Below are 143,382 nucleotides of genomic sequence, written 5' to 3' on the forward strand. Positions count from 1 at the left end.
CTCAAAGGAAATTTGATTTTGAGTATTTTCTGCATTTCTTGATGTACTTGTATCCAAAACATCTTGACGTTTTTGCACGACCACCACATATGAAAATAAGTTCCATCTTTATCTTTACATGTCCAGCAACGGCCATCATAAGATTCATCCGTCTTTTTAATGTCCGTTGGAGTAATATACCATCTAAAGAATTGCTTATACCAATTCTCGCGTAGATTGTTGCTGGCTGTAAATTTGATTGACTTGGTCCACAGTCTTTCCCATTGTTGCATAGTAATCTCCTTTTTAAAGTTTTCCATCCATTTTATCATGCATGACTATGACTTAACTTGCTCTTGCTCTGTTTCATATTTAAGTAGTAGTTTATATATCTATCCCAAAATGTGGTCAGATTCTTTGCTAATTAAATTTTCAAACTCAGTATTCTTCTTTATAGTCCCCTGTTGGTAGCAGTCATATTTTGAGTACCTGAAGGTTGGCAACCCTAGAAACAGAGTGAAGTGGATGTCCAGAAATGGGAGCTGTTAACTAGGGATGCCAGCCTCCAGGTGGGACCTGGGGATCCCCCGGAATTCCACCTCATCTCCAGACTACAGAGATCAGTTCTCCTTTAGAAAATGGATGCTTTGGAGGGTGGACTCTATGGCATTGTACCCCACTGAGGTCCCTGTCCTCCCCAGGATCCAATCCCAAATCACTAGGAGTTTCCCAACCTGGATCTGGCTCCCCTACCCCCATCCCCCACAGGTGGCCAGGGGTAGGGTTGCCAATCTCCAGGGGGTGGCTGAAAATCTCCCACTATTACAACTGCTCTCCAGGCAACAGAGATCAGTTCCCCTGGAGAAAACGGCCACTTTGGCAAATTGGACTCTACGGCATTGAAATCCCTCCCCTCTCCAAACCCCACCCTCCTCAGGCTCCACCCCCAAAATCTCCAGGTATTTCCCAACCCAGAAATGGCAACCCTAGCCAGGGGGGACCTGGCAACCTTAATGGCATTATAGACTGCTGGGGTCCCTCCCCAAATCCTGCCCTCCCCAGGTTCCATCCCCAAATGTCCAGGAATTCGCCAACTCAGAGCTGGCACCCCTACAAAGCAGGTACCTGTTCCTGCTCAGAAATTCGAGAGCCTCTATGCCAAAGTACATGGGCAAATCAAAAACCAACCCCCAAATTATTTTAAAAAAATTTAAAGTTCAGCCTCCAGGTTCAGATGATACATGTGTGTGTGAAGTGCTGTCAAGTTGACTCATGGCGATTGGCGACCCTATGAATCAAAGTCCTCCAAAATGTCCTATCTTTGACAGCCTTGCTCAGATCTTGCAAATTGAGGGCTGTGGCTTCCTTTATTGAGTCACTCCATCTCTTGTTGGGTCTTCCTCTTTTCCTGCTGCCCTCAGCTTTTCCTAGCATGACTGTCTTTTCCAGTGACTCTTGTATTCTCATAATGTGACCGAAGGACAACAGCCTCAGTTTAGTCATTTTAGCTTCTAGGGTCAGTTCAGGCTTGATTTGATCTAGAACCCACTGATTTGTTGTTGTTGTTTGCCATCCACGGCATCCGAAACCCTCTCCTCCAACACCATATTTCAAAGGAATCTACTTTCTTCCTGTCAGCTTTCTTCGTTGTCCAGCTTTCACACCCATCCATAGTAATAGGGAATACGATGGCATGAATTAACTTGATCTTGGTGGCCAGTGACACATCCTTACCCTTCAGAATCTTTTCTAGCTCCTTTAAGAGCAGAAAGAAAAAAATTAACTACAGGGAGTGTAACTCCCTTAGTGCTACCAGCCAAGAGAAATAAAAGGTGAAAATCATGTGAGCAGACAGGAAACTTAACAACAAGAGGTGTTATAAAGTAAGCCCTTTGAGTGAAATATAAACCACAACGAAAGGGAAAAGGAGTTAATGATTCAACGCCAGCTCTTTCGCATGGACAGGATCTCTGGGCTAGAGGGGGACTCCACCGCCCGCTGTTTCTGTCACAAGTATTACGTTTACCCGAGCTAAAAAGAGAAGCTGACAATATAACGGGACTGTAAGAAAGTTAAAATATCATTGCGGGACAGGAAAGCGGGTAAAGTATCCATCCCTAATCTAAAAGACAATGGATACTATTGCTTCTAAATGTCTCTGAAGGAGCGCAACACAGTTACAGAGATCTGCCCTATCCTGTTTGATTTCTCAGACCCACGACCAAAGCCATTAGCTGAGCGATGGAGTTTAATTATCTGGACTTCTCCTAGGAGGGAATGAAGCTGTCTGGCCCATGGATTTATCAGCGGCTGGTAGATTTTATCGGTTGCTCTCCCTTTTTTTTGCGAGGATGCTTTTTTGCTTTCCTTGGTCTCTGTGTCAGTGCCTCCCGCACGCATCCCACTTATAGGAGCGGTGAACAAGCTGTCCTCAATTTGCTCTCCCTGCCATTCTCTCTCTCTCCTCTCTCTCTGTAGGTGGAAGGACAGAGAAAGGGCAGCTCTGGAAGCTGCAACCGGAATGCCTCGAGGGGGATTCTGCTGCGAAAATGGGGCTGACCTGGAAACTGACAACGCACATGTTCCATACAACCCCAGTGCTCATACTCTAACTCACACACATGAAGCTGCCTTATACTGAATCAGACCCTCGGTCCATCAAAGTCAGTATTGTCTACTCAGACCGGCAGCGGCTCTCCAGGGTCTCAGGCAGGGGTCTTTCCCATCACCTACCTGCCTAGTTCCTTTAACGGGAGATGCCGGGGATCGAACCTGGCTGGGACCTTGTGCATGCCAAGCAGATGCTCTACCACTGAGCCACGGCCCCTCCCCGTTTTGTTATGAGGGCCGGGTATGACATAAATGTCACTTGGTTGGGCCAGGCCATGAGTGCCATAAAATTTAATGCCAGGTACGGGAGAGACAAACTGTATAGAACACACAGGCAAAGCCAATTAATGATGTATTTTTTTAACTTTATTTTTTACTTAAAATACAAACATGCTTAAAACAATAACACTCTTACAGTATTTTATTTTCTTTAACAGTCTTTGATCATTGATACCTTGGGAGCAGGGGGGCACTGCGCCCTGGCTTGCTTGCGGGCTGGATAAGAGTTTTCAAGGGGCCGGATCCAGTCCCCGGGCCTTATGTTTGACACCCCTGCTCTAGAAGGTGCCAGTGAAAAGACTGAAAATGATGTAGGATTGCCAACTCTGGATTGGGAAATTCCTGGAGATTTGGGGACGTAGTCAGGAGATCCCTGTAGTCGGGAGATCAGTTGTAAATCTGGGAGATCTCCAGGTCCCAGCTGCAGCTTGGCAATTCTAAAAGATATAGGCCTTTTATGCAGGGACGTTTCCCCACCGTCACCCTGCCGACTGCTTCGGGGCTTCCTTTTGATTGTGCGTGCTTTTTCCGACTCTCAGCGGTCGCCTCCCTCTCCTTGCGTGTTTTGCCTGCATTTTCCAATGTGGGCAAAACGCGTGGGGAGAGCGAGGTGACCTCAGACGGGTGGAAAAGGCGTGCATAATCAAAAGGAAGCCCCAAAGCAGTCGGCGGGGGTGACCGTGGGGAAACGTCCCGGCATAAAAGGCCATGTTGAAAAGATTGTTGGATTGTTATATCAGCCAGGTTGGTCCAGGACAATCAAACAACTGGAATATTGACATGACCGACCAAGATGTAACGAAATAGCACTGTTTTGTAGCTGGATGGGATGTTATGCAAAAGTCGCAGGGGGGCAGATAAGCCCCAGTTTGTTATTTCATGGCATAATTTCAGAAATATGGGAAAATGTCATTTCAGAATTAAAATTAAAAAAAAAATTCTTTCCCAACACATGAGCTTGTTGTGTGTATGTTTGGGATGAGGTTGTGGTATGTGGTGGATCGGGGCTCGTGTTACAATTTTGCACCCCCTGAAAATGATGCTTGAGACCTGGAACCAGGGCTGCCCATCTCTAGGTGGGAACTGGAGATCTCCCAGAATTGCATTTTTTCTCCAGATGTCAGAGATTAGTTCCCCTGGAATCCTGGATGTTTTGTGACAGCCAGCGTGGTGTAGGGGATTAAGAGCAGCGGACTCTAATCTGGAGAACTGGGTTTGATTCCCCTCTCCTCCACATGAGCGGTGGACTCTAATCTGCAGAACCGGGTTTGATTCCCCTCTCCTCCACATGAGTGGCGGACTCTAATCTGCAGAACCGGGTTTGATTCCCCTCTCCTCCACACAAGTGGTGGACTCTAATCTGGAGAACCGGGTTCGATTCCCCTCTCCTCCACACAAGTGGCGGACTCTAATCTGGAGAACTGGGTTCGATTCCCCTCTCCTCCACATGAAGCCTGCTGGGGTGACCTTGGTTCTCTCCAAACTCTCTCAGGCCCGCCTACCTCACAAGGTGTCTGTTGTGGGGAGGGGAAGGGAAGGCGATTGTAAACTACTTTGAGACTCCATAAAAGCAGAGAAAAGTGGGGTAAAAAACCCAACTCTTCTTCTTCTTGTAGGTAGCATCGTGTTAGGAAGGGGAACATCCAATCTGAAAGAGGGTGGGGCCCCTATGTGGTTCGCTCCCCCTCCCCCAATCGAGGATCAAGCTATTAATAAGCCAAGTCCTAAAATATTTTCAGATGGCTCCAGACAACAGTGATCTGATCACTGCGGTAGCCAAGAAGAACAGGCCTTTGGTACGAGGCTACGGAATATGCTCAAGCTGTTCCGAAGCTGGCGAGGAGGAAAACGTGGACCTGAATTATTCATAAGGCAGCACGGTCTAGTGGATACAACCTGGGGTAGATGAAGGGTGGGAAGGGGGAGTGTGTGTACGTGTAAGAAAGATAAAAGGAAAAAATGGAGGGGGGGAAATGTCACCCCAGAATAAACCAGGCAACCAAAGAGGTTGAAAAAAGAAGAAAAGCCTTGTATGTTGAAATATCAAGATCGATTCCAAAAAAGCTAAAAGAAGAAGACACTTGCAGTAGCACCTTAGGGACCCATCAGATTTTGGGGGTATCAGCTTTTGAGAGTCAAAGTTCCCTTTGTCAAATCAGAAAGGAGATCCCTGAGTCCTTACGGTACATCCCAGTCAGAAGGTGGGAGGGTAGGGCTGCCAGCCTCCAGGTACTAGCTGGAGATCTCCTGCTATTATAACTGATCTCCAGCCGGTAGAGATCAGTTCCCCTGGGGGAAATGGCCACTTTGGTCATTGGACTCTATGGCATCGACGTCCTTTCCCTCTTCAAACCTCACCCTCCTCAGGCTCCGCCCCAAAAACCTCCCGCTTGGGTCGAAGAGGGACCTGGCAACCCTATGGGAGGGGTGTAGCAAAGAAGGGATCTAGGTTGCAGAGGTACAATGTAAAGATGTAATCAGCTTGATTAAAGGAGAAATGCTTAGGAGCAGAAAATTAGCATCTGTAACACCGTACCGTCTGACTGGGATAGAAGGGCTCAGGGATCGTCATTCCTACTTGTATCTGACAAAGAGTGCTTCGAATCTCGAAAGCTCATACTCTGAAAATCTTATTGACTTCTAAGGTGCTACTGGACTTGAATCTACCTCTTTACTTGAGACTAAGCCACGTGAACACCATTGAGATCTATTGGCCAGCACTAAGGTTGCCAGCTTCAGGTGGAGACAGACCTGGAGATTTTGGGGGTGTATCCTGAGGAGGGCAGGGTTTGGGGAGGGGACTTCAATGCCATAGAGTCCAATTGCCAAAGCGGCCATTTCTCCAGGGGAACTGATTTCTATTGGCTAGAGATCAGTTGTAATAGCGGGTGATCTCCAGCCACCACCTGTAGGTTGGCAACCCTACCCAGCGCACATGCAGGGGATCAGGCGGTTCATAGCTACCCAAATTGGCTTACGTATCTGGTCCGCGGTACGAACTGTTTGTGGCATAAGCCTACATTTCTGAACCTCAGGGGATGAATGGAAAAACACTCAGCCTTGAATGCCCCTTGGCCCCAGACACCAGACGCTGACTCCTAACAGCATCCATTGGTGGTCTGCCCAGTTTGTCCTACCGAGGGAAGAAAGCTCCCCATTTTGGACTCACCCTTCCTTCCTCAGGAAAACCTGTTATCTGAGAAAAAACCACCAAATGGTTGGGTAAGAGCCAAGAAGAAAAAGAAGAAGAGTTGGTTTTTATATGCCGACTTTCTCTGCCTCTTAAGGGAGACTCAAACTGGTTTACAATCCCCTTCCCTTCCCCTCCCCACAACAGACACCCTGTGAGGTAGGTGGGGCTGAGAGAGCTCTAAGAGAGCTGTGACTAGCCCAAGGTCACCCAGCTGGTTTCCTGTGTAGGAGTGAGGAAACAAATCCAGTTCACCAGCTGAGCCTCCGCCGCTCATGTGGACGAGTGGGGAATCAAACCTGGTTCTCAAGGTTAGAGTCCACCGCTCCAAACCCCCGCTCTTAACCACTACACCAACCGTGTGCCTTTTGCATAAAACACATGTCTTGCCCCAAATAAGAATAAGGAGGGCATCTGGATTCCACATCAGTCCTTCTTTTGCCAACAAAACCTTGAGAAACCTCTCAAGTTGGCTTTTGGTGTCCCAGGAAGCAGATGCATGAGCAGGGCCTGCCCCAGTGCTTAATAGTTATTGTGCTGGATCCAGGGTTGCCAACCTCCAGGTGGTGGCTGGCTGGAGATCTCTCGCTATTACAACTCTCCAGGTGACAGAGATCAGTTACCCTGGAGAAAATGGCAGCTTTGGCAAGTGGACTTTATGGCATTGAAGTCCCTCCCCAAACCCCACCCTCCTCAGGCTCCACCCCAAAAATTTCCAGGTATGTCCCAACCCGCACCTGGCAACGCTAACTGGATCTGATGCCCAATCTGCCATGAAAGCTCACTAGATGATGTTGATAGACCACCCTGTTACCTGCCTGGGACAAGGAATTTCCTGCCCTGAGCCCATATTTCACTCCTCCAAAGAACTGAGGAGTGAGAGAGAAAAATGGCCTCCGCATAGTGATACTCTAGGAATTTCCCTAGTCTCTATGGTAAAAACCATGAAACTAGGGGAGGTGGCCTAGATTGCCACCCAGTCATATACAACCTGTGAATGCAGAGTCTTGCAAACGTCATAAGATATAGCTGTCAGATCAACTTACATACACCAACTGTGGAGGAAGGGTTGGATAAAATGAGTAGCTGGACAGACATGGAAACACTTAGGTGAACAGAATCATAGGGACCAAAAGTAGCTTACACCATTCTCCTCTCTCTCATTTCATCCTCACACCAACCCTGTGAGGTAGGTTAGGCGGAGAGTGTGTGACTGGCCCAAGGTCACCCAACAAGCTTCCATGGCAGAGTGGGGATTCAAATCTGGGTTTCCCAGATCCTAGGCTGACACCCTAACCACTACACCGCACTAGCACCAGGCATTTCCTAGGCTGTCCAGGGGTACGTGGTTGGAGCCCTGCATCTCTCCCTTTAGTACTACAAAAAAGACCATAGAATGATAGAGTTGGAAGGGGCCATGCAGGTCATCTAGTCCAACCCCCTGCTCAACGCAGGATCAGCCTAGAGCATCCCTGACAAATGTTTGTCCAGCCTCTGCTTAAAGACTGCCAGCGAGAGGGAGCTCACCACCTCCCTAGGCAGTCATTCCACTGCTGAACTACTCTTACTGGGGGAAAAGTTCTCCTGATATCCAGCCGGTACCTTTCTGCCCCCAATTTCAACCCATTATTGCGAGTCCTATCCTCGGCTGCCAACAGGAACAGCTCCCTGCCCTCCTCTAAGCAACAGCCCTCCAAATACCTAAAGAGAGCAATCCTGTCCCCCCTCAACCTCCTCTTCTCCAGACTGAACATTCCCAACTCCCTCAGCCATTCCTCATAGGGCTTGTTCTCCAGGCCCCTGATCATTAGGGTTGCCAGATCCCTCTTCACCACTGGCAGGAGGTTTTTGGGGCGGAGCCTGAGGAGGGCAAGGTTTGGGGAGGGGAGGGACTCCAATGCAATAGAGTCCAATTGCCAAAGCTTGGCATAGAGACCAATTGCCAAAGCGGCCATTTTCTCCAGGGGAACTGATCTCTATAGGCTGGAGTTGTAATAGCAGTAGGGTTGCCAGGTCCCTTTGCCACTGGCAGGAGGTTTTTAGGGTAGAGCCTGAGGAGGGGGGGTTGGGGGAGGGAGGGACTTCAATGCCATAGGGTCCAATTGCCAAAGCGGCCACATTTGTGAATGTTACCCTTCGTGGGAACTAACCTGTATCCAGCACTTTGAAATTCATTATTATTACTATTAAGATGTGCAATATAAGAGGAACATGCTCGAAGGACTGATGAAGAATTCAGTTGCAAAGAATTTGAAACGGCCGTATCCTCCATGAAGTTATTCCTCCCTGAATATTAAGTATCTGTTATATCTGCTCACTTACCTGCATGAGATGTATACAAAATACAGAAGATTGATGCGTATACTTTGAGAGACATTGCACTTTTGAATTGAACTGTTCCTTGTTACCACCATCCCTGAGATGGTTTTGTATGTTTGTGCTTGATATGATTGTATGTGTTGTTCACCTTGTGTATTTATGAGTGCGTATTATATTAGACACAGTAGCATATAAACAGTCTTTGCACCTATATGTGTTTTTCGCTCCTGTACTGACTTCCTAATCTCCTGATACCAGTACAGTGGTGTCTATTTTCTCCCCCAGTACCTGGAGGATGGCAACCCTAAACAGCAGATCTCCAGCTAGTACCTGGAGCTTGGCAACCCTACTGATCATCCTCATTGCTCTGCTCTGCACCCGCTCGATTCTGTCCACGTCCTTTTTGAAGTGAGGCCCGTGGGTGTGATCCGCTTGGGACCGACCCAAACTTTCTCAACTCCACAGTGTCACAGTTTGTCCAGCAGCTGGGAGCAGCGACGGCTCCATTCGAACCCAGCCCAGTATCTGACCTCCTTGCTCTGTTCTCTTGGGGGAACGAAGAGACCTTTTGTACAGGAAAGGCTGACTTTCCCCATTGGCAACAGTGTGCTAGGGTGGAGCAGGGGAAAATAGGGGAAAGAGGAAGAGGCAGGGAGGTGTTTCGAGGGGGAGCTGTCAGCCGACGTCCGTAGGGGAACCGCGGGCGGATGCAGGCAGGCCTCTGTTCGGGAGCGGGCCTTGGGGTCAGCCATCTCCCTCGCGCTTGTCCAAAGTGCAGAGCTGGAAGCCGTCACAGGATCTGAGCGATGAAATTTCAGCCGGCCTCAGATGGCACCTGAGCTGTTCGAACGGAGGGCTCAGCCTGAGCGGCAGGTTTGCCCTACAAAACATCCATCAGACAGGCAGCCGGAAAATCCAGGCCTGACCCCATTATTCCTCTCAAAGACACACTTCCTCCCCCTACCCCCCCCCCAGACAAGAAACCCTTGCAGGTGTATACGACCTGATGGGAGGAACAATATGGACAGGAAAAAGGAAGGGGAGGTGGTTGCGGCGAGGGACCGGGTGCCAGGAAGGGTGGGCTCTTTCACCTCGCTGCCTGGCAGAACAAACCTGTTCCAGGACCGATTTTTGCCTGTGCCTCCAACCAACCCTACAGGGTCGCAATAATAATAATAATAATAATAATAATAATAATAATAATAATAATAATAATAATAAGAAGAAGAAGAAGAAGAAGAAGAAGAAGAAGAAGAAGAGGAGGAGGAGGAGGAGGAGGAGGAGGAGGAGGAGGAGTTGGTTTTTATATGCCAACTTTCTCTCCCACTTAAGGAAGAATCAAACCAGCTTACAATCCCCTTCCTTCCCCACAACAGACACCCTGTGAGGTAGGTGGGGCTGAGAGAGCTCTAAGAGCTGTGACTAGTCCAAGGTCTCCATGAAGCCCACATGGCTTCATGTGGAGGAATGGGAAAACCAACCTGGTTCACCACATTAGCGTCCACCGCTCATGTGGAGGAGGGGGGAATCAAACCCGGTTCTCCAGATCAGAGTCCACTGCTTGAAACCACCGCTCTTAACCACTACACCACGCTGGCTCTCTTGATAGCACTTTCCCCCCCACAACTTCAGAATTTGACATCCTGAGAATCAAAGCTTTTTCTAAAGTCAAAGGATGTTTCTAGTCTTTAAGACTGTCCCTGTAACTGCTTATTTGTGGTATACTGCCAAGGGACACAGAGGCTCCATTCTTGGTTAATAGTAAAAACTTAATATTTGATTTAGGCCACAGCAACACTTGTCAGGGTGCCACTCTGGCTTTAAGCTGATCCAGAGGATTGACAAGATGGGCTCCTTTCTAGGGCTATCTCCGTGAGGAGGGGCTGTGGCTCAGTGGTAGAGCCTCTGCTTGGCATGCAGAAGGTCCCAGGTTCAATCCCCAGCATCTCCAGTTAAAGGGACCAGGCAAGTAGGTGATGTGAAAGACCTCTGCCTGAAACCCTGGAGAGCCGCTGCCGGTCTGAGTAGACAATACTGACTTTGATGGACCAGGTGTCTTACTCAGTAGAAGGCAGCTTTATGTGTGTTCATGTGTTCAACCCCAGCCTTTTCAAAAGAAACCAGAGTTTCCCTTTCTGACTGGATGGAAGAGGGAGGCTCATTAGATTTTTCCAGGAGACTTTTAAGACAACATAGCGTCACAGCAGGTATGCGTGGTATAGTGGTTAAGAGCGGTGGTTTGGAGCGGTGGACTCTGACCTGGAGAACCGGGTTTCATTCCCCACTCCTCCACAAGAGCGGCTGGGGGCTAATCTGGTGAACTGGATTTGTTTCCCCCCTCCTACACACGAAGCCAGCTGGGTGACCTTGGGCTAATCATACTCTCTCAGCCCCACCTACCTCACAGGGTGTCTGTTGTGGGGAGGGGAGGGGAAGGGAAGGTGACTGAAAGCTGGTTTGAGTCTCCCTTAAGTGGTAGAGAAAGTTGGCATATAAATACCAACTCTTCTTCTTCTAATTCAATTTTCAGTGCATTCCTAAACAGCCTGACACCCTTCTAAATCCATTGCTTAGGATTGTACCATAAATGTCCAAGGTAGGGATGCCAGCCTCCAGGTGGGACCTGGGGATCCCCTGGAATTACAGCTAATCTCTGGACTTCAGAGATCCATTCCCCTGGAGAAAACGGCTGATTTGGAGGATGGACTCTATGGTATTGTACCCCACTGAGGTGCCTGTCTTCCCCAGGCTCCATCCCCAAATCTCCAGGAGTTTCCCAACCTGGATCTGGCAACCCTGCCCCCCCCCATCCCCTCCTATGGTCCGGGGGGACCTGGCAACCCTATTCCAAGGTCAGGTATCACAGGGGCATCAGCAAGCTTAGGAATGACTCCACCCCACCCCCCGCCGCCCCAAAAGAGAACTGTGACTAAATATGAGGCCAAGGAGGATGTGGCTGAAACAGCATTTCCAGGCAAAGCAAATTTTCTGTGGGCAGGAGGGGCGACAAGGATTGCCGACCTGCAATCCCACTGCAGCGTCTGGGGCTGAGGGAAGAGCGTGGGCCCACAGTGGCTTCCTCTTTTTGCAGCTGATCCGGGGTCCTGCTTCTGCAAAGAGCCAAAACTGAACTAGTTAAAGGAGAAGCAAAATCCCGGTGTGTGTGTGTGTGTGTGTAAAGTGCCGTCAAGTCGCAGCCGACTTATGGCGACCCCTTTTGGGGTTTTCATGGCAAGAGACTAACAGAGTTGGTTTGCCAGTGCCTTCCTCTGCACAGCAACCCTGGTATTCCTTGGTGGTTTCCCATCCAAAGTCTAACCAGGGCTGACCCTGCTTAGCTTCTAAGATCTGACGAGATCAGGCTAGCCTGGGCCATCGCAGGAACTAAATCCAGCTAGGGTAGCTGTGGCAGTCTGTGGCAGGGGAAACTAGTGGGCAGGGGAAACTCTCACCTTAGAGGTGAGAGTCAGCATGGTGTAGTGGTTAACAGCATGTATACAAAAAGAGCACCCCTTTGTACAATACTGACAAGATGGAAATTAACATAGAAAGAACACCCACAAATTTGAAAAAAATCTCAATGTCTAATTTCATAATGTGATGGTAACCGGTCTGTCTTGGTTATTACTTGGAGTTATGCATGAGTTTTCCCTCCATTAGAGATGACCTCGTGCTCAGCAATGTCCAGGTCTTCCCATTCCTCTGTTAACCCGACTCTTCCACCTCCCCCGAGCAAAGCCCTGGTGAAATCCCCGTGTACAAGGCAAAGTGTGGGACACGTGAGCTTGGTTTCACTCACAGCCAATTACAAAGCAGCATGTCCAGAGGCGGGGATTCAAATACTTCCTGCTTCCTCAGTAACTCTTTCTGAGCAAAAGAAAAGCTTTTTAAAACCAAGGCTTAGATTTCTCACACACCCTTTCAGATTGCTCCGTTTTTGTTGTTTTTGTTCTTTAAATGTTTTTTTTATGTGGCAATTGGGTTTGGGGGGTGGGGTTTCTCTCACAGTAAATGCTACAAGTAAGCCAATTACAAAGCAGCATTTCAAGGGGTGGGGACTTGGTTTGAGCTTGGAGACTGCTGGTGCATAGATTCCCAACAGGAAAGTGTGGGTCCAGCCAGCAACAAACCTCAGGTAAAACTCCCATGCATAAATGATCATAGATGAAGCAGAACAGAAGAGCCACCCCGGTTAGAGTGATCCCCTTTCGGAAGCAGAGAAACGGGATACCCTGATTTGCATATCTGGGCATGTTTAACTCATGCAAAATTAAAGCGGCTCAAGTCTTCCATGCTCTGCGCCTGCAACAGCTTATTAGATCCAGTGCACTTGTAGTAGCTGTATTAATTTAAGCGCTGCTCACAAATGTGACTATGTGACTTTTTACACTTGACAGCAAACAACCTTCTCCTGCTGATATATCTCCACTGGACAGCACTAAGTAGGGACAATTATAGGGGAGAAGAAAGACTTCTTTGCTTCCACAAGTTGTTACTATAAAGCAGGGGTGGGGAACATCAGGCCCAGGGGCCGTTTAAGGCCCGTGAAATCATTTGGTCTGGCCCTTCGTGGGTCCTGGCAGATCTCTAGCTCAGAAGGATCTAAGACTGGTGATCTGCACCCTCCTGCGGACTGGAATAGCCTCTATTCAAGGCAGATGTGAGTTTGTTTTGCTGAGAAAAGGAAACTTTTCCCCCCCTCGCAGAAGAGTCATTCGCTATGGAGTTGCTAGGAACACCCAAGAAACTGTTAACCCTTTCCCACCTGGGCCATGGAGAAACGTATTGGTCGGCTAATTTTTAAGTTGATAATTTTGTATGGCCTGCGAATGATGGTATAAATATCCAAATGGCCCTTGGCGGAAAAAAGGTTCCCCACCCCTGATATAAAGCGATAGTTTAATGCTTCAGATAAGAGCTGGATAGTCACCACCTTTTGCACTGTTTAGGAATATGCTCTTGATCATATTCAGTTGTTCACATTTGGGGCACCTTCTTTGTATAAATTGTATAAATGTATAGTTTTAATGTGATAGGTTTTATACTTGTGTTAATACTTGTGTACTTGTGGATTTGTTGTTGGAAGCCGCCCTGAGCCCGGCAGTGACTGGGGAGGGCGGGGTGCAAATTGAAATGATGATAATGATGATGATGATGATGATGATGATGTAACACCAGGGGAGTTGCACTCAGCAAACGGCAGCCTCATGTGTAGGGTGCCCTTAAGAGTTGTGAGTGTGTGTAAAGTGCCATCAAGTCGCAGCTGACTTATGGCGAACCCTCGGTAGTCTCCCCTCCAAATACTAACCAGGGCTGACCCTGCTTAGCTTCAGACGAGATCGGGCTGTACCATGCTGCCTTCCCTCCCCCTTAAGAGTTACCTCCCCAGAATTGCTTTGGCCGTCATTTCTGAGATGCCCCAAAAGGAATTTGCATGTGGGCAGTGCCTGCCACGCAGAGGAACCAGAAGCTTGTTCATGTGCCCTTTGGACATTATGCTGAAATTGCAATTAGTGGAAATGTGTATTTGTTGGTTGGTTGGTTGGTTGATGTCCTGCCCAAGAATTAAGGTCACAAGGGAAGCCCTCTTGGCTGTCCCGTTGACCAAAGAAGTTCATTTGATGGGTACACGAGAAAGGGCCTTTTCAGTGGCAGCCCCATGATTATGGAACAGCCTCTCCTGGGAGGTGCGCCTGGCCCCCTCACTCTCAATCTTCAGGAGGCAGCTGGAGATGTTTTTATGTAGAACTGCATTTGATTGTCATGAATTGTGATTTTAAATCTTGTTTTTAAAAAGTTTTTAATGTATTTTATTTTATGTGTTTTTGTCTTTGCTGTAAGCCTCCTTGAGCTCCAGCGGGAAGAAAGGCGGCTAATAAATGTTTTAAATAAACATTTAATGATTTAAATAAACATTTAATGTTTTAAATAAACGTTCCACCTTATGGAAAGGCCTGCCCGAGGAAATCAGGAATGCTCATATCCTGGCTTTCCACAGAATATATAAACTGAATGATTCAGGAGGGTCTTTTTTTTTTTTTTTTTTTTTTTTACAAAAGGAATAGGGCTGTACTATAACAAAATGGTTCAGAAGGATACTGGAGTAAAGGATTAGGGTTTTCAATCAGTTTTAATCTCTAATCCGTTATCCACTTTGGTGACCCTGAGGAGGGCAGAAAGGTGGGGTAAATTTTTGGTAAATCAATCAATCCACAAATCACCCCTGTGAAGTAGGATAGTCTGAGAAAGAGTGACTGCTCCAAGGCCAAAGGTTCCCAATAATGTCTTGACAAACTCTGGGAGATTGGGGGGGGGGCAATGTCTGGAGGGGTGTAGTTTGGAAGGATGTGATGTCACAGGAGCTTTGACTCTCAAAAATCCCCTGAAAATCTTGTTGGTCTCTAAGGCGCTACCGGACTCAAATCTAGCTCTTCTGCATTCAAAGTGGCAATAAGAACACAACGGGGAATCATCCCATGTGGAAGCGATCTTAGACTGCTGCCAAAGATGCATGTGATTGAGTGATCCTCTCTAGGGGAAATACAAATTTCCCAGACAGTAAAAAAAAAAAAAAAAGATCTAGCCTTCTCACTGAAATGCCAGCACTGTGCGTACAGGATTTTATTTTTTTGTGGGTGGAGAGCATCCCACTGAGGAATTCCCCGCTTGCAGTGATACAGTGCAGATGTAGGTTTAACACCTTGTCGAACGAGTCTGCCTCCGAAAGCAATTCATTCTGTAGAATTACATGGAATTCCACCCAGGAGGCTGAGAAAACAAGACAAAGCTAGAACAGGGCATCATTCAGAGATCAGCTGGGGAATCTTTCTTGGTGGAAAGATCTTTGTAGGTACTTTATTTCTACCAGCATGTTCACAGGCATTTGCAAAACGCATAGTTAAATTGTGGAACTTCCTGCCCCAGGATGTGGTGATGGCTGCCAACTTGGAAGGCTTTAAGAGGGGAGTGGACATGTTCATGGAGGAGAGGGCTATTCATGGCTACTAGTTAAAATGGATACTAGTCATGATGCATAACTATTCTCTCCAGGAGAGAATACTAGTCATGATGCATACTTATTCTCTCAGAGGAGCATGCCTATTATATTAGGTGTTTTGGAACACAGGCAGGATAATGCTGCTGCAGTCCTTTTGCTTGTGAGCTTCCTCAGTCACAGGACTTTCACATCACCTACTGTCTGATCCCTTTCACTATCCCAGGGGGTTGAACATGGGATCTTATGCGTGCAAGGCTGGTGCTCTACCATGGAGCCACGGCCCCTTCCCAAGATGTGTTGTGCGCAGAATAAATAAAATCAAATAATATATAAGGTAATTTCTCTATGGGCAAAAGGATATTGGACTGTGGAACACAGCTTTCTTGCCTCTCTGCCCTAGGGCTGTCGATTCGGTTCGGGCCGAACCGAAAAACAGCCGAATTTCCCCTGATTCGGCGGTTTTTAGTTCGGGACCAACCGAACTCAAAAATGCCGGGAAACCGGGGAAGCTGAATTCAGCGAGTTCGGGAGTTCACGAATAAATCCGGCAAATTCGGGGCCGTCAGTAAGCAGCATTCTCCTCCCCCGGCCAATCGGTGGCCAAGCTGGGTCTTCTTCTGGCCAATCAGTCAGGATTGAGTACTGGAGGAATCAGCTGCTGCGCGGCCGGGCCGGGGAGAGAGAGAGAGAGAGAGAGAAATCCTCGTGTGTGTGTGTGTGTGTGGGGGGGTGCTTGTGGACATTTGCTCCTTTCTGTGGCTGCAGGGGGCGCATTTCTGGGGGTACAGACCCCAAACTTTCAGTGGAGCTTCAGACAAGCCTTCTTAAGAGACCCCTGAAGTTTTGTAAACATTGGGTCAGGGGGTCCCGAGATATGGGCTCCCCCCTTTTCTCTTTCCGTGGCTGCAGGGGACGCATTTTGGGGGGTACAGACCCCAAACTTTCAGCGGAGCTTTAGACGAGCCTTGTTAAGAGACCCCCCAAGCTTTGTAAACATTGGGTCGGGGGACCCCGAGATATGGGCTTTCCCCTTTTCCCTATTGGGATGAATGGATCACCCGATCCTGTATGCATCTCCAGAGCAAAACGTCCCGTGCTTAAATGGAATCGTCTTGGATTACCCAGTCCTCCTCCCAGCCCCTCTTGATGGAACAGAAGACAGCCACAGTAAGACCCCTTTGGGGGCTTTAATCTATACTTTTTCTCCTGTGTGTGTGTGTGGGGGGAAAAGCAGAGTCTGTGTGTGGGTGGGGAGGGAGCAGTTTCTGTGGGTGGGGGGGGGAAGCCAAAGGGGGCTTTCGCCCGTTCTGCCTGGGGGATGCCCCCTCGAGTCTCTCTCTCCCTGGTTTGAGGGGGGGCTTCAGTTGTATGTCCTCAGGTTTTCCCTCATTCATACGACGGTTAGGTGTATTTTGATGCTTGCTCAAAATTGGTTTTCAAATGGTGACTTAAAGAATGCATTTGCCTGGTCCCGAGTCCCATCCAAAAGGGGAAATTCCACCCCTCCTGCTCATTATGCATAGCTAGCTGCGTCTGTCCCTTTCCATGGTTTGCAAACTCCCAGGTGTCAGGTGTTGCTTTGCATGTTTGCAAAGGTGTTGCTTTGCAATTGTGTTGCTTTGCAGTGTTGCTTTGCAGTTGTGTTGCTTTGCAAACTTCTTAGCACCTGCCCCACCCTTTGCATGTTTGCAAAGGTGTTGCTTTGCAGTTGTGTTGCTTTGCTAACTTCTTAGCACCTGCCCCGCCCTTTGCATGTTTGCAAAGGTGTTGCTTTGCAGTTGTGTTGCTTTGCAGTGTTGCTTTGCAGTTGTGTTGCTTTGCAAACTTCTTTGCACCTGCCCCGCCCCAGCTCTCATCAGCTGTTTGTTGGGGCTGAGAGCTTTGTGCGTGGGCGGCAAGCTCTGCTCAGAGATGCACATTAAGGGTGGGGGGACCCCTTTCAGGGCCCATATCTCAGCACCCCCTTACCCAATCTTTACAAAACTTGGGGGGTCTGGCAAGAAGGGTCCTTTGAAGCTCCGCTGAAAGTTTGGGACCTCTACCCCCAAAAATGGCCCCCCAGAGCCGCGGAAAGGCGCAGTTGTGTTTTTAATGGCTTTATTCGACCGAATATTTTTCCCGAACTTTGAATTCCCGCCGAATTGCACGGACCCAAAGTGGGGGAGTTCGGACTTCGGCATATCCCGAATCTAAACGGGCCGAATTCAGCCGAATCCGAACTATACCGAATTTTTTAAATTCAACAGCCTGCCCTGCTGTAGCCCCCCCACCCCAAATGCTGCTGATGACCACTTAAAAACTCCATTGGATTGAAGCCACATTTACTCACAAATAAGTCTTAGTGAGTTCATTGCCACTACCTGTATAAGCATCCTTAATACTGCAGCCAATGTGGTGTGTGTGTGTGTTAAGTGCCGTCAAGTTGCTTCCGACTCATGGTGACCCTATGATTCAGTGTCCTCCAAAATGTTCAATCTTTGACAGCCTTGCTCAGGTCTTGCAAATTGAGGGCTGTGGCTTCCTTTATAGAGCCAATCCATCTCTTGTTGGATCTTCCTCTTTTTCCTGCTGCCCTCAACTTTTCCTAGCATGACTGTCTTTTCTAATGACTCTTGTCATCTCATAATGTGACCAAAGTACAAAAGCCTCAGTTTAGTCATTTTAGCTTCTAGGGTCAGTTCAGGCTTTATTCAATCTAGAACCCATTGATTTGATTTTTTGGCAGTCCACGGAATCTGTAACACTCCTCCAACACCACATTTCAAAGGAATCTACTTTCTTCCTATCAGCTTTCTTCATTGTCCAGCTTTTCACCCATACATACTAATAGGGAATACGATGGTAAGAACTATCTTGACTTTGGTCACCAGTGACACGTCCTTACACTTCAGAATCTTTTCTAGCTCCTTCATGGCTGCCCTTCACAGTCTCAGCCTCCTTCTGATTTCTTGGCTGCAGTCTCCTCTTTGGTTGATGATGGAGCCAAGGAATAGAAAGTCTTCAACAATTTCAGTTTCCTTATTGTCAACCTTAAAGTTGTGTAATTCTCCTGTAGTCCACACTATCAAATACCCTGGCAGATTTTTAAAAGTCTGCACATGCAGAGAAGAGGCATGTGAGATCAGAAATAATTCCGTGTCAACATTTTGCTGTACAACTGAGAGGAGGAAAACACCCAAAGCTCTCAATATGGCCAAATGTACTCGGAACACACATGAAATTTAAAAAATCATGGGAGGAAAAGGTGTGGCAGGGGCATGGTTTGCCCAATAACTCAATCCACAGAGGCACCATAACAATGCTCCCGTTTGACATCTGGTCAAAGAGAAACCATGTTTAGAGTTGCAGAAAGATGTTTTATGGGGAAATAGAGGGAGAAAACCTGCTACGTTATGACCATGCTTCTGTATTATGGTTTTTCGATTTCTCTTACATTTTTATCCTGCCCTCCAGGAGCTCAGGAGAAGGTCCTTTTATTTCTTTGCCTCGACAACCCCGAAAGGTAGGCCACAGAGAGAAAAGACTGGTGTGACGTCACTAGGGTTACCAACCTCCAGGTACTAGCTGGAGATTTCCCGCTATTACAACTGATCTCCAGCCAATAGAGATCAGTCCCCCTGGAGAAAATGGCTGCTATGCCTTTGGCCATTGGACTCTATGGCATTGAAGTCCCTCCCCTCCCCAAACCCCACCCTCCACCCCAAAAACCTCCCACCGCTGGCAGAGAGGGACCTGACAATGCTAGAGATCACCCAGCAAGCTTCAAGGCCAAGCATGGTGAATGGTTTTATTTGCATTTAGCCATAGGCCATTACAAACATGTCAAGGATACCATAGATACATAATAAAAGGAAATTCAAGGCCAAGTAGGAATGTGGATCCCAGGTTTCCCCAATCCATAGTCCCTACACTGTAACCCTTTCCTTGCCTCTCAGGTCAAGAGTGGACAAGCACCAGTTGGGCCCCAGGCTCACAAGGCCATCTTTCCACTGAAAAAGGGACCTCGGGTTGAACGGATGGGGAAAGGCCTTGCCTGAGACCTCTGAGAGCTGCTGCCAGTCAGAGGAGATGGTGTTGAGTTCAGCAGTCGGACTCTGCAGAAGGCAACCTCACATGATCAGTGTCCTCTTCATTTCCTTCCTCTTCCTTTTGTTTTGGAGAAGCCGGGGATTGAACCTGGGATCTTCTGCATGCCAAGCAGAACCTGGGACCTTCTGTATGCCAAGCAGATGCTCTACCTCTGAGCCACAGCCCCACCCAAAATAAACAATCTACATAGGTATGTCTTGAGTGAGAAGGCATGAACACATGAAGCTGCCTTCTACTGAATCAGACTTTTGGTCCGTCAAAGTCAAGATTGTCTACTCTGACCAGCAGCGGCTCTCCAGGGTCTCAGGCTGAGGTCTTTCGCATTACCTCCTTCCCTAGTCCCTTTAACTGGAGATACTGGGGATTGAACCTGGGACCTTCTGCATTTCAAGCAGATGCTCTACCACTGAGCCACAGCCCATCCCTGAACCTCCTTCTCTGTCCTTCTCATGCCAAGCAGAACCTGGGACCTTCTGTATGCCAAGCAGATGCTCTACCTCTGAGCCACAGCCCCTCCCAAAATAAACAATCTACATAGGTAGGTCTTGAGTGAGAAGGCATGAACACATGAAGCTGCCTTCTACTGAATCAGACTTTTGGTCCATCAAAGTCAGGATTATCTACTCCGACCGGGAGTGGCTCTCCAGGGTCTCAGGCAGAGGACTTTCACATCACCTCCTTGCCTGGTCCCTTTAACTGGAGATGCTGGGGATTGAACCTGGGACTTTCTGCATTTCAAGCAGATGCTCTACCACTGAGCCACAGTCCCTCCCTGAACCCCCTTCTCTGTCCTGGCCTCAGTGAGCTCTCCTTGCTAACCTGGTACAAAATCCTTTTCAACAAATCATGCAATCAAGAGCAATGTAGAGAGTCCCTAGTCATAAAACCTGGGTGCAAAACTTGATACACACAAAGCTGTCATATTGAATCAGACCTTTGATCCATCGAGGTTAGTATTGTCTACTCTGACTGGCAATGGCTCTCCAGGGTCTCAGGCGGAGGTCTTTCACACCTCTTACTTCCTGATCCTTTTTAATGGAGATGCGAGAGATTGAACCTGGGACCTTCTGCACGCAAAGCAAACGTTCTACCACTGAGCCACAGCCCCTCCTCGTAAACTACAATTTTAAACTATAATTTCCCATGTCTTACACACGCGATCACCTTGATGAAAAAAAGGAAGGAGACGAGAGATCACACAAGCATGTCAACAAACTACATTTGTGCCTGAGCACACTTTAACTGCAGCTTTAAAATCATTCTTTTAAAATGTAAGAAAAGACCACACATCCCACTCACCCACCAAGAGATGATTCACCAGATTTCATTTCCAGGTTTGGAGCTGGATGGTTTCAGAGTATAATGCCAAGCGTGGTGTGTAGTCCTTGTGGGGTGGGATACAGGTGGCATTTGCTGCATCTCAATAAAGACCTAGGCAGTATCCCCCACTTCCTCCCAAGGAAACGGATCCCATAACTTCCTACTTGAAGAACACGAAACAATATTCTAAATGACTGTGTCTGTCACCCACCTCTCTTGGCCTTCGCCAACCCGAGAATTTTCCTTGCAGTTAAAAATATGAAAGACGTTGTTTTCATTTTAATCAATGGGACAGCCTGTAGTGTGTGATTTGGTGACTGGAGAAAGAAGAGAAGCCGAAGTGTTTGGGTTCAGCAATTCGATGCAGAGGGACCGGGGAAACTGACCAAGGCCGCTGTCCTAAGCAGGTTAAGGCTCCTTGGATGTTGCAGCACCTACTTCCAAGGAAATGTGGGGAGGATCAGGCTAATTAAAGCAGTTATCTGTGAAAGGATCGGGAAGCAATTTGTTTTCTTTCCGTGGCGATCTCTCTTTGTTCCTCCCAGGGCCCAACCTGGCCTTCTGACTTGTCATTTCTCATTCAGAGAGAATTCCCCCAGTGGTTCCTCCCACAGGCTAAGAAATGCCTTCTTTCACATCATGGAAAAAATTACAATCTACTTGTCAACTCCCACCTTTGAAACTATTCTAATTCACCAAATGTGGGCTGGGAGGGAGTATTGCTGCGATAGGGAAAGAGATACAAGAAGGGGTGTGTTTTTTTTTATTTTGTTTTTAACAATAGCGTGTTTTAAAAATACTTTGCTTCAAATGTGACTTTGCTTAGTGGCCTCTATATCCCCCCACCCAATTATTTAACTCCAAGGACTCCTGATAAAGACATTACTTGACCTTTGGTTCAGGGTGACATGGATGAGGAATGCGGCAGGCGGGTTTTTTAACTCACTGTTGACCCCAGTTGCTCGCATGGAGCGACACTGAAATTTCAAACTGCTGTGTTACAAAGCGGGACAGCGTCGCATAGTAGTTGGAGTGTCAGGGTAGCACTGTGGACACCTGGGTCCCTACTCAGTTGTAAAGCTCCCTGGGATACATCAGGCTAGTCACGCTCCTCCAGCCTAGCCTACCTCATGTCATGAAGGTAGACTGCAGAAAAGAGAACTATGCCCAGGGGTCCAGAAATAGCCCCAAACAGAAAATCCCAGGTCGTTCGGAAAAAGAAGAAGGAGGAGGAGGAGGAGGAGTTGGTTTTTATATGCTGACTTTCTCTACCACTTAAGGGAGAATCAAACCAGTTTACAATCGCCTTCCCTTCCCCTCCCCACAACAGACACCCTGTGAGGTAGGTGGGCTGAGAGAGTTCAGAGAGAATTGTGACTAGCCCAAGGTCACCCCAGCAGGCTTCATGTGGAGGAGTGGGGAAACCAACCCGGTTCACCAGATTAGCCTCCGCCGCTCACGTGGAGGAGTGGGGAATCAAACCCGGTTCTCCTGATTAGAGTCCATCCCTCCAAACCACCGTTCTTAACCACTACACCACGAAAAACTCCTCTCTGAAGAAAACCCACAAGTCACAAGTAATATTGCTAAGTTCTGTGCTTTTGTATATAAAGTGCGCCGCAGGTATAATGACAAAAATGCTTAATGAATTTAAATTTTAAATGTCATATACATATTTTTACTGTATTTTATTTTTATTTTAGCTTTTACAGATTTATTTATTGACTCTATTGTTACTGGAATTATACAAGTGGCTTAATGGTTTTACTATTATCATGAATTAGACCTTTGGTGTTGTCCTATCGAAAATGGCTTTCGTCTTCACTTGAATGTTTTATATACATAAATATGCATTTTCTGGTCAATGACCATAATAACAATAAAAGTAAAGAGGGGCCCCAAGCAAAGATTTCATCACTGGGTTCCTTTTGTATATCTAAGGAAACACCCACAAAACCCACATAAATCCTTATAGAACAGAATGCGGGAAAGCCTCTCTAGGAATCCATGGTTTCAGAGAGTAGCCATCTTGGTCTGCAGTACTCATGAACACATGAAGCTGCCTTAGACTGAATCAGACCCTTGATCCATCAAAGTCAGTATTGGCTACTCAGACCGGCAGCAGCTCTTCAGGGTCTTTCACATCACCTACTTGCCTAGTCCCTTTAACTGGAGATGCCGGGGATTGAACCTGGGACCTTCTGCGTGCCAAGCAGATGCTCTACAAACTGAGCCACAGCCCCTCCCAGAACAGCTAGATTCAAATCTTTTTTGCCATAAGTGCTTGTGATTTCCAGTAGCTTCTGCTTGGGGCACTAGATCCAGCTTTGATTGCCCACCTGGAAGCTGGCAATCCTATTTTGGGGGGGACATAAGCATTCAAGATTCAAAGTATCTGACAAAGGGAGCTTAGACTCCTGAAAGCATCGAGCAGTTCTAGGAATCCAAATTATCTTGTTTTTTCAGCCTTTGCTTATCTCTTGTTCCTGGAGAGCACCTGCTATGATTTCAAATAAAGCAAAGGTTCAAAATGAGTGATGGTGCAGGGTTGCCAGGTCCCTCCCCAGCCACCAGTGGGGGATGGCGGGGTAGGGTTGCCAGATCCAGGTTGGGGAACTCCTGGAGATTTGGGGATGGAGCCTGGGGAGGACAGGGACCTCAGTGAGGCACAATGCCATAGAGTTCACCCTCCCAAGCACCCATTTTCTCCAATGGAACTGATTTCTGTAGTCTGGAGATTTGCTGTAATTTTGGGGGATCCTCCCCAGGTCCCATCTGGAGGCTGGCATACCTGCCTCTGTAGTCTGGAGATCTCCAGGCCCCTTCTGGAGGTTGGCAATCCGCCTCAAGTCAGCAAGACATATGTTTTGGGCACCACAATTTCAGAAAGATTTCAGAAAGTAGACAAGCTGGAACGTGTCCAGAGGAGAGCAAAAAAGATGGTGAGGGGTCTGTCTGGAGACCAAGTCCTATGAGGAAAGGTTGAAGGAGCTGGGTATGGTTAGCCTGAAGAAGAGAAGACTGAGAGGGGATATGATAACCATGTTCAAGTACTTGAAGGGCTGTCATATAGAGGAGGGTGCCGAGTTGTTTTCTGTTGCCCCAGAAGGTCGGACCAGAACCAGTGGGTTGAAATTAAATCAAAAGAGTTTCCATCTAGACATTAGGAAGAATTTTCAAACAGTTAGAGCGGTTCCTCAGTGGAACAGGCTTCCTCGGGAGGTGGTGAGCTCTCCTTCCCTGGAGGTTTTTAAGCAGAGGCTAGATGGCCATCTATCAGCAATGCTGATCCTATGACCTCAGGCAGATGATGAGAGGCAGGGCATCTTGGGCAACTTCTGGGCATGGAGTTGGGGTCACTGGGGGTGTGGGGGGAAGGTAGTTGTGAAATTCCTGCATTGTGCAGGGGGTTGGACTAGATGACCCTGGTGGTCCCTTTCAACTCTATGATTCCGTGATACTAAGTTAAAAAGTGTCTCAATGGAACTAAATTATGAACTCCCTCGGTAAAATGTAATACAATTCTGTACTGCCAGACAGGAGACTTGACCCTCCAGGTTTCCCCAGGCCCTTTGAAGAGGAATCTGTCTGTATCTTCCCTCCCCGTTCCCCTCAGCAGAAGGCAGGGAGGGTGCAGTCTGTCCAATTCACGAGGGAGGTGAGTCTAGCTTGACATACAGCTAAATAAATAAATACCTTCCTCCAGCGCAGAGAGGAGGAAGACATTCTGGGGGCTGTACGGGGGAAGTAGGGCATGCATGCCTGAAATCAAAGACACGCGAGGGCAATAGAGGAATTCATTCCCAGGAGTGGAGGAGTCAACAGAGAATATACAGGGTCATTAGCAGCTGGAACCATGTGCATATATTATATACTCCTACCTACATATGGAAAAAACACTGTCTCGCTAGCCCATAAAGGAAGAAGAAAAAGAGCTGATTTTTATATGCCAACTTTCACCACCACTTAAGGAAGAATCAGACCGGCTTTCAATGGCCTTCCCTTCCCCTCCCCACAACAGAGGGCAGGTAGGTGGGGCTGAGAGAGCTCTTAAGAGAGCTGTGACTAGCCCAAAGTCACCCAGCTGGCTTCATGTGGAGGAGTGGGGAAACCAACTTGGTTCACCAGATTAGCATCCACCGCTCATGTGGAGGAGAGGGGAATCAAACCCGGGTCTCTAGATTAGAGTCCACCGCTCCAAACCACCGCTCTTAACCCCTATACCATATGCAGAGGGGGAGGTCAATCTCCAAACACAACATCTGGGATCAGAGCGTACCTGGCCCTGTCTCCTAATGCATTTACTCTATATCGACAGCTTGCCATCCAGCATGTCCTAGTGAGAAGTCCTGACTAGGTCTGCGATAAAACAAACCGGTAATACAAACCATATCAAAGCACCGGATACTGAGAAACTTCAGCAAGCCGCCAGCTGGGATGGTGCAAAGTGGTGAAGTAGCTTTTTTCTTTATCCGAGATTGTGTTTGTAGATTAGCACGACTACATGGCTATTGCAGGCTATTATTTATCTGAATGGGAACACAACGCTTTCTAGCGAACGTTGCCTTCAGCAAAAGGACAGAAAAGGCAGTCGAGAAACAACAGTGTTAGCCTTGGAAGAAAGAGCTTGGTTGCATTAATCAATTTGTATTGATCTTCTTTTTCCTAAAATAAAGATGTTCTGAGTGGAAGAAGTTGAACCGGATGAGCTTATTTGTTTTTAGTACATGCAGTGGAAAAACTGAAATCTGGTTGATTGGGATATCTGACGGCTCAAAAGATCTTGTTTTTTTTTACTTGGAACAGTTGACAAAACAGTTAAAGAACAGTTGACAAAACTGACTCAAGCTGTTGAGCTTCTACTTCTGTGAAAGACTGTCTCCTTACTCTTGAGCTGATATCGATCCAATATCTGTTTACACTGGGACCATGTGTGCCTCTCAACTTACATTCCTTGGATAACTCCCTCCAGCAAGATCCCAGGGCCAGCAATAGGCATATAGACATATATTTATTTTATAGGTCATTGTATCAAAATGCTCAAAGGAGTCTGCAGGGCTTTAAAGTTGTAAAATGTTGTCCATAATATCTATAAAACATCTCAAAACCATTGTAACATGAGAAAATGAGGCTGAGATCCATATCATATGAGGAGGTTTTTGCATTGTTCCACAACAAAATTGGCACTGGGGCTGAGTCCAAGGGTTGCCAACCTCCAGGTGGTGGCTGGGGCTCTCCTGGAATTACAATTGATCTCTGGATGACAGAGATCAGTTTCCCTGGAGAAAATGGCAGCTTTAGATTGTGGACTGTATGGCATTATACCCTAATTAGGTCCCTCTCCTCCCCAAGCCCCACACTCCCCAGGCTCCATCCCCACATCTCCAGGAATTTCCAGATCTGGAATTGCCCCAATCCTACCAGTGAGTTTGGCCTCACTGGGCAGTGGAGTCCACCATATACAGTCAGATAATCCTGCGGTTTTTCTCCCAACACCTCTTGGAGGGATCATAGAGGGGACTTTCAGTAGCAGAACCTCTTCTCTTGACCTGGGAAGATGTGAATGCTACAACAAGAGCTCCCTTCTGGTCAAATGGGCTCAGACCATATTAGCTTTATAGGTCAAATGGGCTGAATCAGACCCATAGGCATCCACTGGTCACTTTTCAGTCAATAGTCTTCAGTGAGCAATAATGTGTTCTTGGAACATCTCAAACTTAGGGTTGCCAACAGTCCTGGAGAAAACAAAGGCATAACACCTGGAAACAGGCAGCTGAAGCTTTTAATTCTTAGACATTAGGAAGAATTTTCTAACAGTGGTTTCTCAGTGGAACAGGCTTCCTCGGGAGGTGGTCAGCTCTCCTTCCCTGGAGGTTTTTAAGCAGAGGCTAGATGGCCATCTATCAGCAATGCTGATCCTATGACCTCAGGCAGATGATGAGAGGGAGGGCATCTTGGCCATCTTCTGGGCATGGAATATGGGTCACTGGGTGTGTGTGTGGGGGAGGCAGTTGTGAATTTCTTGCATTGTGCAGGGGATTGGACTAGATGACCCTGGTGGTCCCTTCCAACTCTATGATTCAATGAAATAACACCCCTATATAAATAATATCTCATTAAGCTGCTGTCAATTCAAGGGACAGGCTATTTTTTTTCACCCGGCAGTTGGCAACCCCACTTCCCACTGTCAGTAGCTAGGCAAAGTGAGATTAACATCAGATCTAATCTAGGAAAGTCCAGGGTAGGACACATTAAGCAGATCCAATTAGAAACCCTACAGAGACCATAGCGATTTAGTGGAACTAATTAGCAAAGGGTAGGTTATGCTAAAGTATTTTGGCACATTTAGTCATAAAAGGTATTTTTAAAGTTCCACACCTGTGCAGCGTTGCTGTTCACCTACCCCCCTCTGTAAGAACATAAGAAAGGCCATGCTGGATCAGACCCAGGCCCATCAAGTCCAGCAGTCTGTTCACACAGTGGCCAACCAGGTGCCTCTAGGAAGCCCATAAGCAAGACGATTGCAGCAGCATTGTCCTGCCTGTGGTCCACCGCACCCAAAATAATAGACATGCTCCTCTGATCCTGGAGAGAATAGGGATGCATCATGGCTAGTATCCATTTTGACTAGTAGCCATGGATGGCCCTCTCTTCCGTGAACATGTCCACTCCCCTCTTCAAGCCTTCCAAGTTGGCAACCGTCACCACATCCTGGGGCAGGGAGTTCCACAGTTTAACTGGGTGTTGTGTGAAGAAATACTTCCTTTTGTCTGCTTTGAATCCCTCACCCTCCAGCTTCAGTAGATGCCCCCGCGTTCTAGTATTATGGGAGAGGGAGAAAAGCTTCTCCCTGTCCGCTCTCTCCAAACCCTGCACAGTTTTATACCATGCATAATCCAAACAAAGACCTGAAGTCATCGGAGGGGTGACGGCGAGTGAAACAGCCATGTATGAAAGGCCTAACTTATCCCAAGGTTCGTGGAGATTGGGAACCTGGTGTTGTGTATTCAAAACAGAGGGCAGGGAGTTCCACAGTTTAAAATGCTGCAACAATGTCGGTTTGCTCCGCAGACTACAGTAGAGCTCTGTGCAGCCCAGAAAGGGGCTCCTAATATTTATTGATTGGCATCGTGAATTGATAAGGAGACACCAGATACTGGAAGGGAGGGAGGAAGTCGGTGGGGAAGTCAATTATAATTAATTATATTTAATACTGAAGACATGCACCTAATAATTTTTTCAATTTTTTTTATCGAGTCAACGATTGGTATATAGGATGTATTGTCAAATGAGATGTATAGTATTATTATTGAGATGTATAGTAATTATTGAAAAATAATTAGTAATTATAGAAAAATAATTAGTAATTATTGAAAAATAATTAGTAATTATTGAAAAATTATATATATATATATATATATATATATATATATATATAAAAAGACATCGTGAATTGATAATGATCAGCTGTGTGCTTGCTGTGTGCTTGACTTCTGTAGCAGCCTCAGTCCATTGCCAGGGGACAACAACTCCTGTGGTTAGCACTTTGGGCGTGTGATTGTGCACGTGCGCGTATTTAATACTGAAGAAGATGGGGGGGCACGCGTGTGAACTCGCCCTCTCCGCGTGTAAACTCAAGCCTCGCCCCCCTCTCGCGTTCAGCCTCCCGGGGCCCCATCAGGGGCGGGCAGGCGCAAGGCCCTGACCGTTGCCAAGGCGACAGGCGCCCCAGCTTGCCCTTGGCAACGGCCTCGCCAGGGCCGTTTTCTCCCGTGATGCCCCGCGCCCGAGTCTTCCTCTCCACACACACACACACACCGCGTCCTTGCGTCCAGCCAGCTTGACAGCGGCGCTTCCACCCCGCGCGCCTCTCGAGCCTAGGGGGCGGGGCCAACGCCGCCGCCAACAGCCAACGAGGGGCGTGTCTTAGGGAGGCCCGTGCGCGGCCGCGCCCAATCAGAGCCCGAGCGGCGGTCCTTTCCCTCCGCCCCTCGAAACCACGCCCCCTCCCTCCCCTTGTTTTGCCGGTTGGTGCCCGCGCGTGGTTCCTCCCCCCCCCGCCCCCCTTTCGGCCAAGGGGGGCGAGGGGAGCGACGCGGGCGCGCGCGCCCGGCTGACCCCCCCGCCCCTTCTTCCTGAGGGAGGGGAGGCGGGAGCGCGCCCCGCCCCCTCCTCCCCGCTTGCCCCCTTTTTCCCCTCCCCACCCCCAACCCTTGAAGAGAGTGACCGAGTGGAGCCAAAGCTCCGGCCGCTCCCAGACCCCGCGCTGCTCCCCCCATGAAGGGCAGGTAAGACGGGCAGAGAGAGCAATTATTTTCTCTCCCCCCCCCTTTTTAAGGTCCTGGGGGGCACTTTCCTCCTCCCCCCCCTCCCCAAACTCGGCTCTCACCCAGTCTGCCCACCTCACAACCTTGGGTCGCTTCCTCACCCTTCCCCCTCAGTTTTATGCCCTCTTTTAAAAGCCCCCCCCCACAAATGCATGCATTTATCCCCCCCCCATAAATGCATAAAAACCCTTGATATGCACATGCAGTTATGGGAGGGGGCGGCTTTTATACCCTCTTTATTCAAAACAGGGAATCCGCCAAGGTGGGGAGGGGTCTGGAATAAACTGGGGAGGAGGGTGACCCCCATTTACCCCCCCCCCAGACAAATGCACTTGTAATTATTGGGGCTTTTAAGGGGGCTTCTCACACCCCCTTTCTCTAAAGAAGGATCTAACTTCTTTTAAGGTCAGAGAGACCACCACCCCAATTGGGAGGGGGAGACCCCTATTCACTCCCCCTCCAGACCAATGCATTCGTAATTATTGGGGCTCTTAAGGGGGCTTCTCGCTCCCCTTTCTCTAAAGAAGGATCTAACTTCTTTTAAGGTATGATGGTCAGAGAGACACCCTCCCCCCAAATTGGGAGGGGGTGACCCCTATTCACTCCCCCTCCAGACAAATGCACTTAAGTGTTGGGGCTTTTAAGGGGGCTTCTCGCTCCCCCTTTCTCTAAAGAAGGATCTAACTTCTTTTAAGGTACTGTGGTCAGAGAGACACCCTCCCCCCACAAAGGACGTAAGGAGAGTAACCCCCCCCCCGCCGTGGCTAACTAAGTTGGGGGTGGGAAGGATTGCTCCTGGTTGGAAGAAATGTGCTTTAAAAAAAATAATCCCCCCCCACCCCAACTAAGAATAATTGAGAATCCCTCCTCCGCCAGCCCAACGAATAGACCTTGGATCCGCTTCTGTTCAGCTGGTTTCCGTGCCCAGCGAAATGCTGGCGTGGGTGAGGACCACTTGCTCACGCCCGGGCAGTGTCTTGTTCTGGCAGACGCTTGAGGGCAGCTGGGCATTGGCTGGAGGGGGTGAGATTACCCCCCCTTCCTTCCCTCCATGGCGGGGGGGCATGGAGATTCTCTGATCTTCTTTCACCCCAGGACACGATGCCTTATTTGGGACTGGGTGGGTGGCTAGATGGGGGGACAGCGCTGTGACTGGCAGGGTTTAACCCCCCCTGCCTGCCTCCCTCTCTCCTCCCCCCCTACCCCTCCCTCTTAACCTCCAAAAGGGGAATTTTCCAGCTGGTAATTTCTGCTGCGTCAACACGCAGCTCAAGGGAGTGGAGAAGAGACAAGAGGGGGGCATTTTAGCAGCAGTTCCACTTCGCAAAATAACAAGCCCTTTTCTGTGTTCTGTTTTGAGAACTTTTTTTAAAAAAAATAATAACCACTTTAAAAATAAGCATCTGTACAAAGTTGGACCAAGACTTTTGTCAAGAGAGAGTGGCTCAAAACTGCTTGGAAGAAAGGGATGAGGTAATAATTCTAGTGAAATGTGTTGTGTATTTCTTCTTCTTCTCGCTTTCTCTTTCTGCCTCTTTAAAGGCCAGGCCTGTTTTGGGTTATTGTCTCCCCCTAAAGACAGGCGCAGATCGCTTGGCCTTTCCTCCATTTTAATTGCAAGCTGAAATATGGGCAGAGATCCCCCCCCCTTCAAAATCAAGCTTCTTTCTCAAACTGTCGGTGATACAGCTGGTAACAAGTAAAAGAATTGACTTGGAAATATTGTAGGGAAGATTAATGAGTGGGTCCTCTCCCCCCCCCCAAGAATAATTTATAGGAGAAGTTGTAATGCCTTAAAAGGTATTCCTTAAAATTAAATTTAAATTAAAACAAAGTGGGAAGACATTTGTAAATTGTGGGTTTGTTTTTGTTTTGTTTGGTCTGCAGTTAGATATGTCAGTTTGACAAATGCCAGTTAACTCTGACAACACAATCCCAGATGATAAATACGGAGGGAAGCAGATCTCTAGGACTGTAACAGTGGAAGGATTTCTTCAGTTTAAGGATTTGGTGTTCTGCTAAAGAATCACAAATAAAAAATGTGGTTGAACGATCACCCCTAAATTTCTTTTTAATAAGTAATAAGAATAAGCAAAAGGGCGGCTTTAATGGGGGGGGGGGGTTAAAATTAGTTTCCTCGGTGTGCTCAGTTCCACAATCCAAGGGATTTATCTGGCATGGTTTACAGAGATAAGGTTATTACCAGCATTGTTTAAAGATATGCTAATAAGGCACTGTATTTTGCAAGCAGTGCTTTTGCCGGCACCTGTAACTGAAATTCTTGTATGCATTTTAATTGCAATGCTTGAAGTAGTTTGAATGTTTAGTTGCCTCTTCTCATTATTTGCTAGTGTTTCAAGTACGTAACTTGTAACCTGGGTCTCTACTGTTTCTGTGCTTCTGTTTTAAGAGACTTTCTCCTAGAAGATAAAGAATGTGTTCCGGTAAAGTGGAGAGAGAGGCACTGTTTTCTTACGTGGAGCAGACAAAACTTCAGTTTTATGCCAGAAACTTTCAAAAGCTCAGAGTAGGATGTCCCTCCATGTAGACTGCATTTCGACTGTTTATGAACTACTGTTTGGCTGTGTATGCTTTCATTTTAAGTGCTGTAGAATTGCATGAATGAAGGGAAACACTTGTAACATTTGACAGCCAATTCTGTTTTATTGATCAGCTATACTGAACTGAATTAGTAGCAGTTGAATACAGTTGTGTATGTGCTTGTCAAGTTCTTAGTAGCTGGAGCTTGTTGCTAGCCCCAGAACTTCCACATGTAGTGAAAATTATCAGATGTGTACCAGGAGTTAACAAAGGATATGTCTCATAGGGGCAGGTTGGATAGTACAGAACAATAGGCAGGTCTTCACTTACTGGAACTTGTGGTGTGTTCCTGAAAATAATAAATCTGAGAGACCATGTTTAGCTTCCACTTAAATAGAAGAGGAGACAATTTTGGAGGGATGGGGGGCAGAACCTTTATTATAACTATGCCATTGTGACCGAATGGCTTCATTTCATGCTGTGGTGTCTTACTTACTCCACATAACCATGTTCTAAACAGAGAGCTTGAGCCAATTAATTTGCAATGCAAAATTACCTATATTCGTTCCCTTTAAAGGGTCAGTGTTATGCCTTATCTAATATATCTAATAAGCAAGTAATCATTTTACTACATGATGTCTTTCAATCTAACCTTTAGATTGTATTTCATAGTAGAGAGGAAATGGGCCATCTTTCCCCTGTGGCTTGTGTTTTCTAGGGCATCCTTACAATCTGGCTAGTCTTCCACAGTGGGTATATTAAAGGGGAAAGCCCTTTGAGTGCTTTTCTGGAACAACCTTGGTATGCCTTTTGGTGGGAATGGGAGGAAAGGTTAGGAGGAGTGAATTACCAATTGGAGATTCCTTTTTGCTTTGGTGCTAGGTTGATATTCGGTGGTGTCAGCATCTTCAAAAGGCAAGAAGAAATGCCTTCTACTTTCTCGTGAAAGCTTTTCAGGGCAATATTTCACTTGCCATCAGTCTTTAGACTAATACAAAATTTTGTGTTTGATTGTCCCGCTAGAACAGCCTGCGTTTCCCAAGCAAGGTTTCCTTTTTGCACTCCGTTCTCCTTGCCTTTCAGCAACTGCCTCCAAGACATAACATTACTTTTCTTCATTATTTGTAGTGTGAATTAAACCTTGTTGCTAAATTATTAATTTAATTGGTAAATAAAAGGATAAAAGGGGCTTAGTTTAATCTTTGAAGGGCTTCCTGAAATTCTAAGGGATTATCCTTTTACACTAATAATTTCTTGAACTCTGAAAACTGCTGGAAAATTTTGACACTTTGCACAATACGATTGGGGACAGCATATGTTGTGCGTTCAGGAGGTCATTATCTTACCTAAAGTCAGAAAGTTTAAGGTAAGACAACACTGCAAATTTGGCAGTCAGTTGAATTAAACCTTCTCAAATGTGAATACTGAGCGATGAAAACTTTAAGAGTTAATTTCAACGGAACATGCAAATATGCACAGGATTGCAGCCATGTTCTCAGCTGTTTGTTATACCTTGCAAAAGTAAATACATCGTTAGATAAGTTATTTTTTTTCCCTGCTTTTATTCTGCCTCTGCTTTGCATTAGGAAAATGAGAGAAGCAGGCTCATATCTCATATGCCTTTTTTTTTTTTTTTTTTAGTAAAACAAAGTTAAGTTTAGCTGGCCCACAGTTTGTGAACCTTCCTTCACAAGACAGAGTAATGTGTTTTGGGGTACTGCCAGCAAGTGACAGGCAGTGGGACTTGAGAAAGGTCCCATTTTTCTCTAGCAGTAGGCAGGACTTCCATAAAGAGGCACATCTCTTAGTTTGAGAACTCATATTTTAAATGTGCAAGTTGTGTTAAAATATTAATGTGAATGTCCCACCTTGGATTCAGTATGCTTGAAATTAGCTTCTGGGGTGCTCTAGGGCTACTGTCATATAATAGAAACTAAGGTTCTGAGGAGGGACTGTGGCTCAGTGGTAGAGCATTTGCTTGGCATACAGAAGGGCCCAGGTTCAATCCCCGGCATCTCCAGTTAAAGGGACTAGGCAAGTAGGTGATGTGAAAGACCTCTGCCTGAGACCCTGGAGAGCTGCTGCATGTCTGAGTAGACAATACTGACTTTGATGAACCAAGAGTCTGATTCAGTATAAGGCAGCTGCATGTGTTCATGTGTTGAAGGCTTTGTTATGATGCCTACATTACTTATGATAGGTGAGATTCAAGCTACAGGTAGGCACATATTTAATAATTGATTAGTATACTTTGTCTTGCACACACATTCACTGTGTTTGGAAAGAACTCTCAAGCAAAAATGTTTTTCCTGGTGAATGATAAATGCAGGATGCTTCCACATGGAACCACATTGTTGTTTTTTCATCTGCAGTGAACTTTCTGTCTGCTTCGCAGGGAGAATCATTGGTGTTCGGCACAAAGTTTATAAAATTGGCATCAGATTGATCAATTTAGGCACAGGGTACAGAGAGGGTACAGAGAAGGTTTTCTCTCTTTTCCAAAATACTAGAACTCAAAGGCACTCTGTATAAAGTGGATGGCCATTAGATTCTGGACAGACAAAAGGTAATACTACTTTACTCAACTAGTGATTAAAATGTGGAATTTGCAGCCAGTGGATGTAGTGACACAGTCACAGCGACTAAAGGGAACCTCGACATTCAGAGGCAGTAAACCTCTGAATACCAGTGCCAGTAGACAACATCAGGGGCCGGCCTCAGCCTCTATGGCCTGTTGTTGGACCTCCACTGTGTGAGACAGGATGCTAGCTAGATGGACCACTGGTCTAATCCAGCAGGGCTCTTCTGGTGTTCTTATGAAGGTCTTGGCCTCTATGACCTGTTCTTGGTTCTCCAGAAGAACTGGTTGGCCACTGTATGAGACAGGATACTGGACTAGATGGACCAGGGTTGACTAGTCTGATCCAGCAGGGCTCTTCTTACATTCTTATGAAGGCCTCGGCCTCCATGCCTTGTGGTTGGACCTCCAGAGGAACTGGTTGGCCACTGTGTGCGAAAGGATGCTGGACTAGATGGACCACTGGTCTGATTCAGCAGGGCTCTTCTCATGTTTTTATGACTCAGTGACTGTCATAAGATGATGAACTCGACAAGGGCCAGGGCTTTTTCGGCTCTGGCCCCGATCTGGTGGAACAGACTCCCAAGTATCATCAGGGCCCTGCGAAGGCCTAAATGAGTTCTGCAGGGCCTGCAAAACAAAGCTGTTCCACCAGGCATACAACTCTGAGGGCAGCCGCAAGTTCTTCTCCATTATTACCATTGCTGGCCTCCCCATCCTCCCCCAACCTGGTTTGGGGGGTCTACTGCCTGGCCAGGTTTCTCCAGTGCCTGTAATTGTATCCTGTATCAGTATCATCTTGCTTCATTGTATTTGTGTCGTATTGGTTTGGAGTTTATAATTTTAAAGTATGTTTTAGCGTATGTTTTAACTGATGTTTATTTAATTTTAATTTTACTCGCTCTGAGTCCGGCTTGCTGGGAATAAGGGCAGGCTATAAATGCAATAAATAAATAAATAAAGACGTTAAGCTGTATCTTGTTTCTATGCATTATTTTCCATTGATATTGCACACAGTTGCAGAAAGGTGCTTGTGTACAATGCAGTGGATCACCACCAGCAAAATGCTAGTCATGACTCTTGACTCCTTGTGAGGATAGAATTGGAAGGCTTGAGTTTATTCTGCCATTCGGGCTAGGCTTCATAGATTTTATTATCTGGTTTTAAAAATCAATTTAGTCAGATATTTTTTATTATTATTGTCCATGTCATGAACCTTTAGGTGGCTTATAAGTGCAGTTAAAAAACTTTCCAAGTTTGCTATTACCTTAAAGACCAACAAAAGATTTCCATAGTATAAGCTTTTGAGAGTCAAAGCTCCCTTGGCAGATACAAGGATACCTGAGGGGAGCTTTGACTCTTGATAGCTTATACCCTGGAAAGCTTGTTGTGTTTTAAATTGCTACTAGCCTCAAATCTTGCTCTTCTACTGCCGACCAATATGGCTACCCACCTGAAACAGGTTTGGATGTGATGATGGTTGTCCTTGTATGCCTGGTAACCAAATGCAAAAATTGTATCCTAGTGGTCTCGGTATATATTTTTTTCATTGGACTTTGAAACAAAGTGTTTTGTAAAAAATTTCTCCTTAATACTGTGGTCCAAGAGGTCTACAATGAAAACACTGGTTGCATACTGTAATATTGGTAAATCTTGTTGTTTGGGTGTGTGTTTCCTGCAGGCTATATCCTTGGAATACTCCTTATGAGGTCTTGGAAGAACCCATCTTATTTCTACTTCTGTCCTACTTCAGCAGGCATATGAGAGTGTAGTAAGCGGGTGTAGTGCCCTCTGGGAGCGGGGGAACATCTTACCTGGCGTCCATGGGGTCCCGAGCCTAGTCACTGTTTCCTTGTGCAGTGCCTGTGACGGGGGGACGACGACTCGAGTGTAACTCTCCCAGAAAGAGGCGTTAGGGTTTTGGTAAATAGCAATGAAAGTTCAACTTTGTGTCCAGAGGTCCTGAACAAAATAGATTCTCAGCTGGTGGTTATCGGGAAAGGAATTGATGGCCCGTCTCGTAATGCCTTTTTGTAAATCTTTAGTGTGGCCTCATTTGGAGTACTGTCCTGTTCTCTTCATCTCAAAAAAAACAGTGTAGCATTGGGAAAGGTATTGAAAATAACAAAATGACTAGGGGATTAGAGAATTTCTGCATTGTTTAATATCCCATGTTAAAAAATATGCTTTCTTCCAGCTTCTAGATTTTTGCTTGGTTTTAATTTCCGCAACTCTAATCTAAGTGAGCACCCAGCTTGTTAGGGGTAAAGTATAGACGACTGGGGAAGGCAATGGCAAACCACCCCATAAACATAGTCTACCTAGTAAACGTTGGGATGTGACGTCATCAGTAATGACGTCAGTAATGACCCGGTGCTTGCACAGGGGACTACCTTTACCTTTAATCTTATTACCTTGCTTATTGGATGTCCCATCCTGTAAAATAAGAATTATAAAAATAAATAAAATACGAGTAAAGGCTAATGTGTTCAGACCTATTTATCTTTTATTTTTAAAGAACGACTACCAGATGATACACTCAAAGTTTATACATTTTATGAATAGTTTGGGGTGAGGCTAGGGAGATTTTTTTCTTCATACTACAGTCAAGCTTGTGGTCATGCAGTTATGTTGAATAGTAAGAGGTTCTGGGCAGGCAAAAGAAGTAGTATTTCGTTGATTTCTTTTTACCTGCTTAGAAAATTTATATGCCACCCCTTCAGAGAACTTGCATATAAAACTGGTAAAAAATATAATCTGTTTACAAATCTTTAAAAACTAATTGTTATTTGCAGAAGAGCATTAAGAAAAACATAAAACATCTGGCAGCCTAAAATGGTCCTCAGGCTGAAAAGTAGACTGTATGCCTCGCTTATTTTGGTGGAAGGTTGGCTCCGATTCTAATCATGTGTCCTTTACTTGTTTTAGGGGTGCATATTGCTACCAAACCACTTAATCTAGCATCCCCTACTGAATTTAATTGCAATTTGCAGTAAAGATTTAGCAAACCTAGTTCATTGCAATTGGTATTGTTTAAGTGGCTTTCTGGGGTGGGGGAGTGAGTGACTCCAGTAATTGAATGTTATTTTTTCACGTTATTGCTGTGTCCAGCAGGAATTGCAAAATGTGGGTTGTATTCCCACTTGGGGTTGTACTCCCTCTTGCTCCCTTTGGCGAGCCCATCTGTCTCTCTGCGAGAGGCTATTATGGGATGTTTTCTGCACACAGTTGCTGACAAAGTCATTATGCTAGTTCTGGGGCTCTTGTTTATAGCCTTAGTATACTCCACATCTCCATTGTCAACAGTGCTTGCTATATATCCAGAAGCACTGGGAGGCATTTTCCAGTAGAAGGCAGAAAGTCAAACCATAACCATATAGAAATCTTTGAATAACTGACACCACTTTCTGTATGGTGTTGTCAATATTCTGTTGCTGTGTCTTTAAGCTGAAACATATGACAACATGAAAGAAAGCACGTTTTCTTGAGGTACCCGATTTGTGAATAAAAGCAATGTGTACGTTATACAATTGAACTCGAAGGGAAAACATTTGCTGTTCTAATATTTGCTTGTTGAGGCAGTTTGGACAGCAGATCTTACTTACCAGAACTGGGTCACTGTGGATGTTCTATGAATTATTGAAGGGAAGTTATTTAAAGTGAACCATGGCTGGCTGGGGAGTGGACATGTTCATGGAGGAGAGGGCAATCCATGGCTACTAGTAAAAAAGAATACTAGTCAGGATGCATACCTATTCTCTCCAGGATCAGAGGAGCATGCCAAATATATTAGGTGCTTTGGAACACAGGCAAGATAATGCTGCTGCTGTTGTCTTGTTTTTGGGCTTCCTAGAGGCACCTGGTTGGCCACTTCACATATCCCCATATCCCTTCACATGCTGGCTGTTCTAGTAGCCCACCCGTTCCTCCAATATTTCTTAACTTAAAGATTTAGTTTTCTTTTTTAATAGAGCCATACTTGGGTGTGTGTGTGTGTGTGTGAAGTGCCATCAAGTCGCAGCCGACTTATGGCGACCCCTTTTGGGGGTTTTCATGGCAAGAGACCAACAGAGATGGTTTGCCAGTGCCTTCCTCTGCATAGCAACCCTGGTATTCTTTGGTGGTCCCCCATCCAAATACTGACCAGGGCTGACCCTGCTTAGCTTCTGAGATCTGATGAGTTCAGGCTAGCCTGGGCCATCCTGGTCAGGGCACTTGGTTATGTACTGAGACGCATTTGATCCTAGAACCATAGGCTGTAGACCCCCTGTTCTATAACATTCCTTCTTATGTTACATCACAGTCATGATGGTGCTGTATTCATGTTTCCTGCTTTGTATTCATGTTGGTTGCTTCAGTAAGGCACTAAAAAGAAAAGAAAAAAGGAGGGAGAAACCTCTAATAGAAGAAGAAAAAGGTGCACAGCACCAGAGATTGTGAGACCTTTATATAACAAATTGTAGCTAATATGAAAACATACAAAATAGCTGTGACAACAGTTCAAAGAAATTGTGAGACACGAATTGCTGTACACATATAATGAGCAAAAACAGAAGTGTAGATAACATTACACAAAACCACAACAGTGATGGTATGCTGGTTAATGTTCCGTTTTGATATCTCTTCTTTGGACCGTAACCTTGGGATTCTACAACAAACAAAAATATAACTAGTACAGCCTTCACATAACACACACAAACATAACTAATTTACAGCCAGGTTGCATAGGACTTACTGTAGCTATTATCCAAAAACTGAAGAAATTATCCTTTGTAATATACAAGTCTGTAATAAATGAAATAAAGTACTCACTAATTAGTATGCAAACACACGTGTAAAGAAAATGGAAAATCTCTCAAACCCAGTTAAGCTCCCAGTGTAGAACAATGAAGGCATAAATTCAAATAGGCATATGCAGTCTGGACGGGGTTGCCTGCTCTGAGTTGGGAAATACCTGGAGATTTTTGGGGCGGAGCCTCAGGAGGGAAGGGTTTGGGGAGGGGAGGGACTTCAATGCCATAGAGTCCAATTGCCAAAGTGGCCATTTTCTCCAGGGGAACTGATCTCTCTCACTTGGAGATCAGTTGTAACAGCAGGAGATCTCCAGCTAGTACCTGGTGGTTGGCAACCCTAAGTCTGGAAGGCAATGGGCTGAAGTGGAACTAGTAAGTGGACTAGTAAGGCACTAGTCATGGGATATAACTTTTAGTCCAATCAGTCAGACAGATCCCAAGTAGTAAATACTTCACTCCTGTAGTCCACCTGGTGAATCCCATGGGATGGTTCCTCGGGTTACTCTGAGACAGAGCTACAGTTGTTTACCAGTGTTACTAAGGAAAGTTCAGAGGAAAGGAACAGTGCTTGCATTTTTAAGTCAGTATTTGCTTTTCAATAATCCCATGGTCAATAATTATAATTCTTTGCATTGCCACATGGTAAACTATTTTTTTAAAAAACAATCATTGTTACTATACAGACAGCTTTGGTAGGTGGCTCATTTGCAGTTTTTACTCCATGGCCTTCAGTGTTAGAACGAGTAGTACAAAAGACAGAAAACATGTACTGCTTTATAATTAAGACATTCTGGAGATAACATGATTGCATATAAAAATGATGTAAATTATTAATTTGGGTAAAGTGTTCCTGGACTACTGAGTTTTGGTTTTCAGCATAGAATCACAGACCCTGACTTATTTAATTAATTTTTTATTTGTTATTTATAGTCCACATTTCGCATTTGAGTCTCAAGGCAGATTATACAATGTAAGTCAATGCAGTTAATAGAATAAGACATCTGATAAAGTAATAAGACTAGGATTACAGAAATCTGGAAACAAGTCATAAGTATTAGGCATGATACATTAACAGTGTCAAAAGGCGGAATTACCTAGGTGGATAACAGTGAATTGTGAGCAAGGTAATACATACGGCAAGCAATTATAACATATAGTGTACACTGGGGGTCCCCAACGTGGTTCCTGTGGGTGCCATGGCTCTAGCCAACACCTTTTTGTAGCACCTGTCAAGTGTTTTTAGGAAGTAGGTGGGGCCAGGTAGGGGCTTTTGCTCGGCAAGGCTTCTGATTGACTGTTGGAGATTTGATTGGCTGTTCAGATTTTTTTTTATGTTGCTTTGGTAGCTTTATGTTGCTTTGGTAGCTGACATCACAGCACGAGGATCTTCACTGTGTTACCGAAGTTAAACTGTGGCAATCATTTTGTGGCTGGCTCTGCCTCCTGTGGCAGCCATTTTGTGGCTGTGCCCACCGTGCCACATCAGAATTCCAAATGTGCCTGCGGGCTCAAAAAGGTTGGAGACCTCCGCTATACACAGTAGAGAGCCCCCAGTCTCATTCCCTTTATTAAACCACCTTCTTAAATGGTTGCATCATAATAGAGCCGTATTGCCTTTCTAAAAACACCGTCCTGAATAATGAACATAGTTTGTGGAATGCCAGAAGTGTGGGGGCCTCCCTGACTTTCTCAGGCAGGCCATTCCACACGGTGGGGCCACAACAGAGAATGCATACATACAAGCAGTTTATCTCACCTAATTGCAGGGTGACACCTGTAGAAGGCCCTGTCCAGATGAGTAAAGTTGTCATGCTGGGGAGTGGGGGGGGGTGGAATGTGGTCCTGCAGGTATAAGGGTACAAAGCCATGTGGTAGCCAGTAGCTTGAATTGAACATGGTAGCTGATGAGCAGCCAATGGAGTGACTGCCAAAATATGCATGCCCCACCTAGCTCCTGATAGTTGATGAGCTGCAGCATTTTGTGCCAGCCTCAGTTTGGGGAGGGGCTGTGGCTCAGTGGTAGAGCATCTGCTTGCCATGCGGAAGGTCCCAGGTTCAATCTCCAGTTAAAGGAACCCGGCAAGTAAGTGATGTGAAAGTCTTCTGCCTGAGAGCTGCTGCCGGTTAGAGTAGACAATACTGACTTTGATGGACCAAGGGTCTGATTCAGTATAAGGCAGCTTCATGTGTTTGTGTGTGTGTGAGCTGACATCAAGGGCAGACCTATGCAGAGTGCATTGCAGTAGTTTAGTCTCATTGTTACCACGGCATGGGTCCTAGTGGCCAGATGGGCCGAGTCTGGGCAGGAGGCGATCTTCTAGGCCAGTGATGGCGAACCTTTTAGAGACCGAGTGCCCAAACTGCAACCAATAACCCACTTATTTATCGCCGAGTGCCAATGCGGCAATTTAACCTGAATACCACCCCCAGAGGGGGCCCAGAGGGAGAGGCTAGGGTTGCCAAGTTCCTCTTCGCCATGAGTGGGAGGTTTTTGGGGTGGCGCCTGAGGAGGGCGGGGTTTGGGGAAGGACTTCAGTGCCATAGAGTCCAATTGCCAAAGTGGCAATTTTTTCCAGGGGAACTGATCTCTGTTGGTTGGAGATCACCTGTAATAGCAGATCTCCAGCTAGTACCTGGAGATTGGCAACTAGTTCCTTAGTGTTTTCTCTCTACATATCAAGACAAATGGAAAGGTGTTTGGAGGGCACTTCAAAGGTGGAATAGGACTGCACGCCCCTCCGCCCGCACAGACCCAGAGGGTGCCGGAGAAGCCGCTGGAGGGAAAGAAGGAAGGAAGGAAGGAAGGAAAGAAGGGAAGGGAGGGGGAAAGGGAAGGAAGGGAGGGAGAGAAAGAAAGAAAAAGAGAGAGAAAGGGAGAAAGAAATGGAGCAAGGGAGAGAAAGAAAAGGACAGAGGGAGACAGAAAAAGAAAGAGGCCATTTATGCATGGGAGGTTTTGCCTTGGATTTGCCACTCGGTGGGGCGCGGCGGCAGGCTTGTGAGAGGCGAGCAGGGTGGGGCAGAGGGCGCCTCCTTCGCACCCACCGACCAGCCATGCCCCTCCGCCCGCACAGGCCCAGAGGGCGCCGGAGAAGCCGCCGGCCATGCCGAGTGTGAGCGCTCGGCTTCTGTTCCCCGCTCTCCCACCTGCCTGGCTGGCCGCGCACGCTCCAGCGGCGGCAATGGCGGCAGCTTCTGTGGGAGAGTCCGGGGGCCACCGCCAATCATGTCGGAGGTTCCCCACCCCTGGGCTACAGCCTCCCCCATCCGGGGTGGGGCAGAGCCGGAAAGGCCAGCGGCTTGGAGGAACCATGTGTGCCGGCAGAAAGGGCTACGCGTGCCGGAAGTGGCACCCGTGCCATAGGTTCGCCAACACGGTTCTAGGCTAAACAGAGTTGGAAGAAAGTGTTCTTTGTATCTGCATTAACTTGCTTCTCCAGGAATAATGCTAGATCTGGAATAACTCCTGGATTCTTAACTGAGTCAGCAAGTTAGCTCAGCTCCCATCAGAAGTAGGAAGGACAATGTCCTTCAAGACCTCGGGCTATCCAACCAGCATTACCTCTGTCTTGTCAGGATTCATTTTCAATTTGTTCACTCTTAGCCATTTAACCATCTCAGTCAGCCGTGGCTCAAGACTTCCACCGCATCGCCAAGGGATTTTGGATAGACAGACATAGAGCTGAGTGTCATCAGCATACTGATGGCATCCAGTTCCAAAACTATGAATAATTTCTTCTAAGGGCTTTATATAATGATTGAATAGCATGGGGGAATAAGACTGCATCCTGTGGAAACCCACAGGGTAAATCCCACCTTGTTTATAACTGGTCTCCAGCGGCAATTAGTTCAGTCTATAAGGAATTATTTAAACCACTCCAGAGCACACCCTGTGGTACCCACTTCTGCCTCCAGACATCTCAGTAAAAGAGCTTAGATAAGTGACAAAGGGAGCATTGACACTCAAAAGCTTATAGACCGAAAATCTTGTTGGTCTCTATGGTGCTGCTGGACTGTATCTAACATTTCTACTGCAGACCAGCATGGCTCCCCTTGCAAAATGTGGTCCATTGTATCATTTGAGCATAGTTAAACTCTGAAGTCCCTTTCAAATGAATGGGGCAACTTTAGGGTTGGAATATTTCCCACCACCACCTCTCTCTTCCCCTCGATAACCAAGTGGTTCCAGAAGCACAAGAAAGAAGCAGGGGAGATGTCGCCTGATTTCCTCGCACACATACCACTTCGTGGTAGCCCCTGTGGTCCCTGGCATTTTGTCCACTGGACTCCTGTGACTTTGAGCAGCAGGTTTTTTGGAAGGCTCAAGAAGCTGCTTGGGAAGAGGGGAAAGATTCACAACAACTACCCCTAATCATGTAGAGTTTATTGTTGTGAGGCAATGTTGTTGGGGAGGGGCTGTGGCTCAGTGGTAGAGCATCTGCTTGGCATGCAGAAGGTCCCAGGTTCAATCCCCAGCATCCCCAGTTAAAGGGACTAGGCAGGTAAGTGATGTGAAAAACCCCTGCCTGAGACCCTGGAGAGCCACTGCCAGTCTGAGAAGACAATACTGACTTTGATGAACTAAGGGTCTGATTCAGTATAAGGCAGCTTCATGTGTTTATGTGAAGCAATAACAGATCTTTGGATTATAAAGGGTCTAAGTAAATCTAAGAGAGCCAGCATGGTGTAGTGGTTAAGGTGTCGGACTAGGACTTGGGAAACCCAGGTTCGAATCCCCACTCTGCCATGGAAACTTGCTGGGTGACCTTGGGCCAGTCTCACACTCTCAGCCTCAACCCTGGCAAGTATTTGGATGGGAGACCTCTAGGGAATACCAGGAGTGTGACGTGGAGGCAGGCAATGACAAACCCATCTCTGAACATCTCTTGTCTTGAAAACCCTGCAGGGTCACTTTAAGTCAGCTGTGACTTGACAGCAAAAAAAGAGTAAATCTAAGTGTGGAATAGACGTCTCAAGAAGCTACTGTGAAAATTCCCTGTCAGGGAGCTTTTCTTCAACATTTTAGCTCAGCTAAAATTCTATTTTGCCTGACAGATGTGGACCAGATGTGGTTCCAAGACAGGTGAATATGGAGAGAAGGGAAATGATTGCATTGTGTGATTAGCTGACATTGTGTTTCTAAGGAAAAAATATCTAGGAACAGGAGGAGAAGGGAGGCCAAGATAATGAGCCTAATGTCAACAAAGAATTATCTGAAGACACTGGAAGGACACTGCACCCCCGACGGAAGCTGAATTAATAGCAAGTGTAACTCATGGCAGCGTAATAGAAAAATAAATTAGATCATAAAGCTGTTATTTGTGGGAGCTACTAAATTGCGCTCGCGTCCACGATAAGGTATGGGGAACCTGACAATAATGCTGTTTGCATGTTTACTGATGTTCTGAAGTTGTGATATAGACCTATACAAAAATAGCTGCTAGCTTTGGCAGTTAGTAATGCGATTCAGTGTGATTCCCTTACACAGAAATTAACTTTACTGTGGAGGTGGCTTTTAGCAATAGGTTTTTGTAGGCTGTTGTTGTTGGTGTCCTCAGCTAGATATTTCACAGCGTGAAAAACACAGAGGGGTCTGCCCCACCGGCTTGCCATTTAAAAGGCAGAAGACAGAGGATTAGTGGATGCAGGCTTCTGATGCTTGCCCATCAATAGGATCGCACTAGGGGGGGCAGGAAAGCCAGTGGGGTGTAGTGGTTAGCACTCTAATCTGGAGAACCAGGTTTGATTCCCCACATCTCCACATGAAGCCTGCTGGTGACCTTGGGCTAGTCGCAGCTCTCTCCGAGCTCTGTCGGCCCCACCTACCTCACAAGGTGTCTGTTGTGGGGAGGGGAAAGGAAGGTGATTGTAAGCCGATTTGATTCTCCTTTCAGTAGAGAAAATTGGAGAGCCAGCGTGGTGTAGTGGTTTGGAGCGGTGAACTCTGATCTGGAGAGCTGGGTTTGATTCCCCACTCCTCAACATGAGCGGTGGACTCTAATCTGGTGAACTGGATTTGTTTCCCCATGCCTACACATGGGGTGACCTTGGGCTAGTCACAGTTCTCTTAGAGCTCTCTCAGCCCCACCTCACAGGGTGCCTGTTGCGGGGAGGGGAAGGTGATTGTAAACTGGGTTGATTCTTCCTTAAGTGGTAGAGAAAGTCAGCATATAAAAACCAACTCTTCTTCTTTAAAAAAAATCCTTGTTCCTTTTTGCTATGGCTTGTATCCAACAATGCATGCATGGAACACTGTTTTTTCCCCACATTCTTCCTTGTTCCTGCAGTCCCTTCCCACCTCAGAGAGGTAATTCCAGGAATTGCGATACCCATGCAAAAGAATAGGGAAGAGAATGAAGTTGCTCCTTCTATGCCTTCCTTGAGAGCCAGCGTGTTGTAGTGGTTAAAGTGCTGGATTAGGATCTGGAAAACTCAGGTCCAAATCCCCAGTCTGCAACAGAAGCTTGCTGGGTGACCTTGGGCCAGTCACACACTTTCAGCCTAACCTATACGGCAGGCTTGTTGTGAGGAAAAAACAATGTAAGCCACTTTGGGTCCCCATTGGGAAGAAAGGTGGGATTATAACAGCCAGTGTGGTGTAGTGGTTAAGAGCAGGGGACTCTAATCTGGAGAACTGGGTTTGATTCCCCACTCGTCTGCATGAAGCCTGCTGGGTGACCTTGGGCTAGTCACAGCTCTCTCAGCCCTACCTGCTTCACAGGGTGTCTATTGTGGGGAGAGGAAGGGAAAGTGATTGTAAGCCGGTTTGAGACTCCTTATAGATAGAGAAAATTGAGGTATAAAAACCAACTCTTCTTCATAAATAAAGTAAATATATACTTCAAGTGCCACTCCACTGACAGAAGAAATGTGTGTGCAAAGTGCCACAGAGAGAGAGAGAGAGAGAGAGAGAGAGAGAGAGAGAGAGAGAGAGAGTTGGATACAGGCCTGTATTGGCACCATCTTGAACTTTTCTCCGAGATATATTCTAGCTGAGCTTCAAGTTGTCATGGTTCTAAATTATTTCCCAGCCTCCTGGGGATATTTGACCTTCTTGGATTTCCTTTTTAGCTAATACTCTGCTATGACCATATGAGAGCTTCCACGCAGCTTCTTGCACCGACTTATGGCCACCCCATAGGGTTTTCAAGGCAAGAGACGTTCGGAGGTGGTTTGCCATTGCCTGCCTCTGCGTTGCAATCCAGGACTCCCTTGGTGGCCTCCCATCCAGATACTAACCAGTGCTGACCCTGCAGAGCTTCTGAGATCTGACAAGATCAGGCTATCCTGGGCTATCTTGGTCTGGGCGCTTCCCCCTATGGTGGTGTGGTTAAGAGCAGCGGACGCTAATCTGGTGAACTGGGTTTGATTCCCCACTCTTCCACACGAGAGGCAGACTCTAATCTGGAGAACCGGGTTGGGTTCCCCGCTCCTCCACATGAAGTCAGCTGGGTGACCTTGGGCTACTCAAAGTTCTCTGAACTCTCTCAGCCTCACCTACCTCACAAGGTAGGGGAGGGGAAGGCGATTGTACGCCGTTTTGATTCTCCTTAAAAAGGTAGAGAAAGTCGGCATATAAAAACCTATTCTTCTGCAGCTTCTGCTGCTTCTACTTCTTTCTGCTTTTTAATGCTTTCCCCCTCCTTTTTTTTATTAAATACAGTAGAAGGTAGCCCTGCAATTGTTGGAAATGTGTGGGATAAATCTGAAATAAATAATTATTGCTTCCTTCAGGATTGAAGAGGTGATCTGATTGTTGTCAGAGTTGCTAACACTTAACTTGTTATGACCTCTGATTCACTTCAAGTCGCATCTTCAATGTGCACGCTAATTGTGGTTGAAGTGAATACAGGGGCTGGTCTCTCAGGATACGGCTGCGTTCTCCCCTGCAATCTGGGGATCATTTTTTTCCTGGCAAACTGTTGCTACAGAATGCTTTGTGGTGTGTTGCCTCTATAAACGTAACCTCAGTGCTGGCTTGAATTGATGTTAAGCACTCAACGTTATTTAATTATAAATTTCCAACTTTATTTTTTCCCCCAGAGCTGTTTTGGTTAGATCCAGCACTAATATTCTAGCATGATATCTTTAAAGGTTTCATCAAGAAAAAAAAAAACTTTTAAATTATGCAGATCACTGAGTTAATTACCAGTAAAGTCAAGGTTTTAATATTTGCTGTGTGTGTGCATGTGTGATATATGTTCCAAGTACGTATTGGGAAAGATTCAGAATAAATGATCTGTCTGTTAATGAGCTATTGCAGTAATCACTCTTTTTGTGAGCTACCGAATACTCAAGAGCCAAACTTAACAAATCCGTTGTAGATTGTCCTTTCAGTTATCAGTGAGCATTATACTACACAAAGAATAAACACACTGTCCTAAAAATATTGCCTTGTTTGGAGGAACCCTACTGTTGGGAAGATAATCAAAGGCCTTTCTAGAAGGTTCTATGGCAGGGGTGTCAAACTCATCTGTTACGAGGGCCAATGTCACTTGGTGGGGGAAGAGCCATGCCTCGCCAGCCCAAAGAGCCAGCGTGGTGTAGTGGTTAAGAGCAGTGGTTTGGAGCTGTGGACTCTGGAGAACCGGGTTTGATTCCCCACTCCTCCACATGAGCGGCGGAGGCCAATCTGCTGAACTGGATTTGTTTCCCCAGTCTTACACGCATGAACCCAGCTGGGTGACCTTAGCCTAGTCACAGTTCTTTCCAAACTTTCTCAGCCCCACCTACCTCACAGGGTGTCTGTTGTGGGGAGGGGAAGAGAAGGTGATTGTAAGCCGGTTTGAGTCTCCCTTAAGTGGTAGAGAAAGTCGGCATATAAAAACCAACTCTTCTTCAGATTGTGAGCAGAGGGGGCAGCTGCCTCGGCTGGCTTGTGGGCCAGATAGAGCACTCAAGGGGCCGGATCCGGCCTGCGGGCCTTATGTTTTGACACCCCAGTTCTATGGTTTGTTGATCTGTGCTAGCACTCCACATAACATGGCAACGTTTTCTCTTCTTCCTCCTCAGAGCGTGTAGTAGTGGTGGCACAAATATCCATAAATGAATAATAGAAAAGAAGACATGGAGATTGCCTCCCACTATCGTCACCTTCTTGAAGAGCTCAACGAACAAAGGCAGCATGGTATCCTTTGTGACGTGTGCATTATAGTGGAGGGGAAAATCTTCAAGGCCCACAAAAACGTCCTCCTCGGGAGCAGCCGCTACTTCAAGACACTGTACTGCCAGGTGCAGAAGACGTCTGACCAAGCCACCGTCACTCACTTAGACATTGTAACGGCGCAGGGCTTCAAAGCGATCATCGACTTCATGTACTCTGCGCACCTCGCGTTGACCAGCCGGAACGTTATCGAGGTGATGTCTGCCGCTAGCTATCTCCAGATGACTGACATCGTGCAAGCCTGTCACAACTTCATAAAGGCTGCTCTTGACATAAGCATAAAGTCCGACGCATCGGACGATCTTATCGACTATGAGCTCGGGGCTGCTTCCAGCAGCAGTGCGGATGCTTTGATTTCGGCAGTGGTCGCCGGTAGGAGCATATCTCCCTGGCTGGCCAGGCGGACGAGTCCCGCCAACTCCTCCGGTGACTCGGCCATCGCCAGCTGTCACGAAGGAGGAAGCTCGTACGGGAAAGAGGATCAAGAACCCAAAGCAGATAACCACGATGATATTTCGTCCCAGTCTCTTTGGCCCAGCGATCTCAGCTACGGCTCCTTGCGTATCAAAGAAGAGCAGGTCTCTCCATCTCATTATGGAGGGAACGAGTCTGCCAAAGACGGTGCAATACAGAATTCTTTCTCCGAACAAGGTGGAGCAGATGGTTGGCAGCCTACGGGGCGCAGGAAGAATAGGAAAAATAAAGATACTGTGCGTCATATTACACCACAGCTGGGGAGTGATGACAGGACAAGTTCTCCAGTGCCGTCTTTCCTTTCTGCCTCAGGGTGGCCATTCAATAGTCGAGAAGCAAGTAAGAATTTTACTTTTCATGTCTATATCAGGGGTCCCCAATGTGGTGCTCATGGACGCCATAGCGCCCACCATTTCCTTTCCTGGTGCCCACCAAGTGTTTTTAGAACGTGGGAGAAGCCAGGTGGGGTATTTGCCAAGCAAGGCTTCTGATTGGCCATTGGAAACTTGATTCCCTGTGCAGATCTTTAAAAACGTTGCTTTGGCGGCAGCAGCCACCACTGCAGAAGGATCTTCACTGGGTGACTGAAGGTAAGCTGCGGCAGCCATTTTGTTGCTGGCTCCCCCTTCCTGCAGTAGACATTTGTGGCAGCCATTTTATGGCTGCACCCACTACCCTTTGTCAAAATTCCAAAGGTGCCCACAGGCTCAAAAAAGTTGGGGACCCCTACTCTCTCTATGTATTTTTTTTTTTTACAATGTGAATATAGAATTATCTGTGCTGGATACCATCAGCTTTTTTAAAACGCTCATCTTGTTGGTTGAGCATGTATATAGTAGGAAGAAGAAGAGTTAGTTTTTACATGCTGACTTTCTCTGCCACTTAAGAGAGAATCAAACCGGCTTACAATCACCTTCCCAGCCCCTTCCCACAACAGGCACCCTGTGAGGTAGGTGAGGATGAGAGAGAGTGACTAGCCCAAAGTCACCCAGTTGGCCTTGTGTGTAGGAGTGGGGAAACCAACCCGGTTCTCCAGATCAGACTCCACCGCTCCAAACCACCGCTCTTAACCACTACACCACGCTGGAACTAGAGGAACTAGAGCCGTCCCTCAACCTAGCTCATTCCAGTTTTTTTTTCTCACCCATGCTATGCTTCTCATTTTCCTCCAGCCGAGGTCTCACCTTGCCTGAAAATGATTGTTAAGGTGAGACACCTTAGCCACCCTCATACACTCTAAGCAAAGCATCTTGCCTCGACTATAGCATTGTCAGTAGATCTTCATCATACACTGGTCAACAAGGGGACAGATGCACTGTGACATGCACAGAGACACTTTGCCTGGGATGGGGTCTGTTTCTAAATGGTGCTCTTAAATAACTGGCATTCAGCGAAGTTATAGAGCCCTTCCCTGCCAAATTTCTACTATCACGCCTGTCCCGTTCACATGTGCCTTTGTGTCACAAAATAACTTGAAGTGTCTAGAATACCGCTGATCGAGAAGGAATTTTTACTGATGCCAGGACATTACTGGTTTACAGGCTATTGCGTATTATTCCTGAAACTAAATAATTTATCAAACTAGTCTTGATTCTGGGAGAATTTAGAATACTTACTTGCATCTTATTCAGATTGCTACAGGGAATAAAGGTCAACAGGTACCTGGTAATAGTTTTGTAATCTTGTATTTGTTCCCTTATCTACTAGCACACACCGTGTAAATCCTGTGGTTCCGTTTTGAGGCAGACCACACACACAAAAAAAACACAGGGTGTTGCAATATACCTAGAAGGGGTCTGGCCTTGCTTATGTGATTCTTTGTCCCTCCCCTTGTATATGATGAGAATGTTAGTGATTTCCTGACAGGTAAACTGTAGCTGGTGTTTTCCCTGTGACCTAGGTTTTCAAGTGAGAAATAGTTTGATGATTGGAATCCAGATTAGGGCAAGGGCAAACAACGTTCACCTTTTTCATTATCATGTTGCACACAAGGGGAGGAAGAAGAAGGAATTACGTGAATGAAGGTCAAATTGCACACTACTTTTTTGATGAGTTGGATCTAGGGATGCCAGCCTCCAGGTGGGACCTGGGGATCCCATGGAATTATAGCTCATCTCCAGGCAACAGATCAGTTTCTCAGGAGAAATGGATGCTTCGGAGGGTGGACGCTATGGCATTGTACCCCACTGAGGTCCCTGTCCTCCCCAGGCTCTATCCCCACATCTCCAGGAGTTTTCCAACCTGAATCTGGCAACCCTACCCCTCCCCATTCTTTACCGGTAGCCGGGGGGGGGGGTACCTAGCAACCAGTGTTGGATCTGGGCTCCTTGGATCCAGTTCGCTTTACCCGCAGTCACACAGCAGCTGTGGGGAACATTGTTTTAAAAGTCCTTGGGGTCTGATTTGGCTTGTGGAGAAGGAGGGGCTCTTTCTGCTCTTGCCCTTCCAAACCTGACGTGTTAAACATATGGAGTAGTTTGGCTCTGTGTCTTGAGTTTCTTTTAGGTTCATTGGTGTAGTGTGGCTTATTGTGACTTAGTCTGAACCAAAGCATTGACTCTGAGGTGTGTTTTTAAAACCCATAAGAACTCTGAATTTTTTAAAATAAAAGTTTGTAAAAACAGACATGTTGTGCGCACCAAGCATAGCCGTTTTAATGTATACGTTAAATATTTCAGTGTGTATGTGTTTTATTTTATTTTTCTTAGTTTCAGCTTTGCCCTTTATTGCCTAGCATACTTTTTCCCAGATAGTGAACATAGCTTTTAGGTGGGTAACTGTGGTCTGTTTGACTCGCTGTCACCCCTCTGACGACTTCGGGTCTTTGTGTTGATTATGCATGCCATTTCTGGCTGTCAGAGGTCACCTCGCTCTCCCCCTGCGTTTCCCTGAGTTTTGGCCATGTTTTCAAATTTGAGATAAAACAGGTCTCTGAAAACACGACCAAAACAGGGAAATGCAGGGGGAAAGCAAGGCAACCTCTGACGGTGGAAACCGGCAAGCATAATCAACACAAAGACCTGAAGTCGTCGGAGGGGTGACTGCGAGTGAAACAGCCATGCATAAAAGACCTGTGGAGAGCCAGCATGGTGTAGTGGATAAAAGCGATGGCTTGGAGTGGTGGAGTCTGATCTGGAGAACTGGGTTTGTTTCCCCACTCCATCGCATGAAGCCAGCTGGGTGACCTTGGACTAGTCACGCTCTCTCAGCCTCACCTACCTCACAGGGTGTCTGTTGTGGGGAGGGGGAAGGGAAGGCAATTGTAAGCCAGTTTGATTCTTCCTTAAGTGGCAGAGAAAGTCAGCATATAAAAACCAACTCTTCTTCTCTTTCTCCTCCTCCTCCTCCTCCTCCTTCTCCTCCATGTAGTAGAAGAGCAAGATTTGAGTCCAATAGCACCTTAAAGTTTTCCAGATAATGAAAGATGTAATAGACTGGCTCTATTAAATAGCATCAGAGGTCGCTTACTGAAATGTTACTTTCCAATTTGAACAGCCGGACGCAACCCTTTTGTAGCTGTTGTGGGTTTCACACTCTCAGCGTTGGACAACTTGGTGGTGGTGGTTGTTTTTTTTTTTAATTATGAATAACTAGGCCCTTCAGACGCTTAATGAAAACAGGACCCAGGCTGGACGATGTAATTTTGAAAGCACATGCAGGTTTTACCGTGAACACACCGTGCCCTCTGCTAATAGCTGTTATGTGTATAATTCCATTATAATAACATTTCAGACACTCTTACTCTGAATTTATTACTTTAATTATGATGCAAGGTTTTTTTTTTTTAAAGCACCCTCATCCTTCCATTACAGAAAATATCCTAGATGTTGCTCCAGTTTGCTTTACAAATATTATCAGGGGAGGGCTTTTAGATTTTCCATTCTTACCAAGGAGAAGCATCCCACAAGGTTTATTTTAACTGCATCAATTGAAAGGGGGCTATTCTTTGCTATTGTTGCTGTGAAGTTATTTCGTGGGATTGCTTCTCCACAAAACTCTGCTCTGTATTAACATGAACTGCTGTTCCATTCTTGCTGCTTCAATAGCACAGGATGTGGGTAAAGAGCATATCATGGCTCTTTTGGAATGACTTCTACCTTAGAGACTTATTCATAGCGCAAGGGGAGAGGGTCTCACCATGATACCCCTTGGTATCTGGAGTCCCTCAGTACAGAATAATAAAGTACAGTGGAATTCCTGGCGATCAATGGGGCTGAAGAATTAGTAGATGAACACATGAAGCTGCCTTATACTGAATCAGACCCTTGGTCCATCAAAGTCAGTATTGTCTACTCAGACCGGCAACAGCTCTCCAGGGTCTCAGGCAGAGGTCTTTCACATCACCTACTTGCCTAGTCCCTTTTAACTGGAGATGCCGGGGATTGAATCTGGGACCTTCTGCATGCCAAGCAGATGCTCTACCACTGAGCCACAGCCCCTCCCTCACAGCAATCTGCTTTATTTAACATACTTTGTCTGTACCGCCTTTCCCCCCAAGCTTGGTTTACAGTATACAGCAACAGGCAGGCGACAAACTGCCATAGATAAAACGGCTTTAAACGTCAGACCCCATTTACACATCAGCATAAAATGACCAATACACAATAACAAAATAACAAAAATTAACAGACTGTTGTTGGAGATAATTTCAGAGGGTAGCTGTGTTGGTCTGCACTAGAACAGCTAGATTAAAGTCCAATAGCATCTTAGAACAAGATTTTGGGGTGTGAGCTTTTGAGAGTCAAAGCACCCTTTGTCAGATACAAATGAGAAAGAAGATCTATCAGCCCCTTATGGCCTGGATATAAAGGCTGATAGATCTTCATTTTTCTTTGTATCTGACAAAGGGAGCTTTGACTCTTGAAAGCACATACCCTGAAAATCTTGTTGGTCTCTAAGGTGCTACTGGGCTGGAATCGAGCAAAAAGGAGAGGAGATTATCTTCCTCGCTTCATTGGTAGCTTGTTCCAGAGCACTGGGGGAATCTCCAGAAAGGCAGTGGAACGGGCTGCCACGTTTAAGCCCCTCTATAGAAAGGAGAAGGTTGGTTTTTATATGCCAACTTTCTCTATCACTTAAGGGAGACTCAAACCGGCTTACAATCACCTTCCCTTCCCCTCCCCACAACAGACACCCTGTGAGGTAGGTGGGGCTGAGAGAATGTGACTTGCCCAAAGTCACCCAGCTTGCTTCATGTGGAGGAGTGGGGAATCAAACCCGGCTCTCCAGATCAGAATCCACCGCTCCAAACCACCGCTCTTAACCTCTACACTATGCTGGGACAGTGAAGTAAGCTGGTGCGCAGGTTCCTGCAGGGAGAGACCGGTCCGTGGCTAAGTGTTAGTGTTAGATGGTGGGAAAGGGCTGCTTCCCCAAAGTGGTCTATCAGTAAGCTGCGCTTCCAGTATGCTCTCTGGATTGGAGCGGTTAAAGTGCTTAGGGCTGTTTAGCTTGGAAAGGAGGCGGTTAAGGAGAGACATGATAGAGGGTCTATAAAGTGGCCAGAGTGGAGATAGTGGACAGGGAGAAGCTTTTCTCCCTCTCTTGTAATACCAGAACGCTGATGTTCATCTGCTGAAGCTTGAGGGTGAGAGATTCAAAACAGATACAAGGAAGTATTTCTTCACACAACGCATAGTTAAATTGAGGAACTCCCTACCCCAGGATGTGGTGATGGCTGCCAACTTGGAAGCTTTAAGAGGGGAGTGCACATGCTCGTGGAAGAGAGGGCTATCCATGGCCTGGTGGAAATGGCAAAACTTACAGCTACTCTAAATCAAAAAGACAATGTTCAATTTATGGGGGAATGGGAGGCTTGGATGAAATATTGTGAATACGAATTAGGACTGGGGAAAATGGAAGAGTACCTTTTAATCTGATCTAGATGACATTGCTAACATTAAGAAGTGTAATCAATTATATTAATAGCATATTGTGATTGAAACTTAATTGAGATATAAGAATAATTAAGATCAGACCATATCACGATGGGATAGAATACTTTATTAAGAGGCGGACGGAGGTGATGGGGAAGTCAGTAAATTTTCCTTTATTTTTTATTTTTATTTAGCACTTAAATAACTATAACAACATTACTTATGATTTAGTTTTTTATATTACTTTTATTGTTTGTTAATATGGAAAATTTATATTATAAAAACCAATAAAATTTTCAAAAAAAAAAGAGGGCTATCCATGGCTACTAGTCAAAATGAATACTAGTCATGATGCATACCTATTCTCTCCAGGATCAGAGGAGCATGCCTGTTATATTAGGTGCTGAGGAACACAGGCAGGAGAATGCTGCTGCAGTCATCTTGTTTGTGGGATTCCTAGAGGCACCTGGTTGGCCATTGTGTGAACAGACTGCTAGACTTGATGGGCCTTCATCTGATCCAGCATGGCTTTTCTTATGTCAGTTGCAACCTGGCCTAACCTCCAGGTGAATGGATATCTATCGGCAGGAGATCTCCAGCCACCACCTGGAGGTTGGCATTCCTACTTGTGCAGTCCAAAGTCCACTGGGATTTTAGGGAACCTTCCCCCAGCTCCTCTGTATGTGCATCTGTTGGAGAGGGGGAGGTCGAAACCATCCAGAAATAAAAGCTTGGCTACAGAGCCAAGCCTAGATTTGTAGACCTCTTGTATATATAGCAAAGAGAACATGTGGATGTCGCTTGATTTCAAAACATACTCATGCTTTCCCAGCATGTAAGCCAGGAAGTAAGATAAAACTGCAAAAGTTCACTTTGAAGAAAAACAGTTTAGACAAGTAATTGTTGAACTCTGAAGTATCGTAGTTCCCTGTCTTCATATGATGTAGGTGGGAATACACTGGTTAAAGTGGTAACTGTGCATCCATGTGTGATAGCAACAGCACAACTTAAAGTGTTAGACTGTGAATGTTTGGATCAGGAGGCAAGGAGGCCTGAAAAAGAGTGTGTTCTTTTTACGGTCTCCGTAATAAATTTTATTTATTTCATTCATAAAGGATAGCCCAGGATAGCCTGATCTTGTCAGATCACAGAAGCTAAGAAGGGTCGACCCTGGCAAGTATTTGGATGAGAGACCAAGGTCCTGACAAGGTATCGACCCTGACGAGGAAGGGACCACAGGGGTCATCTAGTCCAACCCCCCACACTATGCAGGAAATTCACAACTACCTCCCCCCCCACACATCCCCAGTGACCCCTACTCCATGCCTAGGAGATGGCCAAGATGCCTTTCCTCGCATGATCTGCCTAAGGTCATAGAATCAGCATTGCTGACAGATGGCCATCTAGCCTCTGCTTAAATACCTCCAGGGAAGGAGCGCTTACTACCTCCTGAGGAAGCCTGTCCTACTGAGCAACTGCTCTAACCGTTAGAAACTTCTTCCTAAAGTCTAGGCCAGGGATGGGGAACCTCAGGCCCGGGGGCTGTATGCGGCCCCCGAGGACATTTTTTGTGGCCCTCGGGAGCTTCGGGGCCCCGCCGCAGAGGCGCAGCATAGGGCAGCCCTCCCTGAGGGTGTTCCTGGGGCCACGGCTTGCAGGGGTGCTGTGGTGCCCTTTGGACGTCCTCTCACCGACTGACGGCTGTTGGCCGGCGAGCGGAGGGGGAGGGACACTTCCCCCAAGGTTGCCCCCTATAGCCGCAGCGTGCAGGAACGCCGGGGCATACTGTAAACCCCTCTTGCTGCCTGTCGGCTGTTGAGCAGCAAGGGGTGGGGGAAGAGGCCCACGGCTCCCAGCGGCAGAACATAACGCAGGAGCCGATCACACTGCAGGGGGCCTTTTGTGGACTCTGGGGCAGGGAGGGCATGGAGCCTGGGGCCAGGTCACGTGGGGCCAGCGGGGGGGTGTGTGTGGGGGGGAAGGCTTTTCTTTCTCCCTCTCTTTCTGTCTCTTTCTTTGTCTTCTCCCCCTCTTTCCGTTTCTTTCTCCCTCTCTCCCTTTTCCTCTTTCTCTGTCTTCCTTCCTCCCTCCCTTGCTGCTCAACCACGGGCTGCGCCTCCCTGGCGCCTCGTTTGCTCGGGCCCACCGCTGGCTACCCTCCCGCGGGGGTGGGGAGGACCGGGGGAGCCCTCCAGGCCTTCTCTGTGTGGCCTCCCCTGGGGTTGCCAACCTCCAGGTGGTGGCCGGAGACCTGGCAACCCTAGCCTCTTCCCCCCACCACCAGGAGATCTACAACTGGTGTGGCCCCCGAATGATGTTATAAACATGCAAATGGCCCTTGGCAGGAAAAAGGTTCCCCACCCCTGGTCTAGGCAGAAACTATTTTGACTTAATTTCAACCCCTTGGTTCTGGTCTGACCTTCTGGGGCAAGCAACAGAAAACAGCACCATCATCTATATGACAGCCCTTCAAGTGCTTGAAGATGGTTATCATATCCCCTCTCAGTCTTCTCCTCTTCAGGCTAAACATACCCAGCTCTTTCAGCCTTTCCTCATAGAGCTTGGTCTCCAGACCCCTCACCATCTTTGTTGCCCTCCGCTGGACACATTCTAGCTTGTCTTCATCCTTCTTAAATTGCGGTGCCCAAAACTGAACAATGTATCTGAATTCTGAAGAAGTGAGCTGTGGCTCACAAAGTCTCATATCCTACCAGAAATTTTGTTGGTCTTTAAGGTGCTACTGGACACTTGTTCTTTTCTGCTGCTAAAAATAGACTAACACATCTACCCATCATGATCTAAGGTCCTGGTGGGTAGGCAGGCAATGGCAAACCACCTCTAAAAACCCCATCAGGTGTCACCATACGTCAGATGTGACTTGACAGCAATAAATAAATAAATAAAAATTGATGGGGCCCATACAGTATGTTGCTTAATAGGGTCAAAGTTTTCATAAAGATAGGTTGGCATCAAATCAAGGATTTAACTGGCTTGTTTTTCACCTCCTTTTCAGGTTGCTTTTCAGCTTTAACAAAGATGTGAAACTACCTTTTTTGCATGATTGGCTTGCATGAAAGTAAGGATTTGGAATTGCTGGAATAAGGGCATTTATTAGTGTATTTTTCTCCTCTGGTCGTTCAGTTTTGTTAGGAATATCGTTTTATAGGATTAAGTGAAGACTGAATCTCTGGGCTGTAGGATTTGGTGGTATTAAAGTTTGGCCTCTTAGAGGTCAATTACCTTCACAAGAACTGGAACAGTTACAAAACAGATGTACGATGTGTTAAAAGTTTCTACTTTGGGGGCGCAAGTGCCTTCTCTGTTTCTTTGAATGCTGAATTGTTTTCTGGCTAAACAGCATCCAGAAAATGCTGGCAAAACACGCAGGGAGAGCAAAGCGACCTCTGACGATCGGGAAATGCATGCATGATCAAAACAAAGCCCCGAAGCAGTTTCAGGGGGATGACCGCCAGGGAAAACAGCCTGAATAAAAGGCCTATACGTGCTTTCACACGTCCTGAATAATGCACTTTTAATCCACTTTCAATCCACTTTAAGGATTGTTTGCAAGTGGATTTTGCCATTTCACACAGTAAAATCCAGCCACCATGTGCATTGAAAGGTGATCGAAAGTGCATTATTTGGCATGTGCAAAAGCACCTATCGCTACAAACGCCTCTTGTTGCTTTTCCAGAGGCATCTTGTTACTGTACGGAATGGGACGGTGAGCTAAAGGGACCTCTGGTCTGATCCAGCAGGGTTCTTCTAACGTTCAGTACTTTACAGTCCGAATGAAAGCAAATATCTGTTTTTTTTTACCATCTGATTTACCTTGTAAGATTGCTGCATGATATCAAATTCTTCCTTGTCTCATTAGTGAACTCTTCCACAGGGTCTGTTGATTTTTGGCGGAGTTGTTCTGCATACTAATTACTTTTCCAATAATTCTACACGGTTCTGGCCAAGGGCATCTCCAGCTAATAATAAAATGTCTGTCTTGCCATTATATGTGCACTGGTGCTGATCTAGCAGCAGAAGAATGATACCCTGTCCCCCCATAATGGAATAGCTAGGGTCGGAACAGCCTTTCTACAAGGGCAGGTTACTTTGAAAAGGAAAGGAAAATTCTTAGCCTGCATTCCAGAATTTGTACAGGCCATCAAATAACTTCTGCAAGACCTGAGCAAGGCTGTTAACGATAGGACATTTTGGAGGACATTAATTCATAGGGTCACCATAAGTTGGAAGGGACTTGACTGCACTTAACACCCACATCAAATAACTTTATCTGGAAAAGATACCCCCATTACATTTTCTGAACAGTTTTGCTTTGTGTGTTAAGCTGTTTTAGTAAACTGAATTTTTTAATTTTTAAAATACATTTAATGGATGGGCTTTTGGAAACAGTTTCTGTATCTATGCTGTGGTTTTATTTATTTATTTTATTTACTCTACAGTCTTCCTTTCTCACTGGCCATTTATGCTTGGTAAGTAGCAGCGCATACCAGGCTGAATTGCCCCGCATATTTATTTGGTTTTTTCACGCTGAACCGTCATTCTGGAAGGGACTGTGAAGCCGACGCATACCTGCTTTGCATTACTTAAGAGCTCCTTTAACGCGACCTTTGGTGTTTGATCCGCCCCTGCCGCGAAGAATGTCCTGAAGGAACCATGCAAAATAACAGCAGTGTGTTAGCTATGCACATGCTAATGGGTATGCAAACAGGAACGAAGGAGCAGGCGAGTGGGAGGGGTGGAATTTCTCCTTTTGCGTTGGGACCGTGAAAAGGCATTTTTTAAAGTCACATTTAAAAAAACTTTGAGCGAGCATCAAAATTGACCCTGCATAAATGGCCACGGAGACAAAAGGCAGATTACACAGTATAAGTGCACTCAATAGGATGAAACTTCTAACAAACAATGTAAATAGGGCTAGGATTATTGCAACCTGAAGCAAAACATGAAGTGTTAGACATGGTAGGTTATTTGTAACTGAGGTTGCTTCTGCATGGAGACAGTTCTCTGTGTATCCCTTGGAGCAGTTTTCTTAATGCTTTCCTAGCCTCACCCCCTGTAGCCACCCCCCAGACTTTCTCCTTATAACTCCACAATGAAAAGAACTAGAGACTTTTAAAAAATTGTGGAAGCTGGGAACTAGTCGATCATGCCAATATTATAATAGAAACTCCCAATCTTTTTTTTAAAGTCAAAGCCTTATAGTTAGAAAGGAAAATGGTGCCAGTGTGGATGGAGCCTGCAGAGATGCACACCTGCTCATCCACATTATGTCCAAAGGTGTGTTGACTGATATTTCCAAAAAGATTGTACAAAGTCTGGTTTGGGAAGAATCACTGCAAAGCAGAAGGAAAACAGAAACAAGCTTAATAAAGGACAGTGCCATGGGGATGATCCCCAAAACAGGGCTTCTGGAAGTAAGGCAAGGTAAAGCAAAGCATCATGTCGAAACAGCCTGAATTGCTGTGTGGATTTTTAACTTTTTAACATGGCGTTCCCACAAATACCTTTTCCTTCCTACACATCTATGAAATGCTCATGTTTCATCTTCAGGCAACATACAGAGATTTGTGATTTATTCAAATATCTTTCTTATACTGGGCCTATTGAATACTGCTTGAGAACCTAATCTCTGCCTCTTGCTATTTTTGAGCTGACCCCGCTAAGACAATCCTAGACTGCAGTCACACATGTTCTGTAAATCACACACACGCGGTAAATTGTAAAGAATAGAAGAAGAGTTGGTTTTCTTATGCCGACTTTCTCTCCCACTTAAGGAAGAATCAAACTGGCTTACAATCACTCTCCCTCTCCCCACAACAGATACCTTGTTAGATAGGTGAGGCTGAGAGAATTCAGAGAGAACTGTGATTAGCCCAAGGGCATCCAGCTGGCTTCATGCGGAGGAGTGGGGAATCGAATCAAACCCAATTCTCCAGATCAGAGTCCACCGCTCCAAACCACTTCTCTTAACCACTACACCACGCTGGCTGCCAATTGCAAACCCCACTCTCTTGCATTGCTTTCAGGTTGTTTTGGAAGCAACTGCAACCACTACACCACAGTGACTCGTACACGCACACCAGCAGCAAGAGGAGGCTGAGACGCAGTTAAAGTGGCATATGCAAATTCAGCCTTAGTTGGTCGCTTCATTTCTCATTTCACTGGCCATATTGTTTTAGGCCAGGGGTGAGGAACTTTTTTCTGCCAAGGGCCATTTGGATATTTATAACATCATTCGTGGGCCATACAAAATTATCAACTTAAAAATTAGCTGACCAAGCCCCATGCAGACAGCTGCCCCAGATGACCCCCCCCCCGCATGGGCAAGCAGGCAGGCATCCAACTGGTGGAGCATTCGCCCATCTGATGGCACAGGATGGTCTGTTGCACCAGCTGGGCATAGCCGTCTGGCTGTACGCCGGAGTTGCTCCTGCTCTGCACGGTCAGGGCTGGATTCTACAGCTGGCTCCTGCTACCTCCGCCTGCAGGGATGCAATGAGGACACACTGGCTAAGAACTCCCCCCCCCCCACGTGCATGCATTCTGGCCCTGCTCCCTTTAATCTTTCCATAGTCGCCACTTCCGCCCCCAGCCCTCTTGTAGTACAGAGGGAATACGTTTCTCCATGGCCCAGGTGGGAAAGGGTTAACAGTTTCTTGGGAGGTCCTAGCAGCTCCATAGCTAACGACTCTTCTGCAAGGGGGGGGGGAGTTCCTTTTCTTGGCAAAACAAACTCACATCCACCTTGAATAGAGGCTATTCCTGTCTGCGGGAGGGGGCGGATCACCAGTCTTAGATCCTTCTGAGCTAGAGATCGGTCAGGGCCCACAAAGGGCCAGACCAAATGATTTTGCGGGCCTTAAACGGCCCCCGAGCCTGCCGTTCTCCACCCCTGTTTTAGGCTAACATTGAAAAGGAAAGCAATGCCCTCTGAATTTTAAAGGTTGTCACTCCTGTCAGGAAACTAACCTTACTTGCAAAGACCTAAGAAACTTTCTGGGTATATGCAGTGTAGGTGGAGTTTCATATGTCATACTGTTCCCATAGAATAGGAAATACAAAACTGGTGAATTTAGGGTTAGGGTTGTTACTGTTTATGCATAGTACGTAAACTTTCAGCCAAATTTTGTAACCAAAAATCTTCCATACACTTACGGGACAGAGATTGACTCAGTTAAATGCATCTTCCTGTTATCGATTTCAGATTGTGTAAAATTGCCGTTTATAAAATTTCTAACCATCTTATGCAATAGATTAATTTTTACAGAGTCTAGTTTCTATAATATCATTCTAGGATCTGTCTAAAGGTACTCTAAAGTGATTTGCAGCTCAATGTACGATCAGAATCAAATCCCACCCTATTAATCTTAATGCAGGTTTAAGCTACCAGGTGCTGACATGGTGTAGCAGTTAGGATGTTTGATTAGGACTTGGGACAATTGGGTTTGAAGCCCCATTCTGCCTGTAGAAGCTTGCTGGGTGACCTTGGGCCAGTCACAATCTCTCAGTCTAACCTACCTCACCAGGTATCTGTTGTGAGGATAGTGGGCAGGGTTGCCAACCGCCAGGTACTAGCTGGAGATCTCCTACTATTACAATTGATCTCCAGGCAATAGAGGTCAGTTCACCTGGAGAAAATGGCCACATCAGCAATTGGATTCTATAGCATTGAAGTCCCTCCCCTCCCCAAACCCCACCCACCTCAGGCTTCGCCCTAAAATCCTCCCACTGATGGTGAAGAGGGACCTGGAAACCCTAGTGGGGCCAGATGGGGCTTTTTGTCAGGCAAGGCTTTTGACTGGCCATTAAAGACCTGATTCGCGTTGAAGATTTTTTAAAATGTTGCTTTGACTGCCACCACAACATGAGAATCTTAACTGTGTGACTGAACATAAGCTGTGGCAGTCATTCTGTGGCCGGCTCTGCCTTCCGTGGCAGCCATTTGGCAGCTGTGCCCATCATTCTGTGCCAGAATTCCAAAGGTGCCCACGGGCTCAAAAAGGTTGGGGGATCCCTGTTTTAGACCTAGTAAAACGAATTGAGCTCTTCTAGGTAATTATACAGAATGCTTGGAGGACTGTAATGTTCGGGGTCTATCAAACACAGGTTAACTAAGGCAGTGAGTTTATGGCAATAATGGTGTTTTTGAGGTTCCTTTATTAAAGGGTTAGGTCAAGTTATTTTTAAAAAGTCCTAGGAAGTTAAATTGATTGCTTGAAACAGACTTCTTCCCGGCTACACCCTGGTTTTAAAATGGCTCCACCCGAACCCAGTTTATAACTACGTGTCTGTTTTTCCTTCCCCACCCTGCATTCCGTTTTCCCCAGGCTCCACCGCTATCTCCATCCCACAGAAACAGCCTTTCCTGCTGTAATCTGCTTAACTCTATACGTTGGAGCTCACTTCCCCCTCTATATTTTGAGTGTCCATCTCACTGGCTTTAATTACTTGCCAGAGCTGGAGATTATACTATTTTGTATGTTCCCTTTTGGGAAAAAAATAATGTTGGTATGTAAGTAAGTGAACTAAAGTGGACTTGATTAGGACATTTTCAATCAGAAAATTACAAAGTGTTTTAAAAGACTATCATGCTAGGAAAAGTTGAAGGCAGCAGTAAAAGAGGAAGACCCAACAAGAGATGGATTGACTCTATAAAGGAAGCCACAGCCCTCGATTTGCAAGACTTGAGCAAGGCTGTCAAAGATAGGACGTTTTGGAGGACATTGATTCATAGGGTCACCATAAGTCGGAAGTGACTTGATGACACTTCACACACACACATGTATTCTTATCTTTGGAATCTGACTCTTCCTCTTAATTAGAGGGCAGGATGTTAATGTCTTTTTTAAAAAAACTTTCTGCACGTTTAATTCCCATAATCACTGCAAGTTAATGCTATGTAAGACTCGATATTTGAACATTGTGAATGCTCTGTTTACCATTCTTTAGGCAAACGGAAGATTTATTTCATGCATCATCTCCTAGCTCTCAATTGTTTTTAGTATTCAGTATCAAACCCAATAAGGCAAGGGTGGGGAACCTTTTTCCTGCCAAGGGCCATTTGCACATTTATAACATCATTCGGGGGCCATACCAGGTGTAGATCTCCCGGTGGGTGGGGGAGAGGCTAGGGTTGCCAGGTCTCCGGCCACCACCTGGAGGTTGGCAACCCCAGGGAAGGCCACGCAGAGACGGCCTGGAGGGCTCCCCCGGTCCTCCCCCCCTTCCAGGCAAGAGGGCAGCTAGTGGTGGGCCCCGAGCAAGCGAGGCACCAGGGAGGCGCAGCCCGCGGTTGATCGACAAGGGAGGAAGGAAGGAAAACAGAGAAAGAGGAAAAGGAAGAGAGGGAGAAAGAAATGGAAAGAGGGGGAGAAAGAAAACGATGGAAGAAGACAGACAAAGAAAGAGACAGAGACACACACCCGCCGGCCCCACGCGACCTGGCCCCAGGCTCCATGCCCTCCCCGCCCCAGAGTCCAGAAAAGACCCCCTGAAGCCCAATCAGCTCCTGCACGCATGCTCTGTCGCCGGGAGCCGCAGGCCTCTTCCCCCGCCCTCTCACTGCTCAACAGCCAACAGGCAGCAAGAGGGGCTTACAGTGTGCCCCAGCGTTCCTGCACACTGCGGCTATAGGGGGCAACCTTGGGGGAAGCGTCCCTCCCCCTCCTCTCACTGACCAACATCCAGTCGGCGAGATGAGGTCCAAAGGGCGCCGCAGCACCCCTGCAAGCCGTGGCCCCAGGAACACCCTCAGGGAGGGCCACCCTATGCCGCGCCTCCGTGGTGGGGCCCTGGAGTTCCCGAGGGCCACAAAAAATGTCCCTGGGGGCCGCATATGGCCCCCGGGCCTGAGGTTCCCCATCCCTGCAATAAGACAATCTCCAGTTAAATGCAGGACCAAATAGATAAACCTGTTGGATAGACAGGTAGCGGTGGTGGCTAAGGGTGCTTTTTACCAGCTGCAGCCCTTCTTCTGGCCCTTCTTGGGCAAAAAAGAGATATTGCCATTGTGGTGCATGCCCTGACAACATCTTGATGAGACTACTGCAGTGTGAGGTAGGTGAGGCTGAGAGAGTTCTGAGAGAACTGTGACTGGCCCAAGGTCACCCAGCTGGTTTCATGTGGAGGAGTGGGGAATCGAACCCGGTTCTCCAGATTAGAGTCTGCCTCTTTTAACCACTACACCCCATAGGGAGTATCATGTGAAGACATGAGCGTTGACTCACAAAAGCTCTTATTGAAGCAAATATTGTTAGTCCTTAGGGTGCCGCTTCGTTTTTTGTTCTGTCTCCTTGACTGTCTTTGGGCCCGCACTGGGCATAGAGGACTGACACCCCACTGATCCTGCCCTGGTCGAAATGGCTGGGGCTTTGGCCACCAAATGGAGTCCAGCCCATAGGAGGTATCACACAACGTATATGACTAAAATAAGTAATTTAATCTGCTAATGGTACTCTTCATTCCTCTGCTGATGGCTCACAGAAGTTCATGCCACAGTACGTTTGCTCATCTTAAGAAGAAGAATTGGTTTTTATACCCCGCTTTTCTCCGATGAAAGGAGTCTCAAAGCAGTTTACAATCACTTTCCCTTCCCTCCCACAACAGGCACTTTGTGAGGCAGGTGAGGCTGAGAGAATTCGGAGAAAACTGTGACTGGCCCAAAGTCACCCTGCAGGCTTCATGTGGAGGAGTGGAGAAACCAGCCCGGTTCACCAGAGTAGAATCCACTGCTCTTAACCGTGACACCATGATGGCTGCCACACTTTGTTTAACCACTAGGACGGTGTACCTTTTTGGGGGGTGGGGCGCCAAGTCACATCTGATTTATGGCAACCCCTGGTGAGGTTTTCAAGGCAAAAGATGTTCAGAAGTGCTAGGGCACCCTTGTTTCATTACCGGGCCAGCACAAAAGAGACTTCCTGTGATCTTAGTAGCTTTTGAGTGACGCATTTCCTTAAACTGCAACCCCCAGAATAATAAAATCTATATTTTGTCTCTTGGATATGGTTTGATTTCCTTGCATTCAATTCTTTCAGCCTTCAAACATTAAGGTATTTTTGTAATTGTGACCTGAGCCACTTGAATTGAGTTCGGCCTTCTTTGAACTCCGGGATTGGCCTTGAGGAGTCCAGAATGAAAAGGTCACATGCCCCTTGTGAATCGCCATCCGTTGGCCTTGCATTTAGCTGGAAAGAATTGGTTAATTGGGGGCACTTTTGTACTCCAGTGGGCATGTCCATTTCTTTCACTGACAGAGAGGTTTGCTGTCTGAAAGCTGGGAATCATAAAGTGTTAGAGTAAACGTGTATCCATATTTCTTGTGTGTTCCTTCAAGGTGCAGTGGTTTGGAGCGGTGAGCTCTGATCTGGAGAACCGGGTTCGATTCCCCACTCCTCCACACGAGCAGCGGATGCTAATCTAGTGAACTGGATTTGTTTCCCCACTCCTCCACATGAAGCCTGCTGGGTGACCTTGGGCTAGTCACAGCTCTCATAGAGCTCTCTCAGCCCCATCTACCTCACAAGGTGCCTGTTGTGGGGAGGGGAAGGGAAGGTGATGGTAAGCCGGTTTGAGTCTCCCTTAAGTGGTAGAGAAAGCTGGCTTATAAAAACCCACTCTTCTTCTTCTGGAAAGGCCCGGCTGGCAGTGGTTTTCACTAATCACCCTGTGGGGGAGGGGACGTCCAGTATGGCTCTCTGCCGTAATGTTGCAGAGAGCCATATTGGACTTCCAGTGCCAGAGAGAAACCTCTTGTAAATAAGTGTATTCTTTCTCTATATTGTCACATTAATTTGCTTTAATTTGGTAGTAAGCACAAATACAATTTTCCAAGTGGTCCATTTTTAAAAATGGAACCTCATTTTAAGGCCATTAAGTCTGAGCTTCCTGTTAATAACTGCCCAGAACTCCTCACTGAAGCAGATGGAGGAGGGTTTTCAATTCATATTCCTGCCATGTCTCAGATGCAGCTCCCACAATTTAATTAAGTTTTTCATTTATCCATGTCAACTTCTGTCAGCATTGTATCATAGTTCATGGGCTTGCCCTTCTGCATACTGCGGCGTTCAATTTAATCTCGGCCAGTACTGTTCTTGGTTCATCAGCTCCGAGATGTGGGTGTGGAAGAAGAATGCTGACGCAGGGTAACAAGAATCCCTGAAAACAATTTAGCTGTCTGGCAATTGTACTACCCCACTCACCAGCCCTTGGGATTTCGTCAAGAGGGTTAGCCAGCATGTCAGGGTGATTTGCTAGATGTTATGTGCTGGGACTCTCCCCAAAAACTTTTTTCATGAAGTCCTTCACCAAAGGTTGTTGAGAAACGTTATAATTATGGGATAAGAGGTCAGCCCTTTCATGGGTTAAACAGTAAAAAAGAGCAAGAGTCCAGTAGCACCTTAAAGACTAACAAAAGTTTGGGCAGGGTATGAGCTTTTGTGAGGCACAGCTCTCTTCTTCAGATCAGTTTATCTGTGACTCACAAAAGCTCATACCCTGCCAGAGGCTAGATGGCCATCTGTCAGCAATGCTGATTCTCTGACCTTAGGCAGATCATGAGAGGGAGGGCATCTTGGCCATCTTCTGGGCATGGAGTGGGGGGTCACTTGGGGTGTTGGGGGGAGGTAGTTGTGGATTTCCTTCAATGGCAGGGGGTTGGACTAGATGACCCTGGTGGTCCCTTCCATCTCTGTGATTTTATGATTTATTCCTCTCCTAATAATCCGTAGTATAGAACTTGTTCCACCTCTTAACGTGCCCTCCCTCTCATTATCTGCCTAAGTTCACAGAATCATCTTTGCTGTCAGACAGCCATCTAACCTCTGCTTAAAAACCTCCAAAGGAGAGCCCACCACCTCCCGAGGAAGCCTGCTCCACTGAGGAACCGCTCTAGCTGTCAGAAAGTTCTTCTTAATGTTTAGCCGAAAACCTGCTAAGGACAAGGGAACGGCAGCCGGGTTGTTCATAAATACAGCTGCAAGGAATTCTGCAAAAAAAAAGCTGTTTCTGAAGATGTACTTCTGTATTCAGTGCGACTGCCTTGCTGCACCTGGTCCATCCTTTTTTAAGTCCCAAAATGTTAGCCGTTTACGATAATAGAGGGGTTATCTGTTACATCTTCCAGAAACGTATGACTCGGTCATCATGGCCCTCTAAGTTAATTAATTTCATTTCAGGGACTGAATAAAGAGGCACCAGCTTGTTCCTGAAATGCATCTAAATATGATTTCAGCTTGTAACACTGTTTAGCCAACCATAGCTAGAGCATTATATAGACAGTGGGTCTATGAAAATATTTTTTTAAATGCTGTGCAGAATTTTTAAAAGATGCCCGTGCAGCATTTGCCACTCTTCTACGTAATGCTGTATGTCAGACGGCAGTATAAATGCATTGTATTTGTTCTTGAATTGGTTGCAGGAGAAATTTGGAAATTGTACTGAGCCAGTAGCGTGAAAGGAATCCACATTTGATACGAGCTCTGGAAACTGCCCCTTGGTGTTCCAGTTCTGCTAACTTGGCACATGGAATTATTAACAGGCCACTGATCTATAGCGCTAAAGTGTTGGAGAGTGTGTGCATTTCCTCATGATTGTGAAAGCATACTAAATTTGTATTTGCACCGTTTCTCCATCTCATGGTTACTTTAGTCCTGCACACAGAGAACCAGCGTGGTGTAGTGGTTAAAAGCAGCGGACTCTAATCTACAGAACTGGGTTCGATTCCCCACTCCTCTGCGTGAAGCCAGCTGGGTGAATTTGGGCCAGTCACAGTTCTCTCTGCTCTCAGCCTCACCTACCTCACAAAGTGTCTGTTGTGGGAAGAGGAAGGGATTGTGATTGTAAACCGCTTTTGGGACTCCATAAAAGGTAGAGAAAATCAGCATATAAAAACAAGCTCTTCTTATCATACAGAACATACAAGGAGGTTGATGGAAGTCATTGATTAATCCTCCTTTTTTTGTCGCCTTCATATGGTCTCCGGAAACCTGTTGCACTGAAAGTTTGACAAGAGCTCAAGGGATCCATGTAACTAGGGAGGGGCTGTGGCTCAGTGGTAGAGCCTCTGCTTGGCATGCAGAAGGTCCCTGGTTCAATCCCCGGCATCTCCAGTTCAAGGGACCAGGCAAGTAGGTGACGTGAAAGACCTCAGCCTGAGACCCTGGAGAGCCGCTGCCGGTCTGAGTAGACAATACTGACTTCGATGGACCAAGGGTCTGATTCAGTATAAGGCAGCTTCATGTGTTCAGCTGCAGGGAGGCTGCCTTTATTGGAAATAGCATCCTATTCGATGTTTTTGCTATCATGCCAATAAATAAGGGGATGGATGGAAAAAGCATCCTAATGTAGGGTTACCAACCTCCAGGTACTAGCTGGAGATCTCCTGCTATTGCAACTGATCTCCAGCCGATAGAGATCAGTTCACCTGGAGAAAATGGCTGCTTTGGCAATTGAACTCTATGGCATTGAAGTCCCTCCCCTCCCCAAACCCCGCCCCAAAAACCTCCTGCCGGTGGCAAAGAGGGACTCTGTTGGAGAAGTGGAACACTAGTGGCAACTCTATCCTAATGTTTAGTGGAGCCTCCCAACGCTTTGTGGCTGGACCCCCAGCTCCATGGCAGCCATTTTAGTGTGGCACACAGTACCCATTTTCAGAATTCCATAAGTGCCCACATGTTTGTTGAGGTTGAGGAGGCTTCCTCTTGTGCCTTTTTCTTCTTTTAAATCGTGCCCCCCCCCAAAGCAGCCACCTTCCAAAGTAGCTGTTTTCTCCGGGGAAAATGATCTCTGTCGCTGTAATAGTGGGAGATTTCCAGATACTACCTGGTTGTTGGCAACCCTGGGGGAGGGGAAATGAGAAGAAAAGGGTTGTTAACCCCTCCCTTCCCCAATCCAAAGTCTAATCCTTTCTGAAGTTTTGTCATTTTTCTATTGTTGCTGTAGAAAACTCAAACATCTTCTGTGTACAAGGAAACGCTGAGCTCTCTCTCCCTCCCTCCCTGGTATAATAATGTGCTATTGCTGAGCCATATTTGATAGAAAGAGGTGGTCGATGTAATCAGATAAGTTAGGAGAGGAATGGGCCAGGTCTGCCTTTTGTGTAGTGGTATACAGATCTGATCTGTGTATTTCATTAGGAGTTACCGGTAAGTCACCTGAAAGACTTCTTTAAGAAAATGGGACTTATGCAAGGCAATGTTTCGGACTTATTTCAGGGGTCCGTTTTGCACAACAGAAGTTATTGCAACCGTAAATACTGGAAACTGTCCAACACCTGTTTCACTGACTTCCACTAAACTGAGCTTTCGAGGAAAGCTTGTTTGTGATTAATCTGCATGTGTGGTATTTTAACACTTGCGTACAGCATGACAGCTTTGTAACTGGAGAGCAAAAAAGGAAAAAGTGACATTTCGCCATTTGATGTTTGGGAAGTTGTTTCCTTACTGTTTGGTTGTGCTTTGGATTTATTGAGAGGAACGGGCCGTTTGTGCTTGAGAACTGCCTTCTCTGTTAGAGTACCTTTGCTGTAACTCTGCAGTAAGGGGAAAATGTAATGCTTTAATGGTGACAGAAGAGAGCCAGCGTGATGTAGCACGGTGGTTTGGAGCCATACTCTAATCTGGTGAACCGGGTTTGATTCCCCACTCCTCCTCATGAGCGGCAGTCTCTAGTCTGGAGAACCGGGTTTGATTCCCCACTCCTCCACATGAGCGGCGAACTCTAATCTGGTGAACCGGGTTGGTTTCCCCGCTCCTACTCAGGAAGCCTGCTGGGTGACCTTGATCTAGTCACAGCTCTCTTAGAGCAGGGGTCGGCAAACTTAAACTATATAGGTAGGTACACTGTTTATTAACTTAATAAACTTTAATTAAAGTTTTAAGTCTTAAACTATAGGTACACTGAATAAAGTGAAGAGCCCCGTGGCGCAGAGTGCTAAGCTGCAGTACTGCAGTCAAAAGCTCTGCTCACGACCTGAGTTCGATCCCGACGGAAGTCGGTTTCAGGTAGCTGGCTCAAGGTTGACTCAGCCTTCCATCCTTCCGAGGTCGGTGAAATGAGTACCCAGCTTGCTGGGGGTAAAGGGAAGATGACTGGGGAAAGCACTGGCAAACCACCCCGTAAACAAAGTCTGCCTAGAAAACGTCGGGATGTGACATCACCCCATGGGTCAGGAATGACCCGGTGCTTGCACAGGGGACCTTTACCTTACCTTTTCCACTGAAAAAACTTGATATCATACTTAATAGTGATCTTATTTATTGATAAAAATTAAATTGTAAGTCCCTGCCATTTCCCCCTCCCCATCTGGAGTCCTCGTCTGGAGGCCTGGTCTACCGCCATAAAAGCCTATTGGTGGACCTGGCCTCCGGCTGAGTCCCATTGCGAGGCCAGGTCTACCCATTGGCTTTCTTGGCAGTAGACCTGGCCTCTGGAGGCCCATAGAAGCCAATTGGTAGACCTGGCCTCTGAAGGGGGACTTTTTCCCCTCCTTGGAGTCCAGGTCTACCGCCAAGAAAGCCAGTGGGTAGACATGGCCTCCCAATGGGACTCAGCCGGAGGCCAGGTCTACCAAAGGAAGCCCGCCCCGCCCAACAGCTGATAGGCAGGGGGGGCAGGAACAGCTGAGCCGCCCGCCCAGCAATTGCACGGCTAGAGGGGAGGGGAGGCTTTAGCCTCCCAACCATTGAGGGAAAGGGAAAGGGGGACCCGGCCATTCTCCATGGTGGTGGGGGGGGAGGGAGAGACAGCGTGCCCGCTCGCCCGCTCTCTCTCTCAGGCGCGCCGGCTCCGCAGCCTGGCTGCCGGCGCGAGCGGGCGCAAGAGCAGGGGCTCCGAACCAAGTTCGGAGAGCCGCACTCAACGGGCCAAAGAGCCTCATGCGGCTCTGGAGCCGCAGTTTTGAGACCCCTGTCTTAGAGCTCTCTCAGCCCCACCTACCACATAGGGTGTCTGTTGTGGGAGGGGGGAGGTGATTGTAAGCCGGTCTGATTCTTCCTTAAGTGGTAGTGAAAGTTGGCATATAAAAACCAACTCTTCTTCAGAATCTGGCAGAACAGAGGCTTATTCTTTGACTAAAATCCAGTTGAGCAAGTAATGTTAAGGGGGCAACACATTTCAGCTCTATATGGGCATGACTGTTTTATAGTGTATTGTGTGCTGGTACAGGGAGCCTCAGTAGCCATGAAAGAAGCGGATGCTGTTGGGGAGGGGGTATGGCTCAGCGGTAGAGCATTTGCTTGCCATGCGGAAGGTCCCAGGTTCAATCCCCGGCATCTCCAGTTGAAAGGATCACATGGTAGGTGATGTGAAAGACCTCTACCTGAGATACTGGAGAGCCACTGCCAGTCTGAATAGACAATGCAGACCTTGCTGTATCAAGGGTCTGATTCAGTATAAGGCAGCTTCATGTGTTCATGTGCTGTGGCCACAAGAACACATTCAATCTAATACTGTGAAAGTGCACAAGAGGCTGAATTGCATGGATTCGGCATTGCTAGAGGGCCCCATAAAATGGACCGTAGGATTAACACACAGAAATCAAATCATCCTTCCTTTTAAGTAGTCACACTGATGTTAATTTGCTGAGAGATGAGGGGGTGCCCAGGGGAAAACACCTATGCATATTGGCCACTGTGTGAACAGACTGCTGGACTTGATGGACCTTGGTCTGATCCAGCATGGCCTTTCTTATGTTCTTATGTCATATAGAGATAGTCATATAGAGGATGGTGCTGAGTTGTTTTCTGTTGCCCCAGAAGGTCGGACCAGAACCAACGGGTTGACATTAAATCAAAAGAGTTTCCGTCTAGACGTTAGGAAGAATTTTCTAACAGAGCTGTTCCTCAGTGGAACAGGCTTCCTCGGGAGGTGGTGAGCTCTCCTTCCCTGGAGGTTTTGAAGCAGAGGCTAGATGGCCATCTGTCAGCAATGCTGATTCTATGACCTTAGGCAGGTGATGAGAGGGAGGCCATCTCTGGGCATGGAGTAGGGGTCACTGGGGCTGTGTGGGGGGAGGTAGTTTGGAATTTCTTGCATTGTGCAGGGGGTTGGACTAGATGACCCTGGTGGTCCCTTCCAACTCTATGATTCTATGTGGCTGACAGATATTCATATGCTAACTAATGTTTGTTTCATTTAGGTGTGGATCTTACAGTGACAGAGCCCAGCAGCTCTGACAGCAGGATAGAAAGAGTGGACCTTTACGCCAATGTCGACGAAGCGCTCCTAGGAGGTGAAGCTAGCTATCTCTCTCAGCCTCTTACCCTGGAGAAAGAGGATGCTCTTCAGGCCGTGGCCGTCGCTAACCTGCGGGCAGCCTTGATGAGCAAGAACAGCCTGTTGTCCCTGAAAGCTGACCTGCTGGGAGAGGAGAGTTCCCTGCTCTTTGAGTACCTACCCAAAGGCACACACTCGCTGTCTTGTAAGTTGCTTTTCCTATGTACGTTGCTGAAAGGTTAATGGCGTCCATAAAGGCGTTACCAAGCAGTAATGTTCAGGTCGCTCTAGATTTATCTCTGCGTCATTGTGTTTGTGCATGGTGCATCCAGGAGTAGTTAACCTCATTCTTTAGCAAGGGCTTATTTGGCTTCAGTGCTCAGCCTTACAAAAAATAAACAAAAAACCTGTGGGCAAAGAAAACCAGATGTTGAGAAGAATTTTTGCTTGTCTGTCTCTCAGCATCTGATTTTTTAGGTATAAGAATCTCTCCAGTCATATGAGCGCCCCACCACCACATGACAGACTATGGATTGCCAGCCAAACTCAGTTTCGAGTAGACCATCATCTGACCATTTGTGAGCTATCCTGTTCATTCAGTTTTAAAACATTCACCAATTCAAAAGAACAAGCCAGGAAAAGGATCCTTGGAAATAGAATTTGGCTGGCGATCTTTACGCTTGTCATGTGTTTTAAAGCCCATTTTGATGTATTGAATATTCATACATTTATACTGTTTATACTTCCTGTGTATGTACACACTTGTTACTGGAACAATGAGTACTGTCTACAGTTGTGTGCTTATTGCATTTCTTTGTATTGTGGGTCCAGGTGGTTTCAATTTGTAGCATATGATACACCGCTATTTTTGATAAAACCTTTTCGCACTAGCGTACTTTGTTATGCATTCCTTGAGGGTGTTCCTTTTCGTTTTCTCTTGAAGTTGACAGTCAGCCATGATAACTTATAAGATGTCATGGGGTGGGGTGGGGGGAGAACAGTTTAAAATTCTACAACAAGTAGCACTTTACTAGTCTGAAAGTGAGGCTAGGGTGTTTTTTAAAACTTGTACCTGTAATAATGTATAAAATTAAAGCAACTGGAAATGCATACATTTAGAAATGAACTAGGATAAAATGTACCAATCACATTATAAACGCAGTGAATATAAATTAAGACCTGTTTCTGACTTGCTGAGTTACCTTGGGTAGGCCACCCACATCTGTAAAACTGAATGAACAAGCTAGTTTGCATAGTGACTGTGAGAATGAATGGAATGCAGAAGCAGTTTTGCCAATCCTGTATTTGAGTGAGTGCTTAAACCATTTCCCCATGATTTAGAATATCTATTCGAGAAGCTTAACTATTCCTGTTGTTTTCTCTCTCTTTCTGTCGTACTTCTCTACTATATCTCAAACAGTTTATCACTGCGTCTTGTACAGAGGTTGTGAATCAAGTGATGGTCACTTACTGGGGTATAAAATTTCAGTAATGCTTTATAAGTCATACCTTCAAATGCTAAAGGGATATGTTTGCTGAGGCCTTTTTTCACAAGTAGCTATCCAATAAGAGATTTCTGGTTGTGAATGGATGGTACTTTTGCTCTCTAGATCGACCTTGAGAGGAGTTTACATCTTGTTGCGATGACATTGATATTTTAGAATTTCTTATAATAACCCTTCTTTGTTGATTCTTCAATTCAGGATAATGTTTATTTATGTATTTAGGTTATTTATAGTCTGCCTTTCTCGATAAGACTCAAGGCGGATCATACAGTGTAAGTCAAGTACAATTAACAGGATGGAACATCCAATGAACACTACAATCGGGTTTGGACTACAGAAATCTGAAAACAGAAGTCTCAAACAGAGCTGAACCAGGCATGAGCTGTTAGACTTAAGTGGTGGAGAAACTACTTTGTTCGGAGCATCCTTAGCTTTCTGACCTTTTCACTGTAGTACGGTCCTGTTTACCTGTGCAAAAAGCCTGCTTGAATATTTCCATTTTCAAAGGTTGCCGAAAGCCAGGAGAGTGGGAGCCTTTCTAACTTCTCAGGGAGGCCATTCCATAAGGTGGGGCCACCACAGAGAAGGCATGAGCATGGGCGGTTATTGTTTTTCCCATTTGTAGGATGGTACCTGCAGAAGGCCCTGCTAAGATGAGCGAAGCTGCCGTGGTGGAGCATTGGAGAGAGTTTTGGATAACTCTCATTTATAGTCTGAATTTACATAGTGTGTCAGGGTTTTGCCCTGCGAAATCTCTAGGTGCCTTAATAAGCGAGCAGTGGTTCGTTTGGATACTTACACAGACCTCAAAATGCATTCTTATTAACAGAATGGGTTTTTCCTTATGGCAACCTTGTAGGGCTTTCAAGGCAAGAGATGTCTAGAGGTGGTTTGCCATTGATTTTTATTTAAAATTGCCTTGGTTTTGAATCAGTCCTCCCTGCTTTCAAGATGTGAGAGCCCAACAAATTGTGCCTGGGGCATGGGAGAGGGGATTGCACAGAGGGGACAGTGGAAGGATGCTACTGGTCAGCTTGCTTGTTTTCTAAAACAGCCAGGTAACCCCTATGGAGTAAAGGAGGCAAAACTGTGTGCATAGTTGAACATGACAGTAATCTGACCCTGGTTGATTAGGGAACGGGGACTGCTAATCTCCCTGGGAGATCAGCAAATGGCTAATACCGATTAAACAGACCTGTTTTCCCCTCCCCCTGCTGTAGATAATCTAACATGGTGTCTTCCTGTGGTATAGTACAATGGTTTCTAGGCTTTCTACCCATCTGGACAGGAAACAGGATGCATTTCAGCTTACTGTCCCAACCATTGGGGAGTTATCTTCCTCCTCTCATTCTTTTCCTGCCTAGGAAGGGAGTGCGCACGTTTTAAGAAGCTTTGTTAGACAAGGGTTCCTACAGTATCTGTACAATCCCAAGTAGAGCTGCAGCCTTCCAAGCCCATTGGGTTGAAGATTGCCCCACATGTGTATGTATTCTCCCCCTTTTATCTTCATTTTCATCTTCATCTTCTCTTTGAGGAGCCCTTGTTTAGCTTCCAGGGAATCCCAGGGTTTCCTGGAACATAGTGTGAAAACCACAAGTACAGCACAAGGATGCTTTTACCACCGTACAATTTCAAAACTGCATTCTATGTATGAATGGCTTTAAACATCTTGAATACTTCTACTGTGTAACATCTGCTGGCCCTCAAACTTATTCTTTTTTCCCCATGAGTCAAACGTTAAAACTTTAAATTTTCATTCTGTGGGTGCTACATAGATGACGTGGTGCTAAACAGTCAAAGGAAATTACATTTCATTCTAATATTAGGGCCGAAAACTACCTGCTAATAAACATGCTAATTCATAACAGTCTCTTTAATTTTAAAATCTGGTTTCTTCTGTTTTCAAAACGAAACCTCACGCGAGGAAACTTTCATTCCATAAAGTGACGTCCTTGTGGTCAGATTATCATTTCAAAACTGTACAAGATGAAAAGAATTTCAACCCGTGCCTGTTTTTCCTGAAGTTAAAACTATAAAATGGATACTTGGTGCAGCACTCGTTTTGTATTTTCCAGTGTCGATAAAACAGTGCAGGTTGCTGATGCTGTTCATTCCCATGTTTTGTCATTATGGGGAAAGTATAATCGACACGATGATTTATTCTCCATAGATTGGAACACAGCTATGCAACTAGGGTTGCCAGGTTTCCCTCCTCTCCATCGGCAGGAGGTTTTGTGGGGTGGGGGCGATTCATACGTGCAGCTGCGCGCAACATGATCACATCACTTCTGGGTTTACCCCCCAGAAGCGCCGCATCACTGCGGCCACTTTAGCACTCAAACCCCCCAAACGCTGGCATTTTGAGTGCTAAAGTGGCCGTGGCGATGCAGCGCTTCCAGGGGGTAAACCCAGAAGTGACGTGATCACGTCACGTGTGGTTAATCGCCGCTCTTGAGCAGCTGGGTGGATTGGTGGACAATTGCCCACTGAACCCACCCACCTGGAACCCACCGACCTATGTGCAACTGGGTGCTGGTCCGTGCTTTTCTGGTGTACCGTTTCCACGCACATCTGCCTAACCAGTATCAGCCTGTAGGCCCCATGGTGGCTGCCAATACCTTTCCTGCCTCCCACCAAGAAAGTGGATGGGGCCAGCTGGGGCTTTGGCCCAGCAAGGCTTCTGATTTGCCGTTGGAGATTTGATTGGCAGTGCGGATCTTTGAAAGGGTTGCTTTGGCAGCAGCTGCCACCATAGCACAAGGATCTTCACTGTGTGACCGAAGCTAAGCTGCGGCAGCCATTTTGTGACTGGCTCCACCCCACTGTGGCATCCATTTTGTGGCTGTGCCTGCCATGCTGTGTCAGAATTCCAAAGGTGCCTGCAAGTTCAAAAAGGTTGAGGACCCCTGAGCTCTTAAGTTGAATTTGATGTTACCTTCAGTTGAAACTAGCCACTTATCTGCCGTTAACCAATCTGCAGATTTTACATCCACCCCTGCCACTAGCACTCTTCACCAGCATGGTGTAGTGGTTTGGAGCGGTGGACTCTGATCTGGAGAACCGGGTTTGATTCCCCACTCCTCCGCATGAGCGGCGGAGGCTATTCATAGAATCATAGAGTTGGAAGGGACCACCAGGGTCATCTAGTCCAACCCCCTGTACAATGCAGGAAATTAACAACTACCTCCCCCCACATCCCCAGTGACCACAACCCTCCCCCCACCATGCAGGATCCTACAATCAAAGCACTCCCGACAGATGGCCATCTAGCCTCTGCTTAAAGACTTCCAAAGACGGGGATTCCACCAATCTGGTGAACTGGGTTTGTTTCCCCACTCCTCCACACGAAGCCAGCTGGGTGCCCTTGGGCTAGTCACAGCTCTGTTAGCCCCACCCACCTCACAGGGTGTCTGTTGTGGGGAGGGGAAGGAAGGGTGGTTGTAAGCCGGTTTGATTCACCCTTAAGTGGTAGAGAATGTCGGCATATAAAAACCAACTCTTCTTCTTTCATGTTGAAAGATTATGCTTTGATAAAGCTGTACAACAGGTTACTGAGAGAGAAGTCTTGACCCATTCACTCTTCGTTTTGGGAGGCACTGTGGTTAGTGCTCTTAACGCACCTTTACATAACCACTCAAACCCAGTAGTGTTAACTTTTTTGGGAAAACTGACATTCTTAAATATTGACATTGGCATGGCTGTCTGTCTGCGACTGATGACAGACTATTTTAGTGTTTGGCGAAGATCTGCAGGAGCAGCCTTCCACTTAGGGAAGGCAGGAGGTAGCTGGGTTTCAGATCACGTGCGATCATTCGTTCCTCTGGGGCGTCAGTCTTTGGTGGCTGGCTGTTTATCCTACGTACTGAGCAACTAAGCAGTCAAATGGGTTTGTTTGCAAGGACAGGTGATCCTCAAACCCCTTTCACAGCTTTGCTTTTAGGGTATCAAGGAGCAGGTCTGTAGACTTTGTCGAATCCACCCCGCTCTCCAGACACCTGAAACGGTGTCCCTGAGTGGTTGGTATGCCCCGTCTTGGATGGTGGTGTTGCAAATCTTGGTAACGAGCCCTAAGAAGCTCTCAAAACATTTCAGTCAAATCTCGTAGCGCTCTATGTTCTATCATGCGCATCCGACTGTCTGAAATAGTTCGCAGAATATGAACTTCTGCAAATGTTTGGAAATAAGTTTCTACACAATTTCTTTAATGGCCATGCTTTGTTTCGTTAATTGTTTTTGATACCTGGAGCTGTGCTTCTCTTAATGCAAGAGGGTTTGTTCCTTGTAAGTTTCATAGAATCACAGAATTATTGAGTTGGAAGGGACCACCAGGGTCATTTAGTCCAACCCCCTGCACAATGCAGAACATTTACAACTACCTTCCCCACCCCCCACCCAGTGACCAGAAGATGGCCAAGATGCCTTCCCTCTCAGTTCGCCTGGGATATTTCACACAGGATCAGCGGCCTTCCCAAAACTTTTGTGAAATTAATCCAGAGCAGTAGTGGTTTCTACAAGAACATACTGTATTTGCTTGATGTTGCCCTTCACTTTTGGGTGGATAGGGGCTGTGACTCAGTAGTAGAGCATCTGCTTGGCATGCAGAAGGTCCCTGGTTCAATCCCAGCATCTCTAGTTAAAGGGACTAGGCAAGTAGGTGATGTGAAAGACCTTTCTCTGCCTGAGACCCTGGAGAGCTGCTGCCGGTCTGAGTAGACAATAACTGACTTTAATGGACCAAGGGTCTGATTCAGTATAAGGCAGCTTCATGTGTTCAAACTCTTTTCTATTAATGACGCTGGTCTTTTGCCAAGGTATGACCTGTTAACCCGCAGAAGATACAGACCGAGCAGCTGATTTGTAATATTTACATGTGTCACAAATGGCACGCCACATTTTCGTTTGGTGTGTGTGAAATTTCACCTTGGGGTACATTGTGCTTTTTACTGCTTTCCCTAGTCACATTGATACTACTTGTATTTCAGTCCCTTTCATTCACACTATGAAAAGAACCCCACATGTGCAAGGTATCCCATGGCAGGCTGTAGCAGAGCTTCGTATGTAAATGGAAGAGTTTGCTCTTTACGTAGGTGCAAATGGAGCAGTTGCTGTGACGAGAGCAAAGGAATGAATTTGTCGTACATTCTGCTTGGTTTTTGAGTCAGTGGACAATTACACGACTAAAATTTTAGATGCAACTATTTTGTATTAACAGGGTATGCTTCAATAGGGACTTTATAGCTGTTATTTCTATGTATCAAGATTCATTTACTATTTGTGTGTTAAGGGCAGTATGTGAATTTGTAATATATGAGAGCTGGCATTGCTATGATTTGGGTTTTTTTAAAAAAACTTTCAAAATTTCTGGAAAACCACTGTATATACTAACTAGATATGTTCCGGAATGCTTAAGGGAAGAAGTGTCTATGGCTTAATCAGATACAATTTATTGAAGCATTGTACTTCTGAAATTTTGCTCTCACATTTGCTGCCTTGTGTTTTTTTTTTTTTCCTTTTTCCTGTTTGACTTCCTTCAGTGACCGTTTTACTACCGTTACGATAAAACCCCTGCTGCACTTTTGGGTGGGGAGGCTGTTTAAAACAAAGAACAGGCCCAGGAATTTCTGCGCCGCTGCGTCCCCTTCTCACTGACCGAAGATTAAGCTGCGACCGCCCGTTTCCCTGCCTTTTGCAGGGCCTTGTATAAAGCCGGCAGCTGGCGCTAGTTCACGTGGGTGAGACTCGTTTCCTGTGTTCCTCAGGGCCTGGCACCGGCTTGAGTCGTCCGAGGGGCGGATGTGATGGCAAAGTGGAAGCCCCCCATCCCCCGCTGCCTTCATCCCACCTTGCCCCTCAGAGCCCCTCCGCCCTCAACACCTCTTCTGGCGATACGTCGCCAGAAACCGTACAAGGAGAGTCTTCAGCTCAGGTAAGAACATAGCGCATTGTTGATGGAATGCCATAAAAATGCTAGGTGGTTATCAGGAGTTGTTTCTGGGGAGGGGGGTTATGGAACAAATCTAAGCCTGTATCCTGCTCTCACTCAACTCATATACTCCACTGCCAACTTGGAAGGCTTTCAGAGGGGAGTGGACATGTTCATGGAGGAGAGGGCTATCCGTGGCTACCAGTCAAAACGGATACTAGTCATGATGCACACCTGTTCTCTCCAGGATCAGAGGAGCATGCCTGTTATGTCCCTTGCTCAGATTAAAAAATAAAATAAAAATTAATTCCACCTGGCTAGTACAAGCCTCTTGTGTGAGTTGCAGCCACTCTGTGGATCCAAGCCTATAACTCCTGGTCAGTTTCCCCATTTCCAGTGTCTGAAAGAGCCAGCATGGTGTAGTGGTTAAGAGTGGCGGACTCTAATCCGGAGAACCTGGTTTGATTCCTCACTCCTCCACATGAGCAACAGACTCTAATCTGGAGAACCGGGTTTGATTCCCCACTCCTCTACAAGAGCGGTGGACTCTAATCTGGTGAACTGGGTTGGTTTCCCCACTCCTCCACACAAAGCCTGCTGCATGACCTTGGGCTAGTCACAGTTCTCTCTTAGAATTCTCTCAGCCTCACCTACCTCACAGGGTGCCTGTTGTGGGGAAGGAAGAGAAGGAGATTGGAAGGCAGTTTGATTCTCCTTAAAAGCTAGAGAAAGTCGGCATATAAAAACCAACTCTTATTATTATTATTACACCGAGTCAGACCATTGGTCCGTCAAGGTCAGTAAGGTCTACTCAGACTGGCAGCAGCTAGCCAGGGTCTCAGGCAGAGGATTTTTCACATTACCTACTTCCTGATCCTGTTAACTGGAAACGCCAGGGATTGAACCAGGGACCTTCTGCATGCCAAGCAGAGGCTCTGCCACTGAGCCACAGTCCCTGCCTGTTGCTCCAAACGGTTGCTTACCTGTTGAACCACAATTGGCAGCTGTTTCCCCTACAGAGCAGTAATCAAGTCAACTGCTTCTGCATTGCTAATTACCTTTTCTGTCTTGCGTAAAAAGAGGTCTCAGGACTGCTTCACGTGTTCAGCACTTCATATGAGAGAGCGGACAGGGAGAAGCTTTCCTCCCTCTCTGGAGGGTGAGAGATTCAAAACAGATACAAGGAAGTATTTCTTCACAAACACATAGTCGGAACTCCCTGCCCCAGGATATGGCGGTGGCTGCCAACTCGGAAGGCTTTAAGAGGGTAGTGGACATGTTCATGGAGGAGAGGGCTATTCATGGCTACTAGTAAAAATGGATACTAGCCATGATGCATACCTATTCTCTCCAGAATCAGAGGAGCAGGCCTATTATACTAGGCACTGTGGAGCACAGGCAGGCCAATGCTTCTGCAGTCATCTTGTCTGTGGGCTTCCTAGAGGCACCTGGTTGGCCACTGTGTGAGCAGACTGCTGGACTTGATGGACCTTGGTCTGATCCAGCATGGCCTTTCTTATGTTCTTATGATTGTGCTGTTGAAGGAAATCCATGTTTGCAGCCGTCAACATGTGTTTTGCTGCCGGATTTGTGGTTTTTCAGTAGTGTAATAGAAAAGAAAAGAAGGAAAACTGTTATATAATGAGATTCTGGGCTGTAAAGGAGAGATGTTGATGGTCAGGTGTGCAAGAGCTCAGCCTAGAATACTGAAGTATTTGAGTTAATTGCAGTTTCCCTTTGCAGGTCACGCAGGATGGATTTTTAGCACTGTGGCAATTAGACAGCTCTGACACAGGTAAATGGTGGAGGGTGGAACCCAGGGCTTGAGCATCAATTTGATTTTTTTTAACTATTAGTCATTAATTTATGTACATTTCCTGTTTTAGATATGAACACTTCACAGTCTGAAGACATGGACTTAGGCCACGAGGGTTTACTCTCGGATTCTCCTGTCCTCAGAAAGCTGACCTGTGCTTTCTGCAGAAAAATATTTGAATGTGCAGAGAAGCTACAGGAACACATTCACGAGCATACTTTCCCCATGATTGTTCCTTTGGATGTCATTGACTATTCCAGGTCTGTTCTGGCTGAGCATATCACTCCCGGCCAGTTTCCCCGTTTCCAGTGTCCGAAATGCCCTGCGAGCTTCACGCTCAAATCCAACATGGATCGGCATGAAAAGACCATCCACTTCAACCGGAAGAAGATGCAGTGCCCTCACTGCCTCAAACTGTTCCGAGACAAGACGGACTTAAACCGGCACCTTATGTCTGTGCACTCCCGAGAACGCTTATTCGCGTGTCTTTTCTGCGGGAAGGGCTTTGGCACTCAGAAGAATCTCACTACTCATATGAAAGTTTGTTACCTGGGCTCAGCACAGCCGGTAGCTGAAGAGTTTCTGAATAATCTTGAGCAAAATGAGGACTCTGATGATGAGTAGGAAAACTTGGTAGCCTCTTTGATATCAGGATCAAATTCATAAGCGTTTGTTTCTTAGCACCTAGACGAGTGCATTCTGCATTGACCGCAATTGCAGCAGTCCAGGCGATGTGAATCAATTGCTAGGGGGTGAAAAAGAGCCATAGGTTTTTAGCCTATGGAGTCTGCACACTAGAGAGACAGCGTGGTGTAGTGGTTAGGAGCGGTGGGCTCTAATCTGTAGAAGCTGGTTTGATTCCCCACTCCTACACATGAGCGGCGGACTCTAACCTGGTGAACCGGGTTGGTTTCCCCACTCCTACACATGAAGCCGGCTGGGTGACCTTGGGCTAGTCACAGTTCTCTCAGGACTCTCTCAGCCCCACCTACCTCACAAGATGTCTGTTGTGGGGAGAGGAAGGGAAGACGATTTAAAGCTGGTTTGAGACTCCTTAAAAGGTAGAGAAAATTGGGGTATAAAAACCAACTCTTCTTTCTTTCCTCCTCCTCCTCCTCCTTCCCTGCCCTTCACTTGACAGTCCCTGGCAACCACCATGATGCTTGAGGTTGTGGAACTTTCATGTATAAGAAGTTACGCATCCCAGGGGCCTGTGATGAGAAGGTGAAACTGGACCAAATCGCCATCCCTTCCCATCAGCATAAACTCCACAGGAGCGTCAGCAGGAGATGCATTGGCTCAATTTAGCCCCCTGGGTTTGCCTGGGTTTTGTTTCATGCAGTCCCACAACCTCCAGCATCAGTTTGGTCTACTAGCAGAAAGGTGGGGAACAGCCGTTTCCATATATGCTCTTACACATGCACTCCACACGATCCAAGCCATAGTTCCCCATATCTACGGTTCTGTGGCCAGTATCCAAAGAAATGTGAAATGAAGGAGACTGCAAACCTTTCTTGACTGACATCGACCCCATGTTACATGGCAAGCCAGTTTTTAAACTGACAAAGGTTTAAGAATTATTTTTTAAAAAGAAATATGGTGTGGATGTCACTTGCTCAGATTAAAAAAATAAAATAAAAATTAATTCCACCTGGCTAGTACAAGCCACTTGTGTGAGTTGCATCCACTCTGTGGATCCATGCCTATAACTCCTGGTCAGTTTCCCCATTTCCAGTGTCTGAAAGAGCCAGCGTGGTGTAGTGGTTAAGAATGGCGGACTCTGATCTGGGGAACTGGGTTTGATTCCCCACTCCTCCACATGAGCGGTGGACTCTAATCTGGCAAACCAGGTTGGTTTCCCCACTCTTCCGCATGAAGCCAGCTGGGTGACCTTGGGCTAGTCACAGCTCTGTTTGAGCTCTCTCAGCCCCACCTACCTCCCAGGGTGTCTGTTATGGGGAGAGGAAGGCAATTGTAAGCCGCTTTGATTCTTCCTTAAGTGGTAGAGAAAGTCGGCATATAAAAACCAACTCTTCTTCTTCTATATATCTCAAGTATTAAAGCATAATTGTACGCTGTCATGGGTAATTTGTTACCCCATTTTGTAACTGTTGCTAAGGACTTAATACTACACTGTGACATTTTACTGTTTTGATTGTGTATGCATTTAAAGCTATACAAATGCCAGCCTCAAGAGCAGGTAGAACTTTATTACTCAGGGATAAATGGTCTTAAAGGCAAAGCATCTTAAAATATTTTTGTAGTCTTTTTTTGTTTTTTAAGATGGTTAACGCAGAAATTTACAGCTGTGTACTGTTGGTATTCCGGCGTCTTACTTTAGCTCAGTCTGAGCAGCAGTGTTAAGGTATATACTTGTGGCTTTTAAGATTAGCTTCAGAGGATCTAAACATTCACCATGCCGTTTATCTGCACTTAGAGGTAATGTTTAGATGCAATTTACTATGAAGCAAAATTATGTTTTGGTGGTCTGGGGGAGGTAGCATTTAAAAGCAGCCAGGTAGCAAAACTGCACCCCTATGCATGTTTTTATTCTCTCTCTGGAGAACTGCATGTCTGAGCTATGCGGTTCTATATTGTTTCGACACAGCAATTGGGTAGCTGCGTGAAGGGGCTGCCCTTCAAGAAAAGGCCAGATCAAGGGTCCCCCTGCCTTTCTGAGCCTGCAGGCACCTTTGGAATTCTGACACGGTGTTTTGAGTGAAGCCATGAAATTAGTGTTGCCAGGTCCCTCTTCTCCACCGGCAGCCAATCAGAAGCCTTGCTGGGCAAAAGCCCCAGCTGGCCCCACCCACTTTCTAAAAACACTTGGCGGGTGCCAGGAAGGGTGTCGGTGGGCACCATGGTGCCCAAGGGTACCACGTTGGTACCTCCCCATACCCCACCGTCCTCAGGCTCTGCCCCAAAAATCTTAAGGTGTTTCCCAACCTGGAGCTGGCACCCTAAGTCCAACCCCCTGCACAACGCAGGAATTTCATGACTACCTCCCCCCACACCCTCGGTGACTCCTACTCCATGCCCAGAAGATGACAACAAAAGCCCTCCTGGATCTCTGGCCAATCTGGCCTGGAGGAAAATTGCTTCCTGACCCCAAAGTGGGGTCTGCATTTACCTGGATATGTAAGAAAGGATCATGAGAGCGGAGCACTGGCACAACCCTTCCTGCCCTCCCTCTAATGGTCTGCCTAAGTTCACAGAATCAGCATTGCTGACAGATGGCCATCTAGCCTCTGTTCAAAAGCCTCTAAAGAAGGAGCCCCAAGGCGCAGAGTTGTAAGCTGCAGTACTGCCGTCAAAAGCTCTGCTCACGACCTGAGTTCGATCCCGACGGAAGTCGTTTTCAGGCAGCCGGCTCAAGGTTGACTCAGCCTTCCATCCTTCTGAGGTCGGTAAAAGGAGTACCCAGCTTGCTGGGAGTAAAGTGTAGACAACTGGGGAAGGCAGTGGCAAACCACCCTGTAAACATAGTCTGCCTAGCAAATGTCGGGATGTGATCACCCCACGGGTCAGGAATGACCTGGTGCTTGCACAGGGGGGACTACCTTTCCCTTTTAAAAAGGAGAGCCCACCACCTCCCGAGGATGCCTGTTCCACTGAGGAACCGCTCTGACTGTCAGAATGTTACCCATGTATTTCTGTGGTGACTAAGAGTTGTGCTTGGATCACTTGAACTTAACTTAAAGGCCTGGTGTAGAGAACAAAGAGTCTAATAGGTCCTAAGTCCAGCGAGTGAAACTGAACTTGGAATTCAGTGCAACCAGACTTGTGCTTGTCGAGGGTTATAAAACCTGTGTAGCTTCATAGAATTATAGAGTTGGAAGGGACCACCAGGGTCATCTAGTCCAACCCCCTGCACAATGCAGGAAATTCACAACTACCTCCCCTCCCACATCCCCAGTGACCCCTACTCCATGCCCAGAAGATGGCTAAGGTACCCTCCCTCTCATGATCTGCCTAAGGTCATAGAATCAGCATTGCTGATAGATGGCCATCTTGCCCCTGCTTAAAAACCTCCAGGGAAGGAGAGCCCACCACCTCCCGAGGAAGCCTGTTCCACTGAGGAACCGCTCTGACTGTTAGAACATTCTTCCTAATGTCTAGACAGAAACTCTTTTGATTTAATTTCAACCTGTTGGTTCTGGTCCGACCTTCTGGGACAACAGAAAACAACTCGGCACCCTCCTCTGTAATGACAGCCCTTCAAGTACTTGAAGATGGTTATCATATTCCCTCTCAGTCTTCTCCTCTCCAGGCTAAACTAGTGACAGTCCACACCTGTATACTCCTAGCACCACCTCTTTCTTCAAGCGGTTTGTCTATCCCATTTTTCTATGTTCATCCGCACTAATGGGAAAAGCTGGTAAAAGTCATTGAAGTACCGTAACAGAAGGCTAGAGCTTAACAACAGCCCCTGAGCGGCTTATTCCTGTCCTTGGTCAGGAGAGCTACTTAGTAAGCCCCCGTCCTGCAAAGCTTTCCCATAAAGGTGGCAGGCCATCTGCATGGTTTCAATAATAAATGCTTGCCTATTAGATATTCTTCAGTGTTGCATAAGCTTGTGGTAAATCCTGGTAAGGGCATTTATTTGCTGCCAACCATGTGATGAAGTTATTTTCTGATCAAGGGAATTCCAGGCGATGCAGAGAGGTTTACATGCCGCTGAACTTGTTAATTGTCACTTCTCACCACAGATTTTTAATGATACCCTAAACAGAGTTACACCCTTCTAAGATCATAGAATCATAGAGTTGGAAGGGGCCATACAGGCCATCTAGTCCAACCCCCTGCTCAAGGCAGGATCAGCCTAGAGCAGAGGTTTCCAAACTGTGCTCCAAGGAGCACTTGGTGCTCCGCGAAATGTCTCCTAGTGCTCCATGAAGAGACTGGAAAGAAAAATACTACTGTCACTCGCTTTAGTATATAGGTGCTAGGTGAAAATTAGTGTTCCGTGACAAATTTCTCTCCTGAAAAAGCGCTCCATGACTCAAAGAGTTTTGGAAACTCTGGCCTAAAGCATCCCTGACAAGTGCTTGTCCAGCCTCTGCTTAAAGACTGCCACTGAGGGGGAGCTCAGCACCTCCCTAGGTAGCCGATTCCACTGTCAAACAACTCTTACTATACACATTTTTTTCCTGATATCCAGCCGGTGCCTTTCCGCCTGCAATTTAAACCCATTATTGCGAGTCCTATTGTCTGCTGCCAACAGGAACAGCTCCCTGCTGTCCTCTAAGTGGTCCTCCTCATTGAGGTCACTGGGCTTAGAAGAGTGAAACTCTGCTTAAGGGGACGCCATGTAACATTTCTGGCAGCTCGATTAGCACAGTTTGGCCTGAGCTTGTCAGGGCTTGGGAGCTAAGCAGGGCTGTCCATGGTCAGTATTAAGCTGGGAGACTACCAAAGAAAGCCGGGGTTGCTACAGTGAGGAAGGCAGTGGCAAAACCACCTCTGCTCATCTCATGTCTCTTGGGCCAGTCACACACTCTCATCCTAACCTACCTCAAGGGTGGTTGTGAGTATAAAATGGAGGAGAAGAGAATGATTTTAGCGGCTTTGTGTCCCCGTTGGGGAGAAAGGCGGGGTAGAAATGAATTAAATAAGTACAGTACCTTACAATACAGTACAGTGCAATACAACCATGCCTATTATATTAGGTGCATATTATTATATTAGGTGCATGCCTATTATATTAGGAACATATTATTATATTATCATGCCAGTTATGTTGGGTGCTGTGGAACAGGCAGGATGGTGCTGCTGCAGTCGTCTTGTTTTGTGGCTTCCTAGAGGCCCCTGGTTGGCCACTGAGTGAACAGACTGCTGGATTTGATGAGCCTCAGTCTGATCCAGTATGGCTTATCTTATGTTCTTATGGAGGAGAGGATATTCACTGGCTACTAGTTAAAATGGATACTAGTCATGGTGCATACCTATTCTCTCCAGGATCAGAGGAGCAGGCCTACTATATGAGGTGCAGGCAGGATGGTGCTGTTGCAGTCGTCTTGTTTGTGGGCTTCGTAGAGGCACCTGGTTGGCCACTGTGTGAACAGACTGCTGGACTTGATGGACCTTGGTTTGATTCAGCATGGCCTTTCTTATGTTCTAAACAGGCAAACCCATGTTATATAGAACTGTTTTATTTATTTTTTTGGTTCTGATTCTTCATGTGTTAGTATAAGCTTGCCCATTAGGCAATCCAAATGGTAAAAGCAGCCGATTTCCCATTATTTTGATTTCGTTCTTTTAAAATTTCTAGACCAGCTATGCGTGTGCACTGAATAGTTGCTAATTAAAAGGGAGTCTGGAATCTCTTATAAGGAAGGTGTGGAACCCAGAGCTGACGAAGGATGAAACCAAGGAAGCGGAGAGATTGTGGGCAATTTATTTTGAGGGGGCTGATGCCGTCTGGAGTGGGGGCTGTGGAGGCTATAAATATCCTAAAGATAGCTGCAGTGGTAATGCGTGAGAAATGTGTTAAACTCTTTAGGTTTACTATTCAAATTAAAAAATGGCCAGCGAATGAATCTAAAGCTTAAATATTTTGTGGTGCATGGAGGCCAATAGGGTAATGCTTTATCTTCCTCGCAGCAGAACTAAGAAAACCTTTGTGAAATCGTTTATTTTTTAAGTAGCAATCCTCAGGTAACTGATCTCTCTCTCTCTCTCTCTCTCTCTCTTTCTCTCTCTCTCTCTCTCTCTCTCTCTCTCTCGTCCCCCCCCTTTTTGCATTGGTAACAACTCAGGAAAAAAGTTCCTTCTCCCCCCCGAGAGCAGAACGCTCGCTTGGACTCATGGGAATTCTCTTGCTTTGGGATAACGGAAGGTGGGATCAGAGTTGACAACTTCCTCCCAAACCAGGGACTTCCTCGCAAGGCCAGACTGTTTCCTGCCTTTGAGAACACAGCAGGGGTTTCATTTGAGCTCTGAGTGTTTGAAAAAAGGCAAAGTTTGGTAGATGAAAACCAGCATTCAAATATCAATGATGCTCTTTCTATGTCTGTATGATAGACATAGGGCAGTGGCACATTCGGGGAAGTAGGAAGAATTCCTAACTGTGATTCCAATGCACATAGGTTCGGGGCTGTTGAGATTAAAGATGGTGGGTAATAGTAACTTCAGCTACAGCGTTCCAGAGTTTTTCATGGTTACGTTTTAACGAAGATAGGGGTTTTATGTGAAGTACTTTACCTGTGCAAATAGTGGAGTGATACTCTAAAAGCACATAGGGACTTGCTTCTGATTCAATAAGGCAGTATGACTGTGGCTCAGTGGTAGAGCATCTGCTTGGCATGCAGAAGGTCCCAGGTTCAATCCCCGGCATCTCCCGTTAAAGGGACTAGGCAAGTAGGTGATGTGAAAGACCTCTGCCTGAGACCCTGGAGAGCCACTGCCGGTCTGAACAGACAGAACTGACTTCGATGGACCAAGGGTCAGATTCCGGATAAGGCAGCTTCATGTGTTCATGTGTTCGAACACTTAATGGATCTAACCGGCCCTTCTGTTGGTCATCAGATCTTCCCAGTTCTTATGTATTTTTGTTAATCAGGTGGAAGTTGATCATAACATCACCACATCAAGTTTTGTTCACTTCTCAAAAATCATTTAAGTTCCGATCAAAATCTGGCCGGAATCTCTCTACACCACCAGTACAATATAGTGGTTAAGAGCAGTGGTTTGGAGCGGCGGACTCTAATCTGGAGAACCGGGTTGGTTTCTCCACTCCTACACATGAAGCCAGCTGGGTGACCTTGGGCTAGTCACAGTTCTCTTCGAGCTCTCTCAGCCCCACCTACCTCCCAGGGTGTCTGTTGTGGGGAGGGGAAGGGAAGGTGATTGTAAGTCGGTTTGATTCTTCCTTAAGTGGTAGAGAAAGTCAGCATATCAAAACCACACCTGTGCCAGGAGCTCTCACCAGCTGTTCAGAATGGTTGTTGTTACAAATATTAGCGCGGGTTAAAAATGGCTGGTCCCATGGGAGAAGGGCCTCATGTAAAGGGATAACCAAGAGGTGCATTTCCCCCCCCCCCTGTTCTTTTGGATAACTGTGTTAGATGTCCGCAAAATGAAGATTACTACTGTCTTAGCTCGCTCAATATTTATATTTATTTTGTGTGCATGCAAAAAAAAATTGTTAAAACCGACTGTTAATTTTAAAAGACATCCTGCTTAGCAGAGCTTCTGCCTGAAATGTGCAAAAGCCACTATCAGAATCCTCGACGTTTGTAGTTGGCTCCATCTAACGTGGTAGCCATTTTGGGGTTGTGGTTGGCACCACCTCATGTGGCAGCCATATTTATGGGTTGTGGTTGGCTCCACCTCGCGTTGCAGCCATTTTGGGGTTGCGGTTGGCCCCACCTCACGTGGCAGCCGTATTTATGGGTTGTAGTTGGCTCCACCTCAGATGGAAGTCATTTTGGGGTTGGCTCCACCTCATGTGGCAGCCATATTTATGGGTTGTGGTTGGCTCCACCCCTTGTGGCCGCCATTTTGTGGCTGCACCCACCGGCCAGTGTCAGAATTCCAAAGGTCTCTGCAGGCTGAAAATGGTTGGAGACCCCTAATGTACACATTGGAAAGGAAGAAAACCTACCCTCATCTCTGCATAAGGAGGTAGTGTAGCTGCTGTACTGAATGGAAGCTCGCCTTCATTTAATCATAGTGGAGCACATTCAGCACTACTATTGACTGGCTAAGCAAAACCCAGTTAGAGATGGTGGTTGTGGGCCCTTCTTGCCCTGGTATTTCAGGTGATCGCTCCAAAGCGCAGGATGGCGTGTGTCAACGTCCTCATCTCCGTGCTGTGTTGTTTTCCTCTCAGGCGCAGAAGGGATTCATTTATTACATTTTTATCCCACTTTCCTCCAGCTATCTTGGGGTGCAGTTTTATCCTCACAACAACCTTGTGAGGTAGGTTAAGCGGAGAGCATGACTGAACCCTGGTGTCTCTTTCATCTTAGCGCGCTAAGTTGAATGCACTGATCACGTAAAGGACCAAAAAAAACTGTTATCTGCATTCCACAGGAGGCTGGATATTGGTAGGAAATCAGTAAAGGGCAGAAGTTATCCTGGTAGCCAGTCACTGGCTGAGGAGGTTACTTAGAGGAAATCAGCAATGACATGGGCCACCCAACAGCATCCGTTTTGAGGCCTTTGTTTAACAAGGTCAGCTTATTTAGCATTTCTCCATCCGTCAGGTAAACTCTTAGAGCAGGTGTCAGTTTCCACCTTTGTGCGTTCTTGCGTGTTGTCCGGTACTAATGGGTTTTCTTAAACCCCTTTCAAAAAATATTTTGGGTGTTTGGTTTTCCTTCTTGAGAACGGACTTGTCACACCCTGGCCATGAGAAGAAGCCCCTCCCTGCAGGGATGGTCTTTCACTTTGATCCTCCCTCTTGTCATCCCAGAAGGGAGGGTCTTCCAATGTGTCCAGGCTGTCTGTCCTCCTCAAGAAGAATGGAAAGATGCAGGTAAGTAAAAAAATCAAGTCTATGTTAGTCGCATAGACCTTGCTATGTATGTATATCTGGTAAAGCCCTACGCAAAAATGCTTCATCCCTGTTGCTTATTAAAGCATCCAGAAATGTTGGTGGAGGAAATCTATCTGTGCAGAGATGCTCTGACAGAAATCGATAAAAGTGGCTCTTCCAAACGCTTCGCCCATCCCTGTCATGGCTTCAGATGTTTATGGGGTAGGTGAGTAAGACAGAATTCCGTTTCTACTGATTCCTTCACAATCGTAGATGAGATTTGCAGGCAGTCGGAAAAAAATGTCTGCCTCTTGCAAGTTGGCCTTTTGGAACAGTAACACACACCCCCTCTCTTTGACAACGTTGCTCTCTCTTTGCTGACTTCCAGAATTTTGTAGATTTGGAGGTACGCGAGCGTGCGGGCAAATAGCTCGGGGCGCCCGCTAATTAGCACAGCCAGCCTGCCATTTTGCAATCTGCCGACTGCTCAATAATTCACATTGCACTTTGAGGAACAGTAGGCGAGGGAAGAAGAAAGCACAGCGAGGAAGGGTCAGGACCAGCAAACAGGCATTCGGAGAGAAGAGGGCTTTCTGCCCCCTGCAGGAATGGCAGTTCCTTTTAACTCTCTGCCACATTTCTATCTCGTTATTCTTCCAAGGAGTTCTGTTTCTGTGGCTTCCCTCCTATCTTTGTGTTGCATTCACAACAACCCTGTGAGGTGGTTAGGCTGAGAGTGAGGGCTTCAAGGTTTTGGCTAAGTAGGGAACTCTGCTCTCCCCACTCAAAGCCCGATATTCTGGTGTAGTGGTTAAGAGCAGTAGTTAAGAGTGGCGGTCTCTACTCTGGAGAACTGGGTTCGATTCCCCACTCCTTCACACGAAGCCAGCTGGAGTGACTTTGGACCAGTCACAGTTCTCTCTGAACTCTCTCAGCCTCTCTTACCTCCCAGGATGTCTGTTGTGGGGAGGGGAAGGGAAGGTGATTGTAGGCCACTTCAATATTCCTTAAAAGGTGGGAGGGGCCGTGGCTCAGGGGTAGAGCATCTGCTTGTCAGGCAGAAGGTCCCAGGTTCAATCCCCAGCATCTCCAGTTAAAGGGACTAGGTAAGTAGGGGATGTGAAAGACCTCTGCCTGAGACCCTGGAGAGCCGCTGCCGGTCTGAGTAGACGATACTGACTTTGATGACCTGAGGGTCTGATTCAGTAGAAGGCAGCTTCATGTGTTCAATTCTTCTACTACTACTACTACACCAGTTCTGGAGCTAACAGGATAACGGCAATTCACAAAAAGTTCCCTTAAAAGTAATTCAGCATATTGTAGACTTGAATAACAGAAAAGGGCAAGAGTCCAGTAGCACCTTAAATATTTTCTGGTAGGGTATGAGCTTTCGTGAGCCACAGCTCACTTCTTCAGATCTGCTACTTTGAATAACAGGCTCCTAGTGGATTTTGACCTCTGGGCTCCGTATCCTGTGGCTATGAGCCATGGTGACTGAAGGGAGCTTAATGAGCTTCCATGTACAGGAGCGACAAATCTCTCAATACCAGAGCTGGCAGGCAGCGGTAGGGGAGAGCCTCTGCCTTTGGTCCCTGTTTGTTTGGCCCTCCAGGGCAACTGGTTGACCACAGGATTTCTGGACCAGATGGGCAACTGGTCTGATCCAAGAGGCTCTACTTATGTCCTGCCAAAAACCACCGTCACAAGGACGTGTGGGACATACCAGGCATTCTCTGTCAATGGTGCTTTATTTTGGTTTTGCATTGATGGCGTGGTTCTCGTTTGGTTCCTATTTGGCTGTTTCAGCATTGGTGGTAAAAGTTTTGGTCATTTGGGTAACAGCATATGGTGTCAAAATTACTGAATACAGCTGACGATGGGTAGCCGTGTTAGTCTGTCACTATCAGTGGAAAAGAGCAAGACTCCAGTAGCACCTTAAAGACTAAAAAAATTCTGGCAGGGTGTGACCTGCCAGAAATTTTGTTAGTCTTTAAGGTGCTACTGGACTCCTGCTCTTTTCTACTGAATACAACTGGAATGATTAAGGAGGCTTACTTAGAGGAAGTGAAAAGCTGAATGCCGTGCTTTGGCATCCTTATGAATCGTGATTTCTTTTTGGTTCTCGGTTTTGTTAGCGTTCCATCAGCTACTTTTTAAACAAGGTTTTTTCTTTCTTCCTCCGAGAGGGGAAGACCTGGGTAATTCTCTTCCACCTAGATCCTCTCTCCCCTATGTCAGAATTTAATATTCCAGCATTCCAGACCCCATGGGAGAGGCAATATTGTGTTCAGCATGTGAAATAATATTTTCCAGGCAAGGTGGCAAAACATCGTTGTAGAATTTGATGTTTAATGTCTGTAGTAAAAGTTAATTAGTACTTGAAGCCACTGGAAATTTCCTTTTTAATAACTATACCCAGTTTTTTTATATGCTTGCAGCAATACTTCCTCCCAAGCAATGTATGTAATTTTATGTTGTTTTTGATTTGCTCCCCGCTGCATTATTTTTATTTTTCATTTTCATCTGCATTGAGTCCTGAAGCATGTGTACCCCGCACATTTGAACCTCCACTATGTCCACCTCTGATCCAAAAATAGGTTTACTTCTTTTAGACCAGTTAGAATTACCTCATTGAGAGCCAGTGCGGTGTAGTGGTTAAGAGCGGTGGACTCTAATCTGAAGAACCAGGTTCGATTCCCTACTCCTCCACATGTGCGGCAGACTTTAATATGGAGAACCAGGTTCAATTCCCCACACCTCCACATGAAGCCAGCTGGGTGACCGTGGGCTAGTCACAGTTCTCCCTGAACTCTCTCAGCCCCACCTACCTCACAAGGTGCCTGATGTGGGGAGGGGAATGGAAGGAGATTGTAAACTGCTTTGTGACTTCTTAAAGGTAGAGAAAAGTGGGGTATAAAAACCAGCTTTTCTTCTAAAATTGCCCTGAACTCCAACTGCTTCCTAGGCTGAGTTCTCTTGTCAGCTGCCTGTTCCTCTCTGCACTGCCCTGTGTTTCCACTGAACAGCTGCTTAATTAATGCATATTAGGAAAGAATTTGACTATATTTTTTTGAAGCAGTCAGTAGTCTGGGAAGACCTTATTGCTTTGTAATCAGACCATAAATGTCCCAGGAAGGAAACTCACTAGGTGTATTTAGAGTGTAATTAAAGGAATGGCTTTAATGAGGAAAGTGTACTCTTTTTTCTGGCTTTATGGCTTCCCAGATTACTAGATAAATGGTTGTTGCTAATTTAAACCAACAAAATGCAGGTGGTCTAATGGGGGACACACACACCAAAAGCCGTATTGTAATATTTTTTTCATTATTTCAGTCAGTCCTAATACAGTGAGATGCTGGTGTGTTTCACAGAACTCTTTTCTCTAGCCCCGTCTTGAAAGAAACGGGGACAGGAGAAATGTTGTTTACAGAGAGCAGTAGAAGCCCCGGTCGCCATTAAGATGCAATTAAAGCAGTAATTCAGGATGCTCTTTGCGGTCTAAGTTAGTTTGTGCCTAGTATAAAAGATCAGAGGTTGCCAAGAGCATAATGGGACGGGAACATTAATAGTAATATCATCTCCCACACACACACACACACAATTTCTTTGATCTCAGGAAAAGTTCAGTGAAGCTCAAAAGCTAACTCGGTGCCTTTAGTCAGTTGCGCTACTTATAAACAAAACAAAAAGCAACCTGTGCTGATACAGGCAATACCATGTAAGTAGTAGATAACCAGCACGAAGGCAAGTGGTCTGTTAACTATAAGCTAACAATATACCAGAAACTTACTGCGAAGAAAAATAAGTCTCCCAGTGTCTCACAGAAGAGCACCACTGTTGTTCATCTAAAGCAGTGGTTCCCGAAGTGGGCAGTGCCACCCCCGGGGGGGGCGGGGGGATTACCTAGGGGGGCACTAAGAGGCAAGGGGGCAGCGGGGGGCGCTAGAGGTGGGCCCCTTCAACTGTGTTGTTTAGTAATTTACAATAGATCAAGCTATGGCACCATGCTTGCAAATTTGGTGGAAACAGTCACAAATTTTCCCCCAGACTTCGAAGAGCTGGTACAACTGAATCAAGTTCATCTGTTTTGTTGAATAAATTTCAACTCAAAAGTTTTGATTTTGAATAGATGTGCAATTAATGGTTGCTGTTTTATAATGTGATTGTTCTTTATCTTCTTTAGTGCGTTATGCAAACCCTTGTTTTGAATCACGCTTTTTATAGGCTAGGGTAGGGGGTGCTGGGGTTGAGTTTGTGGAACCAAGGGGCGGTGGCCCGAAAAGTTTGGGAACCACTGATCTAAAGCTTATAATTGAATAAAAAACATCAGCAAGGTAAGTACATATATTCTGTGGATTTGGGAATCGATGAGTCATCTTGTTATGGACATTTTGCTACTATGGAAACTGATGAGTCATTTTGTCATGGACCCTTCTGAACTTACCTGCTTTCCACCAATGGTCTAATACCTTTGCGTTATTTCAACATACCTGCAAAAAGAATTACTGTATTAACCTAGGGTTTATATGTACTTACCTTGTTGACGTTTTGTATTCAGTTATAAGCTTTAGAACAGGGGTGGGGAACGTCAGGCCCGGGGGCCGTTTAAGGCCCGCGAAGTCATTTTGTCTGGCCCTTCGTGGGTCCTGGCAGAGCTCTAGCTCCGAAGGATCTAAGACTGGCGGTTTTCCCCCTCCCGCGGACAGGAATAGCCTCTATTCAAGGCGGATGTGAGTTTGTTTTGCAGAGAAAAGCAACCTTTTTTCCCCTTGCAGAAGAGTCGTTAGCTGTGGGGCTTCTAGGATCGCCCAAGAAACTAATTTTTAAGTTGATAATTTTGTACGGCCCATGAATGATGTTACAAATATCCAAATGGCCCTTGGCGGAAAAAAGGTTCCCCACTCCTGCTTTAGAAGATGAACAACAGTGGTGCTCATGTGTGAGACACTGGGAGACTTATTTTTCTGTGCAGTAAGTTTCTAGTGTATTGTTAACATAGTTAATAGACCACTTGCCTTCGCGCTAGGGTTTCCAGGTCCCTCTTCGCCACCGGCGGGAGGTTTTGGGGGTGGAGCCTGAGGTGGGCGGGGTTTGGGGAGGGGACTTCAACGCCATAGAGTCCAATTGCCACAGCGGCCATTTTTTCCAGGTGAACTGATCTCTATCGGCTGGAGATCAGTTGTAATAGCAGGAGATCTCTAGCTAGAACCTGGAGGTTGGCAACCCGACTTCACGCTGGTTTAGTTGGTTGCAGTCAAGGTGCTAGGATGCTTGTTACCGTTTGTGTACAGGTTTCAAATAGTACTGTATCTTTCCGTAGTGAGCCGGCAGAAGCCAGTACATGTCCATTCAGTGACCAGCCATCAGGTTTCCTGTTTCAGACCCTCTCGCTTCAGATATTGGAGTCAGCGCGTGACTTGGGACCCTGATCATCAATTGAATATCAGTTGCGATAGCCAGTGTGTGGTCAATAACTGACTAAATAGATTCACTGATGAGCACTTGATGCCCAGCCTGTTCCTTTTAGTGTTAGATATTGATGGGTAGCCGTGTTAGTCTGTCTGTAGCAGTAGAAAAGAGCAAGAGTCCAGGAGCACCTTAAAGACTAACAAAATTTCTGGCAGTGTAGGAGCTTTCGGGAGCCACAGCTCACTTCTTCAGATACAGCTAGTATGCGAGTCCATCTATCCTTAAGTAGAGTGAATTCAGACACCCAATGACAATAGCATGTAAATGTCAAAACCAAGTAAATGACATTAGCAGGTGTGATTGGATTAGGTGCGATATGAAGATGGGTAGTGGGCATGGAGAAATCAGCATTGGTAATGAGACAGGAATCCCAGGTCCCTATTCAATCCAGGAGAATGCATTGACTTAAGCTTCATTATTAGTTGTAATTTAGCAGTCTCTCTTTCTAATCTCCCTTTGAAATCCCTTTGTGAGGAACTGCTACTCTTAAATCAACAACTGAATGTCCTGGATGGTTAAAATGTTCCCTCGCTGGTTTCTGAATGTTGTGGTTTCTGATGTAAGACATTTTAGTGTTGTACGTGGAGTGAATTTTTGGTGCTTAAGTGTGTAACTGCTGGAGTTCCTCTACTGCAAAGGCTAGATTTCAGTCCAGTAGTACCTTAGAGACCAACAATATTTTCAGGGTACGAGCTTTGACTTGTAAAAGCTCATAACCCCCCCTCCCAAATCTTGTTGCTCTCTAAGGTGCTACTGGACTTGAATCTTGCTCTTCTGTTGCAAACCAACATGGCTACTCTCTGAAACTATGTCCTGGAAGGGATTTGTTGGGACTGAAGTGGGTCAGTGCTTTTCAGTTGACTATACTCTTAGAATTGACTCCTTCCTGAGAAGTGGTATGTTATCTTATTCAGTTAGTCACCTACTAAGCAGGACTCAACTAATTTTACTCACAAAAGTAAGTCTTTTTATTGAATAGCTTCAATGTAATATATGTGTATACATGTGTATATGCAAGTATTACAAAGTCTTAAAAGCAGTAACAATGTATACAAAAATGCAAGCAAGTTCTACATAAGATTTAGTTTTAAAATCCAATACTTAAAATATAACAGTTAAAGAAGTCTGATTTAGTTAAAAGAATCTGATTCACACTATCTAGAATAATATATAAGTAAATCCATACATACCCAAAGCCAATCTCTTCTGAGATTCTCTTAGTCCAAAGACTTAGAGAGATCAAATTTTCTAGCCTTTCCATGCCTGTATTTATACTGTCAAAAATCACCTTTTTATGATTTTGTATGATTTTTACAGCTGGATTTATTTTTACAGCTGGATTTATTTTTACGGCTGGATTTATTTTTACGGCACGTCCTCTGTAGCTGCAAGCTTCCTGCAGACTACCATATAAGGATTTCCTCTTCCAGCAGGTTATTTTGCTAATCATAGCTATTTTCTTAGACAGTCAGTTTTTACTCTTGTTATATCTCTATAATGATTAATTTTTACCAACATTTTCATCTCCTAAAGAACACGATAAAAATGAATATATTTTCAACATTCTACTTCAACTCCTTCATATTTAAACCTTAAAACCCAATAAAACATTATACAACACCATTGGGTAACGTTTTAGACAGCTGCAGCTCTATATAGTCATTGTTAGTTAACAGATCGGATAAATACAAAAGCGTAATTATCCAAAAGTGTAAATATCCAAGAGCAGAAATATCCAAAAGCGTAAATATCCAAAAGAGTCCTTAAAAAGAGTCTCTTGGACAGACACGTCTAGGCTTGTCCAATTTTAAATGAAAGACAAGCCTCTAATGGCTTTTCATGAAAAATATGGTTTTACATTGAAGAATTCTGCATATGTACAACACGAATACAACAGTTCATATGTTCTAATATGTCAAAGCCTGTAGCAGGACCAGTGAGAGATGAGGTGAGCGCTGCAAAGCTCAGCAACTGAATCTGTTCCTTGGGTGTCCTTTGTGTACCCCAGGTTAAAGAAAAGACTGGGGAGCTTATTTCAGAATAGCAAATCCAATAGGATTTAGGGCACACTTCCCCCAGTCAGTTAAGCAGATGTGCACTGCAGGAAGGCTTTAGATGTGTCATGCTGGAGGCCACGCTTCTTTTCCTGAAGTAAGAGTATCCAGTATAAATTTTAATATAGGTGTATTAACTGTGACTACTATGCAGTTAGCGTTGCCAACCTCCAGGTGCAAGCTGGAGATCTCCTGCTATTACAACTGATCTCCAGCCGATAGAGATCAGTTCCCCTGGAGAAAATGGCCACCTTTGGCAATTGGACTTTATGGCACTGAAGTCCCTCCCCAAACCCCACCCTCAGCAGGCTCTGCCCCAAAAACCTCCCACCAGTGGCGAAGAGGGACATGGCAACCCTATAGGTAGTATATATGGTTGCCAGCCTCCAGGTTGGGCCTAGAGACCTCCCAGCATTACAACAACTCTCTAGGCTACAGACATCAATTCCCCTAGAGAAAATGGCAGCTTTGGAGGGTGGAGTTTATGGCATTTATACCCTGCTGAAGCTCCTCTCCTCCCCTTCCCAGGCCCCACCCCCAAAATCTTCAGGGATTTCCCAACCCATGTTTGGCAATCCGATTGTAAAGGGCTTTTGTGTTTAGACCTCTTGAGGGTAAAGAAGGCTCTTTTGCCACTCTAGGAGTGAGGTTCTGTTGAGATTAGGCTAAAACCTGTGCAATAAACGTGACCACAAAATACATCTTTTTTAAAGGATAAATTGGGATAAAAGCTCCAAGCTGAATAGGAATGTGATAAAAGCATGCTAGTTTTTTCTACCAAAGAGATTTTTTAAAAAGTTAAAGCCAGAAACAGTACAGGTACTTCAAAAATGTTACTTGATCGGGTAGCAAGTCTTCCTTTTGATAAACAGAACACTTCAATATGAAAAGAAACATTTCGCTTGAATGTATCTGCAAGATGTACGATTTTATGCAACCTCTTAAAAGTCCAGCATTAACTAGCAAACAGACAATTGTTATCTTGGTGCTCCTCTTTGTGAAGTCCTTCTTGTGTCATTATTTGACTTTGGTGTCACGGGTCACAATCCTTGCAATCTACTTGAGACGCAACGTAAAAGCACCTCCTCTTGCCCAAACCCCCCTTGAAACGTATTTTTCTCAGCTCCCCTTCAGGGTTCCCGGGGTGGGGGGAACTCATCTGAAGACAGAGCGCTTCCTTTCCCACACTGGCAATTTGGACGACGTGTGCTACATGCCAACCATTTGAACGCTCATTCGGCTGTCTGCTCCCCCTTCCAGGCTACAAGCAGACTTCCCACTTTTATTTTATCAAACATCACACGTCTACTACAGTCGTTTGTCCACACATGAATTAAAACGGCAATAGCGCTACTGCTGCTAGGATAGGAGGGGCGTTTGGTGACTTCATAGGGCATCAGCAAATCAGTATGGTCTTCATCCTACATAAGAACACAAGAAAAGCCCTGCTGGATCCGGCCGAGGTCCATCAGGTCCAGCATTGTGTTCACACAATGGCCAACCAGGTGCCTCTAGGAAGCCCCCAAACAAGACTCTTTGCCATGGAGCATTTCTCCACCACTTTGGGCCCAGCTGTTTTGGCATTAAGAGAGCCAGCATGGTGTAGCGGTTAAGAGCGGCGGTTTGGAGCGGTGGAGTCTGATCTGAAGAACCGGGTTTGATTCCCCACTCCTCCACATGATCTTGGGCTAGTCACAGCTCGCTCAGCCCCACCTACCTCACAGGGTGTCTGTTGTGGGGAGGGGAAGGGAAGGTAAGCCGGTTTGAGTCCTCCTTAAGTGGTAAAGTCGGCATATAAAAACCAACTCTTCTTCTTCTTCCTGTCTTTTGCTTTCCCTCTCTGTGGTAATACTAGCCTTTTTATTTAGCTCGGATACTTTGTATGGCGTTCAGGTGTGTCATTAGACAAACAAAGGTATGTGGTAAAAAGCCTGTGCTAAACAATCAAATAAGAACCCCGTGGCGCAGAGTGGTAAGCTGCAGTACTGCAGTCAAAAGCTCTGCTCACGACCAGAGTTCGATCCCGACGGGAGTCGGTTTCAGGTAGCCGGCTCAAGGTTGACTCAGCCTTCCATCCTTCCGAGGTTGGTCAGATGAGGACCCAGCTTGCTGGGGGTAAAGGGAAGTTGACTGGGGAAGGCACTGGCAAACCACCCTATAAACAAAATCTGCCTTGGAAACGTCGGGATGTGATGTCACCCCATGGGTCAGGAATGACCCGGTGCTTGCACAGGGGACCTTTACCTTTTAAACAATCAAATGCTCCCTGGCATGTATGTTTTCTGTACTGTGAAACTCGGAAGCGAGCTGTGGAATATAATTCGTAGTGATGTTCTGTTTTACAGGGCTCAGAATGTATGCATATTTTTGGAGGGGGGGAGTTTTTAAAATAAAACTTTTAACTATAAAAACGGTTGCCATCTGTCTCTCCTTCGTTGCAGTTTGTCTTAATCAAGGGGACAGTTTTCTGGCTGACATGGAGGCAAAATCATAAAACATCCAAAGCGTTTGGAGTACCCAAACCAATAAAACAGTAGACAAGTCATTTTCTGCTTTTTCTGGTTCTTTGGAGCTGAAACCTACAGCCATGCGCAACTTTGACGGTGTGATTTGTCTTGATGCGCATTAAGATCCCAGTCAGACTTCCCCAAGTGTACACTGCTGGATGGGTCCCCATTTGTGGTGTGCCTCTTTGTTGTGGAGCATTTCTCCATCTTTGGGCTCAGCTGTTGTGGCGTTAAACCAGCTATGAAGGAAGCTGTTGTCTTGGCAAAGTCTTCCATCTGAGGGCCAACTGCAGCAACAGAGGCAGGCGAAGCTGGGAAGATCGTGCGAATTTCCATCCTAGAAGGATTGTCTGCTAACTTTAAAAAAAATGGCTTCATCTGGCCCAGCCATTAAACTAGAGGTAGGCAATGAAGTCGATATGATTAGAACCCCCCGTTACCATTCCCTTTGTCCTGAGGCTGTCTACCTCCACTTAAAGAGAGCAATCATGTTCCCCCTCAACCTCCTCCAGACTAAACATTCCCAACTTCCTCAGCCTTTCCTCATAGGGCTTTATCTCCAGGCGTCTGATCATCCTCGTCACTCTCCTCTGTACCCACTCGATTCTGTCCACATCCTGTTTGAGGTGAGGCCTCCAGAACTGCACACAATACTCCAGGTGCGGCTTGACCAATGCAATGTACAGTGGAACTATGACATCTTGTGATTTGGATGTTATGCCTCTGTTGATGCACCCCAAGATTGCATTAGCTTTTTTTGTCGCTGCATCATACTAGCTGCTCATATTTAACTTATGGTCCACCCATACCCCAAGATCCTGTTCACACTCAAAGCTCCCTTAATCAGATACAGTGAAATAGTGAGACTAATTTAAAGATTCCTGACCTGGATGGCCCAGGCTAGCCTGATCTCATCAGCTCTCAGAAGCTAAGCAGGGACTGCCCTGGTTAGTACTTGGATTGGGAGACCACCAAGGAATGTCAGGGTTGGTGTGCAGAGGACAGCAACAGCAAACCACCTCTGTTAGTCTCTTGCCTTGAAAACACCATAAGGGGTTGCCGTAAGTCAGCTGTGACTTGACGGCACTTTCCACCACCACCACACCAACTGTATGAACGCTACTAACTGCATGGGGTATCTGGAGGATTGCCTCCCTCTCCATGAACTGGCCTGTTTCTTAGCATCATCTTCAGAGATCTGGCTCGAGGCTCCCCCACCTTGTTGGGCTGGGTGTGTGGGATAGGGCTACCTCCCTGATGGCAGGGCCCTGCTGGTAGAATACCCATAAGTCACCTGTGTAGCTCGTCAGATCTCAGAAGCTCAGCAGGGTCAGCCCTGGTTGGATGGGAGACCACCAAGTAATGCCGGGTTGGTGTGCAGAGGAAGGCAACGGCAAACCACCTCTGTTAGTCTCCTGCCTTGAAAACCCTGCTGGGTTGCCATAAATCGGCTGCGACTGTACACACACACCATTTAAAGACAGTTGCTTTTTAATGAGTGCCGGACTCCTTATCGTTCGTTTGGCAATGACTAATTGCAATAACTTCAGGGAGGCAAGCCTTTTGCTCTTGGGCGAGTTCAGGATCGTAAAACAAAGTCTGGCTTTCGGCTGTGTTTGCAGTTCCATAACTCACAGCGAGTTATATTGCTGGCCCCCTTCCGTGCATTGGGGCATCGTAACAAAGGAGAGCCGAGCCGTTCCTGATTATCAGGCATCTGTATAGAGGACAAGCAATCGGACACACTTGAGTAGATTATTACTTCTTTTTATTAGTGCCTCTGCAGACCTTGGAAATATTGATTGATTCTTTGGTTGTGGCAAGATATTTGACAGATTTTAACAACAGGGATGCCTTTTCTAATTAAACTGCTTGGTATTTTTATCTGCGCTGGCACAGTGGGAGTATTAAGAAGCTCACGCACCTTGAACCTGCTTGGGTTTTGTTCAATACTTCAAACCTGGTGACTCTTCCACTATATAGTGTGCATTTGTGCCCCACTTTTCTCCCCAATGGGGGGATCCAAAGTGGCTTACAACATCGTTCTTACCTTCTCCATGTTATCCTTGCACCAACCCTGTGAGGTAGGTTAGGCCAACAGTGTGTGACTGGCTCCAGGGCACCCAGCAGAGGCTCTCCTGACCACTCTGAGAATCTCGATTTTCCCCACCGGCCCATGCGAGACTGTCAAGGATGTGTTAAAATGTGCACCAATATCTTGAGGGACTTCTTGCACAGTAAAGAGAAGTTACCGCTAGCCTATTCAGAGGAATTAAGACATTTTCACACATGACTCTTCCATTAATGGGGGCCTGTAAAATCAATATGAATCCCCCAAGTACTTCACCAATACCAAGAAGTAATTGCTTCAACTGACCCCATTTTACTCAGATCTCTGAGATGGGACATTTTATAATCCCAAGAAGGCAGATTGCCTATTATATGAGGTGCTGTGGAACGGAGGCAGGATAATGCTTCTGCAGTCGTCTTGTTTGTGGGCTTCCTAGAGGCACCTGGTTGGCCACTGTGTGAACAGATGGCTGGACTTGATGGGTCTTGGTGTGATGATCCAGCATGGCCTTTCTTATGTTCTTATGATGCATACCTATTCTCTCCAGGATCAGAGGAGCATGCCTATTATCTTAGGTACTGTGGAACAAAGGCAGGATAATGCTGCTGCAGTCATCCTGTTTGAAGGCTTCTTTGAGGCTCCTGGTTGACCACTGTGTGAACAGACTGCTGGACTTGATGGATCTTGGTCGGATCCAGCAAGGCTTTTATTATGTTCTTATGTTCTTAAGGGCCCAGTCCAGAGTCAGTCCTGGCCTTTCTATAACTAGACAGCAGGTGTTGAGAATGCAATTGCCAAATGGGTTTATACAGATCCTTTGCTGCCATTAACAGCAGAGGTCTGATCCAGTTACCACAAGTAAGGAGAACATGCACCCAGGTTGTGGCGGTGGCTGCCAACTTGGAAGGCTTTAAGAGGGGAGTGGACATGTTCATGGAGGAGAGGGCTATCCATGGCTACTAGTCAAAATGGATACTAGCCATGATGCATCCCTATTCTCTCCTGGATCAGAGGAGCATGCCTATTATATTAGGTGCTTTGGAACACAGGCAGGAGAATGCTGCTGCAGTCGTCTTGCTTGTGGACTTCCTAGAGCCGTGTTGGCGAACCTATGGCACGCGTGCCACTTCTGGCACGCGTAGCCCTCTCTGCCGGCACGCACGGTTCCTCCAAGCTGCTGGCCTTTCCGGCTCTGCCCCGCCCCGGATGGGGGAGGCTATAGCCCAGGAGTGGGGAACCTCCGACATCATTGGCGGTGGCCCCCGGACTCTCCCACAGAAGCTGCCGCCATTGCTGCCGCTGGAGCGTGCGCGGCCGGCCAGGCGGGTGGGAGAGCGGGGAACAGAAGCCAAGCGCCCACACTTGGCATGGCCAGCGGCTTCTCCAGCGCCCTCTGGACCTGTGCGGGCGGAGGGGCGTGGCTGGCCGGTGGGTGCGAAGGAGGCGCCCTCTGTCCCACCCTGCTCGCCTCTCACAAGCCTGCCGCCGCCGTGCCCCACCGAGTGGGAAATCCAAGGCAAAACCTCCCATGCATAAATAGCCTCTTTCTTTTTCTGTCTCCCTCTGTCCTTTTCTTTCCCTACTTTTCTTTCTCTCCCTTGCTCCATTTCTTTCTCCCTTTCTCTTTTTCTTTCTTTCTCTCCCTCCCTTCGCTTTCCCCCTCCCTTCCCTTCTTTCCTTCCTTCTTTCCCTCCAGGAGCTTCTCCGGCGCCCTCTGGGTCTGTGAGGGCGGAGGGACGTGCAGTCCTATTCCACCTTTGAAGTGTCCACAAGCCATCCTCCAAACACCTTTCCATTTGTCTTGATATGCAGAGAGAAAACACTAAGAAACTAGTTGCCAATCTCCAGGTACTAGCTGGAGATCTCCTGCTATTACAAGTGATCTCCAACCAATAGAGATCAGTTCCCCTGGAAAAAATTGCCACTTTGGCAATTGGACTCTATGGCACTGAAGTCCTTCCCCAAACCCCGCCCTCCTCAGGCGCCACCCCAAAAACCTCCCACTCATGGCGAAGAGGAACTTGGCAACCCTAGCCTCTCCCTCTGGGCCCCCTCTGGGGGTGGTATTCAGGTTAAATTGCTGCATTGGCACTCGGCGATAAATAAGTGGGTTTTTGGTTGCAGTTTGGGCACTCGGTCTCTAAAAGGTTCGCCATCACTGTCCTAGAGGCACCTGGTTGGCCACAGTGTGAACGAACTGCTGGACTTGATGGGCCTTGGTCTGACCCAGCATGGCTTTTCTTATGTTCTTACGTTCAGATGCTGTGTTAGAACATAAGAACATAAGAAAGGCCCTGCTGGATCAGACCAAGGCCCATCAAGTCCAGCAGTCTGTTCACACAGTGGCCAACCAGGGGCCTCTAGGAAGCCACTAACAAGACGAGTGCAGCAGCACCATCCTGCCTGTGTTCCACCGCACCCAAAATAATAGGCATGCTCCTCTGATATTAGAGAGAATAGGTATGCAGCATGACTAGTATCCATTCTAACTAACAGCCATGAATACCCCTCTCCTCCATGAATATGTCCACTCCCCTCTTAAAGCCCTCCAGGCTGGCAGCCATCACCACATCCTGGGGCAGGGAGTTCCACAATTTAACTATGTGTTGTGTGAAAAAATATTTCCTTTTATCTGTTTTGAATCTCTCGCCCTCCAGCTTTAGCAGATGACCCCGTGTTCTAGTATTATGGGAGAGGGAGAAAAGCTTCTCCCTGTCCACTCTCTCCAAACCATGCATAATTTTATAGACCTCTATCATGTCTCCCCTCAGCCGCCTTCTTTCCAAGCTAAACAGCCCTAAGCGTCTTAACTGCTCCCCATAGGACAGTTGCATCCTTGTGCATAAGACCCGTTACCAAATTGATGAGAGCAGTCCTCTAGACTTTGTTGAGTCGGAGAGACAGCCCATAGCTGCGTTTTGTTGTGGGGGTTGACCGAGCTCCATGAAGACGGAGAAGATTGCTGAACATAAACCAAAATGTGTCTATTCATTTTTTCATTCCTCATGTTCATCAGCTTCTTCTCTATAAAATACCCAAAGCAATGCCCAAGGTAGTAGCAGGCATCCCATCTGTACTTTCTCATTGTTTTCTCCAAGCCCCAGTTAAATAAACAACTACAGGATTAAAGAAAAGCTGATGGTGTGTGATCCAATGTCCTTCCCTCATGCTGCGCTTAATGCAACAATTGGATTACAGGGGCCGTCATGGACACTTGCAGTGCCCGTCTGCAAAGAAAGTGTGTAAAGGTTGGCCACTGAGAGGGGAGGGGCTGTGGCTCAGTGGTAGAGCCTCTGCTTGGCATGCAGAAGGTCCTAGGTTCAATCACCAACATCTCCAGTTAAAGGGAACTAGGCAAGTAGGTGACAGGAAGGACCTCTGCCTGAGACCCTGGAGAGCCACTGCTGGTCTGAGTAGACAATACTGACCTAGATGGTCCAAGGCTCTGATTCAGTAAAAAGCAGCTTCATGTGTGAGAGATGATAGCTTAGGTATGCCGTCTTTGTCTTAAGGAACAAGAGAAGGCCTCCGTTGTAACCCAGGCTGTCTTGTGCTTCTCTTCCAGTGAACGAATTCACGGTGATTAGAAAGAAGTTCAAGTGCCCCTACTGCAGCTTCTCAGCCATGCACCAGTGTATCCTGAAGAGGCACATGCGATCCCACACCGGAGAAAGGCCCTACCCTTGTGAAATCTGTGGAAAGAAGTTCACCCGCCGAGAACACATGAAACGGCACACCTTGGTAAATTGGGGCCATTGGGGAGGGGGGCCGTTATCACCCTGCCTGTTGGAACGATGTGCCATGGCTTGACTTCGTACATTGGCTTTGCCCACCGTGGCAGTGGTCGATTTATCGGGCATCTTTCCTCTGACGGTGTCATGACTTTTGTAGTTGTTGTATAGAGGGAAGTGGCCGCTTTTAAGATTGGCATCTGATGAGATCAAAAGATTTGTAGAAGAGTCCAGCCGGCCACCAGAAAGACTTAACAGATGTACTGAAGTGTCAGCTTTCGTGGGCTAAGCACTTCATCAGATGCTACGAAGAGATCCAAACGCCTGAGTATGTTTAGCCTGAAGAGGAGAAGACTGAGAGGGGATATGATAACCATCTTCAAGTACTTGAAGGGCTGTCATATAGAGGATGGTGCCGAGTTGTTTTCTGTTGCCCCAGAAGGTCGGACCAGAATCGACGGGTTGAAATTAAATCAAAAGAGATTCCGTCTAGACATTAGGAAGAATTTTGTAACAGTTAGAGCAGTTCCTCAGTAGAACAGGCTTCCTCGGGAGGTGGTCAGCTCTCCTTCCCTGGAGGTTTTTAAGCAGAGGCTAGATGGCCATCTGTCAGCAATGCTGATTCTATGACCTTAGGCAGATGGTGAGAGGAAGGGCATCTTGGCCATCTTCTGGGCATGGAGTAGGGGTCACTGGGGGTGTGTGGGGGAGGTGGTTGTGAATTTCCTGCATTGTGCAGAGGGGTGGACTAGATGACCCTGGTGGTCCCTTCCAACTCTATGATTCTAAGGATGTAGACAAGCTGGAATTTGTCCAGAGGAGGGCAACAAAGATGGTGAGGGGTCTGGAGACCAAGTCCTATGAGGAAAGATTAAAGGAGCTGGGTACATTTAGCCTGGAGAGGAGAAGACTGAGAGGTAATACAATAACCATCTTCAAGTACTTGAAGGGCTGTCATGTAGAGGAGGGTGCCAAGTTGTTTTCTGTTGCTCCAGAAGGTCGGACCAGAAGCAACGGGTTGAAATTAAATCAAAAGAGCTTCTGTCTAGACATTAGGAATAATTTTCTAACCATTAGAGCGGTTCCTCAGTGGAACAGGCTTCCTTGGGAGGAGGTGGGCTCTCCTTTGGAGGTTTTTAAGCAGAGGCTAGATGGCCACCTGACAGCAAGGCTGATTCTATGAACTTAGGCAGATCATGAGAGGAAGGGCAGGAAGGAATGAGTCAGAACACGGCTCTCGTGGCCCTTTCTTATATGCTCAGGGAAATGCTGATGACCACTTTGGATTGAGGAAGGAATTTTCCTCCAAGCCAAAGTGACCAGGGATCCTGGAGGTTTTTTGCCTCCCTTTGGGCATAGCACAGATGTCACTTTGGGAGTGTGTGTGTGTGGGGGGGGGAAGGGAAGTAGTTATGAATATCCTGCCTTGTGCAGGGGGTTGGACTGGATGACCCTTGAGGTCCCTTCCAGCTCTGTTTCTGTGTTTTCAATAAATAACAAATAAACGCTTTTGAGTGCAGTATGGCTCCCTGCGTTCTAGCTCCTCCAGCCTCCTTTCCAGTTTTTGAGTTCATAATGTGCATTCTGGAAAGGTGCCCTTGCCTGCGGAAGTATTTTCAGGCTATTTTAGTGAAAGGACAGGAAATGGGAGAGCATCCGTTTTGAGTTAAAGGTCCTTTGGCAGATTTCGTTCATAAACCAGGCCCGGTTCTTGGGCCAAGTCTGGCAAAGCAGGCTGTGGTCTACAGAACCTCACATTGAAATAAATGTTGTTAAGCCAATGTGGTGTAGTGGCTAAGAGCAGTGTTTGGGAGGGGTGGACTGGAGAACCGGGTTTGATTCCCCATTCCTCCACATGAGCGGCAGAGGCTAATCTGGTGAACCGAGTTGGTTTCCCCACTCCTACCCATGAAGCCAGCTGGGTGACCTTGGGCCAGTCACAGCTCTCTTAGAGCTCTCTCAGCCCCACCTACCTCACAGGGTGTCTGTTGTGGGGAGGGGAAGGGAAGGTGATTGTAAGCTGGTTTGATTCTCCCTTAAGTGGTAGAGAAAGTCGGCATATAAAAACCAACTCTTCTTCCTCCTCCTCCTCTTCCTCCTCAACTTTAAGGTGCCACCGGGTTTCTTGTTTCACCGAGCCACCCCAACCACTACCACGCTGAATGCTTTGCCCGCTCAATCAGTACTGCCACCAGCCAGATCCATGCTAAACCTGCTGCACAGATTGAGGAGGTGAGGGGTGCACCTTGCTTGGGGTGCCAAAACACCTTTTCCAACAGGGCCAACTTGACGTTACTTGAAACCTCTTGGCAGCAGGAGGAAGAAGGGTATCCTTGGGTAACTGGTTTGTGACAGGAAAGTATCCATTTTCTCTACTTACTGCCTCCTTCCGGTACAGCCCAAGTCTGGAAAACTTGCATCAAGGAGTGCGTTTTGCAGACTGGCCCTGTTTCTCTGCCCTGCCCTCTCCCCCCCACACCGTCTCCTGAAACAACCCTCTTCCCTTTTGTGGGGGGTTGTTATACATCAGCTGGCCGGCCACCATGTGCCTACGGCAGGTGCGAACACTGCATCTTGGGTTTGCCAAATTGGCTCTTCTAGATGAGACGGGCAGCAAGCCCGTACCACTTAACTGGCACCGTTGAAGGGGCTTCTGTTACCGGTTGCCATAGCATCCGGCGCCCCACTGCCTTTTCCTTCCTTCTGTGAGTACTTGGGCTGTTCGGATGAGCTCCCAGCCATCTGCCGATGGGACCGGCTGCTCCTGGAGATGTCCCTTGATTTGCATCCTTTGGGCGGGGCTAATCCTGTGCCGGTTGGTAGATCCAGTGCTTCATCCACCTCTGCCTCATGCACATAACATGCGTGCCCCCAGGGCCTGTTTTCTTTTTTGTGCTCTCAAATTACGCAGGGTATCAGCTGTTACTTAATTGTTCCCTGGTGCTTTAAAAAAGCCCCTAAAGAGCATGCATGAGGCACAGTATGAAGATGTGCTTGCAACACTGAACACATGAAGCTGCCTTATACTGAATCAGACCCTTGGTCCATCAAAGTCAGTATTGTCTACTCAGACTGGCAGCGGCTCTCCAGGGTTTCAGGCAGAGAAAGTCTTTCACATCACCTACTTGCCTTGTCCCTTTAACTGGAGATGCCAGGGACTGAACCTGGGACCTTCTGCATGCCAAGCAGATGCTCTACAAACTGACCCATGGCCCTTCTCCGTACATACTAAGATATGTTTGTGACGTTTCAAATTTTTTTTAAAAAGTGTACTACCTAGACGTTGTAAATCAGGGAAAAGTAATGCCGTTCCCTTGGAAAATGCAGTAAAATACAGTTATGATTCAATGGAAATGAATTTCACTCTAGATTCAAAATGCCTACTCCGAACAAAAAATCCTTAGTGTTTCCAGAAGGTTGGTAAAACCATCCCTCAAGATCTCATTTTGTTCTTGCAGTAGAATCATAGGGTTGGAAGGGGCCATACAGGCCATCTAGTCCAACCTCCTGCTCAATGCAGGATCATCCTAGACAGAGCATCCCTGACAAGTGTTCATTCAGCCGCTGCTTGAAGACTGCCAGTGAGGGGGAGCTCACCGCCTCCCTAGAAAGCCCATTCCACTGCTGAACTACTTTCACTCTAAAACATTTCTTCCTAATGTCCAACCAATACCTTTTCGTCTGTAATTTAAACCCATTATTGCGAGTCTTATCCTCTGCTGCCAACAGAACAGAATCATAGAGTTGGAAGGGACCACCAGGGTCATCTAGGCCAACCCCCTGCAAAATGCAGGAAATTCACAACTACCCCCCCATACCCCCAGTGACCCCTACTCCATGCCCAAAAGATGGCCAGGATGCCCTCCCTCTCATCATCTGCTTAAGGTCATAGAATCAGCATTGCTGACAGATGGCCATCTAGGCTCTGCTTAAAAACCTCCAGGGAAGGAGCGATTACCACCTCGAGAGGAACAGGAACAGCTCCCTGCCCTCCTCTAAGTGACAGCCCTTCAAATACTTAAAGAGAGCAATCGTGTTCCCCCTCAACCTCCTCTTCTCCAGACCAAACATTCCCAACTCCCTCAGCCTTTCCTCGTAGGGCTTGGTCTCCAGGCCCCTGATCATCCTCATCGCTCTCCTCTGCACCCGCTGCATTCTGTCCTCACCCTTTTTGAAGTGAGGCCTCCAGAACTGCACACAGTAAATTCTGTCGTGGTGGATCTCAGAATACCTCTGTCTGCATGTCATAACACGCAGGGCTCACTGCATCAGACATAGGTCCTAAACTAGAGCTGTCAACTCCAGGTTGAGAAATTCCTGGAGATTTGGGGGTGGAGCTTGAGGAAGGGCAGGTTTGGGGAGGGGGAGGGACCATAGAGTCCACCCTCCGAAGCAGATGTTTTCACCAGGGAAACTGATCTCTGTCATCTGGAGATCACTTGTAATCCAGGAGATCTCCAGGCCCCACCTGGAGGTTGGCAACCCTGTCCAAACGGAGGGCTTTCAAGCTTTGGTTCCACAAGACTTGCAAAGAAGAAGAAGAGTTGGTTTTCATATGCCGACTTTCTCTACCACTTAAGAGAGAGTCAAACCGGCTTACAATCCCCTTCCCTTCCCCTTCCCACAACAGGCACCCTGGGAGGTAGGTGAGGCTGAGAGAGCTCTAAGAGCTGTGACTAGCCCAAGGTCACCCAGCTGGCTTCATGTGGAGGAGCAGGGAAACAAATCCAGTTCACGAGACTAGCTTCCGCCGCTCAAGTGGAGGAGTGGGGAATCAAACCCTGTTCTCCACTTCCCCTGGAGAAAATGGAAGCTTTGGAGGGTGGACTCCACGGCATCACGTCCCTCCCCATCTAGCTTGAGATGGTGGGGGCAACTGAAGCAGGGCCACCGAAGATAACTGGCGTGATCACGTAGGGGAATTATTATTTTTTATATGCCGACTTTCTCTACCACTTAAGGGAGAATCAAACCGGCTTACAATCACCTTCCCTTACCTTCCCCAGAACAGATGCCCTGTGAGGTAGGTGGGACTAAGAGAACCCCAAGAGAACTGTGACTAGCCAAAGGTACCCAGCTGGCTTCATGTGTAGGAGTGGGGAAACAAATCCAGTTCACCAGATTAGCATCCGCTGCTTGTGTGGAGGAGTGGGGATTCAAACCCGGTTCTTCAGATCAGAGTCCACCGCTCCAAACCACTGCTCTTAACCACTACACCTTGCTGGCTCTAAGAGAGAAGCCAGTATGGTGTCATGACTGGACTAGGATCAAGGAGACCCAAGCCGTTAACGCATGGCCGTTTTGCCTTGCAATTCTCGCTCTTGAGTCTCACGCTTTTCTATCCCACTATCGAAAATCCGAACACACGGTGAACTTCCCACCCGCCACCCGCTTTCACACCCTCCTTTGCCTCCCTCCTCTCCACTCCTCACAGCGGCCGCCCAGCAATCCTAATGGTGCAATCCTTTAAAAAAAAAACCCACTCTACTGTACTGGGATTTCTGTTGAAGAGATATGTGTCCCTGCACAAGACGGCCTCAGCCAGGGAACTTTCCCGCCCATCCCCAACCGAATGTGGGTGAAGGTGGAGAGCAGAAACCCGGCTCTGTGTTTTCTCTCCCCACTGTCTGAGGGTCCTTCTCAACAGGCGTTTTTCTGGCCCGCCTGGAGAGACCGCGCTGCGACAAAACACTCCCCCGTTGCCTTAAAGGTAATCCCCGCTGCTGCCTGACACCGGGGGGGGGGGGCTTCTCCTGTTGGTGGCGAGGTTCGTTTCTGCCTCACCCCCCACCCCCGTCCCTGGTTTCGGAACAAAATAGGTCGATCCCGCAGGCTGCAGACGACCATGCGTTTTGCCTGCGGAGATTCACTGCATTTTTGGGAGAATTGCAGGAGAAAACGGCCATGTTTTTTCGGCCCTGGGCTCAGATCCCCTCTCGCGCCATGGAAGCTCACTGGGTGACCTCGAGCCAGTCATACACTCTCAGCCTAATCTACTTACGAGGATGAAATGGCAGAAGGATTGCTAGGTACACCACCTTGAGGTTAGAATCATGGAATCATAGAATTGGAAGGGGCCATACAGGCCATCTAGTCCAACCCCCTGCTTAATGCAGGATCAGCCTAGAGCATCCCTGACAAGTGTTCGTCCAGCCTCCGCTTAAAGACTGCCAGTGAGGGGGAGCTCACCCCACTGTTGAACAACCCATACTGTAAAAATGTTTTTCCTAATATCCAGCCAGTACCTTTCAGCCTGAAATTTAAACCCATTATTGCGAGTCCTATCCTCTGCTGTCAACAGGAACAGTTAGAGTAGGAAAGGTGGGATAAAATGCACCAGATAAAGACCATTTCGCGTGGTCTCCACAAGGATAACTGAAAGCAAAACACAGGTTGTGAAGGTCATGCTCTTGATAAGGCACAGGAAAGAGTTCTCCCCTTGTTGTGCTTTTTTTTAAAAAAAAAAATGTGCTTTTAAGAACATAACTAGAGCCCTGCTAGATCAAACCTAAGACTCACCAAGTCCAGCATTCTGTTCTCACAGCAACCAGGGATTTCCACAATTTAGCTATGCGTTGTGTGAAGAAATACTTCCTTTTATCTGTTTTGAATCTCTCACCCTCCAGCTTCAGCAGATGACCCCGCGTTCTGGTATTATGAGAGAGGGAGAAACTTAGGATTGATACTTAGGCGCAACGGATTAAAACTGTCCAGCTTCTGCTGATATGGTGGCACGAAACCTCTGCTCTACCTCCTTAAACCTGCATTAATTTTGCCTTCTCTCCTCCCCACTTCCCCTTCCCAAGGTTCACAGCAAAGATAAAAAATACGTCTGTAAAGTGTGCAACCGAGTGTTCATGTCCGCCGCCAGCGTGGGGATCAAGCACGGTTCCCGCCGCCACGGCATCTGCATGGATTGTTCCGGCCAAGGGATGGCCGGCCACTTGGACACGAGCGGAGGAGACGGCTCGCCGGACGAGTTGTACGGCACAGAAGGCCCGTACATGGAAGACCCCGACGGCCTCAAGGAGGAAGGGGAGGAAGACATGGGGGACGACGACGACCTCAAGTGGAAAGACGACATCGAGATTTCGCAAGACGACTTGATCTTGGATGACGACAAGGACGGCGGCGTCGATTCCCCGTTGGAGCACGAGAACTCACGGGAAAACGACAAGGACTTCACTTGGATTTCTTAGGGACACTTGTTTCTCTCGGCTCGTTTGGGACGAGGCCGGGACTGGAAGGTTCTGTTGCAGGAACTCAGCCCACCGGGCCGTTGGTCCCGAGAAGCAAAAATGTCTCGTGCGTGGAGGATTTTTTTTTTAAGCAAACAAATTCTTTATCTGTTACAGCCAGAGACTGTGTCAGCAAACATTTCCCTCGGTGGCACCACTTTTCCCTGCCCTTTGCCCTTCCTGTGGGTCCTGGAAAAAAATTGCCTTTGTTTTTCTACGGGAGCCAGATTGCAGGCAGACGACAGGGAGCTTCCTCCCTCGAATCTCTGCCCACGCTCAGTGTAAAAGGCGAGGGACCACTCGCTTCTTAAAGGATGACCATCCCCTGGAGCAGACCGGGGCGTTAAGCCAGCCCCGAAACAAACGAAGGCGAGTGGCCATTTTGCTCAGACCTCCTCGGGCTGCAGTGACCACAACCGGTGCGAGCTCACTACTGACCCCTGTTGTCATAGGGTGTAATTACATGATGTGCCGGGTCATGGGGCGCGCAACCAGGCTCACAGTCAGACATACATTTTGGGCAGAGTGGTCAGCTGCAGTACTGCAGTCCAAGCTCTGCTCACAACCTGAGTTCAATCCTGACAGAAGTCAGCTTCAGGTGGCCGGCTCAAGGTCGACTCAGCCTTCCATCCTACCAAGGTTGGTAAAATTAGTACCCGGCTTGCTGGGGGTAAAGTGTAGATGACCAGGTAAAGCCAACAGCAAACTACCCCGTAAATATAGTCTGCCTAGCAAATGTCGTGATGTGACGTCCCCCCATGGGTCAGCAATGACCCAGTGCTTGCACAGGGGACTACCTTTACCATCTTAAAAATTGCTCATTTGCTTGGCACTGTGAGAGAGCTCTGCTAAGGGGTTTCCCTCCCGCCCCACTTTTGCCAGTTGAAAAGGCACTAGGGGGAGCTTCTTTCCCCTTTCCTCTGGCTCCATGCGTCCCTCATAGAGTCGAGCAAATGAGCGCTTTTTAAGCCTATACATGTCTGTGAAACTGGGCGCGCAATCATGACTAGGCACATGTGGGGCATGCTTTTGTGTTTACGCCCCTAGTAAGGGGGCCAAGAGGCCGCTGTGGGGCTGCCAGCCCTTCAGGGTCCACTCGATTAAGCTCTCTAGTGATCTGCTGCCTGCTGGGAACTTTCCTGATACTTTAAAGGGACTGTCTCTCCCCCTCCTCCCCCCTTTCCCCCAGACAATTATTTGAATACTTTAAGTCGAATCTCAGCTGCAAGACTTGGTAACAACCTTACACACAGTAAATAAAGCATTCAGACTTCCCCCTTCACAATGCAACTTTTTCAATAAGCCGACGCAGCCAGATAGCTTTTTCAGCCTCCAGAAGAATGGGGAATTTCTCTTCCCAGAAGTCCATAGATCAAAGGTTTCATTGATCAATTATGTTCCGCTTTGTTTACACTGGTATAAGGATGCAGGGATGTCTCTAATGCAAAAGTACCCTCTTGTGGCCAGGTTGCACAGTTGCGTTATTTGTCCTTTTTCTCTTGTGCAGGGGCATATGCAGTCTCTGAATTGTGAGAAACCAAGATGTATTGGGGGAGGGCTTGTAGAGAGCCAGCATAGTGTAGTGGTTAAGAGCAGTGGACTCTGATCTGGAGAACCGGAGTTTGATTCCCCACTCCTATGCATGAAGCCAGCTGGCCGGTGACCTTGGGCTAGTCACAGCACTCTCAGCCCCAACGACCTCACAGGGTGTCTGTTGTGGGGAGGGGAAGGGAAGGCGATTGTAAGCCGGTTTGATTCTTCCTTAAGTGGTAGAGAAAGTCGGCATATAAAAACCAACTCTTCTTACTCTTCTTCAATTTGGCATAGCTGAATCCCTCAGCAGCAATTATGCTGGTCTCTGTTAGTCCAGCGGAACAGGAGGATTGTGGGGGGAATTGCCCATGATGCCGGCCTTGGGGAGAATCAGAGCAGGCCATGTCACGAAGTGGCTGCCCCAGGTGGCAGATCTTGGATGGCACATCTGTCCCTTGAGGCATAATGCACTGAACCATTATCATATGAGAGCCTCATTTGTACTGACATGTGCAAGAGCTATTATACATTAATGCACAATACTCTGTAGAGAGCAGGGTTTTTTTTTCCTTCTCTTGCACTGAATCTCGGGCCGGCTCTGTTGGGAGAATGCTACAAAATCCCCAACGACTGATCTGGAGAACCGGATTTGATTCCCCGCTCCTCCACATGAGCGGCGGAGACTAAGCCGGTGAACTGGATTTGTTTCCCCACTCCTACACACGAAGCCAGCTGGGTGACCGTGGGCTAGTCACAGCTCTCTTAGAGCTCTCTCAGCCCCACCTACCTCACAGGGTGTCTTGTTGTGGGGAGGGGAAGGTGATTGTAGGCCGGTTTGAGTCTCCCTTAAGTGGTAGAGAAAGTTGGCATATAAAAATCAATTATTCTTCTTCTTTAACACCACCTCTTCCACTTGCTGATTCTGTGCTTCAGGTTTGGTGCAATAGCGGCTGCCGGGGATATTCCCATTCAGCTGTGCCCCTAAATGTAGCGAAGCAACTGGCCGCCTCTCCCACAGGGTAGCTACCAAGTCTGGTTGCAAGACCCCCCGTGCATCCTGCAGCATCTACTGAGAAGCGTTTCTAGGAACGGCTGCCTTACAGCTGGCGACTCTTGCCCTTTCTAGGGTGATCCTAAAACCAGCCCGTACGTTTCCTCTCGAATTCTCTTTCCTGTCGGTAGAAAAATCCCAACCCTCAGCGTCCTGTGCTGCAGAACAGGTTTCTACACCAAATGTTGCATGTGCTCAAGATTCAGCTTGCGACAGGGAGTCACATATCAAAAGGTGCTTTAAAAAACAAAACAACAACATGGCAATGCTAACAGTCTCCAGAGTTGTATACTGATTATTGTTATCTGCAGAGTGTCTTCCCGCTAAACCCTGCTGTGACTCTCGCTTCAATCCAGCATTGATGTCTTGGTAGCTGGGCTAACATGAAGGGGGGAGGCATCACTGTGAAGGAAAGAAGGTGTATTAATTCCTAATCTGACTGCAGGCCCTGCTTCCTTCAAAGTCAGTGGAAGGATTAACGAGCCAAAACCTCTGTCCTAGTTGATTTATTCTTAAAAGAAACACGGAAGCGCGGGGCGTTGCTGCCAGGTAATCTTTAGTGGGTATATGTGCAGCTACAGAGAGAAGCGCTCATTTAGTATACCAAAAACCCTTTAAAAAAAAAAACTGGTTTCACTGCTTCCGGGATATGGCCAGGGCAGGGCAGGGCAGTGCTCGTCATGGTCACTGTCCAATAGGTGCCTGCAACAGCCGCACCAAAATGTACACATGCCTTATTTGTGGCTCTGTGGTTCATTCTCCTTGGTGCTAGTTTTGTCCTTGAAGAATTACAGAAACGTGGCTTCTGGAAAATTGGCAATAAAAGTGTTAACAAAAATTAAATAGGCCACCGGGGGGTGGGGGGCAGGAGGGACATGGTGACTGCTTGGAATTCTGTGAAGAGCCGTAATCCTTACGCAGCCTGCGAAAAACCGAATTCTCAAAGGGTCTGCGATTTGATCTGTAAAAAGGGCCAGTGTCCTTCTCTCCAAAAAGAACTTTTCCAAATCCAAGGAAGATAGTGGCTATCGGGGGCCCTTTGGGCCAGCTAACAGCTAAAGGCCTTCGCGGTTGCAACCCTGATCGTGCTGCTTAAATCTGAAGAACGTTCAGTGCTTTACAAAGGGATCCTAGCACTGTTTGAGGGTTTGCATCTTTTCCTCTCCCGGCTGTATAAAAAGAACTGGGAGATGCATGCACCGTTTTTTTCACCCTTCTCATCCTCACGTGGCATTTCCTCCCAGTTTCTGTCTGCATCCCATGGCGCGTTGCATTTCCTGACACTCAGAGCTCACTTCCAGCAGGGTCAGTCAATCTGGATCCATGCTGTCTTTTTCAGAAGTCACTCCATACTCCTTTTTTTTTTAACATAAGCAAGGCCCTGCTGGATCAGACCCATTAAGTCCAGCAGTCTGTCCCCACAGTGGCCAACCATGTTCCTCCAGGAAGCCCACAAATAAGTCAACTCCAGCAGCATTATCCTGCCTGTTTTCCAAAGCACCTAATATAACGGGCATGCTCCTCTGACCCTGGAGAGAATAGGTATGCATCCTGTCATCTGTCAGCAGATGGTGTGAGGGAGGGCATCTTAGCCATCTTCTGGGCACAGAGGAAGGGTCACTGAGGATGTGTGTGTGGGGGGAAGTAGTTGTGAATTAACTGCATTGTGCAGGGGATTGGACTAGATGACCCTGGTGGTCCCTTCCAACTCTATGAGCACTTTCACACATGCTGAATAATACACTTTCAATCCGCTTTCAATGCACTTTGAAGCTGGATTTTACTGTGAAATGGCAAAATCCACTTGCAAACTATCATTAAAGTGCATTGAAAGTGCATTATTTGGCATGTGTGAAAGTATTCTATGATTCTTCTATCCTCTCTTGTATGGTGCCAAATGCATCAAGATTTGACGATCCTGGCAATTTGACATTTAACAGCTCTTTAAAAGGAGGGAGAGGGAGGAGGAAATACTCTTTTTCTAAATCATTCCACTTTCCTCCCATCGTGATTGGAGAGTTAAAATCCACAGTCTGGACCACTCTTCCGTGCTCTGTTCGACCTGCCATCTCTAAACCAGAAATGCAGGAAGTCTTCCTGGCCCTCATTCCTCTTCCCCGCCCATCCTGTAAATTTGGCCACGCCGGTTCCTGGTCCCATGTTGGCTCCTGTGTTGTGGGTTATAGGGAAGAGGGGGTGAGCATTGCAGATACAGTCCCAGTTCTAGAGATCAGAAGTGCATCTAAATTTCTTGATCCCATTCTAAACGTCCTTGTAGGCGACACTTTAATGTTCTAATTGAAAACAGAAATACAGTTTGCCCTGTGTTGATTTCCGCCCCCCTCCCTTCCTGGTTAATCTTGGCTAAACTTGATGTCGGATGAACTTTTCTTCTGGGTGCTTAGCTTCGTTTTGAAAATAATTTTTTTTAAAAAATTTGGGACAAGAAGCCGAGCGGTTCTGATGCTAGTGCCATTTCTCTGCCCTCCTTCCTTAAGATGCTACGGGAAGCAACTGGAATGAGACCCCTGAAAAGCTAACATTTCATTTTTTTAAAAATCATAGCAAGGCATTGGACTTTGTTATGCTAAGTGAAGATCAAATGCATGAAGTGTGTTTCAGATGCTTGGGGGGTAGGTGCTGATTGAGCTGTCAGGGGGCTGACGTAGGTTTTTCAGCCGGCAACTGGGGAGGTTTTGGAAACCTTCAAAGAGGCAGTTCTCTTGGTACAACTGCTGAGAACTTTTTTGCAATGAAAAAGTCCTCAGAAAGAATAGCTGTAAAACTGCTAAGCTCTGTTGCCACAAGAGTCTCATAAGAACATAAGAAAGGCCACGCTGGATAGACCAAGGTCCATCAAGGCCAGCAGTCTGTCCACACAGTGGCCAACCAGGTGCCTCTAGGAAGCCCACAAGTAAGACAACTGCACCAGCATTCTCCTGCCTGCGTTCCACAGCACCTTATATAGTAGGCCTGCTGCTCTGATCCTGGAGAGAATAGGTATGCATCATGACTATTAGCCATTTTGACTAGTAGCCATGGATAGCCCTCTCTTCCATGAACATGTCCACTCCCCTCTTAAAGCCTTCCAAGTTGGCAGCTATCACCCCATCCTGGGGCGGGGAGCTCCACAATTTAACACAAATTAACGGGTGAGTTGTTCTCTTTCAGGTTTTCAGCTGCTTTACTCAAGAGTTCCTTACTGTAGCAGAATGGATGCCACCCACAACCAGAACTGTGCTACTTATTATTTATTTATTTATTTATGTTTCCATCCCGCCCTCAATTCCCGGCTGTTCCAGCCACATACACCATCTTTCCCGTTTATTTGATTTACCACCACCTCCTCTGAATTTTGCCAGGATGGAGTTCTTAGCTGGTCACCACGCTGGGCTGCATTCAGCTTAGCCAGCACAAGCTGAAGTAGACCGATTGTGCTGCAAAGGAAATACAAAATGCTACCTTCTCCCAAGTCAGGGGCCGTGGCTCAGTGGTAGAGCATCTGCTTGGCATGCAGGAGGTCCCAGGTTCGATCCCTGGCATCTCCAGTTAAGAGGACCAGGCACTAGGTGATGGGAAAGACCTCTGTCTGAGACCTTGGAGAGCTGCTGCCAGACTGAATAGACAATTCTGACCTGATTGATCAAGGGTCTGATTCAGTGTAAGGCAGTTCCATGCGTTCAACGCTTGGTCTATCAAGGTCGGTCTTGTCTCCTTTAACTAGCAGCAGCTCTCCAGTGTCTCAGGAAGAGGTCTTTCACATCACCTACTGTCAGATCCTTTTGGGTGGGATTGAACCTGGGACCTTTGGCGAGCCGAGCAGATGCGCTACCACTGAGCCACGGCCCCCAAATAGGGGGCCTATCACCCACTGTGAGCTACAGTAAAGGATCGGGGGGGGGGGTTAGTGATGGGGAGATGAGAGGTCTGATTTGGTTCACAGGCTGCCTGTAGGATGGATAAGGAGCCTATGCACCAATTCTTCCTCCGCTCTTCTTTCTCCTCTCCCCCATTATTATCTGTGACTTGGGTGCCTGATTCAGGAAAGCGTGATGATGCATCCGTCTTTGCCAGCAAGACTCTGCAGGCTTCCCTTGCAGCCCAAGCACTTCGCTAATATAATTCTTCAGCACGCAGTTCGTTTTAAAATGTCATTGTTTTTAAGCATTGTCAAGGCAGATAGAATCACGGGCAGTTTGCAACCCAGCCTTTTGTTTTTTTGTTTTTTTAATCTTCATTTTTAACTGTCCTTGGCAACTGTTTTATCTGACTATAATTTATTTTATTTTTTTACAATTACTGGCTTCTTAAAAAACATGTGAAGCTGCCTTATACTGAATGCATTATGCCCAGTGCTGTCTCTGCTGGCTGGAAATTCTCTACGGAGACCAAAGTTCCTTCTTGGGGGGGAAGGGGGATTGAACTGGGGGGGGGGGGTTCTGCACACAAAGACCATGCTTTATTGCAAACGACATCATCTTCCTCATCAAGGATTTAACATCACTATAGGGTTTACTTTTAACATCTTTTCCTTTGTTTGCCCGCTGATTTATAGCAAAAAGGTCCCAATGCCCCCCAAATTGTGCTTTAATGTGTTTGTATCTGTCAAAATGCCCTTCAAGAGGCAGAGTGGTGTAATGGTTATAGTGGTAAGAACTTTGGGGGACAGGGAGACCCGGGCCTAAATTTCCACTGTGACACGAAGCTCCCCAGCGTCATCCTAGGCTGGCCGCACCTACCTCACAGGGTGGTTGTGAGTAAACGGAGGCTGGGGGATCAATGCATGCTGCCCCCAAGCTCCTTGAAAGAGTGGGATAAAATGTGCTCGGGGCAGGAGATGATCCTCTCGATTGCCATTGGCTCTCAGTAGGCTTGCACAAGAGTAGCTAGTGGGAATTGAAGCCTCCAGCACACTTTTCATCTTGAAGCCGTTGTCACGTGAAGCAGCCTTATGCTGAATCAGACCCTTGGTCCATCAAAGTCAGTATAGTCTACTCAGACCGGCAGCAGCTCTCCAGGGTCTCAGGTAGAAGTATTTCACATCACCCACTTGCCTAGTCCCTTTAACTGGAGATGCCGGGGATTCTGCACTGGATTGTAAAAATTCTGTGCGCCGTTTGGATTCGTAACTCAGGCAAAACTCAGCCAGAATTTGGGCTGGCCACTGTTTTCATGCTTCCAATATTGCACATCTTTCTTTTATACTTTTTTTTTAAACTTCAAGGGAAAAAATACAAAAACTGGAATAACTTTTTGCAATATTATAAAAGGTAATCTTATCTTAGGTTCATTCTGTGACGTGTGACTTTCAAGCCATACTTAGTGTATTTTGTTTAAAACTAGATCCTCTTTTTCTTGTGTGGTTTTGGATTTCTGCCATGTTTTTTAAAAGATTCCTTCATAGTAAGGGTGGTGTGTGTGCACGCATGTGCGAGTATGTACTTTCACAAATATATATATATATATATTTATTTTTCAACATGCTTTTAATCCTGTCTATTAAAGAAGCTGAGGCAGACAAAAAAAAAAAAAGGACCGCATTTGAACATTATTATTATTTTATGCTGGGAATATTCTATATTATACTGACTTTATATATTATTATAAACCTGTGTTTGTATTGATGATGTTTAATATTTGGGAGGGGGGGCTGCAGGGAGATTTTACTAGCCAGAAGTCAGTTGGGGGAAACAACTGCGTGTTGTGTATTTTTTTTCTTCCTGTCATTGTACTTCAGGTAACTCTTGCCTTTTTCTAGACGATTTCACAATCTCTTCTCTGCCTAGGCATGCCAGAGGTCTTTGCCTACTTGTTTATATTTCCCTTTGTCATAAGTCTAGCAAATGAATACTTGCAACAACAAAAAACCCAACAACAATCTGTTTCAATAAATGGGGATATTGCTGCTATAATCCTCTGGCTCTTTACTGTCAGGACTGTTTTTGATATTTAAATTTTCACGGATGGCATGTGGCTACATCAGAGGGGCATAAAGGAGAATAAGGAAGAGGTTGGTGAATGGCAGAACGATGGAAGGATTCCAGAAGAAATGGGTGTTTCATTTTGATTACATAAAGTAGAAACCATAACTTAGTAAAGAAGGGCGGAGGAGTATTAACAAATAAAAGAACAGCAACATAAAGGCAGTAGATTTATTGTGTATATGAAACGGTCAAGCATAGACCAGCTGGTGAAGAATAAAAGTAAAGTATAGAATGAGAAATACGAATTGTAGTAAGTATCAAGCATCAGTATTGTTCCAATGGATAGCCTGAAAAGTAGTGGAAACGTGGATAAAGGATTTAGATAGATTATTGACTGAACAAATGTCCAGTATGATATGAATGATTAATTTAAAAGGAACTCCCTGATTGTTTACACTGTATGTATGTGAATGATTGAAAATGCTATGTATGTCTGGTGTGTGTTTTAAAAAAATTTTTTAATTAAAAATATTTTTAAAAAGGAAGAGGGAGACAGAGTGGGTGAATAATGCACTTTGCAGATGGATTTTAACTGTGTGAAGTGGCAAAATCCACTTACAAACCATCGTTAAAGTGGATTGAAAGTGCATTAAGCGCCCAGAGAGACACGGACATGAAGCTGCCTTATCCTGGATCAGAGCCTTGGTCCATCGAAGTCAGTATTGTTTGCTCAGACTGGCAGCGGCTCTCCAGGGTCTCAGGCAGGGGTCTTTCACATCACCTACTATCTGGTCATTTTTAACTGGAGATGCTGGAGATTGAACCTGGGACCTTCTGTATGCAAGTCCAGCTTTTTCAAGCCGCTAAAGAATTTAGAGGATTCTGCATTAGAGATCTGGGGAAAGGGGATTTCCAAACCATGTCCCCCGCCCTCTGCCCAATTCCTCACAGGCTCCCAGTTATTTATAAAAGCTAAGTGGAACCTCCCTCACCTGAGGCAATCTACCACACCATAGCTAGATGAGTTACCAGAGCTAGATGAGCAACACAGGGCTCTTGTCTTCAAGCCACTTCTTGTGGATATCACATCAGCATCTCCCGTTGGAAACCGAACACTGGATTTGATGGACTTCTGATCTGCGCACAGCTGCACCATTGGCTTAGATGGGTGATTTTATGTCTGTGAAAGGGGCAGGTGAGCAGTGAAGAGATCAAAGTCACAGCACCAAAAATCACTGTTATGTTCTTTTTGAGAGAGGTGCAGGATACTTTATTGTCACAAAGTTACTTAATCAGTCATGCACATTTCCTGCTCACGCGATAACTGGGTGGTTCTGTCATTAGGAATAGTCCCCACCACGAGGGAATACCTGCTAGGCGAGGGGTCCTCGAGCTTTATTTATTTATTTATTATATTTTTTAATTAATTTTCATAACAAATTATAAATCACATAAACAAATAACAAAAAAACAAAGCAAAAATACAAAAAGAGCACTTATACTACAATTTTTCATCTTCTATTATACTATTATAAACTAAACAGTGCCCAAGGGTCCTCGAGCTCTTTGAGCCTGCTGGCAACCTTTGGAAATCTGGCACAGCGCAGTGGACACAGCTGCAAAATGGCGGCTGCAGGAGGCGGATCCAGCCACAATACGGCTGCCACAGCTTACTTTCAGCCACCCAGTGAAGTTCCTTGTGCTGCGGTGGCAGCTGCTGCCCAAACAACGTTGTTCTTTTTTAATCTGCACAGCCAACGAAATCCCCAGCAGCCAATCAGAAGCCCTGCTGGGAGAGCCCCGCCCACTGTCTAACAACCCTTGATGGGCACCACGTTGGGAACCCCTGAGCTAGGTCCAAGTCCTATGAGGAAAGGTTGAAGGAGCTGGGGATGTTGAGCCTGGAGAGGAGAAGACTGAGAGGGGATCGGATAACCGTCTTCAAGTACTTGAAGGGCTGTCACATAGAGGAGGCTGCTGAGTTGTTTTCTGTTGCTCCAGAAGTTTGGACCAGAACCAACGGATTGAAATTAAATCAAAAGTTTCCGTTTAGACATTAGGAAGAATTTTGTAACAGTTAGAGCGGCTCCTCAGAGGAACAGGCTTCCTCGGGAGGTGGTAAGCTCTCCTTCCCTGGAGGTTTTTAAGCAGAGGTTAGATGGCCATCTGTCAGCAATGCTGATTCTATGACCTCAAGCAGATGAGAGGGAGGGCACCCTGGCCATCTTCTGGGCATAGAGTAGGGGGTCACTGGGAGTGTAGGGGGGAGGTAGTTGTGAATTTCCTGCATTGTGCAGGGGGTTGGACTAAATGACCCTGGGGTCCCTTCTATGATTCTATGACTTAAAACTCTGCCTGTTTGCATTTTGGCATGGCAATCCAGTGCCAGAAGGAAGCAAAAACAAAATGTCTTTGGTCTCCAAGAAATTTTCCAGTAGCTCAGGTTGCGTGACCTCTTGGAGCTCCGGGCATCCAGTCCAATGTCTTTTCGCTCTCCAAAGCTACTTACGCTTGCTGAAGTTCTTAAAACATCTCTCCCACACAAAAATTCATAGTCGCTCTATGAAACAGTGGCTGTGGCTCAGTGGTAGAGCATCTGCTCGGCATGCAGAAGGTCCCAGGTTCCATCCCGGGCATCCCCAGTTAAAAGGGACTTGGCGAGTAAGTGTTGTGGAAGACCTGGAGAGCCGCTGCTGGTCTGAGTAGGCCGACAAAAGTTCAGAGGTGTGAGCTTTCGAGACTCAAAACTCCGTCAGAAACAAGTAGGAACGGAGTTCCCTGAGCCTTTATATTCCAGTCAGAGAAGATGGGACGGGTGTTGCAAAGAAGGGACTCAGGATGCAAAGATGCAAGGCCAATGTAATCAGCTAGCATTTCTCCCCTGCTGTAATCAAGCGGATTTCATTTTGCCATGTACCTTTGCATCCTGACTCCCATCTTTGTGAACCTGCTCTGTGGCCCAGTGGAAGAGCATCTGGTCGGCATGCGGAAGGTCCCAGGTTCAATCCCCAGCATCTCCACTTAAAGCGTCTGGCAGCAGGTGATGTGAGAGATCCCTGCCGGAGAGCAGCTGCCGGCCTGAGTAGACAATACTTCCTTCGATGGACCTTGATAGTCTGATTCAGTATGAGGCAGGTTCATGTGAGAGACCTCAGCAGGGTATAATGCCAGACAGCCCACCCTCCAAAGCCACTGTTACCTCCAGGGGAACTGATCTCTCTAGCCTGCAGATCAACTGTAAATCCGGGAGATTGTGGGTAGCTGGGAGAAGCTTCCTTTGGGCCCCACCCGTAGGTTTTCTCTAGGGCACCTCGCTGGCTGCTGCTGGAAAGCAGGGCGCAAGAACCTCTCCTCCCTTGCTAACTTCTCGAAAGGCCCAGCCCCTTGAGGTCTAAGCAGTTTCAAACTCTGCAGGAACCAGCCCAGCTAGCAAAAGCCAGGGCCCTTGCTTTCAGATGCACATCTAACCTCTGGGCAGCAGGGGGAGCCCTAGCTTCATGTAGCTGTCTTGTATTTCGTGTACAAATTGTGCCAGGTAAGCAAATTTTCACAATGTTGTCTGTGCATCTGTTGAGCATGGACATGTGTGTGCGTGCGTGCAGTGTTTTGTTAGCCTGGGCCCTGGCAAATCCAGCAAGCACATGTCTCTGCTCTCATTCTCCGTGCCTGAGCCTTTCACCAAGGCAATGACCAGATTGCCTGGTTTGGGGACCTATAAACTTGTTTTTTAAAAAAATAAAATCAAAACCTGCTCGTACAATCTTGTAGGAGCAGGGGAAAAAGACCTCTCAACTCTTGCTTAACAAGGTAAGGGGCTGGGTCTAGAGATCAGCTTTCAGATCAGATTTTCTCTCATAATACCCTAACACGGGGTCACCTGCTGCAGCTGGAGGGTGATTCAAAACAGATAAAAGGGAGTATTTCTTTGCACAGCACATTGTTTATTTGTCACGGCCAATGGTCAGCATAAGCGCATAGTTAAATCATGGAACTCCCTGCCCCAGGATGTGGTGATGGCTGCCAACTTGGAAGGCTTGAAGAGGGGAGTGGACGTGTTCATGGAGGAGGGCTATCCATGGCTACTAGTCAGAATGGATACTAGTCATGATGCATCCCTATTCTCTCCACGATCAGAGGAGTTTGCCTATTATATTAGGTGCCGTGGAAAGCAGGCAGGACGGTGCTGTTGCAGTTGTCTTGTTTGGGGGCTTCCTAGAGGCACCTGGTTGGCCACTGGGTGAACAGACTGCTGGACTCGGTGGGCCTTGGTCTGATCCAGTGTGGCCTTTCTTATGTTCTTATGAGATGTCTTCTACACCCCTGGGTTGCTGTTCAGCCGTCGGCTCCCTGAACAATATCTCTGCCCATCAAGATGAAAGCAGAACTTTTGGGTCTAAGCAAATCCCTGGCAACAGAAGCGTCATTGAAACCAGACCCGGAAATGTCCATCCTCAGATAACGCCCTCCACACCATTAAAAAAAAAAAAAAAAAAAGACCACTTCTTCCCCTTTCAACCCACAAAGACAAAAAAAACACACAAGCGTTTTCTTGGAAAACAATTTTTTTTCTGAATATATGAGAAAGCCTCTCAATTTGATTGGCACGCTTACTCTGATACAAAAGGACACCTGAGCACAGCACACACACACACACGCAAACACACAGCCAGTACAAGCAGTATTTCCAAACCTGTAACCATCCTGGAATATATATATATATTTTCCTTTAAAGGGGCCGCCAAGTGCTTAGAACAGCCTGGCACATGAGACAGACAGGCTCAGTATTCTGGCTTCCCTCATGCCGTGTCGATTTCTCCCCGACCGCGTACACACACCCAAAAGGCAATGCCCCCCCCCAAAAAAAAATCCCAGCCTGGTTGCTTCCCCTTCTGCAAGTTCCTGGAAAATGTCCATCCTCCCACCCACCCCAGTGTCGGTACTTAGGAATGTTTTCAGTGGCTATTTGTATACAGTATGTTTAAAAAAGAAGGCTCTTGCTAAGAGAGGCAGGATTCCCCACTTGTTATGGGGGGGGCATTCTCGGTGCAGAACAGGAATAGCCCAGTGAGCGGCCAAACGCTAAATCGGGAACCTGGCACACAGACAAAATTGTGCTCAAGGAGGGTGAAACGTTTGCCCACCGTTTTCGACGCTAGGGAAAGCCGATCGGATATGCCACCGTTCTGTGCCCAAATGCGCGCACTCGGTGTCTGGCGCTGCCCGTTGGCATAAAAAAGGGGGCGCTGGCTTCAATCGGGAGGCTTATCCGACGGGAGCGGAGGCAGAGAAGTGAAATGTGTGCAGTAAGATTCCAGCTTCCCGCCGTTTCGGAAATACGATTTACGGTCCGCGTTTGACGATGGCGGAAGGCAGCCATTCCTGGCCTAAATCACACGCTCCCCTGCGGATAGCAAATGGAAATGGGTTCTAGCACCCGATTCATGGCCCGGAATGAGTACTGCCCGATCTTCCCGCGAAGCTGCGGCCAACTACTTAATCGACCCCAGCGCTGGCACCCCTATAAATCTGTCAAAAGAGGAATGAGTGAAGAGGGACAGGTACCCTTTCCCCCTCCCCAACGGATGCTAAATCCTCTGATTGACACCCGTGGCAGTGTATAAAAACAGAAAATGTAATTAAGCGCAGGCCTATCAAGAAGAAAGCTTCCGCGCTGGGAAGACAGTTTTCGAGATTGGCCGTGCTGACCTGACAAAGGGAGCTCTGACTCTCGAACGATTAAACACTGGAAGTCTTCTTAGACTCTAAGGTGCTGCTGGACTCAAATCCATGCTAGACGGATTCCTTTTTCTGCTTCCCACCGAGCTCTCAAGAGCGAAAAACCCTGGGGAGAAAGAAGAGATGGGAAACCTTCCCTCCTCCCAGCCAAATGCCAGTTGTTGTACCCGAGTGAGAGCGCAGGGAACTCATTGAGAGAGGATCCCAAAAATGACAGCCTCTGAATCTACACTCTTCTCCTGGTTCTGCACCTTCTGGTCAAAATGGCCTTGGTCAGCAACAACGTAGGATGCTTATGGCTCTGATCCCTCTCAGCAGTCCACGTCTGGCAAGTGTGGAGTTTGCCAAGCCCGGATCCCTCTACAGATCTTTTAAAAGCTGATCTACGCTAGCTGCAGAATGAGTTGGCCATCCCGAAGCAAGTACAGCGGATTGCAGATGAAAAACACCCGTTTATTTCCACGCAAGCGCATGGGAAGACTCCCTGCACAGCTAATCTAGTACATCAGAGAAAACAGATCTAGCTGAGCTCGTTGTCTACAAGCGGGGGGTCTCTTTTTTAAATGCCGGGGAGCATTTTTAAAGGACTCTGCTTACCATCCCTAATACCACCTCATTCTACTCTCTCACTGGGCTTCACGTGTAAATTCAGCCTTCCAGTGAAATATCTGAAGTTTGGTGAATGACCACAAACAAATGTTGTTAATCACCTAAAAACTCAGTATCAATCAGCACCAAAACGCAGTTCTCATAGTTCAATACTGAATGGCCAAAAAGAATGGAAACATTTTCAAGGATTCCCAAAATTTAGTGGGGTTTTTCCCCCCAATATGCGACCTTTGACTGTCAACGTTATCCAACTATCAGACATTCCTGCTGAAATAAAGTGAATTTGTGCCAATGAAACACCACAGATCTGATTAAAGTGATTTAATACTCATCAGCCTGGCTGATTTAATAACTGGCAGGTTAGGAATGTCTCTCGCCCCGAATAGGAAAGGCCCTCTGCTTTTGTGATTAACTTGCTGTTCTTTTGTGCATACCAACAAACCAGAATTTGTATGAAGTTGACCCGAAGAAGGGCATACCTGCTCAACTGAACTCTGAAAACTGCCATTTTGGTTTTTTTAAAAACCTGAATTCATGACATTTGTTTTTGGTACAAAAAGACCAGTCAAACAACTCAGACCTACAACAAAACCTTGGACATTTTAGTCGAACCATGCCCAGTTCCAGAGTTTGAGGAATCTTCCCCCGTGCATCCGCCTTTCTCGGCAAAAACCCTTTGGATTGCTCAATATTTAACTGTGCGCTTTTGGGCACTGCTGAAATCTGGAAGGAAAGCCATTCATTTAGCCTCCTGTCCAAGAAACCACCCAAGTGACTCCCTGTGAGGAGGGCCATGATTCACCTGTGGGGTGTGGCATGCTCCCTGCCCTCGGGTGAGGGAAGTGAACGGCAGGGCCCAATCCACCACCTTCTGGGTCTAAGGCAGCAGCGGAGCAGCTCCGCAAGGGATCGGTGTCCCTTGCCCAGGGCAACAAAATCACTTGAATCGGCCCTAGTTTTTATCAGATTGTAAAATTTGGCTGGGCAGATGAGCAAACACTCCCTGCTAAGAATTTATTCGCTGCACTTTAAAAAAAAAGAAAGGTAAATGCACACTCTTAAGTACCCAACTTAATAAACTTTTTGTGTAGGGGTGGGGGGGGGAATGAGGGCTGCCTAGAATGAGTTTTGGCTTTAATTCATCGTCTCACCAAAGGCGTTTTAGAGTCAGACTTAAAACACCTGTCCCAACCTGCAGTATTGGGGAAGGCTAGACTTTAAGACAGGCTAAGATCAATGGGATACAACGAACAGGTGTAAAGGGCCAGGGAAAGAGCAGAAGGAACCAAAGCTCTGATGCTCCACTTCAGACTTATTTCCGTTCAGACTCTCCAAGGCTTCAACCAGGAGGGAAGAAGCGGCCTGCCCTCCCCCTGCTATTCTACCCCCCACCACAAGATTGCAGTCCATTTAAAAAGGGGTAGTCCTGCCACACAGCCAGCCGCCTCTGCTGGACTGTACCACTTCACATTGATGTGTGTGTTGGGGGGGGGGTCATTCTTTAATGCTCCCCCGCTTCAGAAAACGAGCATGTCAGGGAGATTCAATCCCTAGCCTTCGCCTGCCATGCAAAGTTTTGGGCAATGTGGGGAAAGCACAGATGCATGCAAACAGCTTTCCAGCGGTGCAGCCCAGCTGAACCACACGATTGTTCTGAGCATGTGTTTTTGGCCCAAGCGGCCCAATTCTATTTACTGGGTCCTGCTGTTTTCCCACTGGGATGGCAACCTTTCTCTCGCCTTCGTGGGCTTGCCCGGTTTCCAAACATTGCAATCGGAATCCGAACTGCCGTGCCAAATTCAAAGTTTTTTTTTTGTTTTTTAAACCGAATCTTCTGAAACACACACAAAGTTGCTTGCCAAGCAGGAGGATGCTAATATTTACTCAGAAGTAAGCCCCTTCCCCTCCCCCTGGCTGCCCCTGGAGTTTAATGGGACTTACCCCTAAGCAAATGCAACCCTCCCCACCCTGCGCTGCCCCTGGAGTTTCATGGGACTTACTCCTAAGCAGATTGCAACCCTCCCCTCCCAAGGGCCATTCTGAACCGAGCTGAAGTAGGGAAGCGTCGATTATCTTTGAACGCTGGTGCTTGAGAGGACTTTATCCGGTTCTCGCTGTGGCCAAGAGGCTAAAGCAAAGTTTCAAAGGAATGGGGGGGGGAGACACCTCCTCTCTCCACGGCCAGTGCAGCTTGCTTGCAGGGAGAGAGACAGCGATTAAGAAGAGAAAAAACAGAAAAGGAAATCTCATGCGTTGTAGGAGACGTAGCTGGCTGTGAGAACAGAAAGCCTACTCTTGAGAAGCGCAAAAAATAAAAACTGGACAGCTGGACGTTCTAGCAAACAAAAAACAGGCCTCGACTAAACGTGTCCCCTTTGCTTCAGTTCCACTGTTTCGGAAGACACAAAATGTTCCCTCGTTCCGGCTGGTTGTAGTGCAAAGAGCAGAGACCCCACCAGGCACTTTCTGGCATGCGCACCCCCCGTAACCGTTCACCCCCCTCTTTTTTAAAGACCGATGTCAACGGGCACAGCCCGCCCTGAACATCCCACGGGAAAATTCCCCTCCCCTGGGAAGGGCCGACCAGCCGCACGTGAGCCCCCGTGCACCTTCCGCTCGATCGAAGTCTTGCTCTCAGATGATTGTGCAAAAAAAAAAAAAACCCAGCCGTTTTCCCCTACGCCCTAGATTGCCGACACACACCCCGTTGTGAAAGAGGCCTCCCCCTTCTTCAGCCGGCTGACCCTTTCAGATGCGGGAGGCGAACGTTACGGTTAAAAACCCCAAGGGGATTTGTTTACAGGGAAGAGCAGGGTTTGGGTTTGTAACAGAAATAATTTCAATACAGCCTGCCTAGTGTCAGACCACGATGGGTAGCCGTGTTAGTCTGTCACTAACAGTAGAAAAGAGCAAGAGTCCAGTAGCACCTTAAAGACTAACAACATTTCATACAGGGTTTGAGCTTTCGTGATTCACAGGTCACTTCTTCAGATACAGCTAAAATGTGAGTCCATCTTTCCTTAATTAGGGAAGAGTGAATTAGACCCACGTTCTCTAGGCAGTCTCCTGGATTGAATAGAGATCTGGAATTCCTGTCCCATTACCAATGCCAATTTCTCCATGCCTACTACCCCTCTGCATTTCATACCTAATCCAATCACGCCTGCTAATGTCATTTACTAGCTTTTGACATTTACATTGCCATTGTGTGTCTAATCCACTCTTCTCTACTTAAGGATAGATGGACTCACGTTCTGGCTGTATCTAAAGAAGTGAGCTGTGGCTCATGAAAACTCAGACCCTGGATGAAATTTTGTTAGTCTTTAAGGAGCTACTGGACTCTTGCTCTTTTCTACTGCCTCGTGACAGAAAGGGACAACATTCAAAGAGTGTCGACCACTTTTAGATGCATGGGGGGTGGGGTGGGAATTGTCAAATGTGTCCTTTCCCCACAAATTAAAATGTTCAGGGCCTGGCCCTACAAGAAAGTGACTTCTGGAATACCTCTTGTTTCTAGCAGAAGTATTTCCCCATGGGCATGTACCCCACCCACCCCCTCCAGCCACATATCCACGAAGGACACCGGGGCGTTGATAGCCTCCATTTAAAGCCTACTGGACACAGTGGGGTGATGGAGCTGTCCTCCCCCACAATACAATTTAAGTGCACAAGAGGTCAACGCTGCTGGATACCACCTCCTCGCCATGAACTTTCAACCCTCACCCCACCCCAAAAAGCAAAGCAACAGGAGCCTCATCGTTTTCAGACACACACAGGAGAAAAGTGGAAGAGCCGAGTTAAGGAACAGCATTCATGTTCGACATTTGGCAAGCTTCCCCGATAAGAAGAATCAGACTTAAAAAAAAATAATCCTGATTTTTGAAATTCCAATTTGTGCCAACATGGCAAAAAGTTGAGCTTCGCCACTGAGACGTGTCCAACTTTGCCACCCTGAGCCAGTCCCGAGAAGAAGATCGACCACCGGTCTCCTCACTTTCTCGCCAGCGTGAAACTTAAAGAGGATGTGGAAGTTGCAGCCGGAAGGGTCCAGTGTCCCTCTGTGTGGTCAGAGTAATTCGTAAAGCAAATCCCCTCTGGGTCTCTAGGGAAAAGGCCCCGTTCTTTCCTGTGCATAGCTTATTCCTCGCGACAGACCAAGAGATTTCCGCCACGCCGGAGTCGCTTTCATCCGACGGCAAAAGTCTCGACGTTTCCTATAGCGGGGCCTTCTTTGGCTGGCCCCATGTGGGAGAAACGGAAGGGGGGGAGTCTACAAATGATGAGATGCAGAAAGCCAGAAGGGTTTCCGGGGTACGGGACCGCTTCTCCGGACCATAGCCATGTCCTAGATCAAACGTGGCACCTTGGAAAGATCTCTTCGTCCCTCAAAAATCTTGCTGCAGCTAATACCTGAACAGGTGGTAGGGAAGGAAGCAGGACAGAGGAAGGGGCTGTTTCTTTTCCTTCGAACGCCAGCTTCGTCCGTCAGTGCTTGCCGAAGCAAAAAAAAGAAATGGCAGAGAGAACAGAGAGGGAAATTTCAGGCTCCCCCGCAGCACAACGGCCACTTTCCTCTCCTCCCGGGGCCAGTGGTTTCGCTCGGCTCTTTGGATCGGGCGGCTCCAGCCTTCACGCGGGACCTTCCGACAGGTAGGCGTCGAAGGCTGAGAGGCACTAAAGGGGAGGTAAAGACAGGGCCGGGAGGAGAACGGAAAGGGAACGGAAATAGCTTATTCCAAGAGGGAAGCTCCATATTCTCGTGTGCAGGCAGACCAAGGTGCCAGAAACCCGAGGAAAGCCGGAGGTGGGGGGGGGGGCAGAGAGGCAATTAAAAACAAAAAAACAAAGAAACGCAAGCCTGGATGCTTCCAATTCTGGGCTCCGGAAGCCCCGCACGGCACTCTAAGCAGGCCGCGGGGCCGGGGAAGGGCCCCCAGCGCCATCTTCCTCCTTCCTCGTATCCGAATAGCGGCACCGCCACAGTCCGGTCCGTATCAGACACTCCTTTTTTTTTCCTGAGCCAAGGCACAGAGGTGAGCCCCCCACCTCGGGTAGGGGAGTTGCCAGGGAGGGGGCAGGCGGACGGACGGACGGGGAGGTCAGGCTCGAAGGCACCAAGTGCAAAAAAAAAGAAAAACACACTGCTGGGACCGAGCGCGGCAGGCGGGCGTCACCCCTGCGGAAAGGGTGCCCCACTCAGTCGACGAAACGCTGGCAGGCCTTTTTCCAGCGGCAGGCTGTGCACCACATGTTCCGGTTCTCCATCCCGTACACCTTGCGGCACTTCTTGGCTTCGCCGCGTGGCTTCCTGCGAAAGGGGAGGGGGAAGAAGAGGCCAGTTAGTAGTAGTAGTAGAAGAAATAGAAGAAGTCGAAGAAGTGTTGGTTTTTATGTGGCGATTTTCTCTACCACAAGGGAGAATCAAATCGGCTTACAATCACCTTCCCTCCCCCTCCCCACAACAGACACCCTGTGAGGTAGGCGGGGCTGAGAGAGTTCTGTGACTAGCCCAAGGTCACCCAGCAGGCTTCATGTGCAGGATTGGGGAATCCAACCCAGTTCACCAGATTAGAGTCCGCCACTCATGTGGAGGGGTGGGGAATCAAACTCGGTTCGCCACATCAGAGTCCACCACTCCAAACCACCGCTCTTAACCGCTACACCACGCTGGCTCTTAGACCAGGGGTGTCAAACATAAGGCCCACGGGCCGGATTTGGCCCCTAGAAGAAGAAGTAGAAGAAGAAGAAGAGTTGGTTTTTATATGCTGACTTTCTCTACCACTTAAGGCAGAACCAAACCGGCTTACAATCACCTTCCCTTCCCCTCCCAACAACAGACATCCTGTGAGGTAGGTGAGGCTGAGAGAGCTGTGCCTAGCCCAAGGTCACCCAGCTGGCTTCATGTGGAGGAGCGGGGAAACAAATCCAATTCACCAGATTAGCCTCCGCCACTCATGTTGAGGAGCGGGGAATCAAACCCGGTTCTCCAGATCAGAATCCACCGCTCCAAACCACTACACCACGCTGGCTCTTAGAGCAAGGGTGTCAAACATAAGTCCCACGGGCCGAATCCAGCCCCTTGAGAGCTCTTATCCAGCCCATGAGCCAGCCACACACACACCCCTCTCTAGATCTGGGCTGGCGAGGCATGGCCTGGCCTGACCAAGTGACATTTATGTCATATCCGGCCCTCGTAACAGTTGAGTTCGTCACCCCGGGGTTAGAGGAACCCAACAGTAACTGCTTTGCCATCGCTCTCGCACTGGTTTTCAGCCCGCCCTTTGCCCCACAAGCAGTCCACACACGTTTTGCCCCTCCATTTTGTCCTCACAACAACCTTGCGAAGTAGCTTACACTGAACAAGGAGACCAGCCCAACCTCGCTCAGAGAGTTCACTTGCAGAACTGGGGGGCCTAGAGATGGTGGTTGACTTGATCCAGCAAAACGGTTCTTTTTAAAAAAGCAACACGCAAGTATTTTTTTCCCCTTCGTTTATCCTGCCGCTTTTCACTCCAGTGGGGCACCCAAGGAGGCTTTCGTCCTTCTCCTGTTTACCTTTTGAACATCACAACAACCCTGTGAGGTAGGTTAGGCCAAGGGTGTGTGACTGGCCCAAGGCAACCCAGCGAGCGTCTGTGGAAGAGTGCGGGTTCGAATCCTGGTCATCCAGCTCTAGCTCGACCCACCACACTGCTGAAGGCGGAGGCAGAACTTCTAACAACCAGCAGGAAATTGATGCTCTTAAGAACATGAGAACATAAGAAAGGCCCTGCTGGATCAGACCGAGGCCCAACAAGTCCAGCAGTCTGTTCACACAGTGGCCAACCAGGTGCCTCCAGGAAGCCCACAAACAAGATGGCTGCAGCAGCATTATCCTGCCTGTGTTCCACAGCACCTGATATAATAGGCCTGCTCCTCTGATAACTGGAGAGAATAGGTATGCATCATGACTAGTATCCATTTTGACTAGTAGCCATGGATACCCCTCTCCTCCACGAACATGTCCACTCCCCTCTTCAAGCCTTCCAAGTTGGCAGCCCTCACCACATCCTGGGGCAGGGAGTTCCACAATTTAACTACGCGTTGTGTGAAGAAATACTTCCTTTTATCTGTTTTGAATGTCTCGCCCTCCAGCTTCAGCAGATGACCGTCCGCGTTCTGGTATTACGAGAGAGGGAGAAAAGCTTCTCCCTGTCCCCACTCTCCATACCGAATCTATGGTGAGACCACACTTAAAATGCTCTTAGAAGGCACGTTCAATTTATGAAAACACAGACGTTTAGTTTTTCATTTGCAGAACCTGTTGGGAGATGAACTAAAGGACTGGGGGGCGGGGTCTCACCACACAGCCTGCCCTCCCCCATGAGAAGACTCACCTGGTGCCAGGTGCAGGCTTTGGCATGGAAGGGGGCACGATGGGATGTCCTTTGGCAATTGGCATGGAAGACGCCTGCGGGCGCCTCTCTCCAACATCAGCTGGCCGGATGGGAGTCAGGCAGCCCTGGAGGAGGGAGGAAAAACTACATGGAAACAGCACGGCCTGAGAAACCAGAAAAACAGCTAGGCCAGGTGGGCTCGCGAGCCAGCAGCAACACCACAGACCTCCACGGTATCACCCACTGGAAACCACCTGGACCAATTCCAAGGTATCCTTTTGAAATGAACAATCCAAGCCATGTCAGACAGTCGCTAGAGCAGGGGTCCCCATGGTGTCCCAGTAACACCTTTCCTGGAGCCCCCCAAGTGTTTTTTAGAAAGGGGTGGGGCAACGTGGGGCACTTGTCCAGCAAGGCTTCTGACGGGCCACTGAAGATCTGTTTGGCTGTTTGTGTCGATTAAAATCGTGTTGATTCAACTGCAGCTGACACCACAGCGTTGGTTTTATTCTGACTCCTCTTTCCCGGGGTATTTTTAAAATTACCCCTCTCCTGCACTTGGGCTTCACCAGTTATGTATGTGGCTCCGCCTCCTGTGGCAGCCATTTTGTAGCTGGCTCCACCTCCTGAGGTGGCCATGTTGCAGATGTGACCATCACCCTGTGTTATAATTCCAAAGGTGCCCACACTCAAAAAGGTTGGGGACCCCTGCAAGTCAGCTGCCTCCTGCCAACTGGGGGTGGGTGGGACCCAGATAGAAGAAGAAGAGTTGGCTTTTATATGCCGACTTTCTCTACCACTTAAGGGAGAATCAAACCGGCTTACAATCGCCTTCCCTTCCCCTCCCCACAGCAGACACCCTGTGAGGTAGGTGGGGCTGAGAGAGCTCTAAGAGAGCTGTGACTAGCCCAAGGTCACCCAGCTGGCCTTGTGTGGAGGAGTGGGGAAACCAACCTGGTTCACCAGATTAGCCTCCGCCGTTCATGTGGAGGAGTGGGGAATCAAACCCGGTTCTCCAGATTAGAGTCGACCGCTCCTAACCACCGCTCTTAACCACTAAACCACGCTGGCTCTCCAGATACTTACCGAGGGGCTTTTAAAAAGAACCGGCGGCAACGGGGGCGGGAACAGGGCAGGCTGCTGCCAAGATATGCTGATTTCCATTCCCGGGGGTGGAGATTTCAGGTCGGCCAGGAGGCCGGTAGGACCCGTAGCCTACAGTCGCAAAGAAGGAGACTGTTTTTAGTTCAACCCAATGGATGGTCACCTCGGGAGGGGGGTTGGACACAGAGATTTTTTGGCCCGGATCTTCTCTAAGATCCTGTGTGTGTCAAGTGCCATCAAGTCACAGCCAACTTATGTCGAGCCCAGAGACGAACAGAGGTGGTTTGCCATTACCTGCCTCTACATAGCAACCCTGGACTTCCCTGGTGGTCTCCCCTCCAAGTACCAACCAGCGCTGACCTTGCTTAGCTTCTGAGATCTGCTGAGACTGGGTCATCCTGGTCAGGGAAGACATTCTGGGATGACCTGAATTCTGCTACCCACTTGCCCACCAGCCGCATCGCAGCTGTCATAGAATCACAGAGTTGGAAGGGACCACCATGGTCATCTAGTCCAACCCCCTGCACAACACAAGACATTCACAACTACGTCCCCCCGCCACACCCCCAGTGACCCCTACTCCATGCCCAGAAGATGGCCAAGATGCCCTCCCTCTCATGATCTGCCTACGGTCACAGCATTGCTGACAGATGGCCATCCAGCCTCTGCTTAAAAGCCTCCAGGGAAGTACAGCTCACCACCTCCCGGGGAAGCCTGTTCCACCGAGGAACCGCTCTAACTGTTAGAAAATGCTTCCTAATGTCTAGACGGAAACTCCTTTGATTTAATTTCAACCCGTTGGTTCTGGTCCGACCTTCTGGGGCAACAGAAAACCACTCGGCACCCTCCTCTCTATGACAGCCCTTCAAGTACTTGAAGACGGTTATCATATCCCCTCTCAGCCTTCTCCTCTGCAGGCTAAACATACCCAGCTCCTTCAACCTTTCCTCATAGGACTTGGTCTCCAGACCCCTCACCATCTTTGTTGCCCTTTTTTGGACACATTCCAGCTTGTCTATATCCTTCTTAAATTGCAGTGCCCCAAACTGAACACAATACTCTAGGTGAGGTCTAACCAGAGCAGAGTAAAGCGATACCATCACTTCGCGAGATCTGGACACTATACTTCTGTTGATACAGCTCAAGATCGCATTTGCCTTTTTAGCTACGACATCACATCTTTAGTGTTTGGTCTACTAAGACCCCAAGATCCTTTTCGCACACTGTCAGAAGGAACCTACCTGGTAGGCGTGGTCCGTTTGGATATGGCACACACCGGTGGGTGCTGATTGGCTCAGGATGGTCATAGCTGCCGACGGGCTCGGGGGAGACACCAGGGAAACCTCCGGCTTCAGTGGAATCAGGGGGGTCTGTTGCACCTCCTCAAGGACAGGGAAAGCGGGAGGCACCGACGAGGTGGGGGAGACGGGCGTCAAGCTGGACAAGCCGTCTGTGAGGGAGTCCACGTTGACATCCAGCTCGGTGTAGTAGAAATCTTCCTCCCCGTCACTCTGGTCCAGGTCGGCCTTCCGCCTGGAAAGAGAGGGAGGGGCCATGGCTCAGCGGAAGAGCATTTGCTTGGCATGCGGAAGGTCCCCACTTCAATCGCTCAGCATCTCCAATTAACAACCAAGCAGCAGATGATGTGAAAGACCTTTGGTTGAGACCCTGCAGGGCTGCCGCCAATCTGAGTAGACAATACTGACTTCGATGGACTGATCGATGGTTTTTATATGCCTATTTTCTCTACCTCTTAAGGAGAATCAAACCGGCTTACAATCACCTTCCCTTCCCCTCCCCACAACAGACACCTTGTGAGGTAGGTGGGGCTGAGAGAGCTCCAAGAGGGCTGTGACTAGCCCAAGGTCACCCAGCAGGCTTCATATTTAGGAGTGGGGAAACCAACCCAGTTCACCAGATTAGACTCCGCTGCTCATGTGGAAGAGTGGGGAATCAACCCCCCCTTCCCGATTCTCCAGACTAGAGTCCACTGCTCCTAACTGCTACACTAAGCTTCACGTGCAAGAACAGAGAAGGGGCCAGAGAACCGGGGGGAGGGAAGAGGGGCTGTGGCTCAGTGGTAGAGCATCTGCTTGGCATGCAGAAGGTCCCTGGTTCAATCCCCGGCATCTCCAGTTAAAGGGACTAGGCAAGAAGGTGATGTGAAAGAGTCTGACTCAGTATAAGGCAGCTTCGTGTGTTCACGTGACTGGCCACGCTTACCCCAGGTGGATGGTCCTGATGTGCTTCTGCATCCCGGAGGAACTGCTCAACACCTTCCCGCAGTTCTTCCACAGGCACTTGAACATCACCTTGGTGGAGTTCTGTAAGAGAAGACCAGGCAGCAAGGACCTTAGCCCCGGCAAGCAGAACCCGGACCGGCAGCAGCCGCAAAGCGAGGCTCGTGGAGTCCTGGGACTGAGTTCACACAGCAACTTCTCAGGCATCGGGGGTTGATTCAGACAAGCCTGGGCTTTGAGCCCGATGAGGGAATGCAGCAAAAAACCCTCTGCCAAAAATCTAGGAACCAGAACCCTAACATAATCCTTGGCTCCATCATCAATCAAAAGGAAGACTGCAGCCAAGAAATCAGAAGGAGATTGAGACTGGGAAGGGCAGCCATGAAGGAGCTAGAAAAGATTTGAAAGTGTAAGAATGTGTTACTGGTGACCAAAATCAAGATAGTTCATGCCATCGTATTCCTTATTGCTATGGATGGGTGTGAAAGCTGGACAATGAAGAAAGCTGATAGGAAGAAAGTAGATTCCTTTGAAATGTGGTGTTGGAGGAGAGTGTTACGGATACTGTGGATCGCCAAAAAAACAAATCAGTGGGTTATAGATCAAATCAAGCCTGAACTGACCCTAGAAGCTAAAATGACTCAACTGAGGCTATCGTACTTTGGTCACATTATGAGAAGACAAGAAACCCCGTTCTCCAGATTACAGTCCACCGCTCTTAACCACCACATCACACTGAGCTTTCTTTAGTCAGCTTGTGATTCCATTCAGGTTTCCCTTCTTCCCAGGAGATGAGGCGGAAGGTGTTCTGTTCAGCTCCACCTTCTTTGGCAGCCATTTTGTATTTGGCTCTCAAAATCCCTAACACGCCCCCAGGGACAAAACGGTCGGGAGCCCCTGAGCTAGGTCACAGTTTGGGTCTTCCTGATCTGCAACCTCACGATCCGTCCCCACGCCAAGAGAAGACAGCCTGCAGAGGAGTCCACCCCACCCAAAAAGCGGGACCGCTCCCCCCCGCCTCCTCACCTTCCTCTTCCGAGGGATAGGGTCCCCGAACAAGAAGTGGGTCGCTTCGGTCTCCTCGATGTCCGACTGGAGAGACGACAGGAGGCTGGTGGCGATGTCGGTGGAGAGGGGTGGCGACGGGGTCGAGGGGGTGGAGAGGTCGCTCGGGGGGTCCCAGCTCCAGTCCCCGCTGTTGTTGCTGCTGCTGCTGCAACTCGAGGACATGGCGGGAGCTTCCTTCCATGGGTCGCAGCCGGTTTCTGCCGAGGGAGAAAGCCCCCCAGCCCCTCAACATGATGGAAAAACACACACACCCCAAAGCAAACTACTGCATTGTGCAGGGGGTTGGACTGGATGACCCTGGTGGTCCCTTCCAACTCTATGATTCTATGAAATCACACTGGGGATTAGCAATGGAACAGGGATTGGATCGCTCATCCTCAGTTAGCTCTCCAGAGACTTGGAAGGGCTGGTTGTTGCACAGAATTTTATTTATTTACCTGTTTATTTTATTTATTGCACTTATATGTTTTCTGTTGCCCCAGAAGGTCGGACCAGGACCAACAGGTTGAAATTAAATCAAAGGAGTTTCCGTCTAGACATCAGGAAGAACTTTCTAACAGTTAAGAGCGGTTCCTCAGTGGTACAGGCTTCCTCGGGAGGTGGTCAGCTCTCCTTCCCTGGAGGTTTTTAAGCAGAGGCTAGTTGGCCATCTGTCAGCAATGATGATTCTATGACCTTAGGCAGATCATTGGGCAGGGGGTTAGACTAGATGACCCTGGTGGTCCCTTCCAACTCTATGACTCTATGATCCCGCCCTCATTCCCGGCAAGCCAGGCTCAGAGTGGGTCATAACATAATCATAAAACATCCATTAAAACATACTTTAAAATTCCAAACTACATATGACAATAAAACAAGACGGCATTTAATTCTAATCTGAGGTCACTAGACAGGCCTGGTCAGCAATGGACCCCCAAACCAGGTTGGGGGGAGGATGAGGAGGCCAGCAATGAGGATCATGGAAAGACTTGCGGCTTTTTTGCGGCTTCGCTCACCTGCTTGCCCTGGGACATCCACCACCAAGGGTCCATCCATCCCAGCGGCACCCATAGGGGGCCTTGCGCCGCCCTATCAGGATTCATGCTTGGCTCTCAACCTTAAAAGGCCCAGGCACAGATTCTGGACAGCCGTGAGCCCATCCATTAAGAGGGCCGTTCTCCGCTGCGCCATCGCCCCAGTTCTTTGGGAGTTGAATCCACTGGCTGTTGTCCCGCTCCCATGACAAAATGCCACCTCTGGGCAGCTGAGGGAAGCCACGTGCCCTAGCCACACTAGTAAGCATGTAAGAACCACCCAGCTGGATCAGAACAGTGGTCTATCCAGACCACCATTCCCATCTCACACAGCAGCCAACCAGTTTCTCAGGAGGCCCAACAACAGAGCATAGAGGCCTTCATAAGCCCTGCTGGATCCGACCAGTGGTCCATCTAGTCCAGCATCCTGTCTCATGCAGCAGCCAACCAGTTGGTCTAGAGGACCAACAACAGGGAACAGAGGCCGAGGCCTTCATAAGAAGAAGAGCCCTGCTGGATAAGACCAGTGAAGGTCCCTCCAGTCCAGCATCCTCTTCTCACACAGTGGCCAACCACTTCCTCTGGAGGTCCAACAGCAAGGCACAGAGGCCAAGGCCCTCTCTTGAAATTGCCTCCCGGCATGGGTACTCTTACTAATGGCAGCTGCCTGCCCTGGGTTCAAGGATGGCACAAGACTGTCTGGCAGACTCAAGAAAGCTGGAGTCAATATTTGCGGAAACCAGAAAAGTCGTACTGGTATGACCTTTCCCCAAGCACCAACCTGGACCCGGGGTACCACCCCCGGGGGGGGGGGGCATCGCCCAAGGAGCATTCCCGGGTTAGGCCCCAGGCCTCTCCCGCGGCCAAGCGGCGTCCGCTGCCTCCAGCTCTTACCTGCACCGAAGCTGCTGGGTGGGTTGTTCAGCACGACGGGGCTGGTGGACAGGCTGGTGAGGACGGCGGCGGCCATCACCTCGTCGATCCCCGCCTTCCCCGAGAGCTTCCTGAGGGGCAGAGAGAAATGTCATCAAGAGCGTCGTCTGGCCGAAATTCACACCCGCAACCCTGCCTCGGCAGCAATGCACATTCACCCCGTTGGGCAGGAAGAGTCCGTGCGCGGGCCTCCGGCAGACCAGTCAGAACCCATCACAAAATCCTCAACCAAAG

General features: G+C 47.3%; 2 protein-coding genes across 2 annotated transcripts; one reads left to right on the top strand and one right to left on the bottom strand.

Moving 5' to 3' along the window:
* The first annotated feature begins 30,556 nt into the window (after positions 1-30,556).
* Positions 30,557-82,634, top strand: ZBTB46 (zinc finger and BTB domain containing 46). Its single transcript, XM_056845295.1, has 6 exons — positions 30,557-30,583; positions 48,035-48,998; positions 72,690-72,971; positions 80,031-80,197; positions 81,938-81,989; positions 82,081-82,634. The coding sequence occupies exons 2-6, from the start codon at positions 48,068-48,070 to the stop codon at positions 82,632-82,634; spliced, it is 1,986 nt and encodes a 661-aa protein (XP_056701273.1). The 5' UTR covers positions 30,557-30,583; positions 48,035-48,067.
* A 51,976-nt stretch (positions 82,635-134,610) lies between these two features.
* On the bottom strand, positions 134,611-143,215 carry SLC2A4RG (SLC2A4 regulator). Its single transcript, XM_056845300.1, has 7 exons — positions 143,110-143,215; positions 141,161-141,399; positions 140,118-140,218; positions 139,136-139,427; positions 137,877-138,005; positions 136,791-136,915; positions 134,611-134,722 (listed from the first exon to the last, which is right to left on the bottom strand). Exons 1-7 carry the CDS (start codon positions 143,183-143,185, stop codon positions 134,611-134,613), a joined length of 1,074 nt encoding a protein of 357 aa, XP_056701278.1. The 5' UTR covers positions 143,186-143,215.
* Positions 143,216-143,382: the final 167 nt, after the last annotated feature.

This window comes from Euleptes europaea, chromosome 2, assembly GCF_029931775.1.
Source record: "Euleptes europaea isolate rEulEur1 chromosome 2, rEulEur1.hap1, whole genome shotgun sequence".
Taxonomy (NCBI): Eukaryota; Metazoa; Chordata; class Lepidosauria; order Squamata; family Sphaerodactylidae; genus Euleptes; species Euleptes europaea.

Bases quoted from the DNA above. Each gene is read 5' to 3' on its own strand.
- SLC2A4RG (XM_056845300.1), bottom strand. From the start codon at position 143,185: ATGGCCGCCGCCGTCCTCACCAGCCTGTCCACCAGCCCCGTCGTGCTG. The intron at 141,400-143,109 runs GTAAGAGCTGGA...CTCCCTCGGCAG, and splicing joins ACCCAGCAGCTTCGGTGCAG to AAACCGGCTGCGACCCATGG. The intron at 139,428-140,117 runs GTAAGCGTGGCC...CTCTCTTTCCAG, and splicing joins ATCAGGACCATCCACCTGGG to GCGGAAGGCCGACCTGGACC.
- ZBTB46 (XM_056845295.1), top strand. From the start codon at position 48,068: ATGAATAATAGAAAAGAAGACATGGAGATTGCCTCCCACTATCGTCAC. The intron at 80,198-81,937 runs GTAAGAACATAG...TTCCCTTTGCAG, and splicing joins AAGGAGAGTCTTCAGCTCAG to GTCACGCAGGATGGATTTTT. The intron at 81,990-82,080 runs GTAAATGGTGGA...TTCCTGTTTTAG, and splicing joins ATTAGACAGCTCTGACACAG to ATATGAACACTTCACAGTCT.